Raw genomic sequence first — 138,454 nt, 5'->3', positions numbered from 1 at the left:
AACATTTTTAGGGACCGTGGGAGCAAGGCACGCCCTTCAATTGTGTGTAACCTTTTATAGTTAGCAGGCACTGTGTGCATAAATACTGCCCTCCCGCTCTGCAGCCGAAGAACACTGGTGATAAACAGTTCTGCTTCCGCCACCCACCTTATCCCTCCTTAGCCAGTATCCTCGGTCCTCTCACGACAAGCCCCTAATCACGCCACAGCCTGCTCCAATTTCCTCAAAGTGTCAGCCAGCCAGCTACTGTTTGTTGGATGGGAGGGGAAATTCTTCAAGGGTCAGACGTGAGTTTGATCCTGGCACAGTGGTATACATCTGTGATCCCAATACTCCCGAGGCTGAGGCAGGGAATGGAGAATTCAAGTCCAGCCCTGGGAAACTTGCTTCTGCTTCTGAGGTTTTGCCAGTGGTGGCTCTCACACCCACTCCATTCCACCTTCTTCTGGGTTGCGTCCTTAAAGATGGCAGCTTCAGGAAGACCCCAAATGTGTGGCTTCAATCAAGCCTTGTGCCTGCTGCCCTGGGATGGGATATCCTCTAGGCAAATAGTAACACAAACACAGTGGTAATTTCCCTCTGCGTAGTGGGAGGTGCTGCCTCTCCTGGGAGGTCGGAAGGGTAGACTTTCCTGTGCAACAAAGAAACCGTGGCTCAGATGAGCTGCAAGCTGCACAGGCCCAGAGAGCCACTAGAACTCAGGATTTCTGATTCCAAGCTCAGTGTGTGTGTGTGTGTGTGTGTGTGTGTGTGTGTATCATATGTATTTTGTTGCAGTGACTTCTTAGGTATTTAATGTTAAATTATTTTATGATACTTAAATATAATTTGTTATTCAGCATTATTAGGCTTCATGTTTTCTTCATCTTACTGAATTTGTTAATAATGAAGAGTGTGCTGAAAATAAAGGACTCTTCATCCAGAAAACAATACATCTACAGGAAGTTTAGATAGGATTTAGGAGACCCATATATATTTTAAACCCAGCAACGAGGAGGAGGATGCTTGGGGTCTATACTGATAACTTAGCTATAAAGTCTGTGGCCTTAAGGTCTCTATTTGTAAGAACTACTTTACAAGATCATGGCTTAGAAGCCAAGCGCCGGACTTTTTTTTTTTTTTCCCAATTTGAGGTGATTGCACAATAGACTCATGGACCAACAACAAAGGCAGTCAGTTGGAGCAACGTACCTCTGATAGCCATGGAGTCACAGAAAGCCAGTCTCTTGAAATAGGACAACATAGAAAACCAGGAGATTTGACAGGGACAAACTAAAAATTTCGCAGAAACTATTTTTAGACAATAGTAAAAGAAATTTTGCTTATGAACCCGGAAAGGATGATATCTGATGGTCAGAGCCTGGGAGTGGTTGCCAAGCAACCCTGTAGCTCCCCAGTGGACTCAGTCCTGAAGACTGATTGGAACCAGTAGTCCAGCCTTATCACGAGGGGAGGTGCTTAGACTTATTGCAACTTGATATGCTATGTCTAGTAGATATCCGTGGGAGACCTGTCCTTTTCTGAAGGGAAACTGAGGAGTGGACAGGGGTGGGGGTGAGGGTGGAAGAGGGGAGATGTGGAGGAGGGACTGGGAGGAGAGAAGAAGGGAGCACTGTGGTTGGGATATAATATATGAAAGAATAAATAAATTTTAAAAAGAAAAAGAGATTTAGTTTTTCCGTAAGCTTAAATTTTTCTCTGAAAATAATCTAATTTTTTGAGTGTAGGCTATAAATGTTCTTCTCAAGAAACATGTAGAATCAAACACTTTATCTCAGTTCATAGGAGCAAACTTAGCGAGATGCATCTTTAAAAGAGATGATAAAGAAGGGCTCATTCCAGGATGGAGATGAGCCACTGTTCCTGATTGGACAAGCCAAGAGGCACCCAGACAAAGCCCACAGGGGTCCTCTGAGGGGCAGACTGACCTTTCTTGTTTTGTTTACTAATTCCTTGGCTTTTGACACAGAATCTCACCGAGTGGCTCAGGCTGGACCTGAATGAATGATTCTGCCTTGGTGCTAGGGTTACAGCTGTATGTTACAGCTGTACTCTTTTTTTTTTTTAACTCAGCTGAACATAGCTAAGATATACAACAAAGAGAAATCTATGATTGTTCACAGAATAGTAATTCTAAATAATTAAAAGTAGGTTGGGTTTACAAGATGACTTAAATGCCCTGAACAGAAGAGTAGTTATATCAGGGTATTGGCTATGTATTGATGTGTTGACAATGTATGTGGTTGCTCTCAAGCAAGTAAAGGCATAAATAGACATTGCACATTCTTGTTTCTGTTTTGTTTTGTTTTGTTTTGTTTTGTTTGAGACAGGCTTTCTCAGTGTGGCCCTGGCTGTCCTGAACCTAGGTCTGTAGACCAGGCTGGCCTTGAACTCAGAGATCTCCCTACCTCTGCCTCCAAAGTGTTGGGATTAAAGGTGTGTGCCACCTCAGACTGGCCAGCTATTGGTTTTTTTTTTTAAAGGATTTGTTTATTTTTATTTTATGTGTATGGGTGTTTTCATCTACTTGTATTCATGCAGTATACTGTATATTCATGAATATACTGTATATTCATGCAGTGTCCGTGGAGGCCAGGAGAGTCGCTGGATCTTCTGGAATGAGAGTTACAGAGAGCTATGCGCCACCATGTGGGTGCTGGGAACCAAGCCCTGCTCCTTTGCAAGAGCAATATGTGCTTCTAACCAACGAGCTCTCTCTCCAGGCCCAACTACTGAATTTTTTTTATACAACCAGATATCAGTAATTTCTAAAGAAACACAGCTGTCTGCCAGTCTGTTTAAACATGTTTTTGTTTTCTATGCAGATTCCTGTTTGATACCTCAAACCCTTAGATACTCTCAGAAATGATAGATGTCTCGGATTTATTTTTCAAGAATATCAGTTACCCTGCTCAGAATCTTGTAATCATGCCTCTATTTATTGCCCATACATATAAATATAATGAAGGCTTCTTAAAAAGTGCCTCTGAAGACGTAGAAGGCAATCATGACCTAGAATTTTTGCAAAGAGGGGGAAATTTTAAAAGAAAAAAAAATCTGGAACTAGCAAAAAAGTTCAGCAGGTAAGGTGCTTTCTATGCAAACATGACAACTTGTGTTTGATCCCCAGAGCCCAACTAGAGGTAGCGAGGAAAGAATCAACTCCATGGGGTTGTTCTGTGATCACACATGCACATGTATCCACCCCTCACAATAAAAATGGTAATGATGGTGATGGTGGTGATGGTAATTGTCCCGGCCCACGGGACAGTCAAACAGGGTCTGGGGAACCACAAGTGGAGAGAATGAGAGGCAAGAAACACAAGGATGGACAGCAAGTCTGATTGATCAAGCTGTCATACTTTTATTGTTCCCAGGCAGGTTTTATGCCCACAGAAGCAGAGTATGGGGAGGGGGATGACGCAGAATCGCTTTGTTTCTGGGAGATCGCACCTGTTCCCAAAAGCAGGATATTGGCTAGGCGAAAAGTTCAGCAGGAGGAACAGAACAGAATGGGTTGCTAGGTACATGTCCACAAGATCTATAGCCATTTGTTCTTAACTGGGGGTAGTGCTTTCCCATAGAGGCCTCAACTTTTTCCCACAGAAATCTCAACTAAGCTAGTTCTTTTCCACTAAGGCCAAAGCTTTGTAAGTAAGCACTTATGGCTGACAAGGCAGTTAACATTCAAACAGGGTCGATCCCAACAGTGATGATGATGGTGATGATGATAAATAACAGTAAAAAAAAACCTTTTGAAAAGAATCAGAGTGACATGTAATCTATATTTGAATGTTTTCAAACATTTGAATGACATGAAACCACTGAGAACCAGCTGGAATTTTATTTCTCCCAGACATGTTTTCTCAAAAAATTCTGTTATTTAAAAAAAATATGTCATTATAGCTCTAAGAATTTGTAGGTATTGCCCTAATGAGACATTTACTCAGGATGGAAGTTGGAAAAAATAAAGATAATAGAGAAATTAACAAGGAGATTTCTGCCAAGATATGCAACATTTGACTAGTAGGTAGCTCCGTGGTGAAGCAAGACTTCTCAGCTTGTGTGAGGCTCCAGACGCAGCCCCCAGCACAGCGTGGAAATCTGTGCATGTCATCTGTCGGTACCATCTGGACTAGTTCTCCCTCTCTGCCACTGCAAGATATGGGCATGGTGTCATATGTCTTCATCCCAGCACTCAAGAGACAAAAACTAGCAGATTCCTATGAATTCCAAGCTAGCCAGAGCTACATCATGAGGCCCTGTCTTGGGGGAAGGTAGGCAGGACCATACGTGCCCGTAGTCCCCCAATTTGTAGCCTGTATCAGCAAGAGAACAAATCACAAGTACTCAAGTGAACACAGGGCAAAGGAGCCCTATGCAGAGCTGGGAGCAACATTAACAAGTATGGTCACGATGACACCAGTGCGGAGTTCCCCAAAAACCAAAGGTGGGGCTACTGTAGGATGTGCCGAGAGCCTGGGAATCTACCTATTCATGAAGGCTAATCTTGACTGTCAACTTGATTGGATCTGGAATCAACCAGGTGATGTGGCTCTGGGCAGGAGCAGGAAGGTATTTCAGGAAGGATTAGCAGAGGGGGAAGACCTCCAGACCTTCCGCTTCAGTCTGGGACTGCTGACATGCTTGTTTAAGCCCATGGAGTGAGATGCTATCTGCTCTTAGACTCCCCAGTATGCAGACAGCCATTGTTTGACTGCCTGGCCTGTAGAGTACAAGCTAATCTAATAAGTCCTCTTTTGTAATACTTAGTCACTCTATGGTCCTGTCCCTCCTGAAAACCCTGACTAATGCATACTTAAAAGGATCAAGTCAACATACCACAGAGAGTCTTGCACGTCCATGTTTATGGTGTTCACAATAGCCAAGATGGAGAAACAGCTCAGATGTCTATCAACAGATGAATGGTATAGATACACAATCAAGTTTTATTCAGCCCCAAATAATCATGAAATTAGGTCACCTCAGGAAAATGGATGGAACTGGAGATCCTCATGGTGAAATGAGACAGCTTGGCAAAGACAAGCAACACATATTTCCTCTCATATGCAGAATCCAGATTTTACACATGTGCACACACACACATTCACATGATATGATGTGAGAATGGAAGCAAGGGGTGTGTGGGGGGGAATGAAGAGAGGAAATGATCAAGAAAGTATACTGGGGAGAGGAATACCATAATTTTCTTCATATACAGAATCTAGACATATATGAGTATATGTACACACACGTATATTACAGAATCTAGACATATATGAGTATATGTACACACACATATATTACAGAATGAAAGTAGGGGGTTCTTTGGTTGATAGAAAAAAAACAAGGAGATGAAGATTAGAGGTGAGTGGGAGGGCAAATATAAGCCAAATATAATGATACACATATATATGTATAAATGTACATGCATATTTTCCATATATATAGGAAATAGCACAATGGAACCCATTATTAATAAAAGTTACTATTTTGACCTCACAACCTATATAGATACATGCATTTCATGGTCCGGATCATCGTCTTCAATCTGCTGATGCAAGGCAGACAAGAGGACGCTTCTCTGAGTTGGGCTGCTTCCCTGGTGGGGCCTAAACGGTTTTCTTTCTCTGCTCTGGGGTGTTTTCTGTTTTTGAAGAATGACATCGAATACCCAATTCTAGATCAATATGGCCATAATCTCTACAATAAAAACTATGCCTTATTATTAGCATGCCTCATTTCAGACTGAGCTATGAGTTTATTGTCACAGGCAGCAGACAGGCCATGCACCTAGTAGGCAGACTGTTTAGTCATTTCAGGCATAGCCGGTTGAAACCAGACGATGGAGGCTATGACTTCCTCATGGCCATGGAAAGAAGAAGGTAGGAAGCAGTCTCCCTTTGGTCCGGAAGGCTTTGTACCTGGTTGTGATGGAGTGCACAGGCTTTTGGATGCTCTCACTGGCTGTGTGTATCTCCACTGTTAGAACTGATTGCTAATTCGTCAAGCCCATTGACCACTGGTGGACTCCAAAGGTTTTCTTTCTGCTCTTAAGTTCCTAACAGTTCGCTTTATCTCCAGCAGAGTTTCCTTCCCTGGGCTTTGACTTTAGGCACACATTCGGCTTGATCTTTCTCAGGGCTCTTAGCTCATTTCTTCTCATTCCTACCCCCTGCTTCAACGGCCTTAATGCACCTCTAAATTCTTTACAGTAATTTACCAAAAATCCTGAAAATACCTGAATCTATATGATATTTGTTTATAGCTGATACCGAGGTTCCCATAAGAACCCAAACTGACAGCCCTCCCTTCAGAAGCCCATGCCCACACAGAGGCATACAACCCTCTATCTTATGTCTCTTCAACGACATGCTTAAATCTATATTAAAACAGTCTTGCTAATCTATTTGGAAAAGTGTGTGTATTTGCGTGGCTAGAGGGTGCGCACATAAGCACAGGTTTCTTTGGAAGCCAGACAGACCCCCAGAGCTGGAGTTAGAGGCTTTGTTCCCCTTTGATGACTCCGTGGTTTATGTGGCTGCATTTGGTGGCCTGTGACCCTATTCCATAAGCCACGTGGATTAGGACAACGATGAATGCCTACCTGTATTAGTCAGGGTTTAGTCAGGAAAACAGACACCACCCTAGAGGTTCTTCAAGCCAAATAAAGAAGAACTTTAATAAGGAAAGTGGTTACACAGGAAGTAGAAACACTGAGACGAGTGAGGCAATGAAGAGGCACCCAGAGGCGGCGCTCAGAGAGGCAAGCGCTACCCTAGAGCTGAAGGGGCAAGAAGAAAGCAGTTGTATAAAAGCCCAGTTGTGGCCAATCAAAAGGAAGAGAACTGAGAAGGGGGAGTTTCCTAACTGAAACTGGAACCCCACAGGAAGGGTCTGTTTAGGGGGCTTCTGGAGGCATAGAAGGGAAATGGCCACAGCTGAAGACTTCAGAGGAAGAAAGAATAACGCAGCCCTTCCTCCCCTTCTCACTCCATTACCACCATTGTCTCCTTATCCAAACTTACCCATAAGCCACTGGCCAGAGGAGCTTGGATAATTAAAGGGAATCAGATGGGAGTTAGCCAAAAGAAGCAGTTGGCCAGCAACTGTCAAAGGTGTCGAGGTCACGACCTGGGCCCTGTGCATATAGGTTACAGCTGTGCAACTCTTTCTTCTTGTGGGATTCCTAACAGTGGGAGCAGGGGTTGTGTCTGACTCCGTTGCCTGCCTTTGGGACCCTTTCCTCATGCTGGGCTGCCTTGCCTAGCCACAATAGGAGAAGATGTGCCTAGTCTTACTGCAACTTGATATGCCAAGGCTGGCTGCTATCCAAGGAAGACCTCCCCTTTTCTGAAATTGGAGGAGGAGAGGAAGTGAGGGAGGGGAGGACACAAAGGACTGGGAGGAAGGGGGAGGGGAACTGCCATCGGCTATAAAGTAAATAAATTAATTAATCTTTAAAGAAGGTGGTCAGTCACTACTATTGCCATGCACACATAAGCAGGGTCAGGAGGGTCCTGGATGTGGCTTAGTCTATAGAGGGTTTACCCAGCACCCTGAAGACCCACGGTTCCATCTCCAGCGCTGTGTAACGTCTGACTAGTGTGCATCCCTAGAATCCCAGAACTTGGGAAGCAGAGGCTGGAGGATCAGAAGTTCAAGGTCATTGTCAGCTGCAGAGTAGGTTCGAAACCAGGGTGGGCTGCATGGGATGACAAGAAATCTCAGTGCCAGAGCAGAGACTGAACACTGGGTCAAAAAGGAATCCAGAGGACTGGCGTTACAGGCAATGGTAAACATACAAAGGTAAGCTCAGCGTCAGATGCTGTTACACATAGACGCTAAGCTTGTTGTGTGTAATGGTTTGGTTGTGGTTACCTTAGACAATGCCCTTGATCCCAGGAGGAAGATCTGAAGACTTGGGGCTGGAGAGATGGCTCAGCGGTTAAGAGCATTGACTGCTCTTCCAGAGGTCTTGAGTTCTATTCCCAGCAACCACATGATGGCTCACAACCATCTGTAATGGGATCTGATGCCTTCTTCTGGTATCTCTGAAGACAGCTACAGTGTACTTGTCATATGAATAAATAAATAAATAAATAAATAAATAAATAAAATCTTTAAAAAAAAAAAAAAGATCTGAAGAATTGAAGGGACAAGCAAGCTTCTAACCAGCTCCTTACAAATAAGAGGAGACAGGGACCATGAGGCCAAGCAAATGGTGGATACTAAGACTGGCAAAGCTCAGTGCTTGGCTCAGGTACTCAGGGCACTATGTCCACACCCAGCCCAGGGGCTTAATGTTTTCAGCCTAGAAAGAAGGAGAAAGGGGCTGCTATCAGGTCTTCAACTCCTCGCACGAAGGGGAAACAAGACTGAACTAAAGCACTCTTGGGAATTTGAGACTGAAAATTCATAAAGGATTTGCTAGTTAGCAGCGAAGTCTGGAGATAACCGGAAAAGGAAATGAGCAGAACCAGGCACTTATAAGTGAAAAACTCATCAAAGCAATGAAAGGAAAAACAAACACAACAGCCAGCATTGTTTGAAAAGCAAATTCAGGCCTGCAACTTCTCCCACCAAGAGTGAAGTCTGATTTGAACTAGCTGGTGGCCTGCTGTGACTAGCAGGACACAGCAGAATCAGCCACTTGCTAGTCCCTGGCCACTGGCCAGCTTCATGTCTTCCTCTTTCCCTCTGTTGGCGGCTAAGCCACCCTCTGAGGAAGGCTGTCTCACTGGAAAGTTTGAGGCCAGTGTCCTCGGCTGTTCTCACCCTTCAGCCAAAGCTAGATCCCCGCCACACCCCAGTGAAGCCGACCCCGCCATCACCTCATAGAGCAAAGACAAGGTGTTCCTGCTAATCCCTCCTCAAACTACAGCCAAGAAAGAAAGGCTGCTTTGCTATTTAAACCAGTGAACGGTGGGGGGATTTCTGACAGGGCCAAAAGCCAAACCAAGCAGACAGACAGACAGAGATGCCTGTGAGGAAAGTGGAAATCTCTGGCCTTGAGTATTCTCATTAACCCTGTTTTGGCTCAAAATAGCTTCTACTCATTCCTTGGTTAACACTGACTAGGCTTGTATTCATTGCAACCAAAATAAAATAAAATAACTAACTAAATAAATAAACAAATAAAAAGAACCAGCAACAAGTGACCTTTCGTGTCCTCTCCTCTTGCAAATATTATTTTCTACAGATTCTGAACAAACATTTTTTTTAATTGGTTTTAAGTGGTTTTGCATACATGTTTGTGTGCACCACATGCAGTGTCTGTGGGGGACAGAGAAGGTCATCAGATGCCTGGAACTGGAGTTAGAGGTGGCTGAGTCATGATGTGGGTGCTGGGAATCGAACTAGGCTTCCCCTGGAAGAGCAGCCAGTGCTTTAACCACTGAACCATCCCTCCTGCCCCTGAATGAACACTTCGTATTTCTTCTTGTCTTCTGCCCATTCACCCTGTCCTTGGTAATAGCATCAGATAAACCATGTGTCCAGATAGAAGGGGGAATGAAATCAGTCATTATTTAAACATAAGAGGGTGTTATGTCGGATTTCTTCCCGCTTTGTTCAGAAAACATGACAGCTCTTTAGAAGGGTTCAGTCCTCCTTGGTTACCGTCTCTTTACCCTCAGTGATAACCCATCATGACCTCTGTGAAGTTACTGCCATTTTTCCTTTATAGGCAGCATAGCACTTAATTTTATAAAACAGCGGTAGGCACTAACGTAGAAGAGAAAGGAGAGATGCTTCCGCTGGCAGAAGGTGGCTCGGAATGGGGCAAATAAACTGAGCAGTCAGTCTCTGGGTGGTTGTCTGGCTTGGGCTTCTCAGCATTTATTAGAGCCTTTTATGGGAAAGGCGTTGAGCAAGGCAGTGAGTAAGCTCAGAGACAGGGCTGGGCACCGTTGAGACACGTAGTGACTGGGGAGCACGGGCCAGGCTTCAGATGTTTGGCCAGGTTGCAGTTCAGAGAGAAAAGGCTGTTCGCTGTGACGTCCCCTTTCCCTACAAGGAGAGGTCAAAGCTGAATATTTCTAGACAATATGGACAACACAGCCAGCCTAGAAGAGAGACAGGGGCCTTGTCAAACGGTGAAAGTGGTTGTAGGGCAGAGAACACCCTGGGCCACACTCTAGGTATAAAGTTTAAAAGTTAGCACGATGAACTCAGAATGGTGGTGCATGACTGCAGGCTAGCTCTCAAGAAGCAGAGGCTGGACCATGATTTCAGGGGCAGCCTGGGCTACATAGTAAGGACTTGTCTGGAAGGAAGGAAGGAAGGAAGAAAGGGAGGAACGAAGGAAGAGAGGAAGGAAGGTAACAGTGAGGGGATTCTGATGGGAAGGCCCCTCCATCTCTCTCTATACCTTCATACCTCTGTATACCTGGAATCCTGGGAGCCTGAACCCAGCATCTAGCGTCATCGCGGATGCTCTTTTCTTCACTCCGAGGATTCGCTTTACTACTATCTGCGTCTGACATCTTGTTTCCAGGCTCTCTTCTGATTTGTTCTTCATCCAAAAGGCTCAGCCTTCAGGAAATGTTGCATGAGGAGCAATGCTCACATATGGATGGATGGATTTATTCTGTTATATATGATTGATAATTTAGCTAGAAAAAAAAAACTCTAGGGGATTACTGTCCTTCAGAATTTTGAAAGTGTTGCCCTTGTCTTCTTGTTTAAGAACACAAAGCCAAACCTGAGTCCAAGTCCTTTGTATATGATCTCTGTTCTCTGTCCTCCACCTCTGCCCCACCTCCCTCCATCCCTCTGGCCTTTTAAGATCTTCTACCAGCTATGTTCTGAAATTTCAGACAGCATGTCTAGGTGAACATTTTCATTTTTTTTTCTAGGCACTTCAAGGACCTTTCCCAGAAAAGTCTTGTCTTTCAGTCCCCCCCACCCCAACAGAGCCTCTCTATATAGCCATGGCTGGCCTCAAACTCACTATGTAGACAGGCCAGGCTGACTTACAGAGACCCCCCCCCATCCACCCCACCCCCCCGGAATTATATGATGGCCACCAATGCTGCTGTTTTCTTCAGCAACTGCTCCTATGAATCCTCTGCCATCATCCACCCCAGCTTCTGGGCTATGTTGTGTGACTCCCTCCCAATCTCTTTTCTTGAACACCTGTCATTCAGACACTGAGCCTCCCAGGGTTACTGTCTGGTTTTAGCTTTTCTCTCCATTGTCTCTTCTGTCTTCTTGGCTGTCCTCCAGCTCATCTTCTTACTACTACTACTGTATATGTGTGTGAGAAACAGAGGGACAGACAGAAAAAAAAGGGACAGAGATACAGAGACACAGAAAGAGACAGAGAGACACACACAGAGAGACAGGAAGACACACAGAGAAAGAGACAGAGAGAGACAGAGATAAACAGAGAAAAGGGGAGAGAGAGGGAGAGAAAAGACACACACACACACACACACACACACACACACACGCAGGTGCAGTCATGCTATAGAACACACTCGGGGGTCAGAAGTCACGTCTGTCCTTCCGTCATAGGTCCCTGGGACCAGCTTCCTCCAGCTCTTCTATCTGCAGTGCTGTTATCCTTCTTTAATATTAAGGGATGATTTTTTTTTACCATCTTTATCACAATCATGTCCTGTTCTTATGGATATAACTTACTCTTGCCTTTCTGAGCATTTTAACAACATCTTTTGCGAGTGGGGGTTTTGCTTTTATTGGGGGCTCTATCTTCACTGTGTGAAGCAACATCACCAGGTCTCTTTGAAGACCTGTTACACCCCACATTCTCAGTTCCCAGGGGTGAACTCACCATGTGCTGATTCTTTTATCTTTATAACATACTTGACCTGCATGGGCTTCAGTTTCTCCACTAATAAAACAAGAACGATGGAAGTTGTCTCACGAGGGTTGCCCCAGCTACACCCTGCATCGTGGAACTCAGACTCATAATTGGACACAACTGGCTCAATAAATTTCAGCTGTAATCATTATCACACAGCTCAGGTGGGATTCATAGCATTTCTCATAGCTGAAGAGGCGATTATGCGATTCGGCACCGGGCTCTTGCTGGAATGAGCTTGGAAGTCTTTTTTGTTTTTTCATCAGATGAAAAGACAATCGAAGGGCTGGGCTGTGGTGGCACACACCTTTAAGCCCAGCACTCCAGGGGCAGAGGCAGGCAGATCTCTGTGAGTTCAAGGCCAGCCTGGTTCTACATAGTGAGTTCCAGGACAGTGAGAAGACCCTGTCTCAAAACCACAAACAAAATCCACAAGCCCAGTGGCGCTGACAGTCGTCTTTAACACCCCTGTAGAAACACATACTTTACAGCTGTGTAGCTTGGCCTTCAGTGGGACGTCTAACGGTGGAAGCAGGTGCTGCTTCTGACTGTTGCCTGCCTTTGGGACTCTTTCCTCCTCCTGGGCTGCCTTGTCTAGGCTTAAAAGAAAAGGAGGTGCCTAGTCATATTGCGGCTTGGTATGCCATGGCTGGCTGATATCCATCAAGGCTTGCCCTGTTCTGAAGAGATGGTGAGGGAAGAAAGGGGGAAGAAGGGGATCGGGGAGAGGCTTGGAGGCGAGGAGGGAGGGCAAACTGTGGCTGAGATGCAAAATAAATCAAATAAAGTCTATCAAGGGTAAATATAAATATCAAGGGTAAATATAAAATAAGACTGAGCCAAGGGCTGGGGATCTAGCCTACTAGAGGGATACTGCTCAACTTGGGGGGGTGGGCGGCAAGGGGTAGGGAGGGGCTGTCGAATGGTGATCCACCTTGCCTGAAGGCATGATGACCCCTGGGCTTTCCAATAGTAGAGAGCAATACATTCCTTTTCTTTCTCTCTCTTAACCATTTTTTGTTGAATTTCCATTGCTTGCTACAAGAAGAATCTTTTGTAATACTACAAAACATACATTTTAAAGCCTAGGTATTAAACTTGATATGCTATTATCATACTCTTGTCTTATTAAAACTAATCCACAACACTATTTTATGTCTGGAATTTGCTTTATGATGCCCATATTAATGGACAGATAATGTATTAAAATTTCAATGCTATAAATAACATCAAAGTGAGGATGTCACTAAATTTGTGTGCATAGCCTCACTGTTTCCTGAAAATAAACTCTCAAAGGTCAAAAGTTGTGCAAGATGTTAAGAATTCTGCTACACAGAGAAAAATTGGCACCACTCCCCTGGAAAGGTAAAATCAATTTGCCCTCAGGCTGTGAGCATAAGAGAACACCTGTTTCCTCTGTCATCGCCCGAAGTGACTAATAGCTTTCTTACAAACTGCCAGATAATCATAGACTCTGTGAAACAGTATCTCATTCTACTTTGTATTTCTTATGTGAGTCACCAGCCATGCACAGATTTGCACATACTGTACCGTGCATTTACCTACAGGTCCTGGTAATGGGCTCTTCCTTTGTTCTGTTGCTGAGGTTTCTTGGGCTTTATTCTAGTTCTACAAAAATAGAAACACAGATATTTGGGCTGGAGAGGTGGCTCAGCAGTTCAGAGCCCCGGCTGCTCTTCCAGAGGTCCTGAGTTCAATTCCCAGCACTCAAATGGTGGCTCATGGGATCTGATGCCCTCTTTGACATGCAGATAGAGCACTCATATACATAAGATATATAAATAAGTAAGTCTTAAAAATAAAAAGGGAATGCGGAGATTTAAAGGTGAATAGATGTGGATTGATTCTGACCAACTTAATCCTCATCCTGAGGCGGGTGGGGCAGAGGAAGTGAGACTCCGAAGAACCTGGAAGAGCCCAGCCGGTAAGCCAGGCTCAAGGTGCTGCCAAAGGTGATGCGTGAAGCCAAAACCACCTTTCTCATACCTTCCTGGACCACCTGCCCAGGGGTAGAATTATCCACAGTGGGGCGGGCCCTCTGTGAGTCCTCCCACATCCATCAACAATCAAGAAAATGTCACATAAGGGTACCTACAGGCCAATGTGATGCAGGCATTTCCTCTGTAGGGATAATTTCTTGTGCACTGTGTAAAAGCATCACCTGTCAATCAAAAGCTGAGGGCCTGTTAGAAAAAAAGGGCAGGAAGTGGAAGGCGGGAGTTCTGGTAAAGAGATTGGAATTCTGGGAAGAGTAGGGGACAGGAGATTTGTCTCACAGGCTCGGAGGAACTTAGATGTGTGAACTGAACCATCTGGCAAACATAGAATAGTATAAAGGGTTAACTGAATTGCAGTTAGCCAGGGAACAAGTCTAGCTTAAGGACTAGGCATTTGTTAATAAATAATAAGTTGATATTCAGGGACCAGGGAGCCAGCAGAACAGCCCGTGGTCACATTCCTCAGTTGAAGTCTCTCCCTTCCAAGAGTTTGTGTTTGTGCCAACGCTAACCAGCAAAGCAGGTCAGCTTGACCTGGGAGAGTGTGATTGCTGTTGCTGCATACACAGCACATTCACTCACTGCTGGGCATGGTGACACACATCCTTAATCCCCGAACTCTGGAGGCAGAGGCAGGAGGATTTCTGAGTTACACAAAGAAACCCTCCCTGTCTTGAAAACAAGAACAACAAAAAAGGCTTTAAAAATGGTTTGCTTTAACCAAGGACTCTGAGCATGAGGACTGCAGCATGGACACAGTAGAAAATCTCCTCTCTCCATGAAATCTGGGGCCTCATCTGGGAAGAACAGGACTGGACTGCCAGAGGAGGCTGGATTTGCGGTGGTGGTATCACATGCTAACTGGGAGAACGTTGGGTTACCTTAAATTACCATCCATGCATGCCTCTTCTCTGTGTCCTGGGCCTTATAGTTCAGAGTGCCCCAAACAAGTGTTCAGCAAACTCAGCAGCCTCAGAATTCACTCATGGTTTCTGCCACAGTCCGTAAATGCCTACAGTGGACATTTTGAAGACACTCAGGTCTGGGATAAAGGGAAGACATAAGCCATATCTTTCAGTGTATGGGGTGTTCACTGTGGGAAAAAGACCCCCACTCTGCAGTCAATTAAGGAGACTAGTGAAAGTGAACTAGTTCTTAATATACTGTTCGGCAGACAGATAGATACGTGCATGCATGGGTGTATGAGTGTGTGCACGCGCGCGTGTGCGCGCACACACACACACACACACACACACACACACACGGGGAGAGGGAGAGAGAGAGAGAGAGAAGACGGAAATGGCTGGCTGTGGTGGTCTGACAAAGGACAGTGCATTGGAACCAAACTGAAGCCATTTTGAGTAAAGCTTCCATTTTGAATAGGGGTCAAGGTTTAAGTTCCTAAGACCTCCCCGGTAACTGATGTCCTTGGCAGAGAGAAAGAGATGTACATGGGTAACTGACACCCAGATTGACAAGGTGAGACACGAATGCCATGCAAGTCACCCCAAGATAGTTGAATAAACCAACCAATGAGAATAGGATACGTATACCACAAAGACATGTTCCAAAAGAAGTCCCCTGTCCCTAAATCCTGACTGATGGACAAATGTAACTGTAACTTGGCCCAGATGTTTGTGATTTTCAAGCTTAAATCTGTGTAATATTCTGGCTCAGGGTAGAAATTCAGTTCTGCAGCCCTGATCAATGGCAGCTTGATTACAATAAATTTTGTCGTCTGCTTTGACCTGGTGTTTGGGTTGTGTTAGATCTAAGTGGACCCCATAACCGTTTTTGGTTATGGGTTTGTTTTTTTGTTTGTTTGTTTGTTTGTTTGTTTTTGTTTTTTGTTTTGGCGTTTCCAGGATAGCTTTCTCTGTGTAGCCCTGATTGTCCTGGAACTTGTTCTGTAGACCGGGCTGACCCAAACTCACAGAGATCGCAACTGATCTTCAACTCACAGTCCTGCTGGGATTAAAGGAGAATGCCACTAGGCCAGACAGTGGCTTTTAAAGCCCTAGATCAGGAAAAACTCTGCCCACTCTCTTTTCCCATAAGCTGGAACTTGGAGAGGTACAGATTTATGCTCTTACAGAACGGCCCCTTCTCATCCTGTTGGTTCAGGACACAAATATTCCCAGGATTCAGACTGCCCCCTGTTCTGAACCTGAGCTCAGTCAACTTTGTAACTCAGAGCTTTGAGACAGCAGGGGCCAGGCACCGGCAGGGGAGAGAGGGACCCAGTGCCTCCTGTTTACCTGAGGTTTTTCTGTGTTGTTAAGTGCACTTCGTACTGAAGATGGAGAGTAACAATTTATCTCTTACAATATCTGTGGGCACCTGTGTACGTACATGTATGTTTGTGTGGCACATGTGTGTGTGTATGCATGTGCATATGTGCATACGTGTGTGTGTCTCACACCCTTAAATGTGGGCACAATTCTGTGACTACCACTGGGTGTCTTCCTCCATCATTCTCCTGTGGGCATGTTTTAGATTCTAATATTTAAAGCCAGGAACAGTTACATTAGAAATAAATAAAAAATAAACTGTTGAGTTAGCAAGTTTTCCTCACCATACTTAAGTGATAGTGGCCATCAAATAATGAACTCAACTTGTGTTTTATAAAACGGTGGTATAATGTGCAGAACAACTTGGCAGCCTGGTCAAGATGTTTCCCTAAACAATCAAGTCATGCATCAGACTTAATATAAAAAAGATTTATTGGCAAGAGAGGCAGAGTGTGGGGGGGGCAGAGAAGGAGAGAAAGAGAGGGAGAGAGAGGGAGGGAGGGAGAGAGAAGAGAGAGAGAAGAAAGGAAGAGACCAGCAGAGAACATGTGGGAACAGAGAGAGAGAATGAAGATGAGGAAGGGGGTGGGGAGGGGGTACCTAGCAGCCTTCTAGCAAGCTGTTGCTAGGTAGCTGTTGGGTGGAGCCTAATGAAATTCTCTGTAAGCCATTACAACTCCCAGAACAAAAAGATGAAGGAGGGAAAAAGGAAAGGAGGGAAGGAGGGAGGGAGGGAAAGAGGGAGAGAAGGAGAGAGGGAGGGAGGGACAGAAGAAGGGAAGGCGTGTGTAGAAAGGCAGCATACCTCCTCCTGTCCTAACATTGTCTGCTTCAGCCCCAAGCAAGCCAACCATCAATTCCAGCCTTGGTTTGATTTCTTCCCTTCCTCTAATCTGTACTTAATATTTCAAGATTTAAAAAGGGACATATTAGCCGGGTGTGGTGGCGCAGGCCTTTAAGCCCAGCACTCTGGAGGCAGAGGCAGGTGGATTTCTGAGTTCAAAGCCAGCCTGGTCTACAAAGTGAGTTCCAGGACAGCCAAGGCTATACAGAGAAACCCTGTCTCGAAAACAAACAAACAAACAAACAAACAACAAAAAAAAAACCAAGTCACAAGCCTTTCTCCCTAATATTCTCTCATTTATGATATGCTAAATCAGAACAGGTATTCAAAAAAAGCACCCTCACAAGTTTGAACCCTCTGTGGCTTTCCCCTCTGACCTTCCGTGTTTTATTGCTGATTCGTGAAGACTGTCCATGAGCTCCTAAGGATTAGGCTTGTCAATCAATCCTTCAGTGGCAAGGAGTGGTAGCAGGGTAGCCCTTGGGACACCACATCTGAACACCCATTCACAGTTACTCCTTCCTTTGAGACACTGAGGGCCATGCTCTAAGCAAGCAGAGTGCAATGTGGCTCGATGCCAAAGCTTCTATAAGAGCTCTTCAGACAAGGGACTTCCTCCTGTCTACCACTGGGCTTTTGTAAGAACAGGAAACCTTACATAATTTGCTAACTATTTAGTCTGTGACCTCCATAATTTTTTTCAACAAAGCAAAGGACCCCCACAATTTTATGACTAAAACTAAGTAATTTTTGGCTCTGAAAAGGAATGTAAATGTTTTCAGACAGCCATTAATGGGAGTATCTTAAGTCCTGATAATAGAGAAAAACCTAAAGTAGTTTAAATTTACCAGAGACGGTGTACCGTAGAGATCCCGGGGTTTCTCAGGGAGCCCAAGGGCAAAGACGAAGCCATGTGCCAGATACAGGCTCTGATTAGAGACTGGAGCCACGCAGGCTTGTGGGAACTTGCCTTTATCTCACTGTGCATCTACGCTTCTTTGTATTCGCTGTGTTTGTTTTTCTGTTGCGACATAAATTACAATTGTTTTTCAATCCATTGTGGGAGTTTACTTTCTGATACTGTGATAAAGGTACCATGATCAAGAGGAAATTGGGGAGCAAAGGGTTCATTTGGCTTACAGGTGACAGTCCATCACCAGGGGAAGCCGAGGCAGGAACTGAAGCAGAGGCTGTGGAGGAGGGTTCCCTCTGCTCACTCAGCTTATATTTTTATTCAACAGAAGACCACAGCCTAGGGGATGGAGCCCCACACAGTGGGCTGGGCTCGCTCACATCAGCCATCGTCTTAGTCAGGGCTTCTACTCCTGCACAAAACATCATGACCAAGAAGCAGTTGGGGAGGAAAGGGTTTATTCAGCTTACACTTCCACATTGCTGTTTATCACCAAGGGAAGTCAGGACTGGAACTCAAGCAGATCAGGAAGCAGGAGCTGATGCAGAGGCCATGGAGGGATGTTCCTTACTGGATTGCTACCCATGGCTTGCTCAGTCTGCTCTCTTATAGAACCCAAGACTACCAGCCCAGGGATGGTCCCACCCACAACCCCCCCCCCTTGATCACTAGTTGAAAAAATGCCCCACAGCTGGATCTCATGGAGGCATTTCCCCAACTGAAGCTCCTTTCTCTGTGATAACTCCAGCTTGTGTCAAGTTGACACACAAAACCAGCCAGTAGAGCTATCAATCAAGAAAGTACCTCCACAGACTTGGCTACCGGCCAATCTAATGGAGATGTTTCTCATCTGAGGTTCCCTCTTCCCAGGTGACTCTAGCTTGTGTCAAGTTAATAAAAAACAAACAAACAAAATCCGAGCAACACAAAGCTTAGTTTAAAAAAAAAAATCAGTGCCAACAGTGGTCCCATTTATAACTCCCCAATTCTAGGGACCATTTCTCTGAACTGCAATCTGTCTTACTTAGTTCTGAATGACTGCTTTGGCGCTCATCTCTACAGCTGTAGCTCCATCAGCTACAGAAAGGCAGGAGCCTGGCTCCTGCACCTGTCAGCTTGCCAGCAGGGGTTGGGAAGATTCCTAAAAACCTGGGGGAGGTGAAGAGGAGTGGAGGATGGCTCCTTTGGATGAGTGGGAGCTCTGAAGACTCAAATATAAAACTTAGGAAAGGAACAAAAATAGGGGAGGGCCTGACTTCTTGATCTGGCCAAATGGTCTGGACACTCCGTTTTGGGTGAACGAAGCTAGAATTTGCTCCTAGAACTAAGAAGCATCCTGACTGTCTCCATACCTGCCAGCCGGGAGTCTATTGCCAGCAGTCCATCTCTTCATCTCAGTATCTCTTCTCTTTCCTACTGTGGCTCAGATGCTGACGGTGGTATATTAGGAGCCACTGCACAGCACGAACACCCTGGGCCAGATCCAGACATAAGAATCCCAAGCCCTTCGTATAAGGCTAGCCTGAATATGATGGGCTAGATACACCAGGCAAAAGTGGATCTCGTCAGAATTTCTAGACAGCTTTGGCATGAGAAAAGAGATATAAAAAGTAGAGAAATTAAAAGATTCAAGAACCATGTAAGAACTAAGACCAGCTCCGGAGAGACCAGAGCTCAGTGGTAAGAGCTCTGGCCGCAGCACCCACTCAGTAGTTCACAGCCACCTGCAACTCAAGTTTTGGGGAATCTGATGCTGTCTTCTGACCTCAGCCACACAGGTGGCTTGTGTATATACATGCAGGCAAAACACTCATACCCATAAAATAAATACAAAACAAAACAAAACAAAAAACCAAAATAATCCGTGAAGCTTGGAAAACGGACAGAGGAGGGATGGATGACTTCCGTGTAACTAGATATATGGTGGAAGGGACCCAGGGTGACAGAGGCTGCTGGAATGAGATTAGGTTTGAGGAGGGGAAATCTTGACTGTGGTTTGAACAGGCTAAGTCTGAGGTGGCATTTCCTGTCTGCAAATTGTGTGACGTGGTGGCACACACCGGTAATCCCAGGATTTGGGAGGCTGAGACAGGAGGATTGTGAGGAATATATGACGACAGGATGCCTTGAAAACCAGAATAAATAACTAAGACATTAACATACACGAGAGGGTTCGATCTTTGAAGCAGAGGTCTGGGCTGGAGGGGAGTGAGGGTCTCTTAATTCCTGTCCCCCAGTCATGCTGTGGTCCCACTGGTCTCCTCTGCAGTCACAGCAATAGCAGTGAATTTCTTTAAATGTTCCAACATGGTTTAAACTCGCACTATCAACTTTAAAATAAAAGATACAGAGCTATGCTGTCTTAGGATTTTACTACTGTGAACAGACACCATGACCAAGACAACTCTTGTAAGGACAACATTTAATTGGGGCTGGCTTACAGGTTCAGAGGTTCAGTCCATTATCATCAAGGTGGGAGCATGGCAGCATCCAAGCAGGCATGGAGCAGGAGGAGCTAAGAGTTTTACATCTTCATCTGAAGGCTGCTAGCAGAAAGCTGACTTCCAGGTAGCTAGGATGAGGGTCTTAAAGCCCACACCCATAGTGATATACCTACTTCAACAGGGCCACACCTTCTAATAGTGCAACTCCCTGGGCCAAGCATATACACACCATCATGTGCATGCTTTCTCAGCAATGACAGGCCAGACCACGGTTAGCTTGTCGCTGCCACAAACAGGCAGCACTTAGCAAAAGACACTCATCAAAACACTTGATTGTGATTCTCCACTATCTTCAAACCTGTACACCTGGATTCCATCACAATCTCTGTCTCTCTTTTAAAGTTTTATTAAGATATAATGTACACACAGAAAACTGTCCATATCTTTTGTATACAGTTCAGTAAATGTTCACAAGCTTTATATAATTGTATAATTAACATCAAAGACCCTAAAGCTTTTCATGTCGTTTTGGCTATTAGAACAATGAACATTTCAGGTGTAAAAGTTCTCATGAAGCCAGGCATGATGGCGCACGCCTGTAATCCTGGTCATAGGCAAAGGAAACCGGGGACTCAGTAGGTCAGGACTGGAGAGATGAGCCGGCTCGTCGGCTAAGGGCATTGGATGCTCTTGCAGAGGACCCGGGGTTTAAGTCCCAGCAGCCACACGGTGGCTCACATCCATCTGTAACTCCAGTTTCAGGGAGTCTGATGTCTCGTCTGATCTGTGTGGGCAGCAAGCTCACACCTGATGCACGCACACACACACACACACACACACACACACACATGCAGGCCAAACACTCAGACATAAAAATTTAAAATCTCAAAAAAAAGTAGCCGGGCGTGGTGACACATGCCTTTAATCCCAGCAAACAGGAGGCAGAGGCAGGCAGATTTCTGAGTTCGAGGCCAGTCTGGTTTACAAAGTGAGTTCCAGGACAGCCAGGGCTATACAGAGAAACCCTGTCTCGAAAAACCAAAAACCAAAAAAAAAAAAAAAAAAAAAGCAGACCTTCAAGGCCATTCTTGGTTACATGAGACCCTGTTTTAAGACAAACAAATTCTCATTCCGTTGCTCAATGCATTATCAGATTTTCAGTTTTCATTCACTTCAAAACTTACTCCTCTATCCCCAGCACAGACCTGGCTGACAGAACCCAGTAAAAGGGAAGTGACCTTAGACTCTAATGTTTTCCTTCACCTCCTCCCTTCCTCTCTCAGTTATCCATTTTCTGTCTCCTCTAGAGTCAGCATGGAAGGATGGCCAGGGAAGAGACAAAGATCAGCCTGAATACCTCCCAGTTCCTACAGGATGTAGCTCAAGTGTCACGAACCTTCCATCAGACTTCTGTGCTGGCTTGTGTCAGCGGCTCCACCAGCATCCGGCATCCCAAGAGCGTTAGTGTCTCTTTCTCAAAGGCACCACCAACGTTTCCAGCCTGTTTTACTTGACCATGCTGAGCTACTGACTCCCCAAAAGAACACTCAACACTCTCTAACTAATCCCTTTCTTCTGTTAAATACGCCATTAAATGGGTCCAACCATGCTTGTTAAGGTAGAGTAAGGAAGAGTTTCTTTAAGACCACTGTGTGAGTAAGCATAGGGGTCACTGCAGTTCCGTCTTAAAGTGACAGAGAGACTGGGCTCAAGTCAAATACAGGACAGGAAATGGGACTCTGTAGCCAAGGAAGACCATGACTCAAAAGTTACTAAGAGGAAACATTAATGCTATGGGAGGTTCTGGCTATATTGTCCTAACAGGCTTTTTGCTGGAGACATACCAGGGTGAGCAGATGTCACCTGAGTGATGGTGGGGGCTGCTGGGTGAGTTTTCTGGCAGAGTTTGTGGGTGGGCCTATGGCTGTGGGAGGCTCCACAAGTCTATGATGGGCTTCTAAGAACCATGAGCTGGTCGCTGTAGACTCCTCCCCTTCTCCCTGTTCTTGACGTAAGTCATGTTCAACCATGCCCCAAGCAGCTTATGTGCGCCTCCACAAGCACGTGTCTGGCCCCTATGGAGAGGCTCCAGTGACCCACAGCTGCTCCCACAGATGTCATATCAACTTCCATAGCAGTAGCAGACCTCTTTCTCTTCATTCTTCCCCATTTTTTATTGATTGACTGATTGTTGATTGATTTTGAGATGGAGCCTTACTCTGTAACCCAGGCTGGCTCATGATCATTCTGTTTCACACAGCCTACCATGCCTAGCTTACAAGTATATCTTTTTTTTTTTGTACTTTAAGTCTGTGATTTTATTAGAAAAAATTTCACTATGAATGACATGATGTGGAATACGCTAGCCTTAAGGGTTTGGGTGAAGCTAGGCTTTCTTCCCACCTCAATTATTTCACTATTGTTTATATTTATTATGCATTTAGTTACCACACCATTCTTTGCATTGACGTTTCTGTGGATTTTCTTGGAAGGAACAGTTGTTTCAAAGCAACCTGTAAGATGCACTGTAACTCTGCCTTGGCTGGGGATTGTTCTCTGGTTTTCCTTCTCTTGGCTTCTTTTTTACACTATCATGGTTAGCCCTGAGTTCCCCTCTCCTAACTGAGGATGGAGATGGCTGAGCAGGGACCTGCCTAGACCCAAGCAAAGACCAAAGTATGAGATGGTTCCAACCAGCACAAGAGAGAGGCAGAAACATCACTAGGCATTCAGTTAGGAAGTTCAGTGCAGAGTGGTGGGTGAGCATTGGTCTCTGCTATCTTCTTGTTTCTGTTTGTTAGTATACAGTTAGTTGGTTAGTATAGAGTTTATTCAGGGCATGGGGAGGGGAGTCAAGAGGGTAGCAGAGGCAGAAAAAGGCAGAGAGAGAGAGAGAGAGAGAGAGAGAGAGAGAGAGAGAGAGAGAGAGAGAGAAGGAGAGAGAGAGAGTAGAGAAGTAGAGGAGTAGAGGCTGGCCATGAGCATGTGGAGAGAAAGGGGGAAGGGAATGGAGAGAGAGGGGGAAAAGGAAAGCAGGAGGGCAAGAGGAGGTCTCTGCTTTCTTGAAGGATGGCTGTTACAAGTATATCTTAACAATTACCTCAACCTTGCAGAGTTAAAAGAAAATGAAAACATTTAAACTTCAGAGGGCCGTCCTGAACTGGAGGCTCTGCACACCAGCCATCCTTGACTTTGTGAGATCAAGAAAAGGCACAGGATTCTAGGAGCTCCTTCCTAAGGGGGGGATAGAGTGGAGAGGCAGACAGAGTAGAAGCAACGTGGTACAGAGACATCCCACCCAGAGGCTCACTGTGGCCAGTCAGTGAAGCCTGGAGGAGATAATGGGTTCTTAACATATGAGGAGACCCTTTGCTGCCTCCCTTGACCTGGGAACGTAGCTAAGGCATCTGGGAACCTAGGAGCAGGGGGCGTGGACAGAGTACAGGATGCAGGCTTGCAGGACCATGGAGAATCAAGGCAGTCCGACGCCACAAAAGGGAGAAAAATCAAAGCTGGTGGTGGACCTTTATGAATTTCCTGAAAAGAGACTCCAAAATAATTGTCATTTAAAAAGCCCAGTGAGCTACAACGTTGAAAAACAACTGTGTGAAACCACAAAAACAGTAAGTGAGCAACAGGAGACACTCAACAGAGACAGCCAGAAGCCAGGCGTGGCTGAAATATCTCTAAGCCAGCCACTGAGAAACTGGGACAGACGAATGGGAAGTTCAAGGCCAGACTGGTCTGGGTAACATGGAAGTGTTAAGGGGTGGGAGGAGTGGACAGACAGACAGACAGAAGCAGAGACACACGGAGGGAGACATGGAAAGTCAGCTCCCCATTGAAACTTTCATGACCTTTCTACTCTGAGTCCCTAGGCCTCAATTATAATTCCTTTTTATACTTGTGTGTGTGTGTGCGCGCGCGCATGTGTGCGCGCGCGCATGCATGAGACATACCTTTAGACAAAGGACAACTTGCAGGATCCAGTCCTCTGTTTCCATCATGTGGGTTATGAAGATTTGAACTCAGATCATCAGACTTGGCAGCAAGCGCTTTTACTCAGTGAGCCCTCTCTCTGGCCTTAGGATTCTTGTGTATTTCATTTTTCTTGTTACCACAGAACTGCTTCTTCAAGCAGGCACTAGGGTCATTACACACTAACATAGGACTCCCTATGTGTTATTTTAATCTCCTCAAAGGTAATGACCTATAATCCTCCCCCAAACCATAAGATAGGGGTACTATTATTGTTAATTTACAAGTGAAGAAACTGAGGCCTAAGGTGACCCATCTAGTGAAAGTGTAGAAAGTCTTAGTTCTCAGTTCATCTGTACCGCCCCCACGTCTGTACCGCCCCCACGTCTGTACCGCCCCCACGTCTGTACCGCCCCCACGTCTGTACCAATGCTGGGTATTGGCTGTACTCTCTGACTAACTCTATTTTAAGATTACCCAACTATGTATGTGTATATAACATATTTTAAGATGTATTAAATTGAGGACATGCCAGCAGAGATCAAGATGTGTAAAATATAGTTGAATTTAAGCGTGGGGGGGGGGAGGGGGACTAAAAGGAGAGAAAAGTTTTTTTTAAACAGAGGGAGAGAAATAGAAAAAAGGAGGAGAAACTGGTCTTAAAAATCTCTCTCTCTCTCTCTCTCTCTCTCTCTCTCTCTCTCTCTCTCTCTCTCTCACACACACACACACACACACACACACACACACAGAAGCACACATCCAAATTGAAACCAATCTACAAAACAGCAGATACTTAAAAAACTTAAGTAAGTGACGGGCTCAAGGGCTCAATGCATTCCTGCCTTCCCGCAGTAGACTAATACAGCGGACAAGATCCCAGGCAGCTATTTTGTAAGGATGAATAAGAGAATTTCAAGTTTTAAAGATGAAGGCAAAGGATCCAAAGACCCTAAACAGTTATACTGCCCGACCTCTAGACCTGTGGAAAGCTGGCAAGTTAGCGTTTGACCATACAGCAGCACAGCATCTTAACTACGTAAGTAGTAAGGCTTGTTATCGCCAATGGAATTTTGACATACTAGACACTTAGATTAATGGAACAGAGTCCAAAACTAGGCCACACATATACAGCCATTGAGTTTCAAAAAAGTACTGGAATGATCAGGCCAGGACTGTGCAAAGGACACCTTTAACCCTTACATCACCACACAAAGTCAGTCAGAGCAGCTTACAAACCTCAATACCTGGGCAGAGTCTATAAAACTTCCAGACAAAAATGTAAGGAAAAAATGTTTGTGACTTCAGCTATAGCCACGTTTTCTTGGAACACAAAAATATGAACGTCAAAAGAAAAAAATAAGTAAAACACTTAATAAAAATTATAAATTGTACTCTACACAAGCCACTGTCAAGACAATGAAGACACAAGTCATAGACTGGGGTAAAGTATTTGTACAACTTACATCCAACTTAAAAAATTGTACTCCAAATTTATAAAGAACTTGCAGGGCTGGAGAGATGGTTCAGTGGTTAAGAGCACTGACTGCTCTTCCAGAGGTCCTGAGTTCAATTCCAGCAACCACATGGTGGCTCACAACCATCTGTAATGGGATCTGATGCCCTCTTCTGGTGTGTCTGAAGACAGCGACAGTATACTCACACACACACACACACACACACACACACACACACACACACATATATATGTGTACTAGAGAGAGAGAGAACTTACAACTCTAAAGCAAAAAGACCAATAACCCAATAAAAAAAAAAACTAAGGCAAACATTTTAGTAATAGACCCTTGAGCAACAAAGGTAAGTCAGCCTATGGAGGGATGTTAACCATTATCAGCTATCAGGGAAATGCAAACAAAACGTAGAATGACTAAAATACAGAAGACTGTTGAGCACCAAACCAAACCAAACGTTGCTGAGGCTGTGGTGCATCTGGAAGCCAGCCGGTGGGAAAGTGAAATGAACATCTATTGAAAACAACTTGACAGTTTCTCATAAAGTTCAACAGGATTGCCACATGACTCAGTGATTCCGATCGTAGGTGTTTACCCAACAGAAATGAAAACATATGCCCACACGGAGATCTGACGGCATGCATTCATAACAGCATTAAACTGTGTTCAAAGCATAGCATTTCATAAAGCCAAAATGTGGCAATGATCCAAATGCTCCTAACAGGTAAGTGGGTAGGCAAGCTGCAGTACTTCTATATGGTGCAAGTGTGCCCATCTATATAAGGAATGCAGGTAAGGAAGCTGAGGCAGGAGGATCATGATCATGTTCAAGGTCTGTCTGAGATACACAGCAAGTTCAAGGTTATCTTGGGCATGTGAGTGAAGATCCGACATCCTTTTCTGACCTCTAAGGGCAGAAGGCACACAGAACACATACATATATGCAGGTAAAACACTCACACATAAAATAAACAAAATCTAAAACATTTTAAGAGTCAGTCATGGGCTGGAGAGATGGCTCAGCGCTTAAGAGCATTGAGTACTTTTCCAGAGGTCCTGAGTTCAAATTTCACAACCGCATGGTGGCTTACAACCATCTGTAATGGGATATGATGCCCTCTTCTGGTGTGTCTGAAGACACAGTGTACTTATATATAATAAATAAATAAATAAATCTTAAAGAAAAATGTCAGTCATGGTGGGACACACTTTTAATCACAGTACTTAGGAGGCAGAGACAAGCAGATCTGTGTGAGTTCAAGGCCAGCCTGGTCTACATAGCAAATTCAGGTCAAGTCAGGGCTACATAGTGTGAATTGTTCAATAGATAGATAGATAGATTATATAAATAGATAAAGTAATTAGAGATGAACATGAATGAGCAATAAGTGAAATCAAAGCAATCTAATCTAATCTAAGTCTGCCACTAAGTATAAATTAAAAGTAGAGACATTATATATAGTAGAGAGGAAAATGGGCACGGTGGAACACACCATAACTTTAGAACCTAGGAGGTGGTAGCAGGGAGATCAGGAGTTAAAGTCACCCTTGCTACATAGTGAGTTCTAGGCCACCCTTGTTATATAAACTGTCATAAAAAAGAACAGGTTTTTTCCTTTAAAATTTTAAGTGGAGATACTGTGATGGTTTGCATATGCCTGGCCTGGAGAGTGGCAGTATTAGGAGGTGTGGCCTTGTTGGAGTGGGTGTGGCCTTGTTGGAGTGGGTGTGTCACTGTGGGTGTGGGCTTTAAGACCCTACTCCTAGCTGCCTGGAAGTCAATTTTCTATCAGCCTTCAGATGAAGATGTAGAACTCTTAGCTCCTCCTACACCACGCCTACCTGGATGCTGCCATGTTCCTGCCTTGATGATAATGGACTGAACCTCAGAACCTGTAAGCCAGCCCCAATTAAATGTTATCCTTATAAGAGTTGCCTTGGTCATGGTGTCTGTTCATAGCAGTAAAACCTAAACTAAGACAAATGGAGACCTGAAAATCTCAGGAATGGCATGGCTTGAGTTCCCTGGGTTGTCATATCTGGGATTGGACGCTATCGATGTTTCTGTCCAGTGACCAGTAGGCACAGCAGAACTTCTAAGAAACTCTCTTAGATCAACAGACCAGGAAAGGGATGGTCTAATGGGCATGTCTAAAAGCGTTTGTCTTGTTAGACTCTTCCTTTCCTGGTCTGTTGGTCTGAGAAGGTGACATGAATGTTATGGAAGCAAACAATTACTTTTCATTTAGATTTAAGACCCACTCCACAAAACAGAACCATGCTTGTAGCTATAAAGCTGGCACAGAAACCATGGCTGGAGAGAGAATCTGCGACTGTTACTTTTGCCAAATGGGCATAGTGCTAAATAGCTTCTCAGCAGTTATTTCTCCATCTATAGATTGATGCAGCTCTCAACCCTCATCAGGCATGTTTCATTTTTCATCAAATACCAATTAAGGACAGAGGCCCTCGTGTGATTAGAGGGCAGAAGTTCAATTACTATAGAGTCCTCAGCCCAAAACGTTACATCTATTTCATGGCCCTCCCCTACATTTGTCAGGGAACATTGCAGAAGGAGGGCAGGGGAGACTACAAAAGGCAGAGGTTACAGAGACTGCTGAGAAAGTGTCTTCTGGATATGTCAGAGCCATTCCACTCATGAACTTAGAGTGGCTGTGTTTGCCTTCTCAGGACCTACTCAAGATCAGTCTGGTCAACATTTCATCAGAGAATGGTAAAGCTGAGAAGCCGTTAATCCCACCGAGTGAAAGTAAAGACCATTACCTAAATTCTTTGCTCAAATAATACAAGCTTTATTTTCTGTCAGACGGGGCTATGTTCTTTTTTTTTTTAATTTTTTTAAAGATTATTTATTTTTATTATATGTAAGTACACTGTAGCTGTCTTCAGACACTCCAGAAGGGGGAGTAAGATCTCATTACGGATGGTTGTGAGCCACCATGTGGTTGCTGGGATTTGAACTTCGGACCTTTGGAAGAGCAGTCAGGTGTTCTTACCCACTGAGCCATCTCACCAGCCCCAGGGCTATGTCCTTAACGCAGGGTTTGATAAAATAGTACTGAACATGGGAGAAGGTGGGGGTTTATATTAGCCCCAAAGATATGAGACTGGGGCAGGGGGTTCAGGGTGTTTGGTTACATAAAGAACTTGGCACCACAACTTAACTTCTCAGGGTGGGGGGTAGGGTAGAGGAGGTGGAGCATGGCAAACACCAGAAAATGAGTCAGGACAAGGTCAATCCCAAGTTCTACAGAAACCAGGAATGAACTTATTGTGACCTTGTACCAAGATGGCTTTTAATGTTAAGGTGGAGTCAGGCCAGTCCGTGAAAGCTTTGGCAATTGAAGTCTTCTGGGGAAGGGAGAGTCAGCTTTTGATGAGAGAAGTGGCCGGTAAGGACACTGATGCTTCCATAGATGGTCTTACACCTATGCACATAAAGACAACATAAGAGAAGGTGAAGTCGAGAGGAGGAGTTGGCGAATGTTGGGGAGATGTTCGGGGAAGAAGGGGGTGGTATGGTCAAAATACATTGCCCTCATTGTGAAATTCTCAAAGAGTAAAGATTTTAAAAACAAAACAAAACAAACAAACAAAAACCCTTTTAGATAATACTCACCCTTTACCAGCAAATACCAGAAAGTGACCACAGCCCTGTCACCCATCAGCCAGTGCTTAGTGAGGAGTCAGACTCCTATCACCTACAACAAATCGTATGTAACATTTTCCTTGCCAGGGTGATATCAGGTAAGACTGAGTGGAAAGCCATCACTTTCTCCCCCACTTGGTAGTAACGAAGATCATCCTGCAAAACGTCCAGGCAAACCACTTGGAACTGAGCAGAAGGAGACACTGCTCTCCCTCCTCACAGGGGTTGGAGGAGGTTCAGGGGGAATCTGAGCTTTCATGTGTCCAAGGCCTCTTCCAACCCATTGCAGCACCAGTGGAGATCACGTAAGGAGCAGTGACCCAGGTGCTTTGCCATCTCCAGTTTGGTGTCAGAGAGCTTTATTGTGGCGTTGAGGGTATACATATTTGCCTAACATACATAAGCCATGAGATGGAGAGGGGGGAAGGGAGAGGGGGAGAGACAAGAGAGACAGAGATAGAGAAAGAGAGACAGACAGAGACAGAGAATAAATACAGGGCATGCCAGCAAAAAATAAAGATTTAAAATGTAAATTTCAGAATAAAACACATGATAAAAAGATCTAACATACAAAAAAGTATATAAAAACCTCACACAGAATAAACTCAAAGAAATCTAAACAAAAACATATAATGATCTAATCCTAAAAACTAAACTAAACATTTAAAACAAAGAGGGAGTGTGTGTATGAAGAAAATTACACATACAAAGAAAATACTTTGACATGTATGTAAAATAAGTCTTTAAAACAGTGGTACTGTAGATGGCCTAGTCGGCCATCACTGGAAAGAGAGGCCCATTGGTAGTGCAAACTTTATATGCCTCAGTACAGGGGAACGCCAGGACCAAGAAGTGGGAGTGGGTGGGTAGGGGAGTGCGGGGGTGGGAGGTGGTATGGGGGACTTTTGGGATAGCATTGGAAATGTAAATGAAGAAAATACCTAAAAAAAAAAATGACTTTTAGAGTTAAAAAAAAAAACAGTGGTATTGTACATAAGGAGAGATAATGGAAGTTTTCTACATTTCCATCAAATGGTCTGACGTCAACTCCAGTAAAGTATAAAAACTTACATGTATGATATGCAATGGAACCATAAAAAGACAACTCCCTCAGAGCTCCACAAATAACCAAAACTGAATTCTAGAGTTATTAAAGAAGCTCACAGGAAACTAAGAAAAAAGAAACAAAAAATAAATACAAAATAGAATGACAAATTAAACTTAAGTAGTCAGACATATCCCTTACATCACAAGTCACTTCACAGCCAAACTCACTTGCCCAGATCTCAGACCACCTGAGAAGAATGCCACACATGGGCAGCTCAGTTGTCACATCTGTGAGGAAGCAGGGAAGCTCACAGAATCTATCAGGTTATAAACTGCTGTGCCTTTTTGTGGATGACAGTCAAGCAATCTCAATATTTTAAATGCCTATATCTCACCATTTTATTTTATTTTATTTTATTTTATTTAAAGTTTCACTATGTAGCCCTGACTGGTCAGGAACCAGGCTGGCCTCAAACTCAAAGGTCTGCCTGCCTCTTCCTCCTGAGTGCACACACTCTCAGGTGCTCTGGCCTGGAGACTGTCCCCAGCCTCACCACTCTAATTATCCACAGCTTGTATACATGTGCAGCAGAGAGTGGATTTGAAGTGGCTTTATTTCTTTAAGGCATGCACTGGTTTCTGTAACTTAAAAGGCTAGGGCAGGCCTAACTGCAGGTACAACAGGATCAAGGGGTTCAAATGAAGTCATCTCCTCCTCCCTCTTCCCTTCCTTCCCTCCATGATTTCTTTTCCTTCCTTCCCACCCCACTTGCCTCTAAAATGTCAGGGGAAACCACATGGGGTTTCCATTTCCACTAAAGCAGGGACAAGGTGCCAGTCTTGCTTTTATAGGAGTCAGGGGAAGAAGGTAGAATTTTCCTCCTCCTCTTCTTCCTCCTCCTCCTCCTCCTCCTCTTCCTCTTCCTCCTCTTCCTCCTCCTCTTCCTCCTCCTCCTCTTCCTCTTCTTCTTCCTCCTCCTCCCCCTCTTCCTCCTCCAGTCCTTGCTGGCAGGCTCTGAGCAGGGAGAGAGCCAACTGGACTCAGCAGGTCTATAGTCTACAAGCTTGGCAGCCACAGCGGAAACTAACACTTCATTCTATTTCCACCAAAGCTCCAGAAAAGGCCTCTTGGGCTATAATTAGCCCATGCTGACCACTTGTCCACTTTATATCCAAGAGGGTGTGGCACTTTCATTACTTGTTTCCATGGATTGATGAGCAGTAGGTGGGCAAGCCCACCAAGCAGCCCTGAGAGCCAACATCAGTGCTAAAGAGAGCAGAGGCAACACAAAGAAAGGCTGGCTGGCTGAGCAGGTCGTCAAACTTCATTCTCCCCAAGATAATAGTAAGTACCTGCCCATTAAATCTCATAAGCAGGCCTGAGGACCCTGTCGTGGGTTAATTTTTTTTTTAAAAAAAAAAGCACTTAAAAGATTGACTTGGCCACAGATGGTGACATTTGCCCTTGACCACCAATGGATCTCTGCTACTTTGAGGCCAATCTGGTGCACGTGTGAGTTCCAGGACAGCCAGGGCTACGTAGTAGTGAGATCCTGTCTCAAATAACCAACCAAAGTGAGAGTCATAGTGCTGGAGAACTGGAGCTGGCAGCATGAGTAGAGGCCCCTGGAGAAAGAAAGGGGCCTCTGCCAGGAGAGAGCGCAGAGGACAGAAGAGTTTAGATATTGGAAGGAGTGTGACCTGCTTTGTAACAAACTGGAAAAACAAGATACACTGGATGAACTCCTTTTTGCTGTTTGGATTCATAGTTTAACAACCACAAGACTGTTTTTGAAGAGTCTTCTTAATCAGGAATACAGATTAGTATAGAATAAATCTTTAATACTGACACATCCGACACCAAATTCTAACCACAGAAACAACAACACAGGGCTGGAGAAGAGAGAGCATGTGCTGCCCTTGCAAAGGACCTGTGTTAGGGCCCAGCATCCAGGTCAGGTAGCCCACAAGTGCCTGTAACCCCAGCTTCAGGGGACCCTCTGGGCCCCAGCAGCACCTGCACACATGGTACGTACTCACACAGACGCAGACATGATCTTTTAAAAAACGTTTAGGACATTTTAACAACAAAAAGAATATTATGAACAAGTTGATAGTATGTTGCCAAACTTAGAGATGCTTCTCAGAATACATCTAGATAAGGCTGGCACGGGGAACTGTAGCATGCAGCACATCAAAGGGAAGATAGAGACTTCCTGCTCAGCTACAGACAGGACTATGCTGCCACAGAGGCCCTGCCCATGGGGAAGTAGGAACAGTTGCACCCTGCACACAAATTCCTCCAAGTGTCTCACAGCACAACCCACCCAGACCCAGCTCTCAGTGGGAGCAAAGATGGCTCCAAAACCTGACAGCAGCATCACCCCTGCACCCTTCTGGGCTCTGGAAAACAAGACACTGTATTCAGAATTGCATCAGCCATGAGAAGGAGCACACACGGAGTCTCCAGTGCTCTGTAGGCACACACACACACACACACACACACACACACACACACACACACACACACACACAAAATCTTCAGAAACCCAGAAGAAGAACTAAAACAGGAATCAGAATAGGACTTTAGAATAAATATAACTCAGATAATAAAAAATAAGAGTATCTCATGTCCCCTTCCTCTCACCCCTAGACAAAGAATTATTGGCAACTAATGACTGCTGGGAGAGGAGAATCAGCCTCTGCCAGGGATGAGCCCCCTCATTGGTTATCCAGTACGAGGTGGTCAGCCTTGAAATCATGTACACAAAAACAGCAGAAACAGACTCTGCAGGTTGTAGTTATATAGTTCTGAAACATTTACACACAAATATGCATGTATATAACAATAATAATGAAAGAAGCTCTCAATTTGAGAGCGGGGGACATGAGAGGGGCTGGAGGGAGGGGACATAGGAGAAGCAAGTGATGCAATTCTATTTTATTTTAAATTATTAAAATAATAATAAATACAAATCATGGTGGAGAGTATAATTAGGACCCGGAACTGGAAGTTACTAAATGAAATGGTCAGATGCCTTGGAAGTAAAAGATGACAGCTGTGGAATGGGAAGTGGGTGAAGCTGAACATCCAACTTCTGCACTGGAAAACCGAGAGTCCACAGAACTCTTGGAAAACACAACACCGAGAAATTAAGGGTTTATAAATGGAGGAAGAAAACTCTGAAGAAATTCAGAAAGTTCATTCAAGAGTTCTAACATTAATCTCAAAGTTCAAAAGGACGAAATGCAAATATTGGGAGGTAAGACAGTATTTTAAAAAATAATGTCCTTGCTGGACATAGTGGTTCATGCCTATAATTCCAGCCCTTGGGAAGTAGAGGCAGGTATGAGGCAAACCTGAGGCTACACTAGACCAAAGAGAGAGACAGAGATGGACAGAGATGCAGAGACAGACACACAGAGAGACAGAGAGAAAGGAAGGAAAGAAGGAAGAGAGAGTTTCCTGTGGTTCAGTCTAGGAACAGAGTTTCCTTCCTTTTTTGCTTTTCCCTTTCCCAATTACACTATGGACTAACTGATTTAAAAGGCAGGCCATAGACCACAATATGCAGAGAACCACAGGAGATAAGAGATGAGGTCTGCTTTGGAAGCTGAAAGCAAATGAGCCAGCAGTGGTTGATTCAGCACATCAGAGAACATCCAAAGTCAGATGCTCAAAGAGAGATGGCTCACAGGTTAAAAGCACTGGCTGCTCTTCCAGAAGACCCAAGTTTGATTCCCAGCACCTACATGATGACTAACAACTACCTGTAACTCTATTTCCAGGGGATCTTAAGCCCTCTTTGGCCTGTATAGGAACTGCACACATATGTTACACAGACATACGTGCAGGTGAGACACCATACTCATAATATAAAGTATTTAAGCATCAAATGCTTGCAGAATGTGGAGGTTCAGTAAGCATTTGTACTTGGAGCCAGGAATGGACATTCCATTAACCCTTGAAGGTGGGACTATGGCTGTGCATAGTGGGACTCACTGAAAATGTGCCAGAAAAGCAAATGTCCGTCAAATGCCCACATCATCCTACTCAGTCAGCCAATTCCTCCTCCTCCTCCACTGCCACCGCTACCTAAACAGGCACCTAGAAAGAAGATCTCTGGAGAAATCAAGTGAAAAGAAGACCACAAGTGATCTCATGCCAAATGACGGGATCCCTGCACGGAAGCCCCACCTAACGCAGTTAGCTTGCATAGTGGCTCATTCCTAAATGTGAAGAGAAAGCTAAGGCCACCAGACAGTAAAGAGAGCCGGAAAGGGACTCGGAAGGAGCAGGAGTCAACTTTAACCATAGCTACTTACTAAGAACTACCAGCGACGACTTAGCATATTCCTGACAGGATAGTGGGGCTCAAAACATAAAACAGAGGGGGTTCCATAATAGAATTAATAAAATCCAACAGATAGATGAGCACAGGCAAGTGACCATTAGAAGAAACAAAGACAGTACAGGAACCGTGCCACGTGTCTAAGTTGCCATATTTGAAGGTTCCCTTGTCAAAAGCCTTACTACACTTCCACCCACAAAACTACCTCCCAAATTTTGAGGGAATTTTACTTTTCACCACAGTTCCTTTCTTATACAAAATTGCCAATAAAACAAAAGTTGAGTAAAGGCATTTTCAAATAGATTTCCTATTTGGTCTCAAAATGTCTTCCTTAAGTGTTCCTCTCAAAGACATTACTGGATTAAGTGTGAATGCCAAGCACCAGGTGCAACGGGCACCTGAAGATTGCAGATGTCAATAGTCCTTTACCTCTCAATATATATTGCTCTACATATTCATTAATAAGTCATCATACTTTGTATAGGCCAATAAATTTTGCCATAAAAATTTAAGCATGTCATTTATACATAGGCTGGGAAGATGGTTCAGAAGTTAAGAACATTTGCTGCTCTTGCAGAGCACCCAGGTTTAATACCCAGTACCTATATGGTGGCTCACAAACATACTACAGTTACCCTCTGTAACTGAAGTTCCAGGGGATCTGATGTCTTCTTCTGGTCTCAGAGGACACCAGGTACACATAGCACACACACACACACACACACACACACACACACACACACACACACACACTCTCAAAACACAGATAAAATAAAATAAAGTTTTAAATAAATCATTTATATAGATAACTATAAAAATATAGTTGTTTGAGAACCCACATACCCTAAGGATAGTCTTAGACAAAGTGACTTTTAACAAGATCACCTAAAAAAATTAATAATTAGTAAGGTTCCTATTACTTTGTATGCTGACCTAAATTTTTTTTTTTAATTTAAAGATGAGTAACTTAGAGGTAAGCTTGGGAGTAGGTTTATTATGGTGACAAGACAAAGAGCAAGACTGAAGAATCACAGACAGAACGAATGGTGAGAACCAAGCTCATGACACTGTCTAAGCTGTTCAACCTTTGTGTTCTAAGATAGTGACAGTATCCATTCTGTCAAGGACCAGCCTCAGCTTAGGAAGGGGTTCTGAGAGAAGGGATGTCTGGGATCAGAGAAACAAACAACTCAAAGTCAAATTGTGGGTTCAAGGTGATGGCCTATGTTCTGCTCGAGCCAGCTTTCCAGACTGCTCTCTGTCTCTGTCTGTCTGTCTCTCTGTGTCTGTGTCTCTCTGTGTGTGTTCTGCTTGAGAGGTTTTTTTTTTTATTCTCAAACCTCTCTAGATAGCTCATCTCTTGCAGATCAAAAGTCCAGTCTTTTATTTATATATCAATTCAGTTATTACCCCAGGTTCCCATTTGATTATACCGAGAATCATCATCCCGTGTCCGCCTCTTGATTCTTAGAGAGAAAGGGAGCAGGCACAAACACAAACAATAACATAGCTGGGTTACCATTCCTACCACACCTAGGCCTGGACATAAACTCCCTCTGTCCCAGGCTACGCTTGAACTCAGAAATCTGCCTTCCTTTATAAGCATTTACATAAAAACTTAGCTGGGTTGGATCTTTCCTGTGATCGGCACTCCTGGAATCTCGTTATCTCCTTCCTTAGTGTCTTTCTGACAAGCTAGCTCATAGTGCAGCTGCCTCTGTTCCTTTAGATCTGTGAAGCTCCTTATACAATTCATTTGCACCCTTATATTTTGCATAGCTGAGAAATTATATATATATATACACACATATATATATATACATATATATATATACATATATATATATATATATATACATATTTTTTAAACTCATGTTTTCAGCATTCTTTCCCACAGCCTTAAGGGCTGTCCTGAAGGTCACAGTATTCTACCATTTTGCTGAGATACATCCTCACTTCCCAAATTCATGCTGTCTCTGATTATCATGGGTCCATTAACCTTGGCAGAAAGGACATTATTCCAAAGCAGGAACACAAATTTGTATGGATGTATGTATGTAAGTATGTACGTATGTATATGTATGTATCTCTCTCTCTCTCTCTCTCTCTCTCTCTCTCTCTCTCTCTCCTGATTACAGGAATAGTTCAGACCATTTTAAGTATTGAGAGGGGTAGCTGGGCATGGTGTCACTACCTTCCTGTCAATCTCACACAAAGAAAGAAAAAAAACCACAAGCCACCAGATAGATTACACGTGCCCATAACTTCCTACCTATCACAGCTCTTGGGTATCCTCTTTTATCCCAGTCACAAGGGAGGAGGTGTCCCCTGCTACTTAGGGCCACAGTTTTCTACCTTTCCTTTATTACTGTCCTGCTCTGGGAGTCTGTGAGACATTGTTTTCTAATTGCTATGTGTGCTGCCTCATAAAAGTCTAATTCCTTCATACACTTTTACATACTGTGCTCCTTGGGGGGCCATGGCCTTTGGGTTAGGTCTGATGTTTGTGTCCTGTCCCCTTTGATGAGATTGCAGCACTGAGAACCCGTTCTTCCACACATTCTCAGAATTTTCTTTTCTTCTACTCCAGGGGTTCTCAGCCTGTGGGTCGAGACCTCTTTGTGGGTCAAATGAGCCACTCACAGGGGTCACCTAAGACCATCAGGAAACACAGGTATTTACATTATGATTCATAACAATAGCAAAACTACAGTTATGACGTAGCAACAAAAATAATGCTTTGGTTCGGGGTCACCACAACACGAGGAACTGTATTAAAAGGTTGCAGCATTAGGAAGGCTGAGAAGTGCTGGTCTACAGGGTCTTCACTTCCCCAGCAACTCAGGCTCTCCCACTCGCTTCCAAAGGTACTGAGTTCAATTCCCAGTAACCACATGGTGGCTCACAACCATCTGTAATGGGCATCTGATGCCCTCTTCTGGTGTGTCTGAAGACAGTGGCAGTGTGTTCATATACATGATATAAATACATCTTTAAAAAAATTAACATGACTGCATCTCATCTAGTTACCATATACCTATTATTTATATTTATTATGATTGTTTTATAATGGAAACTTCTGGGGGAGGGGGGTTATGTTCAAAACAGAGTTTTTTTGTGTAGCCCTGCTGGAATTTACTCTGCTGACCAGGCTGGCCTCGAACTCACAGAGATCCACCTGCCTCTGCCTCCCAAGTACTGGAATTAAAGGCATGAGCCACCATCACCTGGAGTTATAAAGAATACTTATTCAATATGAGGATACTTGAATTCTCTTAGTAAATTTAGTATATACATTATTATGAACTGTGCTATGTCCTTGATTCTCATAAGTGAGGTCTTGTATACTGTGACCAATATTGCCTCTTTTCTTCCAACCCCTCTAAGTGATGGTTAGTTTTTGTCAACAGGATACAAAGTAGAGTCATCTGGGAAGGAGAACTTCAGCTGAATAATGACTTCCATGCGATTTCTCTGAGGGCATTTCTCTGAGGCTCTTTTCTTTACTCTTCTCTTCTCTTCTCTTCTCTTCTCTTCTCTTCTCTTCTCTTCTTTCCTTTCCTTTTCTTTTCTTCCGAGAGAGGTTTTCTCTGAGGTTTTCCTGACTGTCCTGGAATTCACGCTATAGACCAGGCTGGCCTCAAACTCATAGAGCTTTGCCTGCCTCTGGAGCATTTTCTTCATTGATGATTTGATGTGGGAAGAAGGCTCAGTTTCCTGCCTCTTCTCCTGTGTGAGTTCCTGCCCTGACTCCCCTCAATGGTGGATATGAGCCAAAAACAAAAACAAAAACGCCTTTCTTCCCCAAGCTGCTTTGGGTCAGAGTTCCATTCCAGCAACATCAAGTCAAACTGGGGCATGCCAGCTCCCAGGGGCCACCGTTTCACTGTTAGACATTCAACATCTCTTCAGGTCCCATATAAGGTGGAAAACAATTAAGGAGATTACCTGGTGTCAATCTCTGGCCTACACACACACACACACACCAACCAATTAAAAAAGAAAAAAAAGGATGAATCAGATGTCTAGCTACAGAGCTGCAGAGATTTCTCTGAGATGAGTCAGGCCACACACACCCTTTCTCTTTGAGATAAGGTTCTATTCAGCCTAGGCTGGCACTGAACTCAGAGACATGCCTGTCTCTGTCTCTTAACTACTGGAATTAAAGGTGTGAGCCAATCTTGCTCTCTAGGAAAGCTCCAGGAAGCACGCACGCGCGCACACACACACACACACACACACACACACCAGTATAGAACAGGTTTGTTTCTTTAAAATAATCAAAACCAACCATCCTGAACAAACCTTCCTGGTTTCTTCTCTGAGACTTGGTTGCCCCCACTTCGCACATCCTTCAAAGGCACACAGTGGCCTCCTTCCTGGTCCCCCCTTTCCATGTGCCTTCTCCACTCTGACACTCCTGTCATACAGAGTTGGTGGTAGAGGAAAAGGAAAGAAGGGAGCCAATGGTGTTCTTTTACATGTTCAGTGTTAAGTTCTCTCTCAAAGTCTGAGAAGGTCTCAGGAGAGGTCTGCATTAGGAAAAGAGTACCCATGATCTCAAAGGAGAACCAACCCTCCCTGACCAGAACTCAACTCCAAGCCTAAGGGTACAGGAGACTAAGGATGGACAGAGCCTTGGCACAGCCTGGAGCATGCAGTCCTGCTTGGAGACCTTGTCCAAAATTGTGTGAACCCGGAGTTTGGAAGCTCGAGTTTGTGTCGCTGTGGCCCACGCAAGGCATCTCGGAAGCATTGGGAAATGACTTATTAGATTTCACAGGACAAAGTTCCTCCTGTCACATCAGAAAACACCAGATAGCAAGGACCACACTCCGAGAGGAAAGTCCTGGCCTTCCTGCAAGTGGAAACAGGTGTTGTATCCAACTTACTAATTAAAAAAGTGAATGTTACATTATCTGCCTTGAAATCATGTCCTATCATCACACACTTAAAATTACATGGCTAATAATGTAATGGTAATTTCTTATGAGTAAATGCCTCAAGAAACTTATATTATAGCCCTGTGTCATACACAAGCTCTAAGCAGCGCAGCAAAGACAGTAGAAACATCATCCAAAAAGAAAAGAAAAAAAGACAAAGAAAGTGACTGCAAGGCAAGGCGTTTGGCACGGGAGAAGGAAAAGGGATGGAATTGTTACGTTTAGAAAACGTCTTAAGAAACATCTTGGCTATGGAGTAGTGCAAGGGTCGCCGTGCTCGCCCACATCCCCGGGGTATAACCCAGCGGGAAAAGCTTTGATCCAGAAGTTAAAAGTTGCAGAGACAGGTCACGAGAGAGTGGGAGTTGGCTTCTGGCACAGACAGCAGGCACTGGAGTCTGGACCAAGAGAGGTTAGCTTTGAAGGTTCTAGACAAAGGGAAGGCACTGTTCCTTCTTGTGCCGTAGAGGAGAGCAGTCAGAGGACAGATTTAAAATGTGATGTTGAATTCTCGGTATTAAAGAGTAAGGAAAGGAGCTGAGCATGGTGGTGCATGCCTTTAGTCTCAGCACTGGGCAGAGGAGGCAGAGGCAGAGGCAGAGGCAGAGGCAGAGGCAGAGGCAGAGGCAGAGGCAGAGGCAGAGGCAGAGGCAGAGGCAGAGGCAGAGGCAGAGGAGGCAGAGGCATCTCTGTGAGTTCTAAGCCAGCCTGGCCTACATAGTAAAAATTCTTTCATTCAGATAGATGGATGGATAGACAGATATGAGAGAGAGAGAGAGAGAGAGAGAGAGAGAGAGAGAGAGAGAGAGAGAGAGAGAGAGAGATCTGAGAGCATGTGTCAGAAAACAAGTAAATTCATATCTGTTTCCAAGTAATGAAGCTGGCCCAAGGCTTGTATAGGTTTGCAGATTGATACAAGTTCCTCAGAGACAGAAATATGTTAGGCCTGAGTTCAATACTCAACACTACAGAAAACAATTAGGAATTAAATGTATCTTCTCAATATACTACATGGGCTTAAAAACTGAAAAGTGCAAAAAACCAAAAAAACAAAAAGCTGGGCGGTGGTGGCGCACGCCTTTAATCCCAGCACTTGGGAGGCAGAGGCAGGTGGATTTCTGAGTTTGAGGCCAGCCTGGTCTATAAAGTGAGTTTCAGGACAGCCAGGGCTACACAGAGAAACCCTGTCTCGAAAAACAAAAACAAAAAACAAAAACAAAAGCAAGAGGGAAGCAGGTCTTGGAAGTGAACATCCTGGTAGAAACTGAAGAAGTAGTAGGTGGTAAGAAATGGGAAAGGGACTCATGATATTTCATCATGAATAATAATAAGTTAATACACAGAGGGCTCTGTGTCAAACATTGTGCTAAGCGTCTAAGTGTCTGAACACATCATGTCATTAAGCTCGTGTAGAAGTTCAGTTCTTTTTCTTAGTGTTCTCATTCTCTCTCTCTCTCTCTCTCTCTCTCTCTCTCTGTCACACACACACACACACACACACACACACACACGTAACCTTAAGGAATCATCTAGTTGATACAAACCAAACTCTTGAGAAGGCAAAACACGGCCCACGAAAATGCACGAGGAGAGGGCCACGGCCTGCTGTGGAGAACCAAGGGGATGTAGAGAAAAGAGTGACGCCGGAACATTGAAAGGAGGGGGAGCTGTCACTTGACAGACACCCAATCCAGAGCACAGAACTTCTAGGCAGGAATGGGCCTGGAGAGTGTGCAATAGTAACCCACGAAGGACCTGACATGCCCAGGGTTTGGAGGCCTGAAGGTGTGACCTGGAAAGTCTCAGACTTTTCCTTCCTGCAAGCAGCAGCATCCTAGGTCCAGAAAACAGATCCTCCTGGCCCTGGCCTAGCCACCAAACTAGAACATCTTAGTTTACAGGAACCTAGTTAGGGACATGTACATGTGACAAAATCTGAGTCCTGAACAAGTTTCCCACTATTCACAAGGTCCCTAACCAAGTGTCATTCTCACCGCTGCTCATGACTTTACTTTTCTGAGACCCAAGGCCAGGAGATAACTTGGGAAGAAAATCCAACCTGGGCTCCACTAAAGAAAGGCTCACTCTCCTTACCTGGAAGAAATAAACTCGTGAAACCCACCCACTGGACTGTAACTGATTCTATACTGCACCCTCCTACCCAGACTGGTACTCTGCATCCGAGATCTGGAGGAGGTTGGACAAAATCATTCACTGTCCTTGGCCTCCCTCAAGATGCGTGGCCCATGACACTTTTGTGTATTTGAAATCTTAAAGTCGGAGCTGGAGAGATGGCTCAGCGGTTAAAAGGGCTTACTGTTCTTCCAGAGGTCCTGAGTTCAGTTCCCAGCAACCACATGGTGGCTCACAACCATCTGTAATGGGATCTGATGCCCTCTACTGGTGTGTCTAAGACAGTGACAGTGTATTTACATACATAAAATAAGTAAATCTTTTTTTTTTAAAGAGAGAAAGAGAGAAAAGAAGGAAGGAAGGAAGGAAGGAAGGAAGGAAGGAAGGAAGGAAGGAAAAGAAATCGTAAAGTCTTATGTTCAGGTGAGTGGGAGACCATGAGGGTGGGGGAGAAGGCAGGGGTGGGGTTCTAAGTCTGGAAACGCTGTCTTTTCAGGCTCAAGGCAGCCTGGGAATCCCTGGGGGTTTACTGAAGGGGTGACTTCAAAAGCAGTACAGAGCAGGGACTGGGGGTGTTTGGGGACCACAGATGGTTTTAGCAGCTGGGCATCCCCCAGGCCCTCCCAGGCTCACCTGCTATAGGCATTCCTCTCAGCCCAGAAAAGACACTTCTTTTCCCTCCGTTTGAAAAATGGTTTCAACCCCTTTGCAAGTTCTCCTAAAAGCCCAGAGACCTTGGGAAGGGCCTCCTTAGCTCCCACTGTAGCTGATCCAAACGCACACCCCTTTCCCAAAGCCTGTTCTTGGGCTGGGCTAGCAGGTTCAGACTAGTCTGGGGCGGGGACTTGGGAGTGCCTAGGAGTTGTGAGGGCGGGGACACAGATCCATCTTTTTAAAGTTTTGGACCTGGCCCCGAGGCGACGGTGGCCCTGGGCGGTCTTCGAATTGAACTTAACTTGGATCGCCTCCTGAGAGGCCAGAGGGAGCCATGGGCCGCTACCGCGTCCGTGTGGTCACTGGGGCCTGGCTCTTCTCCGGATCCCTCAACCTAGTGCGTTTGTGGCTGGTTGGGGAGCACCGGGAGGCGAAACTGGAGCTGCAACTGCGGCCAGCGCGGGGCAAGGTCAGTGAGCAAGAACTGGGGCCCTCTACTGTCCAAGCAGAGAGTAGGAGGATGGCAAGGGACAGGAGACTAGGGTCTGTGACAGTAAGACCGCGATGGAGATTTGTAGAGGTGGGACACCGGGAGTGATGTCAACTACGGGCCCCGGGTGGTCTCCTTTCCCACACCCCAGCCCAGGCAGCCCTCTGAGTCCTGCATTCTTAGCCCCAGAGCCGATTTAAATACAGGACTTGAGGTCAGTCGAAGCTCCTCCAAGTTCCGGTGTGGTGGGAGCTCAGTGAACGGGATGAGACAGGCGATGATCGTCATCATCTGCTCAAATCTCTGGTCAGCGCGCTGTAGACGCTGGTCTTCCCTCAGAAATGGGACATCTTAGACCCGCCAGACAGGTTAGGGGTGGAAGAGGGAAGGAGAGCAGGGGCGAGGTGTGTTCTTTGACGGCTGCGGTAAGCTGAGGCTCCACAAAGGGGAGGCTCGGCCACCGAAAGGCTTCTCCCAATCCCTTCTATTAAGTGTGGTCCCCGCAGGAGGAGGAGTTTGACTTCGACGTTCCCGAGGACTTGGGGCCACTGCAGTTTGTGAAACTGCACAAACAGCACACAGTTGTGGATGACGCCTGGTTCTGCAACCTCATCACAGTTCAGGGGCCGGGGACAAGTGCAGAGGCCGTGTTTCCCTGCTACCGCTGGGTGCAGGGAGAGGGAATCCTGAGCCTCCCGGAGGGGACAGGTGAGCGGGGCAGCATCCTACCCTGGGGGAGTGGACGAAGAGGGAAAGGGCAGTGCTGGCGGCGAGGGTGTGGAGGAATAGGGCTAAAGAGGAGGAGAGGGAAAGAACTTGGAGAAAGGGTGGGCAGAAACGGAACAGTGAGTTTCTAGGGCGCAAGTGAGGAAATGAGAAGTTATGAATTCCCCAAGTGTTTCCCAGGATAAGTGATGTTGCAAATGAATTAAAGAGGGAAGTAAGAGATCTGGAGACTCTGTTTTCCTAGATAGAAAGAAGGTCATGGAGCCGGGGACACAAATGGAGAAGTAAAGAAAACAGTAGTACTGTGATTCGGAACCCGTGGGGAGAGGGACAGGTGAGGGGCTCAGAGAACAAGAGCTGGTGGCCAATGAGCAACGGGGCCGCGAGGAAGGGCCGCTGGTCGGCTGATTTGATTGGATGGTGGGGACCACCTGGCAGGAGGAGGCATGCGAAAGAGCCCGTAAAACTTCACATTTTTACCATGGGAAACCAGAGAAAGAGAAGTGCAGAGGCAAGTGAAAGCCAGGGTGGTAAGGGCGGGAACACTTGGAGACAGGTGGATTTCACTGAGGCGGCACCCAGGACAAGTCAGTAGCTGTAGAGTGATCAGCTCCAGAGGCGAAGCCAGGAAATGAAAGTACCGCTGAACGTGAACAGATGAAATTTAAGGTGTGAGATTAGCCAAAGCAACAAGTAGCTATAGGTGTGGTGTTGGTGACACCACATTTCATCACCTTAATTAGCGTGATTCTCCCCTCACCCCACCCCCACTTTAGATATTGATGAAATAGATTAGGAGATTGTGAGCTTAAGAAACAGGAAAGCATGGAGGATATGGGATTCTGGTCTGGAAGAGAAAATTGTGGGCTGAAGGAAGTGAAATGTGAGCTCAAACCAGCAAGAACCCGATGAATGTGTTCAGGGATCAGTCAAGGCAACTCCGGAGATAAAGACAAAGGAGCCCAGCAGAAAACATAGACTCTGGCTACAAAGAGAGAGTAGGTGACAAGCAGAAGAGTGCTCAGAACCAGACAACATGTAGCTAATTGTAACTTTCCCCAGCCCGCCTGGCAGGAGACAATGCCTTAGATGTCTTCCAGAAGTATCGAGAAAAGGAACTGAAGGAAAGACAACAGACCTACTGGTAACCATTTTCCCTAGAGGCCTCCCAACTGCCCCCCCCACCCCTCCCTCTCCCTGCCCTGCACCCATCACTGATCTCAACACTCTCTCTGAAGTGTTGTCCCCAACTTGTAGCTGGGCCACCTGGAAAGAAGGCTTACCTCAGACAATAGCAGCGGACTGTAAGGATGACCTTCCTCCAAATATGAGATTCCATGAGGAGAAGAGACTGGACTTTGAATGGACGTTGAAGGCGGGGTAAGGAGAGGGTGGACGCTCATGGGATGGGGTCTGGGAGATCCACGAATGGAGGTGGACAGTGAGGAGCTGAGGGTCAGGTGATGGGCTCATGTCTTAACACCTATCCTAGGGTTCTGGAAATGGGCCTCAAACGTGTTTATACCCTCCTGAGAAGCTGGAACCATCTGGAAGACTTTGATCAGATCTTCTGGGGCCAGAAGAGTGCCTTGGCCGGTCAGTGGTTTCCCCATAACCCCCTAGTGGCCCCTTTTCATTACAATCCATGGTCCCCATGGGTCCTTGCCAAATTAAGATGTAATGTGCCTGATATTCTCACAGAGGCCTCAAAAATGACAAAAATAAACCTGGGCTGAGCGTAGGATAGTCTAAGTTCCTTAGGTTCAATGTGAAGAACAGAAACATCTAACCTGTGTCCCTTGTCCTTTCTGTGCTCCCCCACCCCACCCCAGAGAAGGTTCACCAGTGTTGGCAGGAAGATGAACTCTTTGGCTACCAGTTCCTCAATGGCGCCAACCCCATGCTTTTGAGACGCTCCACCTCTCTGCCCTCCAGACTGGTACTGCCCTCTGGGATGGAGGAGCTTCAAGCTCAGTTGGAGAAAGAACTCAAGGTACCTTCCTCCTGCTCTGTCCGGCATTGCTCTCTTGTTACTAGTGTGTAAGACCTCGTGAGGCTGAGACAGCGACCTCAAGTGATGAGGGAAAAGGAGGCATCCCTGGGTGCATGCTCTAGTAAGAAAAAGCCCTGAAAAACGGCACCACCATCATGTAAAAGCTTACAAGGAATTCCTGTATGAATGGGGGAAAGAGGATGGATTTCCAGGGCACAGGCTGGCTCCAGAGACGTTAGCTGGAACAATGACATTCTTGCTGAGGTTTTCTTGTGGACTTCAGTGACCTTGGCAGATGAAAAGGGAAGCCTGTGTCATGGTGCAGGGAGATAGAGGAGCTTTTCTGGGAAATAGCTACCGGAAGGGTAACCCTGTGCACACTGTACCAGTGGCCGTGGCGGCTCCGGGAGCTCGATGGAATATCCCTCAGGGTAGGTGAGATTCTCATAGAGCTGATGAGGGACTGCTGAGGTGGTGGAAGCCGAGAGCAGAGAGACCACTTAGGGAGGATAAGACGAGGGACTGATCATCTGGACACTGAGTCCCGTTGATAGTGCTGTGATGCAAACTGGATTGAGCAGGCCTATTCTGTACCCAGATCTACATGTATCCCCACACAAGATATCTCATCAGGCTGGGTTTGGTTTTGTTTTGATTTAAGATTAGAAGAACTGGACCAACCAGGTACAATAGCTCTGCCAAAAGGAAGGACGGTGAAAGAAATCAATGTCCGTAAACACCTTACCTCTTGGCCCTTCTGTGCGTGAACTTTGAACCCTGAGATGGATGCATTCCTTTCTCCAGAATGGATCCCTGTTTGAAGCTGACTTTATCCTGCTGGATGGAATTCCAGCTAATGTGATCCGAGGAGAACCACAGTACCTGGCTGCCCCTCTTGTCATGCTGAGGATGGACCCCGGTGGGAAGCTGCTACCCATGGCTATCCAGGTAAGGCTCCCTAGGTATCTCAGTCCTGTTGCTGTTCTCTGTTACTTAAACCTCTACAAGAAACCCAATTTCTGGGTGCTTGGCTTGCAGGCCCTATCTCTCCTGAGACCTAGCCCTCATTTCACAGTCCGGTCCCCACTCATTCACCCAAATCAAAGTGCTTATTCGTGAGTTGCAGAAGCAGCAGGGTGTAGTGGTGCATACCTGTAATCCCAACACTCTGGAGACAGGAGGATCTTGAGTTCAAGGCTGCCATTACCCAAGGATACATGAGAAGTTTCAGGCCAGCCCGAGTGACATAGTAAGATCCTAAAACAAACAAAACCCAAACAGCCTCTTGAGTCCACATCCCAGCAGCAGCAGCTCTCAGATGTTAGTGCGCTTCTGAGTCACCTCGAGTGCTTGTCACAAACACAGGTTCCTGCACTGAGGGTATAGCTCGGTGCACAGCACTTACCTAGCGCGCACAAGGCCCTGGGTGGGGCAGAACGGGGAAGGGAGTTTGTTAAGTCCTACCCCAAGACTTTCTTGTTCAGTGTATCTGAAGTGGGATCTATGACAGTGCTTTCTTTACAAGTTCCAAATTAATTCAGAGACTAAGTAGCCGAGGGCCACACCAGGAACCACGTTTAATCCCTCGGTGTCCTCTGTTTCTAAACATCCACTGTCACCTGACTGTCTCTTCACCCATTACTTCCATCAACCACTGGTGAGTACCTCAAAGGTCTCACACATCCATCTCTGTTCTCTTTCTGTTGTCCTCTGAGGCAGGGTCTCACTGTGTGGCCTTGGCTGGCCTGGAATTCACCATGTAAACCAGGCTGGCCTTGAACCCACAGAGATGCACCTGCCTTTGCTTCCTGAGTGTTAGAGGTAAAGCGTTGCACACCACAGTGGCTCACAGCAGCCAGCCTTTGCTCTCCTTCATCGCTTGAGCTCAAAGCCCTACTACGTTTTCCCCCACACCACTCCTAGGAGCTCCTTTCTGTACTCCCTGCTTTCCATCTCCAGACCCCAGCCTGCCCACCGTGGTGCTATAGCGAGGGTAGCAGAGTGACAGGTTTCTTATCCCGTCTACTTGAGTGTAAGCTGGAAGGAAACGGTTTTGCTTAGTCATCCATTTCCCCAGGAACTGTGACTGCGCCGCACACGGAGTGGGAGTTCAGTAACTACTCAGTTTCTCTCTCTCCCAGATTCAGCCCCCTAACCCCAGCTCCCCAGCTCCAACACTGTTCCTGCCCTCGGATCCTCCACTTGCCTGGCTCTTGGCTAAGATCTGGGTCCGAAATTCAGATTTCCAACTGCAGGAGCTCCAATTCCATTTGCTGAACACCCATCTGGTGGCTGAGGTCATCGCTGTTGCCACCATGAGATGCCTCCCAGGACTGCACCCTATCTTCAAGGTACATACTTGACCCTCTTGTCCTGTCTCCCTTCGTCACAAATGAGCTATTTGAAGATAAGAATATCTAATTGGACCTGGAGTTCACCATTTTGTCTAGACTGGCTGGCCAGCAAGTCCCTGGAATCCACCTGTCTCTACCACTCCCCCAACTCAAAGGAGGTAGATACAACATCAAAAATCCTCCTAGCAATCTGTGAGTGAGAAGCTGGAACAGAAAGCTGTATCAACACCTTGGAATTTATTTTAATCGAGCTGAGTCCTTTAACGTCTTTTGGGGAAAATTATAAGTGGGATCTCTGAAGTTCTCAAATATCTGGCAGTCTCACAATGGGCTTACAACATTGCCGAAATATTGTCAGATGGGAGTGGAGGGGATTTTATTCCTACCTTAGAAGATTTAGTATTTAGCCATGAAGACAAGTGGCTATGAACCAACTGTGGATAGAGGAGGTGGCTAGTGGATAAAATGCTTACTGCTCAAGCGTGGGGAACCTGAGTTTGGATCCCCAGCACCTGTGCAAAATCCAAATGTAGTGGCACATCAGTGTGATGGGTGGGAGAGAGAGAGAGAGAGAGAGAGAGAGAGAGAGAGGGGAGGGAATCAACTTCCTCTGGCTTCCACATGGGCACCTTGACACCCATGTCCACACACACACACTCGCAAGCAAATAAAACAATAATAAAAATGAAAAGATCTGAAAAACCCTGATGACATGTCACACGTAGAGAATATGCCAGAGATCACACAATTGGTGAAAGCTTCTTAAAGAATGTGAATGTCAGACCTAGTTCAAGGGACAAAGGAGGTGTCTGGTTTTTAGCCGCATGGTGTGTAAAGCGTTGGTGGGGTATCCAAGTGAGGCTCGTGCAAGAGCAATTAAATCGCTCCAGCTGGGTGCTGCCATCTGACTGCCCAGGCCTGGCCAATATAGTTGTGACTCCTCTGAAATTATCCCCTTGGGTAATACAGTCTGATTAATAGTATCTTGGATTTTATTTACTGCATGAGGCCACCTGCATCTGTGTCTCTAGTCGATGTGTATAGTTAAAGCCTCTATTCACACATGACATTTTCCTTTCTGGCTCAGCCTCCTCTTGTTTCCACCCATCCTAACAACTACATCCCATGGCAAAGGGCTTCACGTCACAGGACACAGAGGAGGGCTAGATGTGCAAATGTCCCAAGGGCTTCCTTACTGTTCACTTTACGGATTTTGTGACTGTCAGAGTCTACATTTCAAACCTTACCTGGGTATATTCCAAATGTCCACTTTTATTGTTTTGTTTCGCTTTTGGAACAGCGGGCTCAGATAGCCCAGGCTGGCCTCAAACTCTCTATAATCAAAAATTTCCTTAAACTTCTCTGGTCCTCCTGTGTCGTTTCCCACATGCTTGGATTAGAGGTGTGCATCACCACACCCAGCTTATGGGGTGCTGGGAATTGAACCTATCCAAGCATTTTGCCAACTGAGCTACATCTCCAGCCTAGATGTGCCCATTTTTAAATGATGTCAGGTCTCTGGTAGTTGTGTTAAAGGATAAATGACATAAATTATAATGTGACACATACTAAATGCTATCCAAAGAGTTCTAGTAATTGTTGTTAGGGGTTGTTTCCAGGCGTCTTTTCTCCTCATGTGGACTTGGGTTGATCTATGTCATTCCGACTCTCATGTGAATTTTCCAAATAATCTCAGACCAATGGGAACTGCTCTGATATCTCAAAGTCAAGAGAGAGCAAGGAGTCACTCCTATGTTTGGCATAAGCAATTCAAATAAGCACCAAGATTAGATGAAGCATGATATTATCTGTGATAATTAGAAGGAGGAGGAGGAGGAAGAGGAGCAGGAGGAGGAGGGGGAAGAGGAGCAGGAGGAGGAGGGGGAGGAGGAGGAGGAGGAGGAGAAGGAGAAGAAGGAGAAGAAGGAGAAGAAGAAGAAGAAGAAGAAGAAGAAGAAGAAGAAGAAGAAGAAGAAGAAGAAGAAGAAGACGACGACGACAGAAGGAAGCATATGAGAATGAGGTGGAGTTTTGTAAGCCATGGAGAAGAGAGGGCCAGGGACAGGATGGGTGGCCACACCTCTGCTGTGTAAGCAGGCAGCTTCATACACACTCCCCCTCAGGCACTCATGAAGAAACCCAAGAGTCATATAACCAAAGACTGGCGGTACAGTTTTGGTAAGGAATATACAGGCTAATTTAAGCTATGCGATATAAATGATAGAATATAAGACAATCAAAAGTGGCTGAGGGCCCCTAAGAAACACGCTCACTCAAGGTGGAAGGGAATGAATAACAGCTACTAATGGGGGATCCTTTATGTGGACAAACACTTCACAGATCACCTACATAGTCACACACATTGCTACAGCTCCCCTAGATAAGAGCCCATTGCTGCCCCCTGTTGGTAGATGAGGATATTGCAGATGAGACAGAATTCTCTTGGCCAAGTGCGTGAGTTACTATAAGGTGTGGGTTGAAATCCTGGTCACTACTGGCTCCAGAGGACAACTCCTGTGGAGTTTAGTGAGTATGAATGAATGATCAGAGAAGCAAGAGACAAGCCTGTCAAAGTGTTCAGCCTGAATGAAAGCACCCAGAGGACAGACAGGAGGACATTATGCTTGGTGTCGGGGGTCACCTTGGTGTCAGGTCCAACAAAGGTCTCAAGTACAGCCCCCTTTAATCTCCACCCAGCTCCTCGTTCCACACATCCGTTACACTATGGAAATTAACACGCGAAGCCGGACCCAGCTCATCTCAGATGGAGGAATATTTGATCAGGTAAGGGAGGTACCTGTTGATTGTCTGAACACTTGGGGATGCCAGACTAATGTCCATGAAATCTCAAGCCCTGGCCTATGAGTCCTGTCCCTCCATATACATGACTGTAAATCTGGACACCCCACCTCGGAGCCCCCACAGCCCTGGTTCTCTACCCCGGCTTCCACCCATTGAGACTTAACTCTCTCACCCCAGGTAGTGAGCACAGGTGGAGGCGGCCATGTTCAGTTGCTTACTCGGGCAGTGGCTCAGCTGACTTACCACTCCCTCTGTCCTCCTGATGATCTGGCTAACCGAGGCCTGCTGAGAATCCCAAGTGCTCTCTATGCTCGGGATGCTTTACAGCTCTGGGAAGTCACTGCCAGGTGAGTGAGAGGGAAATGGATGGAATCTGCGTGGGGGCAAAAAGCATCTCCCCAGAGAGAGAAATTTAAGGACCAGGTGGAGTCAGTTGTAAGGTTTAAAAACAAAGAGACTAGGGGCTGGAGAGATGGCTCAGCGGGTAAGAGCACTAACTGCTCTTCCAGAGCTCCTGAGTTCAATTCCCAGCAACCACATGTTGGCTCACAACCATCCGTAATGAGATCCAATGGTGTGTCTGAAGACAGCTACAGTGTACTCATAAATAAATAAATCTTTAAAAAAGAAAACAACAAAGACCCTAGAAGTAGGGGCGGAACCCAGATGAGGGCGGGGCTGTCAGAGGGGAGGCTTGGGGATCTGCAGGAGTCAGGGTTTTGTTAGGAGTGACTAGCAGCCAGGCACACACGCCTTTAATCCCAGCACTTGGGAGGCAGAATCAGGTGAATTTCTGAGTTTGAGGCCAGCCTGGTCTACAAAGTGAGTTCCAGGACAGCCAGGGCTATACAGAGAAACCCTGTCTCTAAAAAAAAACAAAAAACAAAAAAAAAACAACAAAAAACAAAAAACAACAAATAAAAAATAAAATAAGAGTGACTAGCAGTCAGGTGAAGATTTGTAGAACTACTTTTATCTCATCCTTCCATCAATGTATACAAGCCCTGGGAGCCCTGGGAGCCCTGGGCTGTAACTCCATCACAGGATACTTCTTCAGTATGAGTAAGGCCTTCATTTTGACCCCAATACTGTAATAAACTAATTGAATATTTAAATGAGAATTAAAACCTCAAAACACAAATCTGGTAGGATTTGGCCCAGGCACAGTGAGAGCCAGATGAGAGGTGGCTATAAACACGGGGTGCAGAGGTGAGAGGCAGGAGCCTTCTGCTCTCAGCTCTGCTTCCTTCTCTGGGCAGGTATGTGAAGGGGATGGTCCATCTCTTCTACCAGAGTGATGATATTGTGAGGGGAGACCCAGAGCTGCAGGCCTGGTGTCGGGAGATCACTGAAGTGGGGCTGTGCCATGCCCAGGACAGAGGTAAGATCTGTCCCAGAGACAGTGCCCAGACAGAGAGCCTTCCCCGGACCTCAGGGGAGGAACTCCCCAATCACACCTTCCCTTCTATTCATGAAAGCATCTGCCATGCCTCCAAACACCCAGGAGCAACCTCTATACCCAGGTTATCCTCATAAAGAGACCCGCCCATCACTCATGCCTGTCTGTCATGTCCCTAACATGCCATAGCACGCGGCTCAACCAGTACAGAGCCACAGCCAGTGAGATCTGCCTGGTCCCTACTGAGGTTTATGTCCTGCAGTCATGGTTCCCTGCCTGAAGACATAAATGGGAAACATCACCCTGCCCCAAAGCCCTCGGGTCTGACCATGGCTGTCCGTTTTCCTCCTGCCTGCTGCTGTCCACACACAGAGGCTTCTGGCATGCTGCACATCTGCCAGACTGCAAGGTCATTTCTGGGTGCCATCTCAACGATCTCTGCATGCTCAACTCTGAGTTCAGTGCCCTAATCCTTGGAGTTCAGGTTTCTCTGGTTAATCTGGCCCTCAATCTCTACCAGCAGTGAGGGTGCAACCTCTACTTCTAGTCAGCTTCTATCTGTTTCTGCCTTTACCTACTGAAAGAACTAGCCCTTCATGGGTTATCTAAACATAGGGTCTCCCCGACTCTGGCTTTGAGGTCCCTTTCATACTCAAGACTACTGTCTTAGATAGGGTTTTACGGCTGTGAACAGATACCATGGCCAAGGCAACTCAGGAGGACAACATTTAATTGGGGCTGGCTTACACTTTCCAAGGTTCTGTCCATTATCATGGAGGAAAAACACGGCAGCATCCAGGCAGGCATGGTGCAGAAGCTGAGAGTTTTACATTTTCATCTGGAGGCTGCTAGCAGAATATACACTTCCAGGCAGCTAGGAGTAGGGTAGTAAAGTGCACACCCACAGTGACATACCTACTCTAACAAGGATACACGTCCTAATAGTGCCACTTCCTGGGTCAAGCATATACTAACCATCACAACTACCAGCTTGCATCCCATCCTCTGCTTCTTTATGGCATGGAGGGGGACCATCATGGCCAAACCCTGCGATGCAGGAACACCTGTAGCCTGGAGAGATCATCTCCTTGAGCAAGCAAAGGGTTCACCACTCTGACCCTACTGGGACCAAGCTTTCTCTAGTGTTTCTTGGTCCTGACCCTTTATGTGTCCAAACAGACTTCTTCTCCCTGGCTGTCTCCTCAAGCAGTATCTATATCCTGAAATTTACCATAAATATTCAGTGTCTTAGTCTGTTTGTATTGAAATAATGAAGTGAGACAGGCCTTAAGCATCAGAGGTGTATTTCTCACCGTTCTGGGGACTGAAAGTCTGAGGTTGGGTGCCAGCATATTTGGCTCTGGGGGGACACTCTTCCAGGTTGCACTTTTATGGCACCACATTCTCTCCCAAAAGGACACTGCCATCGCTCATGAGAGCTCCACCCTCATGACCTTATAATGTTCCAAAGACTCATCATGTCCACAGTAGTGGATGATTTCAAAATACTAACTTGGGGGTGGGGAACACAAGCAAGCATTCATTCCACACCCTATGTGTTGGCTTTAACCCCCCACAAATAGCTTCTTGGCCCCTCCTCACTCTGTTCTCTCTCAACTCTCAGAGGTCATTTTTTGCCTGATTTTCCTGATGGACTTAGAGGAAGTATGCTGAAATTAAAATGGGTAATGGAATAGCAGCCAGGTACCCAAGTTCAAGGCCAGCCTCGGCTTTCCCTGCACAGGGTAATCTTGACTGGCGCTTAATCTCCCCGGTCTTTGATTTTCTTACCTAGAAAACAGGTGTAATTATATATGTATGAGCTCAACTCAAAGCCCCCACATGCACTGTAAAATAAAGTTAGCTCCATGCTCTTCCTGCCTCAACCTCCCAAGTGCTGGGATTATAGGCATGTCTCTTATTCTTCATTTTATAACAGAGAGACTGTCTAGAAATAGAAAGAATCAAAGAATCATGAAATTCTTCATCAACTAGGGAAAACTGATCACCCAAACCCTTATCCTTCCACAATAACAATATTTATATTTGTTGAGCACTATTTAATTTTTTTAAAGATTTTATTTATATGAGTACACTGTAAGCTGTCTTCAGACACTCCAGAAGAGGGCATCGGATCCCTTTAGAGACGGTTGTGAGCCACCATGTAGTTACTGGGAATTGAACTCAGGACCTTTGGAAGAGCAGTCTGTGCTCTTAACCACTGAGCCATCTCTCAGCCCCCTATTTAAACTTTTTGATGTCTTTTTTTTTTTAAAGACAAGACCTCACTATGTGGCCCCAGACAATGGTGCAGGCTTGGCTGGCCAGGAACTCACAATCCTCCTGCCTGAGCTGTGGCTACATGTATGCACCACTACATCAACTGTGCAGATGGAAAAACTGGAATGTGGAGAGGTTAGGTAATTGGTCTAAAGAAACCACAATGAAAGCAATGAGGCCGGTATTGAAACCCTTGCCTGATATAATACATCTACATAAACAAATACACAACTGTTCTAAAATACAGACCCACCAAATTGTCTTTCTTTCCTCCTTAAATCTTGTTCAAAAAAAAAAAAAAAAAAGCTGGGCGTGGTGGCACTCGCCTTTAATCCCAGCACTCGGGAGGCAGAGGCAGACAGATTTCTGAGTTCAAGGCCAGCCTGGTCTACAGAGTGAGTTCCAGGACAGCCAGGGCTATACAGAAAAACCCTGTCTCAAACCAAAAAAAAAAAAAAAAAAAATCTTGTTCTTTTCCTGTCCAGGATTCCCTGTCTCCTTCCAGTCCCGGGCTCAGCTCTGCCATTTCCTCACCATGTGTGTTTTCACATGCACTGCCCAGCATGCTGCCATCAACCAGGGCCAGGTATGGAAAGCTGAAGGCCCAGGCTCCGGAGAGCAAGCGTCTGGGCCTTGGGAGATCCAAGGGAGAGGTGGAGATTCAAATCCTAACACTTGGGTTCTAAAGCCTCCATTTCCTCCTGCAGCTGGACTGGTATGGTTGGGTACCTAATGCTCCATGCACAATGAGGATGCCTCCGCCCACCAGCAAGGACGACGTGACGATGGAGACCGTGATGGGGTCGCTACCTGATGTGCAGAAGGCCTGTCTTCAGATGACTATCACATGGCACCTGGGTCGCCTGCAGCCAGACATGGTGAGTAATGACCACGGAGTAGGAAGTAATGGCTGGGGGAGATGTGTCAGTGTGAAGGGCTGGGCGTCAGGAGTTCTGTCTTCCTACTGGAGCCTGAATGGTCCTTTCTTTCTGTCTCAGGTACCTCTAGGACACCACACAGAAAAATATTTCTCAGACCCAAGGACCAAAGCTGTGCTCAGCCAATTTCAAGCAGATTTGGACAATTTGGAGAAAGAGATTACAGCCCGGAATGAGCAACTTGACCTGCCTTATGAATACCTCAAGCCCAGCCGCATAGAGAACAGTATCACCATCTGAGGCAGAGCTGCTGGGACCCAGAAGGCTTCGTCAGCCCTAGGACTGCCACTACCCACTTGATTCTGTGCCTTCTTATGTCTGCTGCTGAGACTCTAATTCCTCTCCTGACTAAACACTCCACATTAGTATTCTAACTACAGGGCACTAAATGTCTTGCTGTTATGAGGAACAATTTAGTCTTTGGAGGGCCACCCACTTTCTACCACAATTACTTAGCTTTCTCACTATACCACTAGTGTGTGACTATGTTCCAATAAAACTTTAGGTATGGACACTGAGATATGAACTTCACATGTCACAGGGTCTTTTTTTGGCTTGTTTAGGCATTTAAAAATAAAAACAAAGCCAGGTGTGGTGGTGCACTCCTTTAATCTCAGCACCTTTAATCTCTGGAGGCAGATGCAGCAGATCTCTGAGTTCAAGGCCAGCCTGGCCTACAGAGTGAGCTCCACGACAGTCAGGGATGAAGCCCTGTCTCAACAAAACAAAAGTGCAAAACCAGGCGTGGGGACACACGCCTTTAGTTCCAGCACTCTGGAGGCAGAGACAGGCAGATTTCTCAGTTCAAGGCCAGCCTGGTCTACAAAATGAGTTCCAGGACAGCCAGGGCTACACAGAGAAACCCTGACTCGAAAAACAAAACAAAAACAAACAAAAAGTGCTTTGCATGATTTCAGGTTAGATTTGGTCTAACCTCATACAGACCTCAGGCTCCAAACCTCATTTTCAAAATATCCAAGAGCCATGGTGGAGGAGAGGAAAATTGTATTTCTGGATAAAATCAACTACTTCAGCTAGTTCTCCTTTGCCAGGAACCAGACTTCATGCTTGACGGCCAACGTGTAAATTTCAGACTCTCTTCCCCTCCACGTTTCCATTTTGAACACATACCCTGAATAGTTCTAAATAAAGGTGTTACTGGCCCCAAATAAAGACCAGTTCACCAAGTTGTTTCCTTCCATAACAGTCACCAACAAGAGAGGCAGGAAGCCCTTGTTCCCAGCCCGTGTTTCCAGCTCACGTACACCCAGTGACAACCATGTGCCTCACAAGTTCTCTTCCCCAACCATGTTAAGAACAATATCTACAAAATACACAGAAAAAAAAATGGCACAAGATTCAAGTCCATGAGCGTGTTCCTGTTTGGTGCTGGGGGCTTGAGATTAAAATGCATTCTCTCAATTGTTCTGTGGCTGCCGTCATTAGGATGGGCACACCAATCTCAGTGCAAAATTCTTTTTCATCACTGGCCCTAAGCTGGAACCCCAGCCCTGGAGGGGAGGGAGAGCTCTCTAAACATCTCCAATTACCGCCAATACTTACTACAAATGTTTCTTACTAGTGGAGTTACCAAATTTCTCCGGTGGAGAGGAAGGCCTAGTCTTATTTTTACATTTATGGGGCTTTGAATGAGAATGGTCCCATAGGATCATGTAGGTGAATGCTTGCTCAACAGCAGTGGAACCCTTTGAAAGGATTGCAAGGGCTAGGAAGTGTGGCCTTGTTGGAGGAAGTGTGTCACTTTTTTGAGGTTTCAAACACCTATGACAGTCAGTCCTGCTCCCACCCCCCACCCCCAAATCAGGATCTAGTTCTCAGCTACTGCCCCAGACCATACTGTGTATGCTGCCACGCTCCCCCCACCATGAATAATGGAGTAAATTTCTGAAACTTTAAGCACGCCCCCAGCTAAATCCTTTGTTTTGTTAAGAGTTGCCGTGATCATGGCGTTTCCTGACAACACTGGAACAGTGGCCAAGTCACAGCTTGTGTCTTGTCTTACTCAAAGAAGCAGCAGGAATATTTCTGTTTATTTTCTCCTTTCTCCAGTACACTTAGCAAGGCCGCTTTCCTTCGTGCGTCCAATGAGTCTGCCTTTCCTAGTCCCTTATTTTTCCTGAATGTAGCATTTACAACGATACTGCATTTCAAGTGAAGCATTTGCAGGATCAAGAAGTCAACTATTTAAAAGCGTCCCTCAAAGCAGGATGCTTAGCCTCAGGAGGGGACTCTTCTATTTTCTTTTCAAAGTGTCAAAGCATCTTTCAAAAGGGAGACCTGGATAGAAGCGATAGGCCGGCACATCGAATCTCCAGGACTCGCTTACCGGTTTTCCCATCACAGAAGACCACCCAAGACTAAGAAGGTATGTAAGGATCCAGACGGCCCCAAGCTTCTTGTCCTGACATAACAATCCTAACACAATTCAACTCAATTGTGGACTCCTTCCTGACACCAGGTTACAGCTGGTTCCTGGTCATGTGATCCAACAAAGTAGGTCACGTGAGAAGCCTGCTCCTTCCATTCCAAGCCGGGGTAGGCGACAAGTGATAACACTCAGGCCCTAGCGTCTGCACCACTCAACACTTCTGCCACTCGGTTCAAGCAAGACTTGTAGAGTTTCTGCTTCTGTTTCCGACACCGTGTCTCCTCTCCCCAAGCTTGGCCCACCACGCGTCACAGCGTTATCTTCTGAAAGTCACCCCTCAGAGTGGTCGGCGCCCGAGGCCACGCCCCCCCCCCCCCCCCCCCGTCGCTCTGCGCCGCGCAAGTCCCCAAATCCAGCTCCTGTCCTAGCATTTCCAGGGTTCCCTCTCCCGGCTTCTGTGCTCCGCTCAGTCTCCAGCGATCCCTCCCTACCTCCGCCCTCCATGGCGTCGCTCCTGTGCTGTGGGCCTAAGCTGGCCGCCTGTGGCATCGTCCTCAGCGCCTGGGGAGTGATCATGTTGGTGAGGGGACTAACCCGCGAACGGGTCTGAGGGGTTCTGGGGTTGAAGGGCTGGGACACGAGGAACCGCAAGCCTTAGGAAGCAGCAGACTGATTAAGGGGCTGACTAAATAGCCGCTGGAAAACGAGACGGAACTCAGATCCAGACAACTGGGGAACTGGAGCGAAAGGGTGCTGGGGCAGGACCCTGGGAATGGGAGCCAGCTCGGGCAAATTTGCGGACTCCCCAAGGTAAACAAGAGCGAGGTCCCTGAGACTTGCGTGAGTTGAATGGAGGCGAGGGTGAAGTGTGCTTGCCCCCGAAAACGGTAGCTGAGGCCTTGCTTCCCCAGGGCCCTCAAGGCCGCCACTTCCAGAAATATGAAGTGTTTCATCTCCATCTGCTCCCATGATAATGACGCGCCTCGGAGAGCTGTTTGCCATATACCTCCCTATACCCAGTCACTCTTCCCAAGGTCCTACCTCACGCCCTGTTCCACATGGCTGAGTCCGAATCCAGATACAACCACCAGATACAACTAGCCCTTTCTAGTTCATCTCTGGCGCAAGTGTTGGGCCAACATTAGACAGGGGAGGAGCCTAGGGAGCGACCAAAGAAGTAAGGTAAGAATTTGACAACCTATCTATTCCTTACTCTTCCAGATAATGCTCGGGATATTTTTCAATGTCCATTCTGCTGTGTTAATTGAGGACGTTCCCTTCACAGAGAAAGATTTTGAGTAAGTGGTCGGGTACTTGGGCGAGTTGGGCGTGGATGAGGAGTAGCATGGTTTGGGTTTATGGGGAGGACACTTCTGAAGACTGGACATTTGTGGCCCTAGGTTGGGGACTTCAAGAAGAGGGCTGCTCTCTACAAAGTAGTTGGGTGGCAGCACGCAGGGTCCTAGTTTCAATCCCCAGCGCGAGAGACAGAGACACAGAAAGGCATGTACTTAGGAGCAGTCTTGCAAGCCACGTTTCCATGGCTACCCAAGCCCACCAGCTTAGATGTGGCCTCTTCCAATATTTTGCCTTCCTGCTCCTTGGTCTACCTCTGTAAAATGGTTACCATGATAGAATTCATTTGGTATGCTTCTTGGGAAGACTAATAGGAGTTAAAGTGCTTTAGCATGGTGTCTGATGCATAGAACTTGCATATTGGATGCTCTGAATGGCTGACATTTCCCTGCTCGCTCGCCACCTTCAGGAACGGTCCTCAGAACATATACAACCTGTACGAGCAAGTCAGCTACAACTGTTTCATCGCCGCGGGCCTCTACCTCCTCCTCGGAGGCTTCTCCTTCTGCCAAGTTCGTCTCAACAAGCGCAAGGAATACATGGTGCGCTAGAGCGCGGTCCGCCTCTCCCTCCCCAGCCCCCTTCTCTATTTAAAGACTCCGCAGACTCCGTCCCACTCATCTGGCGTCCTTTGGGACTTGTGACCCTAGCGAGACGTCATCCCTGGCCCTGCAAAACTGCGCCCAGCCTCTGGAGGAGACCGAGGGTGACCGCGCCCCGTTCTGAACTACAATAAAAAGAAGCGGTTCCCCCTAAGCTTGCTGTCTGTGCTTTCAGGGAGGGGCGGGCCCGGGCTGGAAGGGGCTGAGACCGGCCTCATCGAGGAGTCCGGACCCTCCGACGGAAGTGGAATGAAGCTAGCCGGAAGTGAAGCAACGTCTTCCACCTCGTCTTCCTCCGCGCGGCGAGGCCCCTTGAGTGACTGGGGAGAGGTCGGGTCTCGGCCAATCAGCTGCAGGGAGGGCGGGACTTCCTGCGCGGGAGCCCGAGCGGCCGGCTGCCGGGCTCTCCGTGGTTTCCAGCTCGCGTGGTGGTGGTGGCGGCGGAGCGTCTCCGTGAGGAGGTGCGCGGGGCCATGACGTCAGCGTCCACCAAGGTTCGACCTCCCTCGCGGACTGCGCTCCCTGGCGGCCACGGGAGGGTGGGCCCCCTGCCTGGCTCCCGGCTGGTGCGCGCTGGGCGGGGGGCGGGCGGATCCGAGGCTGGGGTGGGACGGCGCGCTGCCGGCCCCCCGTAATGCTGCTCCGCCCCCAGGTTGGAGAGATCTTCTCCGCGGCCGGCGCCGCCTTCACGAAGCTCGGGGAGTTGACGATGCAGCTGCATCCAGTCTCGGACTCTTCCCCTGCCGGGTACGTGAGACCAGCCTAGGACCTGGACTCCGAGATCAGACGCTTGGACTCAAGTCACAGACACGACCCTCTCTAGAGCAGGGAGATAGAGTAATTCCCCTGTGCCTGGCCCAGCTCAGTGTAGGTGGTAATTGTTGAATTAGTGGATGACAGGTAAAGAGACTACCGAGGCCACAGCCCTCCACTGCAAACCGACAGAATGTCTGCCACCTACCCCAAGCCCTGTGGACTCCCTCAAACTGCTGCCACACATCTTTCAAGGGTTGTGTTTGTAAGGCCCCTACTTGTTTCATTGGTTTCCGTTGGGTTGTTTATGGAAGCTGTTACATGATGAAGTGATGTTTTCAAGTGGCCCTGGATGTAATTTCATGTGGCCAGCGATTTGTCCCCAGGGCTTTTTTTTTTTTAAAAGGAGGTCCTTTTTATGAATCTTTGAAAGGTGCCCCTAGAGACTAGGGGGAAGAGGCTGCTGGCTGTGGACGGAATAGCCTGTGGGCTGGTTCCACACATCCCTCTTCCACTTTTGTTATCACCCTTCTCCCCTTCCGACAGTGCCAAGTGGACGGAGACGGAGATAGAGATGCTGAGGGCTGCTGTGAAGCGCTTTGGGGACGATCTTAATCACATCAGCTGTGTCATCAAGGAACGGACAGTGTGAGGGAGGGTGGCTGGCAGAGAAAGGGGAGGGTGGGCAACTTTCTTCCTCCTGACCCATTGTTCTCTCTCAGAACTCCCAGCTCAGCATCTTTCCTACTTTGTTCCTAGTTTTGTTAGCATTTCCTTGAAGACTGAGAGACTGTCACTGTGGCAGTTGGTCGGAAGATCAGGAAATGCAGTGGTCACTAGGGCCTGCAGAGAACTTTATTTTCATGGTGCCCAGATACTCAGTGGTTGTGTTTGATGATAAGAGTTCCCTAGCTATTTATGTAAATCCTTTGAAACTGGCATGTCCAGGGGATGCATTCTGAACTAATTAGTTGGTCAGGTTCTATGACAGTCTCAGTCTACCTTTATGTCACCACAACATACCTGGTGGTCCTACAAAACCATGCATCTCTCCCAGAGGATCATGAAAAGGGCCTTTCTGGCCACTCAGTTCAGGGACTCCATTCATCTTAATCTATTAGCCCTAAGTGGATGCAAAAGTTCTGAACGTGGGGGGGGGGGGGAGGACCCTTATTACACATGAACTGGGGCCTTGACCTGGATATCTACAAAGGAACTCCTAGAATTCCTTCAGAGTGGCCCATTATTCCCTCCCCTCCCCTCTTCCCTCGGCTTCTCTGATGACACCCTAATCTGCTCTCTCTCATCTTCAGGGCTCAGATAAAGACCACTGTGAAGCGAAAAGTGTATGAAGACTCCGGCATCCCCCTTCCAGCTGAGTCACCCAAGAAAGGACCCAAGAAGATGACGTCCGGTGTCCTCTCACCTCCAAACGCCCCTCCACCCAGCAGCTCCAGTGTCCCTGAAGCTGGGGTTCCTCCCATAAAGAAACAGAAGGCTGGTGAGGGCTGTGGAGTTGCTGCCTAGGGTAGGGGTTAAAGGTCCTATCTGAGATTCAATAAGAGAATTGGGCCTGGGTCAAAGAAGGAGAGACGCTTCTCTTCTGTACGCTGGTGATTCCAGAGTGGGTAGAGGGATGTGTAGAGCATGAAGCTTTGGCAGACTGGGAGGAGGGAAAGACAGCAGTCAGGGAAACCTAGAACTTAGCCTATGCCCCCTCCCAGATGTGACACTCAGTGCTCTGAACGACTCCGACGCCAACAGTGACCTGGTGGATGTCGAAGGGCTAGGAGAAACTCCTCCAGCCAAGAAACTCAACTTTGACCAGGGTAGGAGTCCTCCTCCTCCCACGCTGGCTGGGGGTGGGGAACATACTCACCTGGATGGTAGGGGAGGGTCCCCACAGAAAACCCCTTTCTGGTGCAGGGGCCTCAGAAGGAAGATTCAGTGCAGGGGAATGGGTCAGTTAGTAATACGGCGTTTGAGGAGGTGAGGGTTTTCTTGGAAAAATCCTCCACGCTTGCTCCATCTCTGTCCGTTTTCCTTCCTGTTCCAGACAGCCTGACCCTGGACTCTGGCCTCCTCACCACCTCCGCTGATGCTCCTCTCCTCTCCTGCTGAGCCTTCCACCTCTGACCCTCATTGTTCACCCTGGACCTGTGGATCACCTGGGACTCTAAGCAAGGACTGCCTGAGAGAGGGTCAGAGGGCTGCTGGAGCCATCCACCTCGTTCCTGATAACCATGTGCCCTCGCCCTTTGACTTCTGTGTGATGGACATTTTTATACAGAAAATTATAATTAAAAAAGATTCTCTCAACATGGTGCTGCCAGCTGCCGTTCCCTCTCCTCTGCTTCGCCCTCGGGGCTTGGCCCCTTCTCAGTAGCTCTCACCACCCTGCCTGGAGCAGCACAGCCAATATTGGCAGACTCACTTCCCCATGCCAATATTTCTGTGCTGCTAGAGCCAGGAGAGTTGGGTGTGGGCAACAAAGACTCTACTTTGCTCTGTGGGGCCAGAACTCATTACCAGGGTTCCTGATAACTGGTATCAGACAACCTGGGGGTTGCAGAGGGGCTCTTTCCAGTGTCTCCTGTCCCACCTTGCAAGAACTTCATCACAATACCCTAGACGGTGTGTGTGTGTGTGTGTGTGTGTGTGTGTGTGTGTGTGTGTTGCTTCTCCAGGGTGGCCTCCCAGGGCCAGGCTCATCGGTGCCTCCCATACCCTCGCTCTAACACCACAGTGTGGTTTGGACGTGGCCACAGTGCCGTACAAACCACAGTGTGCTGCTGGGGCGGGGGCAGGACTGGGGTGGGTCGAGAGGAAGACAGCACAGGCAGTGCCGTGAAGACCCCCACCTAGAGTGAGACAGAGGTGTGAATGGCAAACATGGCCCCCCAAAAAAGCTGGGGGGGGGGAACAATCAGGAACCAGCAAAAGTAGTTTAGCAGGCAAAGGATAGGGCCCTGGCAGATGAGTCCAATGTGATAAGCTTGGAGCATTCTTCACCTCTGTAGGAATTCAGCTCTGGGGATCCTTAGGAAACGGGATGACTGGGGAAGACCAACAAACTGCCTCCCACAAAGGCAGGGACCTAAGGTTTCCTGTGTCCATTCCTCCCTCCCTAGGTCAGAACCCAAGAGAAATGCTGGAAGACACAGGGCCAAGGACAGCAGGGTTGGGAGTTGGCAGTCCAGAGGTGGTGGGGCTGGAACACGGTTGAGAGAGGGGGGCCGGAAGTCGCCCTGGGCCCTGGGCCTGCCACAAGATGGAGGCCAAAGGCAGGAAATGGAGGCCAGGGAGAAAGGGATGCAGCAGAGCCCAGGAAGAGGCTCATCTGGACCAGAGGGCAAAGTATTCAACCCCAAGTGCTGCTTCCATTCCCCATGGTCCCCCAAGACCCACGCCCCACCCACACAGCAACACTCATTAGCCCATTCACCAGGCCCAGGCAAGCAGGCCCACCCCTGAGAGCCACGTTTAAGCAAAGACAAACATGCCTTTTCCCCACCCCCAACCCTAGGCCTTCCCATAGCCCTTTCCTCCTGTCCAAGACTTGATTTTAAAAAGAACCTCCCAGAAGGCAAAAGTTTCTTCTGGAAATTTCAAAACAAAACAAAACTCTGTAAACCCTAGATATTAACCTCCCATATCTCATCCCACCTTTTAGCACCACCAGGCTTCCGACACACCCCCCCAAAACTCTTAGCAATCAAAAGATTTAAGATGGTGTGTGAAGCAATCTTTTTAGGCCCCCCTAGTATGCCAGACCCTCTCCAAGACTACCAGATCACCTATATCAAGCCCTGCCAACGCCTCCTGCTCCTTGCACCCTCCTGGACCCCCAGAAACAACTGCTGTCCCCCAGCTCCCATCCCAGCAAAGCTTTTGTGGGGCTAAAAAAAAAAAAAAGCAAACACTGTCCTAATGTCTGTAGGAATATTGGGGGCTCTCAAGTCTCAAGCTTTGGTTTCAGTATGAGGTGCTACGTCTTAGGGGTACAAGAGAAAGCTTCTCTGGTCATCCCCCCAATTTCAAGAGTTACAAGGCGCAACCCCACCCCAGCACGCACCTCCAAACCTCCCCCCCAACCGCCACGTCTCTCCTGAAAACAGGGGACACTTTCCTCCCCACTTACCTCAGCTACTCTCCCCTGAGATCCTGGTCCCCTATTTTGAAAGGAGCAAATTTTGGGGTGCATCCCTCACATTTGGGGTGCAGGAGAAAAGAGACGCCCCAGTCGCATCGCTGGCCTCCTTCCTCTCAGCTGGCTCAAGGACTGGGGAGTGCCCTGGGGTGGGGGACCCCCACAAGAGAGCTCTGGAGGGGTTCCTCCACTCCCAGTCAGAACTGGGGACACCCCCCCAAAACCCGTCCCAGCCCATCCGTCTCCAACTCGGCGGGAGAGGCAGCTGCATTGCCCCAGTCAGATTCCCCCAACACTACATTCCTCACCCCATCTAGAGGGATCCCGGGGCCCCCAAAAAATCCCAAAAAAATCTAGGATGTTGGGAAGATGGTCCTGAACTAGCTACCCAAATTTGGGGTCCTTAGATACCCCCGTTTTTTCAGGAAAATTCTGTCTTTCTCCTGCCTCCCGCCAGCCCTGCTCTGTCCCGATGCCAATTTTGGAAGTCACTCCCTCCTTCCTCCTCCCCGTTTCTCCAGGCCCCCCCGCTTGGGGGCTAGGGTCCAGGACACCTGGTTTCCAGACCGGGGGACACTCTTTAGAAGGCTAGGGGCCAAGAGGTCAAGCTCATTGCCCCTGTCTCAAGGAAGCAGGAAAGCCCGATCCTCCCCTCCCCTCCCCTCCCCCCTGGCTGGTCTCGGTGGTGGTTTAGGAAAGCCTGGAGGACTGGAATCTGCCATTGCTATTGCACAGGCAGTTTTTTTTTCCTTGAGTTGGGGGGGTGGGCGGTGGGAGGGAGAGAGGGGAGGAGAGCCGAAGAGAGCAGGGACCTAGGCGGGAATATCTGGCCTGGCTTACCCTCTAGCCCCTGCTGCCGTTGGAAACCCCTCCCCCGCCTCTCAGTTCACCCTCATTCCCAATCCTCTGTCTGCTTTCTCTTTGGGGCTCTTATCTTAAAATATCAGGGTGCAAGATTCACCCCCCCCTTGTAGACCATCACAGCCTTTCCTTGCCAGTTTCAGCAGCACTGTTAGTCAGAAAGTACCCACTTTAACAAGAGACACCCCATCTCCTCCAAACGGATTTTTTCTTCCATAAGAAATCGGGGTTCAGAGTATGAAGCCACCTTTCCCCCCTTAGCACAACAGGTCATATTCCAGTGAGTCTATGATGGACCACACTGCTTTTTCCAGGCTTCACCCTTCAAATTCTGGCCTTATTTGGGGGTTCACTAATTTTTTTTACAATCTGGGGTGCCAGGGGACTATCAGCAAAAGATAACCTAAGTCAGAAGTGTGCTTTAGAATAGGTGAACCTCCAAATCAATTTCAATTTATGACCCACCTCTCAGCTTCACCAAATGTGGCCAGTGGCAAAACACCCAGAAACTGGATACCCCCCAAACTATCCTTCTACCCTGGGGGGGCTTCTCAATTCTCTCCTGTGGAGGAGTTTCACACATAAACATGTTCACAGGAATATCCAACCCTCAAAATGAGTTTCCACAAGATTCAAATACAAAACTTTGCCCCCCCATCAATCAAGCTCTCAGCTACAGAAAGCCTTCAGATCCTCTCCTAGCTTCTGGCTCTGCCACCAACTCAATGTAACTGGGCTCTCTAAAAAGCCCCAAGTTGACCTTTATGTCCCCAAACAATCTCATCCAAACCTTGAAACAGCACTTGGAAAGAGACTATGTCCCCCAAATTAGTTGCGTACTCATGCTCCCCCAGTAGACCAGAAATTAGAGATGGACAGTCTCACATGGGAGCATCAAATCCCTCCAAACCCCCGAACTAAGACATCTTTAAAACCAGCCCCGCACCTCCAATTTGCTATCAGCTGTCGAGACTAAAAACAGGCCTTATTGACTACAATAACTTCTATGGCAAGTGACACCCCAAAACTCAGAATAGCTAACTCTGTCCTGACATCAAAGCCCTTAATGTTTTCACCTCAAATTTGGAGATGAAAATTGGATAGAGACCAAATAATCTTCACAAAGTAAAGCCACATCGTCATCCAGGGTCCCTAGCTATCCCCAACCCCCAGTTGGTTTGCAGTTTTGTTTGCTACGTTTGCTTAAAAAAAAAAAAAATCAAAACCAATAAAACAAACAAAATGTACTCCACCCCCAAGAACAGAAGGGAGAGGCCTCAGGCCTAGATATGCTGGTCCATTCTTGCACAACTGCTATGCTCCAAACCCCAAACTCAAAGAGCTCCTGCTTTGTACCTGGGTTCAGCTCTGCCCCTCTTCTTCAAAGGAAACTTGTCCTTCTATCCCAAGGCTCCCCAAACAAAATCTAAGGGTGTGGTCCCTGCCTAGCTTCTGAATGAAGTACTTAGCTACCAGGTTCCTCCTGCCCTTTCTCCTCTGTCCTCTCTGTTTACTCCGACCAATGCTCATATTAATGTTCATTGAAAATTCCTGTCTACAAACATCTGGGTAGAAGGGTCTATCAAATTAGAAAACAAAACAACTGTGTTCCCAGGCTCAAGACCCCATCTCATCCTAACCACTATGTTCATTCCAAAGCCTTCCATAAGAGTTCTAGCCTGAATTTCCTGCGGAGACCCTAACTCTTCTGTCTTCGATCTACTGCCCCACAAAGAGACAGAGGTGCAGAGGAAACTATCAGAAAGAGAAGGCAGCTGAAAGTTTCCTGTAGCCTGGACCGAATGCATCCAGCTCACTGGTCTGAGCACATCACCAGCCAGGAGACCTAGGGGCGAAGCGAGGCTGGTGCTCGACCGCCCTCTCGTGGAAGGATGCAGACATTGCCGAGCTTTGCCTACTTGCCGCGCTGGACCCCGGCGTCCCGCCAGACTCTAAGCGCAGCCGACGGGCGGGTGCTCGAAGCCCTAGTAAGCTAGGACTGATGGAGAGCGTCAGGGCTTTAGGCGGGAGTCTGTATCTCTGGATCCCTATAAGGGTTGAGAAGAGAGTCGAGAGTAGGAGGCCGGACGCCTAGGTCTCCCGAGCGTCTCTCGGTCCCCACCCGGGGTTTTCCCCACCTCCTCGAGGGGAAGCAGCTGCAGGAGCCGTCCGGTCTCAGGACAATGGAAGGAAACGAACTAGAAATCATATCCGCCCTCTCCTTACCCCGCCTGGTCAGAGCTCCACCTCCCCCTTTTCTGGACCTTGCCTGTCAATCACTCCTCCTTCTCCCACTATCTGAGATCCACTGGAGTCCACTAATGCCTCCCCAAACCCGATACCACTTGGACTGTCTATTTTCTTCCTGAGTCCAATACATTAGAAAGAGGAGTTTTAGGATATTTCCTTTCTCCCTCAACTGGCTGTTGGCACACGCCTCCAAAACCCAACACTCCAATACTCGCTGTCCCAGCTCCTTCGACGACATAAGCCTCCCATATTACCACCCTCCGCACCACTAACCTCCCCAATTCTAATATCCTCATCCTCGGGTGCTTATTTAATGAACCAAAGCCATCCACGATACGACCACCCCGAGATTCTGAGATACAGTTTGAAACGGAGACCCCGCCCCGGGCTCACCATCTGGAGAGCCTCAGAGGAAGGAAGGATACAGACTCACGGGTTCACCCCACCTCCACCCCCGCCCCCGCCATCCCGGCTGAATAAAGGAGCAGAGACCGAAAGAGGAGAGAGACCCCGCCCCCCTCGAGAAGAGAAGCCGCAGCCCCTGCGGGACAGGGGTAAGAACCAAACCCTGAGGGTATCAGATTTCTGAGTCTCCAAAGAGGGCTTGGGGTTAGTTGATAGTAATAAGACCTGAACCCCAGGAACTGTGCTAAGAAGAGATGGAAAGTATTGGGTCTAGCGATAGGAGTCGCGTAGATGGGTGTGGGCTGCAGATCATATTTGGTCCCCCAGGTAAAGTCTGGTACCTGTGACCCAGGCGCCCGGGGAGCAGAGGAAAGGAAGGTAGTGGATGAGGTAACTAGAGTCGAACCAACGCACGGCGCGCGGGAGTGCGGGATTCCTCACGCTCGCCCTCCAAGCGGTGGAACGAGAGTTTCTAACTTGCTCCAAGATCTCCGCGATCCAGCAAAGGGAAGGAAGGAAGCAACCGTTTAGGGCAGAATGAACGAGAGGAATTAAGTGGTGATGCTGAGTCCGCTATCTGATGGCGTTGGTTGGCTCTAGGGGTATCCCAGGTAGAAAACATCAGAGAAGAAAGGAATCTGTTTTAGTAATGCCTAGATCCTCTAACTTTTTCGGTGGCTGTCGCAGGCTTAGGTCGCTATGGGTTCCACAGCGGCCCCAGAGGGAGCTCTGGGCTACGTCCGAGAGTTCACCCGCCACTCCTCCGACGTGCTTAGCAATCTGAATGAGCTGCGCCTGCGCGGGATCCTCACTGACGTCACGCTGCTGGTTGGCGGGCAACCCCTAAGAGCGCACAAGGCAGTTCTTATCGCTTGCAGGTTCGAGGGGGTAGGGCACCTGGGGACTAACTGGGGAAAAAACAGAGTAACATGGCTGTTGAGAGGTAATCCAAAGCATGAGGGAAGCTGGGAATAATGGTCCACACCGGCAATCCCAGAACTGGAGAGTAAGAAGGGGGGAGGAAGGAAGAAGGGAGGGGGAAGCTTGGGAGAGCATCCAAAAATTGAGGCAGCAGTGCTAGTGGGGAGGCAAGACTCTCCTTTGGTCTCCCGGCTCCTAACATGACCAACCCATCTGCCCTCTCTCCAGTGGCTTCTTCTATTCAATTTTCCGGGGCCGAGCGGGACTCGGGGTGGATGTACTCTCTCTGCCGGGGGGGCCAGAAGCCAGAGGCTTTGCTCCTCTTCTGGACTTCATGTATACTTCAAGGCTTCGCCTCTCTCCAGCCACTGCCCCAGCTGTCCTCGCAGCTGCCACCTATTTGCAGATGGAACACGTAGTCCAGGCGTGTCACCGTTTCATCCAAGCCAGGTAAAGGAACCATGGATTTGTATTCTCCCTAGCAGAACTAGTGCCGGGAATAAGGGCAAAGGCAACGACTAGGAGACGGTGTTAATGATCATCCTACTTTTTCTAGCTATGAACCTCTAGGCATCTCCTTGCGACCTGTGGAGGTAGAACCCCCAAGACCCCCAACAGTCGCTCCACCAGGCAGTCCCAGGCGCTCAGAAGGACACCCAGACCCACCTACTGAGTCTCGAAGCTGCAGTCAAGGTTCCCCAAGTCCAGCCAGCCCAGACCCCAAGGCCTGCAACTGGAAAAAATACAAATTTATTGTGCTAAATTCTCAGACCTCACAAGCAGGAAGCCTGGTTGGGGAGAGTTCAGGTCAACCTTGTCCCCAGGCCAGGCTCCCTAGTGGAGATGAAGCCTGTAGCAGCAGCAGCAGCAGTGAAGAAGGAACCACGCCTGGTCTCCAAAGCAGGTATAGAATCTATAACTCCCAAGAGTTTTAGAGTCTGGTCCACTCTAGGAGGCAGAGCCATTGAGTAGGCCATTGTGGCACCCTCTGAACCAGGTTTCAGGGATACTAACCCAGCTTAGGGAGTTGGCCAAAGGCCAAAGGTGGGACTTAATGATCAATATTGGCTCACTTCCAGAAGACAGGCCTTGAAGTCTGTATATTCCAGAAAAGGGGCAGGGCGGGGGGAGCCAGTGCCCCACCCCCAATCCCTAACCTTTTCTATGGCTCTTAACTTCTGCCTAGACTATCTCTAGCTACTACCACTGCACGATTCAAGTGTGGAGCTCTAGCAAATAACTCCTACCTCTTCACACCCCGGGCTCAAGAGACTTCTCTGCCAGCTTCTAAGCAGGCTAATCCACCGCCAGGTAAGAGGCTTTCTCTTCTGGCTTCTCTCCTGTAGCTGATCCAGGTCGATTTGGACCAAAAAGACCTCAGAATAGACCTATTGAATAGTCCCAAACTTGACTGCATTGGACCCCCTCTGGGTAACGTTCACCCCAGCAGTCAGAATGTCTGAGGGTGAGGACCAATCATAAATATTTTTAAGCTCTCTATGTACTTCCAAAAAGCAGCACAGTTTGGGAATTTCTGGCCCACCCAATCCAAGACTGAACGATCTGCCCAGAGTTTGGCAGGGCCTCTCTGGCAAGCCAGAAGGAGGCAAGAAAGGAAAGAAACAGAAAGCTCCACCCACTCCACACACTGTCAGCACCATTGAAATTAGCAGCATGCTACTAAATCAGTCGTATCTTACTGACTGACTGGCCACGAACAAGCCAAGTGACCGCCAGTAGCCTCCACAATAATTTAGGGGTTAAAAGGGCCAGCAGACCCTACTAGTGTACTGTTGTAGATTTATGGGTACCTGGGGGGAGTCCTCAGTAAATAACTAAGATTGTCATTGTTCCCTACCCTTAGGAAGTGAGTTTTTCAGCTGCCAGAACTGTGAGGCTGTGGCTGGGTGCTCATCGGGGCTGGAGCTCTTAGCTCCAGGGGACGAGGACAAGCCCTATAAATGCCAGCTGTGCCGATCTGCCTTCCGTTATAAGGGCAACTTGGCTAGTCACCGCACGGTGCACACAGGTAGGAGGGGGTCTTGGTCTTCCTGACCACCGCTCCCGTAGGGCGATCTGACTGTCTTCCAACTTGCAGGGGAAAAGCCCTACCGCTGCTCCATCTGCGGAGCACGTTTTAACCGACCTGCTAACCTAAAAACACACAGCCGCATCCATTCCGGAGAGAAACCGTACAAGTGTGAGACCTGCGGCTCGCGTTTTGTTCAGGTAAGGAGAAGGCTGGAAGGCAAATGGGAGGAGCGAAGAGGGTTCCGCCCCTCCCCAAGGTGATCTCAAGGCTCTGCCCTTTAGGTGGCACACCTACGCGCACACGTGCTCATCCACACCGGAGAGAAGCCCTATCCGTGTCCCACCTGCGGAACCCGCTTCCGCCATCTACAGACCCTCAAAAGCCACGTTCGCATCCACACCGGGGAGAAGCCATACCACGTGGGTACCCTATACAGCCTAATAATGGAATTATCCCTCGTATACGCAGGGACGAGTCTTGCCAGAAGTGCTAGGAATAAGCGACAGCCTAAAGAGCCCTAGTGAATCAGAGGCTTGCACCCGGGAGAAGGGGTGGAGGTAATTATGTGCCTGGACTAGGTGCTGTTGTCCCAAGGACCTAACAGTTGTTGATGCTTTTGTTAAGAAAGGCAAGGCCTATCTCCTGGGCGCCCCCAGAGGACATAGAAAGGCTGATTGTCAGCGGAGAGCTAGACAGTTCCCGAGTCCTAAATGAAAGGTGGTTATGGAAAGGTTGGGACCTGACAGACCTGTCCTCCCACAGTGTGACCCCTGCGGCCTGCATTTTCGGCACAAGAGTCAACTGCGGCTGCATCTGCGTCAGAAACACGGGGCAGCTACCAACACTAAAGTGCGCTACCACATCCTCGGGGGACCATAGCTGAGTTCCCCCCCACCCCCAGCCAAACTTCGCTCCCTAGGGGCAGTGAAAGCTGTAGGCTCAGGCTTGATTTCCCTGATGGTCCTGATATGGGGGTGTGCCGGGTTACCCTGGTATTAGAAACTGCTGACACCTTAATTTTGTACTGGGGAAGAGCGGGAGGTGGCAGATCCTGGCTAGATCTGCCTCTGTTTTGCTGGTCAAAACCTCTTCCTCATAATCCAGATTGGGTAGCTAGGGGCTTGGGGGGTTGGGGGGGACTTGCTCTCTTTAAGGGAACTTCCCCCTCCATTTCAAATGGTTTATCTGTAAATATAATTTATTGAGGCCTGTAGTTGGTACCAGGGCCTTTATTCTGTTTGCATTTCCGACTTTCTTCTTCCACAAGTGTGATCAAAAAAGACTGGAAACACAGAAGGGGAGGGCACCACTCTGCTGGCAGAGATACCTAGTGCTTGGCTCTCTCCTTTGGCTTGAGTGTCTTACATTGTTTTGTTTTGTTTTTTCCCCCCCCTTTTCCTTTCTAACTTTTCTTTCTGGAATTGTCCTGTCTTTCCCTCCCTTTGTTTGCTTGTTGGTTTCTCTCCAGTTCTAGAACTGGATCCTTTAGTTTTCCTGGGCTTAGCCCTGAGAATATCGAAGGTTGGGTAATTTTGGTATTTTGGATGATGAAAGCCCTGTAGCAGGCCAGACATGGAAAGAAACCTTTCAGCTTTTTGAGGGTGATGGGAACCTTTTGTAATGAACCCAAAATGTAGATAATAAACTCCCCCTGAAGGCTGGGAAGGTGGGAGCCAGAGCCCGCATCTTCCTAAATGGAGGTGAGTTGTCTCCACCAAGGAGGCCCAGCATCAACGGTTTGCCTGGGTTCGAATGCACTAAGTTCATCCATCAGACCAAGCTTGCCTAAGGGTTTGTATTAAACCCATAATCCTCTCACCGGGCCTGACTTAGTATCTCCTGAAGATCCTTACTAGAGACTACAGGACCGTTTCTTATCTGTCTGGGTTCTGAGAATGCTATGACCTAGAGAGAATTAATGGCATTCCTTGACTCGGAGTCTGAGTCCTTTACTGCATGAACAGCTGGGTTTGAATGTCCCTTGGCCCTCCTTCTTTGAATGTGTTTTTTGTTTGTTTGTTTGTTTTGTGTTTGGACAGCTTCTGGCAAGTGTCCAGATTCCAAAACGTTCATCTTTCATGGGTGCTTGGTAGCTTTCTTAACTTAGAAAATCTGGGTCTGAGACTCAGACTACCCAACATTCCATTCCTGTCTGGGACCAGTGAATGTACTAGGACTTTACACCGGAAGAAAAGAGGGCTGCCTTCAATGCTGCATTTGTTGTCATTGGGGATTGTTGCTGGGATTATATACTTAAAAGCCTTTGATGGATTGGCCAAAGGCCCCTTCCACTTGAACAAGTTACCAGAGAGTGTTACAAGGTTGGTGAGGGCTGCATTTTCTGGTGTGGAACATGGTAGATAAAGATGTTAGGGATGGAGTTTCATGGTTAGACGGAGTGTCTGGAATGTTAGTATTTGGGAGCCTCGATGTACAGTCCTGCTCCTGCTGCCCTGGGACCTATTTGATTATAGTACTTGGGTAAACGGTAAAACGACTTAAATTTATAGGACAGAGACTCCTGAATGAAGGTGGTCCCTGTGGCCAGCAGCTGGGGACAGGTGAGAAAGCCATTCATTCTTCCTGTTCCCATCTAACTGCCCTATCACCTGAATGCAGACTTGAACTGTGTGTGGGCTGGGGGCGCCGACAGAGGAGACATGAGAAGGTGGTTTGATTTCTGTTTAGCAGACTGGCTGGGCACGTGGGAAGCGCCAGGGTGAGATGTTAGATGCTGCAAGATCAGATTCTTGGAATAAAGAAGCCCTTCTTTGTGCCATCTGTTGTGTCCTAGGATTGTGTTTGCGTGTGTGTTGGGGGCAGGGAACCTGGGGACCTGGAAAGAGGTTCTGGAAACTAATAACTTGGATTCTGTGTTCATCACGTTGTTGTTCCATCCCACCGGTCTTCTATGGTCCTTGCTCTCCTTCCCTGCCCCAGCCTTCCGGTTCATTGTGTAGGAACCAGTGACTTCATGAAGTTTCTCCGGAACCACCTGCATCCTGCCGGTCTGAAGTCACTTCCTGACTGAGGTGGGGAGGCTTCGAGGAGAAAGTAGGGAAAAACCTGGAAAGTGCATCTATGCTAGCTCAGGTTCTAAATGCTGGTGAGCAACCCAACCCCACCTCCTCACACACAACCATCACCAAAGACGATGGCTAGGACTCGGGTCCCATCAAAACACCAGAGGCTGGCTAGAGCAGCCACAAGGGGAAGGCTGAGTCTTATTGCCTATGTGCCTGCTGCACCTCCCCTTGGTAGCATCTTGGTGTCTATCTAACGTCCAGTACGTGTGTCTTTTCCCATGACTTGTGTGGCCAGGGTGCACAGGTGTGTTCCAGCCCAAGGCCAAAAGTCACCAATGGACTTTCCTCAGATGTCATAAAGACAAAGTTGATCTCCGAAGTACTCTCACCAGCGATAGGACATGGTTGAGTTTTTTTCTTCAGTCTAATGCTCTTATTTTACATTTCTTCATTTTATACAAGTCCATAACCTAGGTTATTTAAAAAAAAAAAAAAGGAAAATACAGAAACTAAGCAGAAGTTTCTGTCACCTTCCAATACAGTCTAACCCCTATCAAAAATAATATCAGCTATAATTACTTATCCTATGTTAAATGCACAAACTTACTAATTTAATCCCTGGCAGCTCTAAAAAGTAGGGAGTGTTCTCTTCAGTTCACAGATGACACCAATTGAGAAGTTAAGGATCTTGACCATGTAAAAAGTAGTAAAATAAATATTGGGACTGTGATCTGATTTTAAAGATGTAAAGACTGGGCTCTGTTGAGATTCAACTATTTTCTATACCACTGCCATATCCCTATTATGAGTCTGCTTATAACAAAACTGTAGACCCAAAGAATTTCGGCATTTTATTTTCCATATATGCAACTGAGAAATGTACCATGGTTTGGTTTGGTTCTGCTTGTGCAAGGGATTGAACTCAGGGACTTCCAGGAGAGCCCAAGCCCCCTTGGGTTTAGGGAGGGGAGCTTACTTTTTTTTTTTTTCGAGACAGGGTTTCTCTGTGTAGCCCTGGCTGTCCTGGAACTCACTTTGTAGACCAGGCTGGTCTTGAACTCAGAAATCCACCTGCCTCTGCCTCCCGAGTGCTGGGATTAAAGGTGTGTGCCACCATGACCAGCGGGAGCTTTTCATTGTATATATCTAATTACCTAATTTATTGCTGTGCATGCATGTGTGGCGTGTGTACGTGTGGAGGTGAGAGGACAACTCTATGAAGTCACTCTCCACTCTCCAGGGAGTTTCAGGGATTGAACTCGAGGCATCAGCTCTGCTTCGCCTGCTCTGCCATCGCTCTAGCCCCTCTTTGGGCTTCTGAGGCAGTCTTGTATGTAGCTCAGGCTGGTTTCAAACTCGACTCTGCCTCCTAAGCACCAGAGTAACAGGAACATGCCAACACAGCCAAGTTCCTTAAGATCGGATCTCACTAAATTGCCCAGATTAGCCTTTACCTCAGTCTGAAGTCCCAGCATGCCTTAAGCTTGCTACCCTCTTAGCCCGGTCTCAATAGCTGGGGTTGCAGACAGGCCTTATGTGTAGTGTTTTGCCTACATGTATTTAAGTGACCCAGATGGGTACATGCCTGTGGAGGCCAGAAGAAGGTGTCAGATCCCCTGGAACAGTGCGGGAGCTGACAAGACCTGAACCTTGTTCCTCTGAAAGAACAACAGCAAGTGCTCTTAACTGCTGAGCCATCCCTCCAGCCCCTACAGTGTGATTTCTTAAAAGCATAACTTCTTATACCATCCCCCTCTCGTTTGCCTCTTTCCCCATTGTTCTGCATATGAATTCCCAGCCCAAGGTTTCAAAGGTCAGAGTCCTGGGGAGCCTGAGGTACCATAAAAGAAAAGCCCAAGTCTTTGCTCTCAGGAGGTGAGGGGGCAGTGCCTCTAGAGCTCTGGTTAGATAAGAGGCTGACTGCTCCAGAGACCAGGGTCATAGCTTGCCTCTCTCAAGGTGTTCAGCATAAGATAAAAAACAAAACAACTGGTTAGGAAGTGGCCAGTACTAGAAGGCTAAGAGAAAGCTTCCAGCACTGCTGAGGAAAAAGTAGGTGGTAATGGGGGACTCTGGTGGTGTGACAGCCGCCCTTCCTCTTCTCAGTTATTTTTGGTCTCAGTGACCTGCTAGTTTCCTGCTAGTGGGGTCGGAAACGGCAGGAAAATAATTCTCATTACAGAAACGAATGCCAGGACTCCGGGTCGTCACCGGTCCTCGTTCCCCGCCTCCCCGCTTTATAACAGCAATACTGGGAATTGAACCAGGACCAGTTCAATGGGTCCTGTAACCCCCCTTTTAATTATGTAAAAAACAAAAACACAAAGAAAAACAAAATTGAGACGGAGTCTAGCTAAATTGCCCACGTTGACCATGAGCTTGCCTCTGCCTCCCGAGCAGCTAGGATCACAGTCTGCGCGTTCCTGTCTTCCCTCTTCCTCCGCCGCCCTCGGCTCAGCCGTCTAGAATTTTCAGGGCTTTTCTAGTCGTCCCAGGTGCTCTGTCAGTTTGACTCTTACCTCATAACCTGTCCCTTCATACCCACGCTGCATGGCAATTTTTGGATCCCTCACTAAGCAAGTGAGTTTCTGCCTGGCCAGGACCAGTTTATCCACAACCAGCCCTTTGATGCAAGTCTGGAAATGTGATTGCAGAACCGCAGAACCCTCAGGGTTAGGTCCCTTGTCACGTGGGACCTATCTTCCTCATGCCCCTCCCTACGCATGCGCCCCTCTCTCACTGCAGGTCCTGAACAATGCTGTAAACCCCGCCCAGCCCCTCCAGATCCACCCCCTGCTCTGGAGACCTGCATCCTAATTGGCGAACCAAGTGTTGGATGTTGGCCCACTTAGGCAGGTGTTAAATCCTCAAAGATAACATAATCCACAACCAGACTACCTCTCGTTAGGGTTGTGGCCCGAACCTGGTTTTATTTTCTGACCACTAAAGAAATCATCTGGCTGGAGTCTGGATCTCAGCTGCGGTCTAACCCGGCCCTGTGTCGGTGGCAGGTCCCGGTTTATAGGGCCTCCTTCCTCTTGGGGAAAGGCGCAGGCGCCACATGCTTTATCAGTAACTTCCTAGCTACCAGCCCCAGCTTAGCGCTGAGCGTCCTGCAGGGTAGGTGGGAGGGCCAAAGTGAGCGATTTAAAGCCCAGATCAGGCAGGGGCTCTTAGGAGTTGCCCCTTTGTTCCTTTCGGAATGGTGCGCAGGGCTGAGCCCCCCGACGGGGGCTGGGGATGGATGGTGGTGCTCTCAGCGTTCTTCCAGTCGGCGCTCGTGTTTGGGGTACTCCGTTCCTTCGGTGTCTTCTTCGTGGAATTTGTGGCGGCGTTTGAGGAGCAGGCAGCCAGAGTCTCCTGGATCGCTTCCATAGGGATCGCGGTGCAGCAGTTTGGGAGTGAGTGCGGCGTCCGGGTGCGGTGGCCTGCCACCCTCGGAGAAAAGAGGGAATTTGGGGACCAGAAAGGGGAAAGGGTCGGGAGGATGCTGAGGGAGGGTGGCGGAGACCACCTCGCAGAACCCATTCCAATTCCCTAGGCCCAATAGGCAGTGCCCTGAGCACGAAGCTGGGGCCCAGGCCTGTGGTGATGACTGGGGGCATCTTGGCTGCGCTGGGGATGCTGCTTGCTTCATTTGCTACCTCCTTGACCCACCTATACCTGAGTATTGGGCTGCTGTCAGGTGAGACCCTGGGCAAGGGCAGAAGTCTAAGGCCTGTATCTCAAGCTTCTGGGTTTTTCACCTTCTTCCACCTCTTTCCAAAAAGGCTCAGGGAGAACCTATGCCCTGAAGGGAATTCTTAAACTGAATGACTAAGTCAGAGATAATCCAGAAAACACAAGCCCAAACCCATCGGACTGGAGGGTAGAAGGGAGGTTGTTATTAAGATTGCGCTAGGTAGAGACCGAAATAGATATCATTGCTTACTTAAAAAATTAATAGTGACGCTTTCGATGCTTACATACCCGGGCAATGGAAGATTAATGTAGCCAAAAACAGTAGAGATGGGGCTCTTATTCCAAAGTTCTGTGTTAGGTACTTTAGGAACACTATCTTTTGTCTTCCCAGATCCCATAGAGCAGCGGTTCTCAACACGTAGGTAGCGATCCCGTTGGGAGAGTTGCTCAATTCTTTCATGGGGGGGGGGGGTGGTCACATAGCAGATGCTCTGACTTCAGATATTTTCATTACGATTCGTAACAGTAGAAAAAATACAGTTAGGAAGTAGTAATGAAAATAATCTTCTGGTTTGGGGGAGGAGGGTCACCACAACATGTATTGAAGAGTCAAAACATTAGGAAGGTCAGGACCCACTGTTATAAGGTGTGTTAACCCCATTTTGCAGATGAGGTGGTTGAGCCTGGGAGAGTAAGCAGAACACACAAAGTCACACAGCTAGAAAGTGTTAAAACCCAGCACTGTGAACACCCAGGTCTGTGGGCGTGCAAAGCAGGGGCTAGTCTGCTCCAAGGTTGTGCTGGGATTACTGGGTGTTCTGAGCACCTCCAAAGCCCACAGCCTCCCGCCTTGTTCTCCTTTTGACAGGCTCTGGCTGGGCCCTGACCTTCACTCCGACCATGGCCTGCCTTTCCCGTTACTTCTCTCAGCGTCGATCTCTGGCCATGGGGCTGGCCCTGACTGGAGTGGGCATCTCCTCTTTTGCATTTGCCCCCCTCTTCCAGTGGCTGATCAACAACTATGCCTGGAGAGGGGCCCTCTTGCTAGTGTCTGCCCTCTCACTACACCTGATGGCCTGTGGTGCTCTCCTCCGCCCACTCTCCCTGACTGAAGACGCTGCTGTGGGTGGCCCTGGGGCCCAGATCACCTCTCTCCTCCGCCATGGTCCCTTCCTCCGATACACTGCTGCCCTCACCCTGATCAACACTGGCTTCTTCATTCCATACGTCCACCTGGTGGCCCATCTGCAGGACCTGGGCTGGGACCCACTGCCTGCGGCCTTCCTACTTTCAGTGGCTGCTGTTTCTGACCTCGTGGGGCGCGTGGCATCTGGTTGGCTGGGAGATGCAGTCCCAGGGCCTGTGGCCAGGCTTCTGATGCTCTGGACCACCCTGACTGGGGTGTCACTAGCCCTGTTTCCTGTTGCTCAGGCTTCCTCAACCCTGGTAGTCCTGGCTGTGGCCTATGGTTTCACATCAGGAGCCCTGACCCCAGTGGCCTTCTCCGTGCTTCCTGAACTGGTGGGGACTGGAAGGATTTACTGTGGTATGGGACTGGTGCAGATGATCGAGAGTATCGGCGGGCTGCTGGGGGCTCCTCTATCAGGTAAGAGAAGTGGGGTTGCCAGCTGGGCCGGGGATGTCATGTTGTCTAGTTGGGGGAAGGAACTAGTTCCACAATGGTATGTGTTAATGGTGCCCTCTAGTATGTAAACAGTGTACCGCCTGCATAGCCAATCATAACAGTCCTAAAGTGAGTTCACAGGAGGACAGAACTTGGGTCTAAGAAGGTCTGAGTGGGAAGACAACAGTGAAACTTCAGGCTTGGTTTTCAGAAGACCTGGCTTGGCCTAACTTGTCAGTGTCTTATCTTTTCCTTTGGCCCAGTGGGCCCCTACCCAAATGTCTGAAACGTCTGGTTAAAGTTCGCTGTGCTCAAGATGCCAGAACCTTCTGATCTTTAACATCTTCCCCTTAACTATTAACTGAAGGCTTAAAAGGTCCACTGTTGCCAGAACAAACACACAGATATGCTTGACTTCCTATGGCTCACCAACACCTACAGACTGCTTTGGGAGTCCTTTCTTCAGGAAGGGCGGCAGCTGAAATGACCTTTGGAGGCTGTTTAAGAAACCCTAGTCTCGTATTCATCCAGTCTCACCTTGGGAGTTCCATCTCTTGCAGGACAGTGGGTTTTCCTTTGCCCACAGATGGGTCTAGGCCATCAGCCCCAGTGTGCAGATCACCCATGTATGTTTCTCTTTCTCTTGGACCCAGGCTACCTCCGGGATGTGACAGGCAACTACACGGCTTCTTTTGTGGTGGCCGGGGCCTTCCTACTCGCAGGAAGTGGAGTTCTTCTCACCCTGCCCCATTTCTTCTCCTGCATCTCAGTTTCTACCTCCAGACCCCAGGACCTTGTGATAGAGGCATCAGATACCAAAATTCCCCTGCCCAAAGAGGAGGGGCTGGGAGAGAACTAAACTCCACCGAGAGCAGTGTCATGGAAACAGCTTGGTGGTGCCAGGTCTTTGGCCTCACCACGGCATCTACAGAAGTACAGTGCCTTAGGATTCTTGCTAGGATTCTCCTCCAGAGCAGGCCCAGGGTTCCTGCAGTTTATGTGCCAACTGTTCATGTTCTGTTGAGGACTCACCTATCGCCTTTGCTCTCCCGAGCTTCTCTGAAGGCTCCAGGAGATCCCACTCCACTGAGTTCTGAATCAAATCTGAAAGTCAAAGGGCAAGAATCTCCTCATGTTTTTATATGTGCTAGCTGGTGTCCCTTGTATATCAAACAAGTAAGAGAACTGGACAATAATTGTAACCTCAAAAAAGAGCTGGGAACCAGGTGCTTGGGGCAGCTAATAGGGCCATGGCTGAGCCAAGGAGTGGAGATGTCCATGAACTCTGGTGACCCAGAGTTCCTCCCTCCTGTCCACTCATCCCCCTCTTCTCCACTATTCCTGTGACACAGGGAAATTTTTCAGAGACAGGCCTATGTATGGAAGAAGGTGGCTTGAGAGCAGAGACTGGAACTGATAAAGCTAATGTGTGACCTAAGAGACTGAGCCTCACCATGTAGCCCAAGCTACTCTTGAACTTGAGAACTGGCCTCCTCCCAAGTACTAGGATCACAGGTGCACACAGCCTTACCCAGATGGATCTTTGTTCCTCCTAGGCTAACAAGGGCAGATCAAAACGCAAGGAAAAAAAGTAAGGGTTGGGAGCTAGAAAGAAGAGCTCAGCTGTTAAGAGCACTTCCTGCTCTTCCAGTATGCCAGAGCGTCAGACTAAGTGGTTCACAACCACCTAGAATCCAGAGGATCCGATATCCTCTTCTGGTATCCGTGGGCACCCCCCCAACCTCCCCCACCTCCCACGTAACAAATAAAAATCGGTTTAAAGGTAGGTCTGATGGTCAAGCTCAGCATCTTGCTCCTCTCCCAGCTGACCTGCTTACTCCTGGTGCCTACACCTGGTTCACAGCTGCTTGTAAGTCCAGCTCCGAGAGGGTTGTCCTCCACAAACACACATGAGTTAAAGTAATTTTTAGAGGTTAAGAAAGTATGAGGTTTAGTTATGCCCCTAACAAACTGGAACTGACTAGCTGACAATTTCTCCAAGATCCTCTTAAAAGGCAAGGATTTGGACAAATAAAAACTGGGCAGACATCATCCCTCACCGCCCCGGGGCTGCTGGGACCCTGTTGCTTTCAACTAGTTTTATTGAAATAAGTAGAGATGCTTTGAGGTCCTGGTTTGGCTAATGGAACTCTCAAGAGGGTAAGATAAAAATTCTTTATTAGGGAAGGAGGTCAACCAAGAAAATGATCAACAAGTGGTATCCCGGATGGAGCCAGTACCCCCTGCGGAAAGCAGGGAGACTTGTGGAACTGGGAGCAGCTCCCCTCTCTCTGGTGGAGGGGTTGCTGGAGGTGAGGCTGGACGGCAGGAGGGGAGGGCTCTGGGCAGCCCCATGTAGATGAAACTGCCAGAGAGGATGAAAGAGCTGCACACCAGGAAAGAGGCACTGAAGTCTCCTGTCTTATCCCTTAGGAAGCCTGAGAAGAGGGGAAAGGAATTTAGAAGCTTGGCATCTCAGGGGCAGAAGAGAGTCGTGAGCGAATCCGCGAGCTCAGCCCTTACCTGACAGAGGAGGGCCCAGGAGTCCCCCGAGGCTCATCAGCATCATCACCAGCCCTGTGGCCTGCACCACACCTCCAATGCCCACCAGCCCCGGGAGCACACCGAAAACCAGTGGGGCATAACTCCCAGCGCTCAGCCCATAGGCCCCAGCAGCGGCCAGCAGAGGAGCCCCCCAACCCTCCTCTGTCCCCACAGTGGGCACTAGTCCCATTGCTAGTACCCCTAACCCAGTCAGAGACCCAAACACCACCAGAAGCCTCGGAAGGGGCACCCAGCCCTGGTCTGCCAGCCATCCGCTGGCCAATCGGGCACAGGCATCTCCCACTGCAGCGACAGCCACCACTAACGCTGCCCCATAACCACCCATGCCTTGATCTAAAGCATGCGGACCCAAATGAACGTAGGGGACGAAGTATCCGCCCCCGATCAAGGCGGTGCCCAAAGCAAAGACTGAAAAGGCCCGGCGCTTGAACAGACCTAGGCCAAGGGCAGCTAGGGGGGTGCGAGGTGGGGCCAGCGGGTCACCAGAGAGAGCTAAAGGTCTTAGCAAGGCGCCACAGGGTGTGAGGTGAAGGGTGACAGCGCCAAGGAGGAGCAAGGCACCCCGCCAGCCGAAAGTATCAAGGAGGAACTGCAAGGCAGGTGCCAGGAGCAGCGAGGATGCCCCATTACCGGTGAGCGCCAACCCTACCGCCAAGACCCGACGGCGGGAGAAGTACCGAGAGAGGGTACCCAGGGCTGGGGCAAACACCAGGGCCCAGCCAGAGCCTGCAAATGGATAGGACAGGATGAGGGTACAGGCATGGCTTTGCAAACATTCTTTAGCCCCTCTTCTCCTCTGCACGCTCACGCGGACACACACACACACACCGCCTTGTACAGTCCCCTATCCTATAAGAAGTTCCTGTCCCCATTATCACCCCTTAAACATACAGCCACCCCACTCTTCTTACCAGCGAGGAGGCCCAGGCCGAGGTAGAGGTGCAGGAGGCTTCGGGCGAAAGCCGAGAAGACCAAGCCAAGCGAGGTTAGGACTCCCCCAACCATCACCACGGGGCGTGCCCCCCAGCGAGTGCTCAGGGCGCTGCCCACTGGGCCTAGAAGGGGGCGGAGTCAACGAAGACATGCCCCGGGACCCCCAAACTATCCGAAACATTTCTCATTGGCTGTTTTGCCTGGCCTGGTAACTCCTCCCATTGACCTCAAGACCCACTCTTCTAGAATTTGGTTCCACCAGTAACTCTCAGGTTGTCTGGTAATCAAGTCTGCTGTCTCCCATCACTACATCCACGGCCTCTCCACCCGGTGCCCGCCTCCCACCTCGGGGGGCCCCCCTCACTGGCTGCCTGCTGCACGGCCAAGGCCAGGGCGCTGACCCACGCAGTGTCCTGGGCGCTTCGTTCAAAGTGCTCCGCGAGGTCGGGGAGGGCAAGGCCCAGGGAGCGTAAGAGCCCGTAGGAGAGCCCGTTCACGGCGAATGCTGCGGCCGCCACCACCCAGCCCCAGCCCCCGTCCGGGGGTCCGGCCGGCTTGGGGGTCATCGCCGTCTGCTGGGGTGGGGAAACACCTGTGAATGAAGTCTCCACGCCTGGGCCTCCGCTAGGGAGCTGACGTCCCTGAGATCCAGCCTCGGGCTGCTCGCCCAGGGAGGGCACGTCGCCCGGAGCATGGGCGCGGGAACCAGGCCTAGGGATAGAAGTCCTAGGTGCGCGTGAGGTCCTGGGATGGAGGGGCAGCAGGATCCCCCAGGCCAGGGGCTCATCCTTCCCAAACCCTCTTTCTCTTACCCGACCTCTCCCGGCGTTGGGGGTAGGGAAAGGGCGAAGGTGGGTTCGGCCGGATTTTCTCCGCGCTTTCCGCAGAAAGGGTTCTGCGGAGCAGCTAGCCAGCACAGAGATGGAGCCCAACTTGGACCGCTCTCTCCAGTAAACAGAGATCACCACAGGGGCCCAAGCCACCTGGGACACGGGGTGGGGGTGGGGGTGAATACCGAGGGCGGGGGAAAGAGAGACAGCCAATCCACCCAGGCCTGGCTAAGGCCTGACGCCGAGTCCCACGAGGATTGAATTATCCACACACGAGCCCCAGCCCTGGTTGGGGAACCGCGAGGAGTGAGCGTACCTGGTGGCCGCGCCCCGCCTCTCCCCGCGCCTCTCACGCCGCGGGGCTCACACCCACGCACCTGCTGCGCACGCAAGAAGAGCCCGGTTGCACTCTTCGCCCGGCCAACTGCCCACGCATGAAAATAGCAGTGGTCTCCAAAACCTAAATGAGTTCTTGGATTCTCGGATTTGTTGTTGAGGATCCTGTAAAGCTCCAACATCAAATCACTCAAATCACTGGCCTCCAATGGACAACACCAGCATGCCCTCACTAGAAAGGAAGGCGAGTTCTCGGTACCAAGACCTGTGATGTTCCAGGCAGTCTTTACATACTTGGCCATTTCATCCTTACAATATCCCTATGAAGATGGCACTATCCCCATTTTACAAATGTAATAGCTGACCCCTAACCCACCCCAAAGCGTTCAGCTAAAAAAAAAAAAAAAATTGAACTTAGGTTTATACTATCGTGGGAGGATACAGGGAGAACAGACCTAGGAGTGACACAGAGATTGGGGACAGTTGAGGGAAAGAGCTTGGAGAGACAGATTGATGTGAACTGTAGTGGAAAGGACAGAATTCATGCAGAGCCACAGTGTGAGGGTGGCTGGGAATAGCTGAAAGGCTTGGGCAAGATTTTTTTTTTTTTAAGGAAGAATTCAGAGAAATAAACCCAGGTGTTTTTCTTGAAGATTTTAACGAGCAACCTTCTTTAGCAGTCACTATTGCTTTACTTCCGCCATTTGATTCATTTGGTTTAATCATTAAACAATGCCATTGAAATTTCAGCGATTTGCAGGTTGGAGCTTATATCAACCCGTAGCCACGGGATGGCGGTGTTTCCTAATTGATGAGAAAGTATCAGCCTAGAAAGGGAAGAAACGTAGCTGAGAAGTCGTGAAACTGGAAGACTAAAGAGAGTAGACAGACTTTCAGAAGCACATCACTGTGTTTGGGGAAGGCCTCACAACCATTAAAGGAGAGCCAGGCTACCTTCCCATCCCACACTCCCACCCCAGGGAATCAGCGTCCTCCCTCCTCAGTAAGTCTACCCTTTTCTCAGTTCTGGGTTTTCACATAAATGGTTTTTCTGCTGAAATGTCCTAGAACAGAAGACCATGAAGGTGTGAGGCCCTGCCACAGACACCTTAGGAAAGTGGCCTCACTGCATTCACCAGCCAGGAGCTGTCTGTGAAAGCCACCGGAGTGGTGGCGCCTGCAGGTACTCAGCCACCAAGGAGGCAGGGAACAGCTGGCTGGTTTCTTGAGAAGGCCAGTAAGAAGTCTGCTCTCTGTAAGTGGAACCCGGCCAGCCCAAAGGAATGGCTCTCTCCGTGATGAAATAGAAATACAGCCAGAGAGGAGACTATTTCTGGGTTGTACCAAATAATGCTGTGTACTTTGGCAGAATGCAAAATCCGGAGCCTAGGGTGATTGGTTGTGAAAGGGCATGTTCCTCGTCTTCCTCATGCTCATAGCCAGAGCCAATGTGTGTTGTCCATGGAGTTAATGAACATTGGAAAAGTGGACCCCCTACCTAGAACCCCAAGAAGACTTACTAAGCTTGACTCTCGCTTCGCTATCTGAGTGCAAACGAGGATCTGCTTCCTTGTTTTTCAAATGGTTATAATAACAGTTACCTGATAGGGTTGTTGTAAGGATTAAATTCGTCATGGCGTATGCATGTGAAAGTAAGAGACTTAGAGCAGTGTCTGAATAGGATCCGTAACAGCCCTCACGGGCACCACCGTAGCCCAGGGCAACTGGACAAGGCTCTATCTACAGCACTGCCTCCCTTTGCCAAGTGGCCACTTCAGACTCAAAACCAAGTTAGTAAACTCAAGGTCAAGGAACCACACCAATCCTGTGAGTTTTTTTTTAGAATCACATGGGTTATAAAGTATGAATGCTTTTTGAAACATTAAATGGAGTTTTCTTTTTTGGGGGGTGGGGGTGGGAAGGATGAGGCTCCTGAAGCCCAGGCTGACCCAAGTTCACTGTGTAGCTCCTGAAGCCCAGGCTGACCCAAGTTCACTGTGTAGCTCCTGAAGCCCAGGCTGACCCAAGTTCACTGTGTAGCTAAGGATGACTTTGAACTTATGCTGCCTCCCAGGTGCTGGGGTTAAAGGTAATCAATCGCCTTGCATCAGCATGTAATCCCACCTCTGGCCTTTTCTCCTTCCAAGCTAAATGTACAACCATGTGAGCTGTCAGAAGTTCTTTCTGTCTTCTTTTTTTTTTTTTTTTTTTTTTTGTTTTGTTTTGTTTTGTTTTTCCGAGACAGGGTTTTTCTGTAGCCCTGGCTGTCCTGGAACTCACTCTGTAGACCAGGCTGGCCTCGAACTCAGAAATCCGCCTGCCTCTGCCTCCCAAGTGCTGGGATTAAAGGCGTGCGCCACCACGCCCGGCTCTCTTTCTGTCTTCTAAGAAGGTGTCCCTTTACCTATGCCCTTTAAGGCTCCGAGTCCCAGACAGAGACTGGACTGCGGCCGCTGTCCACTTTCAGGTGGTGTTCAGCCTGCAGAGCATCTGTAAACAAGGGTCTAGTCTTGTCTTCCTCAGTCAGCAAACCGTAAGGCACACCCCATGAAGCTGTAGGTGTGTATGTGCTCGGGGACAGAAAGCATTGTGAAAGGAGTAGGATCGAGGGGCATTTGAGCAACTTCATGTCACTTGGTTGTGCCTCAGGACCTGCTCCAGCCCAAACACATCCATACCATTTCCATTCCATAATGGATTGCAGCTGCGCATGTCCAGCTTTATGGCTTGGTGGGTCAGACGACACCCAGCTCATGATGGACAGCTCACGTCGCATGGTAATCTGGTTAATCCGTCATCAAGTGCCAAATGTTTAGTTTCCACTAAGGCCCAGTAGCAGGCCAATGGCTGTCTGCAGATGATGGAGAGCCATGCCTTCACTGTGATTCACCCCCAGGAGTCTGACAGAGACTCCGAACAGCATCTCTATCTGCCACCAATACCTCAAGTACCATCAAGTCTACTGCATTTCATGGTTCAAGTGGTAGAGCAGCCTGGACCTGCTGAAGAGACTTCTCCTGTTCCAGATTCCACACAAAACTAGCAGCTTTCTGAGTCACTCAGTATGGGCTGGTGTAACACACCCAAGTGAGGAATGTGCTGTCTCCAGGAACCAAATAGATCCACTAAACATTATACTTCTTACTTGGTAGTAGGAGGGGCCAAATACAAAAATTTATCCTTCGCCTTAGAAGGAATATCTCTGCATGCCTCACACCACTGAACTACTGAAAATTTCACTAAGGTAGAAGACCCTTGAATTTTGGTTGGGTTTATTTCCTGTCCTCTGATTGGTGTATGTGTTGTTACCAATGAGCTCAAGTGATGCTACTTCCTGCTAACTTTGTTCAATCAGCATAATGTCGTTCATGGAGTAGACTGATGTGATATTTTATGGAAGGAAAAAAATGTGATCAAGCTCACTTCAAATTAAATTATGATACAAGGCTGGAGAATCAATTTGCCTTTGAGGTATAATGATAAAGGTGTATTACTGGGCTTGTTAGGTAAAAGCAGCAGTTTCTGGTGGTCCTTGTGTTCCTGTGCTAAGAAGAAAGCATCTCCTAGGCCAATGGCTGCATATCAGGTACCAGGAGATGTGTTAATGTGCTTAAATAAGGACAGCATACCTAACAGCTATTATAATTGAAATCACTGTTAGATTAGGTTTGTGACATTCAACTGCCATTCTCCTTGACCCATCTGTTTTCTGCACAAAATAGAAGGGTTGAATGGAGTCACCACCTCTGCATCTTTCAAGTCTTTGATGGTGGCACCAGTTTCTGCCATGCCCTCAGGGGTGTGCAACCAATTTTAGCTTGTTTTTGCCATGCTGGGGATGAGGCCTGTGACCCATGCATACAAAGCAAGCACTTTACCAACCGATCTTCGTCTCCAACCTACAGAATTTTTGTTACATGTACATGTGTATAAATACATACATTTATTCTGTTCCTCCAGAGCCCCACTATTTGATACAGAGACTTTTGTCTTTACCACTTTTCTGGTTTTGTTTTTCTTGTGTTTTCCAAGCTTGTGAGAATGCTGACTTCCTTATCCTGACCAAAACTAAAACCAAGAGAGGGCTCAGAATAAGTTTTATTCATTTTTATACAAGATGTTAATAGAGTGGTAATATACATCTATAATCCTAACACTCCGGTGGCGGGACAGAGGGATCACAGGTTCAAGGCCAGCCTGAGCTATATAATAAATAGCTCCAGGTCAGCTGTACTGTTGTGGAACTATGTCCTTCAGGGATGGCATGGCCATGGCCATCTTGACACCCGAGCAGCTGTGGCTACCTGGGTGAGATATACACTCTCATTTCCTATTGGAAAGGGGAGGGGCTCGTGAAGTTCCTGTGAAGTCATAGGGGGAAGTCACCTGGAGGCACACAGGTGATCTCTGTGGTGCTCAAATGTCACGTCCCACTTGGCCAGCAAGAAAGACGCAACCACCAGTTCTTCTTTAAGCAGTTTACTCAGGCAGCTACTTTCTTAAAATCCCCCAGCATCTCTAGTTACAAGTGTTTTTCTCCACTCCAGCCACAACCACACCCCCACCAATCACCACAGGTCACATCACCTCAATCACCACAGGTCACATCACCTCACCAGGCAGGTTTGCTCAGCCAATCAGGGATTAAGGGCGGGCCATCCACCAAACATGGGCTTGTTTACTACCTGGAGCAGACTTCTGTCCGGCTGGCCAGGAAGTCTGGAATGGCTCTCTACACTCAAAGGCTTCATCACTTCCTGAGAATATGTGAGCACTGAGTAATTGCTGTAGAGAGAATTCTTTACTGGGCTAGATGTCAGTATGTCACCCTGTCACCCCTTCAGGATTTAGTTTCGTTTCACAGGGCTGAGGACAGAGCCCAAGCTTTCTTGAATTCTTCCTCAGCCACACTTCTGTAGGTAATCACAATTAAACTCACCAAGCTAGACTTCAGTGGCACTTTTTTTTTTTTTTTTTTTTTTTGGAGGAGGGAAGTTGACAACAGGGTCTTACCATGTAACTCTGGCTAGCCTGAAACTTGCTACATGGTAGACCAAGCTGGCCCTAAACTCTCAGAGCTCTACCTGAGGACGATACTGTGGATGGGGTCTGAGCTAGAGGTGTCCACCGCCATGTCTGGTTGAAGGCATTTCTTTCCACTGTCTTCAGCACTGTAGCCGGAGTGAACCGACTCTCCTTTTTAAAACATCTGTCCTGGAAAATTGTGCACCAGTTGGAACCCAAACAACTGCACGGTGGAACCCAGCTGCTTTGGGAGAAGCAGTGGCCTTGTCTCCTACTCTGGGTGGGTGATAAGATATGCAACAGAAGACAAACTGGAGGTGGGAGACTTTCAGAGGCAATGCAGATACAATAATCCCTCCCCTGCACAGTTTACCCTGGTATCTTTCTTGCTTGCTGTAGTAGCAGCTGGATTGTTGCTGTTATGCAATCGAGGCCATGTCACCCTGAGGTGGAATGTCTGTGGAAGGGACCCCAGTCTGGCCACCCCCCCCCCTCTGTGTGGTACAGAGTAACACACCTCCTTGGTGAAAGGCGTCTGCCCCAGAAGTATGGGGATCATTTCCCAACCCAACCAAGTGGCTAACAAAGTAGAGCATACATGGCAATCCCCTGAAGCCACCGATCTGGGAAAAGGTCATAAGAAAACTTTGGTCTGCGTTGTGTGACCTTTGCTATGATAATAAGGCATGAGGGTTCCAAAAGATGGCTCAGTGGGTAAAGACCCATGACGACTTGAGATTGATTTTCTACACCCACATGGTAGAAGGAGAGAACCGACCCCCACAGCTCTTCTCTGACTACACACATACACACGTTTGCACACACAAACGTGTATGGTAGAGGGACGACATAGAACTGTGGCTCAACTGTCTCCTTAGGGGGGAAAAAGCTTGCTTATATAAGGGAGGAATTGGAACATGAAAAAGACATTTGGTTTCTATCTTTATTGATAGCCTCTTAATTGATAGGAAATGTTGGGGAAAGAAGGTATTGACTTTCTGTTTCTTAGGGTGGGGCATATAAGGCATATAAGGTATATAAGAGAAGAATCCAAATTAAATCTGTATTAAATAGCTGCTCCTGAAATCAAAAAACTTGGAACCCATAGGACAGTGAATCTGGGGAGAGAGAGGGGGCTGGGGGGAGGGAATTAAAAAAACTTTAATAATGGTCCAGTGCAGAAAACCATGATAATCAGAGACCCATGTTATAGGAAGAGACTTAATATGGGACATGGAGGTGGGTGGCGTCAGTCTGAGTGCCGTGGAATGGAAGAAACTGAGAGATCCATCGACTCCTTCACCCTTGACTCAAAGCTTGTATATCTGAGACAATAAGAGAGAAATCAGCCCTGTTGGGGACATTTGGTTATTACTGGCCGAGGTCCCTGTGATTATCCGGAACTGGAAGATAACCAAGGAAGGAAGCATTACTGAGGGAATTGGGCGTAGGAGAGGCAGTGTTGGTGGTGAAGTTCCCCTGACCTGATAGGGCTGTGTGCAGTTAGAAAAGAAATGAATGCAGCCGGAACCTCAGGCCCTTGGTGGCTTTTCTGCTGAGCTCTACAGTGGGCTATTTTCTTTACAAGATAGAAGTGCTGGTGGATCTGATTGTTGCCGGCATGTAAATCATATCCATAAACTGCTAAAGCAAGCAATACAGGATGCAGATTAAAAAAAAAAAAAAAAAAAAAAAAAAAAAGCAGACACCGGGGTTTTCCAGGTCACTTGGAAGGAAATGTGGCAAGAGTTTTGTCAAGTTGGAGTCCCTGGTGGGGAAACTGTCAGAAAGCCAAAGTCAGTGCTTGCGAGCCTCCTGAGGGATAAAGGAGTGAATGACAGAACTGTAAATGTGAGACAGAGGATGCTGTTCCCAGGAGTGGGCCATCATCCCACCAGAGGATGCTGCATGCAGTTCTTCTCCAAGGATGGAGGCTGCACACCAAGCCCTGGACCCTTTGGCAGGCAGATGGGACCAATAGAAAGGCAGCAGCCACTGTACAACCCATGAAGCCCAGGCAGCCAGGACCTGTGCAGCAAGCAGTAGTCCATTACAGCTCTGCTCCTGGTTGCCTCAGAGCAGATAGAACAGTGTGGGCCAGACTCAGTGAGCCCTTCTGGTGTGAGGAGATGCAGGGAGACACCGCACCAGCACCCAGGGTGAGGAAATGGAATGACTGTGGAGATTGAGCATGGGATATAGAAACCTAAACAGCTCGTGCCTCTTGTCCCCGATACCACAGCCAGAATCCATCTCTAGAGGAAACAGCGGATGCAAGGTGACAGAAGAGTTCCGTGCCATCTTGGACTTCACTAACATTACTTTCTAGCATCTCTTTAGCTGCCTAATCCCAAGATCAATTGGCATTTGCTTGAAATGGCTGGCGGTGGTACATCTTGCCCACCGTTGGCAGAAAGGTTTCATTATATGATGGCAGCCTCAGAATGTCTTACAGGTTTAGAGAGTGTATGTTTGAGACTGCCACGAGCACACCTAAAGAAGCAAGATGGGAAGCAGGCTGTGAGGGCCAGGAGAGCACTGGTACTTGGAAGGGTTTATGGTTGCCTAAGGTATAAGTGATGCCCAAGAAAATTGACAAGAATCTTACAATAGCCAGTGCCTGTAAGTTAAAACAATGGTTAAAGACTTTGAAGTAAGGCACTGCATGGGAAAAGGCCCACCTAGACCCTGTAAGGTTAGTGGATGATAACCTCAGGGCCTCCATCTGATGAAATGTTGGTCAGAGATGTCCTGGAGGTCCCTGACACAGGCTGTCAATTGCCACTGTCTTTGGGTGCATTCCAGCACTCAACTTTAAGATGCTGTCTGTGGCTGAAGACATCACACACTTTAGTTACAAGATACGGAGAAATCAGGTTGGAATTGAACTCAGAGCTCATTCCTTTCTCAGTGGCTTTTGCAGTGCCAGAGGTGCCATGCGGACTGCGGAAGGAGAGAGAGTTGTCATCCACAGTCTTGTTTGGCTACGGACCCTGCATTCTATACTGCGACAAGCTGAGGAAGATGTACCCAGTGGCACAATAATGACATAGCTGTTCTGAGTGCAACCAAGTGCTTCCTGGTTGGATTTAAGGCCCACTCTACAGGAAGGGACACGTATTTGGTATTATAAGACAAAAATCCCTAGCAGAGAAGTTACTGCATTTGTTCCCTGAAATGAACATGATGTGCCTGTCAAAGTTGCCTTCTAAGCATTTATGTTTACACTCCTAGGCTATTGCTCTTGTTGGTCTTGGCTAGGGAAGCTTTTTTGTAGAGTGGGTGGATGTTACATTTATACCGTGGAAAGTATAAATGCTTATTACTGCAGTATAGTGGACCAATGATCAGCCGTAAGTGGGAAAAATAATTATGCATCCGTATCATCTCCTCCAAGGCTCAGGCAACATGGCAGAAGAGAGAGTGGGAAGAATGAAGAGCTGGAGAAAAGGGTGTAGCGTTGTGGAGCTGTCTACTCTGGACGCCACCTGTCTACTCTGGCTGCTTCTGTCTTGGAATCATGTGGTCATCTGCATGAAGCGCTCATATGACTGGACCCACTAATGTCCCCATCAGGAGGTGGGAGAGCTCACAAGGCTCACCAGGTCACATGAGTGCAGTCTGGGGGACTCACGGGAAGTTTCGTGCACCCACCTTTCCTCGAGGATACTTAAGTGGATAATTGCTGGGAAGGGAGACTTTTCTCCCAAGCTGTCACTCATAGCTTGCCTGTGTTCCTGTTGGTAACCCCAGTTAAACTTGTCATTTAACCAAGCTAGATGATTTCTTTGCTCAGTCATCATTGCATTGTCTGCGGGTGAATAGGTTCACATTTCCCCAGGAAAAGTCATACAGACTATATATAGAAAGCCCTGCCTGAAACATCTCTCTCTCTCTCTCTCTCTCTCTGTATGTGTGTGTGTGTGTCTGTGTGTGTCTCTGTGTGTGTGTGTGTGTCTGTGTGTGTGTGTATGTAGATATCTATCATGTCCATCACTGGCCTTAGGAATAAGGACACATGCATGGATAATATATGTCTTTCCTCTCCTAGCCCCCACAATCACATCAGAGAAATAGTCACAGAAAAGAAGTCTCAGCACAAGGATGAGGAAAAACACTGCAGAGTGGCCCACGGGCAGATCAGGCTCACTTAGCTTGGACCTGCTTGGAGGTTCCACAGAAGAGGAGCCCTGAAGCCAGGCCTTGAAGGGTGAGTAGGAGTTTGCCAGATGAATGTGGCAGGTAGGGGACATTCCAGGGGAACAGCGCTTGCTGAAAACTTGGCACATTGTTTCTTGTTAGCAGAGTTGTAAAAAGTTACTGTGTAGGGCAAGATGTAAGACAGTCTTAAGACAGAGTCCTGCTTGAAAGGCCTTGAGGCCATGCAAGAGAATATAAATGTTTTCCAGGAGACTTTTCCCCTTAGTTTCCATGGAAGGAGGAGTTACTAAAATGAGCAACTGGGAACTGGAAAGAGGGGTTATGCCACAGTCAAAAAGGAAAGGAGAATATAGACAACCGGCTTTTACACCTGAGGAAGTTCTCGGCGTTATGTTTAACTTGAAAATTCTGAGGGAGTTTTTCATTTCACTTTGATGAACATTTATAGGAAGCTAATGCTTACAAGTTAGCATTCATGTCTCTTCATTTCAAAAAAAAAGAACACACTCCAGGAAGAGATACACAATTGTTCCAAGCTTTGGTTTGCCCCGGCATCCTGCCATTAAGGGCTACAAACCCATAGATTGAGCAGAAGGACTCTCCAGGAAGTCCCCCCCAGACTACACTATGCCAATCACCTGCTAACAGCAGTGGTTCTCAACCTTCCTGTTGCTGTGACCGTTAATACAGTTCCTCCGGTTGGGTGGACCACCCACCATAAAATTATTTTTGTTACTACTTCGTAACTGTAATTTTGTTACGGTTATGAATTGTAACAGAAATAGCCGTGTTTTCCGATGGTTTTATGTAATCCCCGTGAAAAGGTCATTTCTCCGTAAAGGGGTTGAGATCTGTAGGTTGAGAACCGCTGACCTAGCCGTTTGTTTGTTTGTTTACTTGTGCTTGGGTCTTGTTATATAACTGAGGCTGCTCTGAAACTCACTATGTAACCCAGGCTGGCCTCAAATTTGTGATTCTCCTGCCTCAGCCTCCCATGTGTTGGTATTGCTGGGATCATCGTCAGGACTGGCTTAGTCGGCCTGTGTTAGCCTCCTACAGAATGCTTGCCAGGAAATTGTCTGCTTTTGCCTTGGGCTCCCCATTCCCCTGTGTTATGTTGTTCTTACACCACGAGGCCTTGGAGATTGGACCCCCAAAATTTTAATCTCTGGGGCTTTCATATCCAAGGATGGTAAAGGTGAGTGGTGAGTTGCTGAAGGAGACACGTACCTGAGGAAGAATGTCTGAGTGAGCAGACGGAGAGTCTAAAGCATCAGGGCATGATGCTTGGCATGCCTGCCCGTGTGGAGAAGACACAGGTAGATGAGGAGATGGATAAGGGCTTTAGGGAAGCCATGGGGAAGACTGAGAACCACAGAGACAGTGTTTATTTCTGGGACACAGGATCTAGGAGCATGGCTACATTAGTGAAATCTCGTGGCTTTTATAGGAAGGAGCCCTGTGAATAAGGCCTTCTGTGGGCAACCTCTGTGAAGCCTTGTGCTCCCCCTTGCCCTGGGCACTTGTATCAGGGGAGCTATCTGCAGAGGTGGCTAGGATCGGAAGAGCAAAGGATGCATGTCATCCATAAGAAACATGGCTGTTTGAGGAACTCAAAAGCAAGAGTCTTTCCAGTATCGGCTTGGTTAATCTTGGGCTTCCAAAACTTAGCAGATGCGCCTCCAACCCCACCCTCCCCCACCTCCACAGCTCACCCAGTGACCAGGTCACAGGAGGTCAGAGTTCAGATGCACAGCCCACAAAAGAACAGGACCTGAGAAGGAGGTAAGGACATATTGGCCCAGGTTTGAGGCTCAGGGCCAGAGGAACGCTGCTGAGACAGGTAATGATGCTGGAAGGTTGTGAGGCCCACTGTGCACGGGAGCAAGTCTGCTTGATGACCTCATGAACTGGCTGGTCAGAAAGCCACATCGAGAGTGGTGCATAGTAGTACACGCCTTTAATCCCAGCACTTGGGAGGCAGAAACAAGTGGAACTCCGTGAGTCTGAGGACAGCCTGGACTACAGAGTGAGTTCCAAGACAGCCAGGGCTACACAGAGAAACCCTGTTTCAAAACAAACAACAAACAACAGAAGGAGGAAGAGGAGGAGGAGGAGGAGAACAGAGAGAAAGAAAGCCACACTGAACCCCCTCAAGAGACAGAGAGAGAATGTGTGTATGCATGCATGTGTATGTGTACGTGTGTGTACGTGTGTGTGTGGGGGTGTGAGTGTGTGTAGGTGTGTGTGGGTGTGAGTGTGAGTTGGGGGGTGTTGTTGATTGAATTGATCAAAGCCTATGTTGAGAGTCCTACCCCACATGAACACCCTTTCAGTTCCTCTTCCAAATCTGTCACCATGGCCTCTTCCAATCCAGTCGCCATCCGTTCCCTCTGTCACCTGCTCCGCCGACTCCCCATCCCTGTTACCATGCTGAGTTCTGTTTGCAGGAGCCGTGTGTGCCCTGAATTCCTCATGAGAGCAGTCTCTGCCCCAATTTTACTTATTTGAAATATTTTGGTTTCAGTTCTTCGGCCATGGTCAGTGTTAGAGTTTACATTCTGTGTCAGACTGTTAAAAATCCACGAGCAGAGATGGAGAGATGCTCAGGGTCCTTGCAGAGGGCTCAGGTTCCCAGAACCCACATCAGGCAGCTCACAACTGAAACTCTAATTCCAGGGGAACAGACGCCCTCTTCTGGCCTCCCCAGGCACCTGCATGTGTGCCGTGTCCATAAACTCACACAGGCACTCACTCGCACACACACATGTAAATAAGTCTTCTTAAACTCTAGCACAGTTAAGGGGGGAAATGGCTGGTTACATGACAGTGTGAAATTCACAAATTCACAAAGAAGGCTGCAGAAGTGAGTGTAACAGGACAGGATTGCCACAAGCCTAAGTGAGTTGCTCAAGCCACCACTAGGCCACTAGGTGTCGCTGCTGGCAGCCTTCTGCAAGCATCGGGTCTGGCAACCTTTGCCACTCTTCAGAAATGTTCTCTGCTTCTTGACACAGGAGCTCCCAAATTCAAATTCAAAGTCATGGTCGTGGCCTCTGCATCCTTGGTCCTGCATTCCTTCTTCTTCCTCGCTTGACCGAGCCCCAGAAAAGCAAACACCTAGTGTTTTCAGCGTCTGCAGATGGACGAGTTCAGCCTCCCAAGAAAAATAATACGGAAAACCCACACCCAGAAGTGCACACCTGTTACCTCGGCTATTCTGGCAGTTAAGGTGGGAGAACCGGTTAAGTCCAGAGTTTAGGGCCATGAGAAGCAACACAACAAGATATTTTATCTGAAAACACTAAGTGAATTAAAAACAAGCAAACAAGCCGAATGTGGTGGTGCATGCTTTTAATTCCAGCATTCCAGAGGTAAAGGCAGGCTGATCTCTGTGAGTTTGAGGCCAGCCTGGTCTTTAGAGCAAGTTCCAGGACAGCCAGGGCTACACAGAGAGACCTGGCCTTGAAAGACCAACCAACCAGCCAGCCAAACAAGCCAGTCAAAAAGACCTTGTGAGGAGGTGCATGCCTGTGAGCCCAGGACTCGGGAGAATGAGACAGAGAATTCCCAAGCCCATCCTGGGCTACATAGCAAGATCATATCTTAAAAATAATATACAAAGAAATGAATAATAAAGTGGGGGTTTTCTAAAAGGACGGGGTTCTGACTCCAGGCAGCTCATGACATTTAACTGTTTTAGTCCCGGTATACAAATTGTGTCAATCTAAATAGAATCTGAGCCATGACAATGGCGTATGTACATCATGTACTGGTAACTGGGGCCCAGCGACTTATAAAAAGTATTGTTCTGGACACTACTGTCCCTAAGCATCTGTAAAGAACGTTAATACCCTTAGGCCAGAATTATCAGTGGCCCTCCAGTGAGCAGAGACCTGCAAGGGACCCATCACAAGTCAGGGCACATTACAGATAGGTTCACTAATCAAGTCTGGGCGCCTTTGCTGCTTTTCAGTTCATTCTCATTTCCGCCCCACCCGTTCTCACCCCGTCTTCTCCACCCCAACCTTGCTCTGCCCCAGGCTTGGGTGATTCTCCTGTTTGATCCTGTTTGATCTGATCAGATAGAGCCAAGAGGTCAAGAGTGACTCTGTCCTTTTTCTCTCTACTCTGCCCATCTTTTATGCTACTGCTGAGTATTCTGTGTCTATCTACCTTTCTAGTTCCAAACTGGTACCTCAGTGTGTAACTTACATGGTCTCTTAGAAGATATATCTAGATAAACTCTAGATAACCCCACTGGGCTGCAATGGCTTGGCCTGGCCAGGATCTCTATTTAACTGAGTCATGTGAGCCTAAAAGCCAGAAGTGGGGGGTGGGAGGGAGAAGGAGTTGGATTACAGGTTTCCCTGAGGCTGTGGGAATGTACACTAGACACCCTGTGGGAGCTACCAAACCTGAGTGTCCAGGAGGTCAGCAATGAGTGAAATAAGGACACTCCAGGCAAAAGCATACCTTGTGCAACACTCCTACCAAGGTGTTCTTCTGGACCAAGGCATCTGAGGGCCTGCTTTCAAGATCAAGGCAGATGCCTGGGTGAAGTCCGGTGAGGACTGGTGAAGTCTGGACAAGTTGCCGGTCTGAAGGTTTCATGACCTGGCGGCCGGCTGGCCGGCATATACCCTCTTCTTTTAGATCTTTTCCCTTTCAGTGCATTTGCTCTGAGCTGAGTTCCTCTTATCTGCCACAAATCTCCTTTACAAACCTTGTCCAACCCAAAATTATTTCCTCTGAAAGCTTTCTCCTGCCCCTGTTTTGCAAAAACAAACAAACAACAAACAAACAAAAACCCTGGCAGCCTCCCTCGCTGAGGATTGCTGTTCTCTAGTGCATTCAAATAGGTTTCCCGAGTTTTCTGTAACCGAATTTCAAACTCTCAAAGGAGTTCCCCTTTCCTTGATCCGTGACGGGGAGCCATTTGCGAGGAGACTGCCCTTCATTCACCACACGTTTGGGAGGCAGTGTTATGCCCTCAGCTGCGGCCCCTGGAGACCCTGATTTCTAGGGAATGAGTTTCCACCTCACTGCATCCGGGATTTGGGAGATAAAAAGCTGGTGCCTGAGGCTTTAGAGCAGAAGTTTTAGGACTGGGGCCAGTGGGTGCTCGAAGCACTGAGCTAAGGCTCCACACTGAACTCCACAATATATAAGGCCTGCCTGGCTCTCTCCTCTCCTCTTCTCTCTCTCTTTCTCCTCCCTTCCTCCTTCCTTTTCTTCCTCTCGTCTTCTATCCCTTCTTCTTATTGAAAGGAAGCTTCCCTGTGTTGCCCAAGCTGACCTTGACTTCTGGGCTGAAAAGATCCTCTCACCTCAATGTCCTGGGAAGCTGGAACCTACACATATGTACTACCTATCCTGGCTTCTTGGTGGCTCTTAAGAGGCTCGTGGTCTTTGAGTTTATTTCCTTGTTGTCCTTGGGTAAACAAGCTTAACCTAACCCTTCCCGAGTGTTTATGCAAATGCTTGAGAGGTGAGCACCTTTACGGACTCGAAAATACGGGAAGCAAGATTCTAAAATAACGAATGCTTAGATAGGCGTCTACAAAACATGACATTAGCCAGTCAACCCCTTTGTTAGAGTCTGTATTCCTGAAACAACTCAAAGGTTGATTTTCTTTTCTCACAGCCAAAGACTCCATCCCATGTCCATTTCATTATGATCCATAATAATTGATAAGAAGTCAATCAACAGTGAACTCGTTGAGGTTCAGGAGTTGCAGTCAAACCATACAAACACCGATCTCAGCTAATTGAGAATAGTTTAGCGAATGCATACCTTAATTCCGAATGTTCAGGGCCTTGAAAAGGACTCAGAGGCCTAATTGCGGTACTAGTCTGCTCTCAGGGTAGGCATTTTATAGGAAAAACCAGGTACTAGGTTCCAAAATTTAAAGGGCAATGAGTGGGAGCAGTTGGCTTCCTAGGCAAAGTATCATCAGCTAACCTTTAAGCGGATGGGGTGGTGGATGGGTGGTGGACAGGGGAGTTTCAGAACATTGAGATAACAGAGCATGAGCATTATAGTCATAACGTTTTGGTTTATTAGTCGCATTCTTCAGTGTCAGCCACAAAAACCACACTGAGCTCAAACACAGGAAGGGCTGCCCAGTGGTCAGCTCTGACTCAGGCTATTTTAGACCTAACAACTCATCGTGACCTTTGACTTAATGGGTCCCATGTAAAACTCTGTGGTATTTCTTAAGATTAGCAACCCTCATTCAGAACATACAGAACAAAACAGGGTGTGTGGTCAGGGTGTCTGAGCCAAGCCACTGCTCTGTGTCAATGACTGGCAGGCATGTTACAGCAACAATATGAAATAGCTGGCAGGCACAGAACAAAATGGCTACAGCTATGTTGGGTGGGTGTCAGAGCATAATAGACTCAGTGAGTTTTTTGTAGATGAATACATTTTTAAAATACATGTCCTTTAAAAAAAAATAACAGTCACTGAGCCTGGAAGTTTAGGCCAATTAGCCTAATTCCTTTAGAGCCCAAGGCATGGAAATTGAATATTTAAGACTTGCCTGTTCTATAGAGATAAAGGCTAGCCTGGGCAAGTTAGTAAGACTTTGTCCGGAAGTAAAAGGTAAAAAGAGCCAGGCGTGATGGTGCAAGCCTTTAATCTCAGCACGCTGGAGATTGTAATTGAATAACAGTCTGGTCTGCATACAGAACTCCAGGCCAGCCAGGGCTAGAGAGAGAGAGAGAGAGAGAGAGAGAGAGAGCGCAAACACACAAAACCCCAAAACAAACAGAAGTAAAAAGTCCAGAGAGAAGGGCTGGAGATATAGCTCAGCGGTTAAGAGCATTGATGTACTTCCAGAGGTCCTGAGTTCCCATCCCAGCAACCACATGGTGGCTCACAACCATCTGTAATGGGATCTGATGCCCTCTTCTGGTGTGCCTGAAGACTGTGACAGTGTACTCATGTAAATAAATAAATATTAAGAAAAAAAAAGTCCAGAGAATAGCTTGGCAGCAGAATATATGTTTAATATGTGTGAGGCTCTGGGTACCATAGAAAACTCATTAACAGTAAACATGTTATATTCAGCATGGAACATGAGTGCTCTAATGCACACAGATTCAAGAGGTTCTGTTGGATGGTAGCTAGAATATGAATCCAGAAAGGAGGCCAGCTGCCTTCTAGTTCTGCCTTAGCCAATTAGGGACCATAGTATTTGATACTATGTAACAGTTCCCTAATTCATGGGAAAGATGATGATAAGTCCTACGATCTGAATGTTTATATCCCTCCAGAGTCCATGCGTGAGATCTAATCCCCATCACAATCGTATCAGGAGGTGGGGATCTCCTGAGGCTACTAAGTGAATGAAGTTAAGGTCTTTGTAAAAGGTCTGAGAGCTTGTGACCCCCTTCTGCTAGACAGAACCATCTGTGAAGCAGAGAGTTGGGTCTTAGGAGACACTGACGCACGCTGTGGGCTTTCCAGCCTCCAGATCGATGACCAATACATTTCTATCATTTATAAATTATTTGGTCTACAGCATTTTGTCAGGGCATCTCAAGTGGACTGGGGATTGAATGATTTAGCATTTATAGAGTGGTAGGAGAAATGCCTACAAAGAAGTAACACTGTTTAAGGATGTATTTAAATAGAGTAGGTAGATGGGTGGGCGGAGGAGAGCTCTGTGATCCGTGAGTCTTCAGTAAGCTTCTGCCCATTTAACCTGTGAACCTAGGAGGAAAGGGTGTGACCCCTTAGCCATAGCTATGGGAGGAATCAGGGCACTTGTCTCTCAGGCCCCAAGCAGAAGAAACTGCAGGCCCCAGAGGGAACAGTGCAGTCTGAGCATACCTCCTTCTTGGGCTACTCTATCTTCTGTTTCGTTTGGAGGTCTGGTTTTCTCTGGAAACAAGATCTCACATATCCCAGGTTGGCCTCTGAAAGGATCAAAATTGGCCCAGGACACATCAAAACCAAGTTCTCAGTACAAAGGAAATTTATTTGCCCCAGAGGGACAAAGAGCCGGGAATAAGAGACAGAGACGGAAGATAGATGAGAGAGAAAAGGGGCAAAGGAGAGGAGGACGGGATATTTGCCACCGAGGGACAAAGGATAGAGGGACTTCTGGATAGAGAGAAGACAGATGTTGCCCAGAAGCAAATAGTTTATAAAGGAAGATGAGGAACACCCCCCCACACACACACACCCACACAACTGCTGCCCTCACCCTCTCTACCCTCACTCTCCACCCCCTGTTAGGATGAGTTGGTTTGTTTTGATTAGGCATGTTAATTAGGTGAGCCAAAGTGGGGATTTTGACTACTTCAATACTTGGATAGCTGGACTTTTGTAGTCAGCCTCAGGAGGAGGAAGTGGCCAAAATAAGAGACTAGACCTTGGTGGCTAGCTGTAGGAATGTAATCTAACAGTTTATCAAGGCTTGCCAGAACCAGGCTTGGACCTACTAAGACCCTTCCTTCTCCAATTCACTATGTAGCTAAGCATGGCTTTGAACTTTGATCCCCCTGCTTCTGCCTCTGAATGCTGGAATTACAGTCATGAACCACCACACCCAGCTGTATGTAGTTTGGGATCTTCATAAGTGCGAGGCAACCGGTCTACAGGCTCAGTGCAGGGAGATACATTTCTAACTCTTCCCAGCTCTCAATACTCATTTGTATGTCGCCTATTGAGCTCCTCAGTGGTCTATGGTCCTAATTTATTGCTGCTCCACTCTGAACATATACCTCGTTATTAGCCAGCTTCCAATCTGTCCTAATTATTGCACGTCTATCTTCATCTCCGCTAAGATCAATCCATATCAAGAGGGGCTCTAGGCCCACACTATTAAGAAGGATGGTTTAGAAACCATGGCCTCCAAGGGCTGATTTGTTGGAGAACTGATCCTAGGTGAGAGGACCTAGTGGGCAGTCATTAGGTCAATTGTTGGCTAGCTCTCAAGGTGTCCTGTGGGACCCTCAACTCTTTGATTGCCTGTCTGACAATATAATCTCTCCCTGTTGTTCATGTCCTCGGTTCCATCACCATAACCATGCATTGGATCCCTAGGACCATGAGCTAAATAAACTTCTCTATTTCACAAAGTTAGTTTGGCTTAAATGATACTTACAGAAATAAAGAAGACTGGACTAATACAAAGGCATTGGCATCAAAGCACACACTTTCAAGAAAGTGCAGTCAAGGGCTGGAAAGATGGCTCAAGTCATTATGCTCTTCAGCGGACCTGGGGTTGGTTCTCAGCACCTCTATCAGACAGCTCAGAGCTGCCTGTAACTCCGACTTCAGGAGGTCTGGCGCTCTCTACTGGTGTCTACAGGAAACTGCATTTGAGTGCACACACACACACACACACACACAATTAAGAATAAAAATGAAGCTGGCCTTAGTGAAACACACGTTTGATCTCAGTACTTGGGAGGCAGAAGCAGGCAGATCTCTGTGAGTTTGAGGCCAGCCTGGGACAGAGTGAGCTCTGGAACAGTCAGGACTACACAGAAAGAAAGATCCAGTCAAAAACAAACCAAAAACTCCACTAAACCCAATAACAACAACAATAACAATAACAAATAATGTAAGAAAAAAGTCATTATCTTGTTCTAATTTAGCATTAAAACAAAAAACCTCAGGTTGAGTGGTTTACAGAAAATTATTTATCAAGCTCTGGAAGCTGAGACCTATAGAATCAAGTCACTAATAGGTCAGATATATGATGGGGGTTCACATTCCAGTCCATGATGTCTTCTTATGTATTCTAATATACAGAAGGAAGCCGGGGAGCGCTGTAAGGTTTCCTTCAGACCAGCACCAACCTCATTCCCGGAACCATGCCTATGACCTCGTCACTTCCAAACACAGTCGCACTGTGTCTTAGGGTGTTAGATGTGAAACATTAGGGGTTGGAAGGAACATAAACAAATATTCAATCTATAGCACTGTAGACATCAATAAAGCCAAGCGGGGCTGGGGAAATGACCCAGTGTGCAAAGTGCCCGCTGTGCAAAGGTGAGGCTGGAGTCTGGATGCTCATTTACCTATATCTGAACCCCAGAACTTTCAAGGGAAGGAGACGGGCAGATTCCTGCAGCTCACTGGCCAACCAGTTTAGCTTACCAGTGAGTTCTCCCACATATCAGTGGGAGACTCCATCTCAAAGAAGGAGGAGAAGAGGGAGGAGGAGGAGAGTGATAAAGACATCCAGTGTCAATCTCTGACCTCCACATATGCATGCATGAAAACTGAAATGCACAAACACACACACATACACACACCACACACATATCACACACATACACCACACCATACATACAACATACACATTCACAGTATACACACACAGCACACATGCACACAACACACACACACACACACACACACACACACACAAACAGTCAAGCCAAGTTCAGAAATACAGCCGTTTGCTTGTCAGTGGCTCAATGTCATAACTAAGGAACTAGGAGCTTTCCCAAATGTTTAGTCTTCACCCTGACTGTTTCTACTTTCCCCCTCTTAGTCACTACATTGCTTGCTGCTGTCTCAGACATAGCATTCGGAACCAATGATGCGCTAAGGAACATGAAAGCATTTCTTCTAGTGTGTCCTCCTCAGAGGTAAAGATACCTTCCTTCCCAGCCGGTATCCCTTGGCTCAGGGCCAGGAATTTACCACATCTCTATGCTTAAACCCGCCAGGGACTGGGTTGATGAGAACAGCTGGGGTTCCTGTCAGGCCCTAGCTCTGGGACTGAAACAGAGACAGCCTCATCTGAAGTTCATAACTGTACGGAGTTATGGAGTAGGGTGGATCCCTAAATACTTAAGGGACTGATGGTAAGAATGAAAACATTGTGGATCATGTTGCATAAAAGAGAGACAGACAGACAGACAGACAGACTTTGGCTGAGTCACGTATGAACTGCCCACTGGGACCTGAAAGGACACACAGAGAAGCTGAAAAGAAAGACGGCCTGAGAAGAGCACATTCCTGGCCGTCTGTTTCCTTGCCTGACTGGTCTGGAACTCAGATCCATCTGCCTCTGGCTTTTCAGTGATAGATCAAAAGCAGGTGGCACCATGCCTGGACTTTTGTTATTATTAACGTGATTTGTTTTCTCTGATAATAAATGACCAACTCTGCCCTCTCCCGACACACACACATCCAGAGTCTTAAGTAACTGTTGTATTAGGAAGAACCTGACCTCAGAGGCAGGAAATGGGCAACAATGTAGCAACCATAATGTGTCTCTTCCTGGCCTAGACAACAACAGCCACATTCCCAATGGTCTCTTGGCCTCCAGCCGGACTCTACAGTCCAAACTCTTTACTGCCACAAAGTGAGTTTTTCAGTAGTCAGTTCTGCCCTTAGTACAGAGTCCTAATTCCTTAACCAGCAACTCAGAATCCTTCATCATATTAACACTGGTCATCCTTGGGGTTCCCCCTCCAGTACCCTCAGCTTCAGCCTTGATAGTTAGGACCGGAGTTGAAGGATAAACAGCAAGACTTGTTTTAAAATTAGATGTAGCGCCAAACCAATAAATTCTGAGGTGCTGAATGGGTTTCAGCAGCCATGGTCTGATTAAAAGAACAAGGGGCTGGAGAGAGAATGCAGTGGCTAAGACTGCTGGTTGCTCTTGGGAAGGACACAAGTTCAGTCCCAGCACCCACCTCACAGCTCATAATCATCTGTAACTCCAGCTCAGTGCCAGGGGATCTGCGGCCTCGTCTGCCTCCATGGGCACTACACATGTGTGATCCATAGATATACATGCAGGCAAGACACACGCATAAAATAAAATAATGAATTTTTAAGGAAATTTTTTAGTAAGAAAGAATAGAACTAACTAAACTAGGTCTATTAGGAAATTTGTTAAATCAATAGAGGTAATTTCCTTAAAAAGAAGAAATTACCAAATCTACTGAACTTAAATAAAAAATAAGCACGATGCTCCACATACCTTCTATTCATCAACAATTTCTAGAAATTCTAGTAAGTATAAAAATACATAATTATAGACTACACACCTAGGAAATATAAAAATATAAGGTACATAAACTAATCTATATATATATATATATATATATAGTATAAAATAGCAGAATTAATAAAATTTTACAAGATGGCTGAATACAAGCCCTGTACGCGTAAAACAGTACCTTTAATTCCCTATGCTAACAACAGGACAACTAACTTTCTTGGAACCCTCCTACTGCAGAACTACCTAAGGTAGGTTAAAAAGAAAGAAAAGTGCCGTTTAAGTTAGCAACTCAGCTATAAAGAAAGCAGTGGGATTTTTTTTTTTTTTTTTTTTTTTTTTTTTGTCTAAAGCATGAATCACAAGCCACAGAGGCTGGGGCATAAGAGCCCACGAACACAGTGGAGCCAAGGGCATTCCCATGTGGCTTATGAAAGACAAGATGGAGGCTGGCTGATGATAGAAAGTTCAGAAATGACTACAGAGTGGGCAAAAGAAACCTGTTTGCCTTATCCCCACCACTGGGCAGAGAAAGACAAGCCATATCATAAAAATTCAGAACTAGTGCCGGGTGTGGAGACACGTGCTTTAACCCCAGCGCTTGGGAGACGGAGTGGTAGGTGGATCTCAGTGAATTTGAGGCCACCTGGGTCCACATAAGTTCCAGGCCAGCCAGGGTAACATAGAGAAACTATCTCAAAAAACAGCAACAGCAGCAGCAGCAGCAACAGCAGTGACTACATAACTGGAAATGCCCACTCCAAATCAGATCAGGGCCCACCCATCTGACACATCTGAGATCCCAGATACCCATGGCAGAGCATCTATAGTAAGGTCCTGCCAGATTGGACAGGTCCCAGGCACCGGCTGAAGCAAGCATGAGCCCTCTCTGGAGGAAGATTCCATCAAAGCTTTCTTGACAACTTTTAAAGAGACAGATTTCTAGAACCAAGCGTTTACAGCTCAGAAACGCACAATGCTCTCTCTGTGTCTCTGTCTCTGTGTCTCTGTCTCTGACTCTCTCTCTCTGTCTCTCCATACACACACACACACAACACACACAAGACTAGGCAAGACAAATCAGCAATAAGAAGTGGCAGAATGAGGCCCACGTGGAATTTAGTGACTTGAATTTTAGAGAGAATAAAAATAAACACATTATATAAGTAAATAGAATAAAACTTGAAAATGTGAGCTAGAGGTCATTGTCAAAAAGGTGAGCAGGCTCGCTCTGGTGGACTAGTGGGGCCACATGCCCATGGTAGCCAAGGAGAGGGCTGTGAGCATGCGTGCAGTGGATCACTTCTGCTTAGAGGAGTGGGGCCTCCTCTGGTTCTAAATGGAAGATCCAGAGTGTGACTCATTGCTTCCTATGCTGACATTCATAAAAGGCATGGTCTGGCTGTTACAAAGTCGGGAGAACCGGCTTCCAACTCCAGGCACGGAAGCTAGTGTGAGCATCAAATAGGAAAACTCAGACTGTATGAAACGTAATTTTTCTTTGCCACCCCCCCCCTTTTTTTTTTCCTGAGATGGGGTCTCTTTATGTAGTCCTGGCTGTCCTGGAGCTCATAATATAGACCAAGCTGGCCTCTAATTCAGAGATCCTCTTGCCTCTGCCTCCTGAGAGCTGGGATTAAAGAAGTGCACCACCACCATGCCTGGCTTTCCCTCTGACTTTGGTAAGAGTGATGGACATGACATGACCTTTAAAGAAGAGAGATGGCTCCGTGGTTTAGAGCCCTTGCTGCTCTTGCAGAAGACCCAGATCTAATTCCCAGAATCTACATGAAGGCTCATTGCAACCTCAGTTCCAGGGATTTCTGATCTCCGCAGTCACCGGCATGCACACAGTACACACACCTACAGGCAAAATGTTCAGGTGCACAAAATTAAATAATTAAGAAAAGGAAAATCCTGCTGTGTGTGTGGTGGCAGAGGACAGCGAAAACAAAAGGGAAGGATTCCAACCTATACTGAGAATTGGATTAAGACCTCAGTGTGGACTCCATAGCAGTGAGGCGGAACAGGAAATGTTTTTGAGATGAACAGAGGTAGCCAAAGGGCAAAGAGATCACTTCTGTTCTTGTGGTCTCATTGCAGTCAGCAGAGCCTCAAGAGGAGGAGAGCTCGGGGCATGGTGGCGCACGCCTTTAATCCCAGCACTTGGTAGGCAGAGGCAGGCAGATTTCTGAGTTCAAGGACAGCCTGGTCTACAGAGTGAGTTCCAGGATAGCCAGGGCTGCACAAAGAAACCCTGTCTTGAAAAGAAAAAGGAAGGAAGGAAGGAAGGAAGGAAGGAAGGAAGGAAGGAAGGAAGGAAGGAAGGAAAGAAGGAAGGAAGAAAAAGAGGAGGAGAGCTCAGCCTCTTTGCTGAGCTTTGCTGATACAAAGAAACAATGGGTTTTAGGGGGTTTTGATTTTTTGCAACAGATATGATTACAATTTTTTTTTAACCAAGGTTAAAAGCTACTTAGTTTATATGTGTCCTATGTGACTTTCTGAAACATTCTCTCTCCATTCTTAGTTTCAGTTCTCCATGCTTAGGTATGTTTAGGGTATGTGTGTACTCTTTAGACTCGGCTGATGTTAATGGTTGTAGCTATCCCTTAGTGTTCTAAAGAGAGAGTGAATCCATCCATTTTCTTTTGCTTTAAAAGGTATATGAGCCAGGGAATTTTATAAATTCAAGAGTCCTACTTAGCTCATGGCTTTAGAGGCTGAAGGGCAAAGGGCTGCTACTGGCTGCGTTTTCCAGAAGGATCCGTGACAGATGAGCGCAGGGTGGTGTGATCGCGTGCGAGAGCAATCACGTGGTGACGATACAGGAAACCAGAGAGATGCAAAGGTCAGGCTTGCTCTTTTCTAACGCCCACTCCCGTAGGAACCAACTCACTGTCTCATAACAGCATTAGTTCTTTGTGAATCCAGAGCTTTCAATGGCCTACCTACCGCCTGCTTGACATTGCCCCTTAAATGTCATCCCACCTCAGGGCCCAAGCCCCCAACGCCTGAGCCCTGAGGGACCACATTTGAGCAGTATCCAAAGCATAACGAATGGCTAGCTTGCCACGGTCAGTGCAAATCACCCTGTAGAAAACTGATCTTGCGCGCATGCGCGCGGGGCGGGGCGTTGCTCACCACTTGCTGTGTTTTGTTTAATGGCCTTCCTCTCTTATTCAGCAACCGGTCTGTCAAATGGCGATAAATTGTTTCTGTCCACCCCCGTGAAGTAATCATGCACCCTGTGAATAATACACAATTGAAGTGCTTTTTAACTTATAAAACATGACCAGTTATGACTCATTCCGACATTTCAAAGCCTAAGAATTCCGGTGGCACCAGAGCGAGTGACTTGTCTTCCTTTCTACTGAAATGATTCATACATTTCCTTCAGATTCTGTTAACCCGTGTCATTCCTTTCCTCAGAACCTATGTGAGCCCTGACTATAAGATGTGAATGGATTCTCATCATTGGGGAGAAGCAGGAGGCACAAGGCCCAATGCCCAGTGCCTGCCATGAAACTGGTTGTAATGGTTTGAATATTCTCGGCCCAGGGAGTGGTGCTTTTAGAAGGTGTGACCCTGTTGGAGTAGGTATATCACTGTGGGTGCTTTAAGACCCTCATCCTAGCTGCCTGGAAGCCAGTCTTCTCCTAGGAGCCTTCAGATGAAGATGTAGAACTCTCAGCTCTGCCTGCACCATACCTGCGTGGGCACTGCCATGCTCCCGCCTTGATGATAATGAACTGAACCTCTGAACCTGTGAGGCAGCCCCAATTAAATGTTGTCCTTTATAAGATTTTCATTGGTCACAGTTATCTGTTTATAGCAGCAAAACCCTAACTAAGACAGAAGTTGGTACCAGGGACCAACAGGGTATTGCTGTGATAGGCCTGACCATTGCCTTTGTTTGGAGGAATGTGGATTTTGGGACTTTGGATTTGGAAAGCAGTGGATTACTTTAAATGGGACTTAATGGGTTATCCTAGTAGGCATAAGGAAGACTTTGTCACTGAGAGTGATTTAAATTCTAAGAACCTGGCCCAAGAGGTTTCAGTGGAGAATTTCAATGCATGACCTAAAGGCTGTTTTGTGGTATTTTGGTGAAGAATGTGATTACTTTTTTTTTTTTTATTGCCCTTGTCTTAAGAGTGTGCCTGAGAGCTGGGCGTGGTGGCTCACACCTTTAATCCCAGCACTCAGGAGGCAGAGGCAGGCAGATTTCTGAGTTCAAGGCCAGCCTGGTCTACAAAGTGAGTTAAAAACCAAAAAAAAAAAAAAAAGAAAGAAAAAAAAAAAAAAGAGTCTGCCTGAGGCTAAGCTGAAGAGACTCGGGTTAATTGTATTGACAACGTCTCAGAAACAACCTTCATAGATTTTGTTTTCTGGTTGAGTCTCATGAAGAGCATTTTAAGCTAGCATAGCAAGCCGAGGAAGGGAAAATATAAATTATATGGTTCAAGTATTAAAGGGGCACCAGGAAGTGAGATGGAGCTGAATCCTGTGTTCTCAGATATTAAATTGAATTAAGGGAGTGGTGACCTTGGGGCAAGATCCCACCAACTACGTTTAGATACTAGCCTTTAATCCCAGAAGGCAAAGATAAGCAGATCTCTGAGTTCAAGGCCAGTCTAGCACAGAGCAAGTTCCAGGTGAAGAAAAACTGAAATCCAGGCTTAGTGGACCACTTTTAATCCCAGTGTTTAGGAGATAGACATGCAGATCTCTGTTGCTTTTTGTCAGGAGATTTTTAAGAATAGATTTGTTCTAAATTGTGCATGTGTGTGTTGCGTACGTGCAGAGGCTGGATGTACACACAGTTGTTACAATGGTGGCTTAGCCACCGTTTAGTGCTTGCAAACAAACCCATGCCCTCTGCAGGAGCAGCTAAAAATGATTAATGCTGCTTGTTTGTTTGTTTGTTTCCTGGTTTCTTGAGACAGGGTTTCTCTGTGTTGCCCTGGCTGTCCTGGAACTCACTCTGTAGATCAGGTTGGCCTCGAACTCACAGAGATCTACCTGCCTCTGCTTCCTGAGTGCTGGGATTAAAGATGTGTGCAGCAACAGGTAGGAAACTGGGACTTCTAGCTAGCCAGCTCGCCCATCACTGGTTTCTTAGTGCAGGCCTCTGTGCTCTCCCAGCTTTGACATAGGTTCTAGAGATCTGAACTCTGGCCAGAATGTGTATGCAACAAATGTTTTATCCCCTGAGCCATGCCCCCAATCGTGTGTGTGTGTGTGTGTGTGTGTGTGTGTGTGTGTGTGTTCGCCTGGATGCCAGAGGAGGTACCAGATCCCCTAAAACTGTAATTACATGGTTGTGAGCTGCCTGATATGGGAGCTAAGAGCTAAATCCAGGGCCTCTGTAAGAGAGCAGGAAGCACTCTTAATCAGTGAGCCATGTCTTCAGTCTTCAGTCCTTTGTTTTTTAACATATATAATAAATATATAGATATAATATATTAAATATAATATAATCTCCCTATGTGTGTGTATGTGTGTGTGTGTGTGTGTATATATATATATATATATATATATATATATATATATGGATAGCCTGGTCTACAGTCTACATAGTAAATTCTTGGACAACTAGAGCTACATAGTGAAACCTTTTCTCAATACAAAATTAATTTATTTAGAGAGAAAGTCTGAGCATTTCAGGAGTCACTACACGAAAAGCTTGTAATAGATTATATTTGGAACAGTAAATGAGGCCTCTGTGTCCTCAGCATCGAAGCACTATGTCACAAAGTCCCTGTCCCACCATCAGTAAAGGCTGTCCATAGCCATAACCCTAAATTGGGCATAAATACGAGCATAAACCAAGACAACTAGGGTAAGAGGGTTTCGGAATAGATTGTCAGAGCTCCTAAGAGAAGCAATATCCTGCAAGCCACAGGCTCTAGAAGGCTGCCCTCGGGCTGTGGGGAAAAGAAGACAGAAAATGTTGCTCAGGTATCAAAAGTTTGGCTTTTTGTAACAGCCAAAGCTTCAGAGAGGCAGCTCATTAAGTGAACTGAATAAATACAAGTCCCAAGTCTGGAGATGAGGTAACTTTCTCCAGAGCAGAACCATCCTTAGTTCCCAGCAGCCGACGTTTTTAATAAGGGCTTACTGGCCCCACCTCTGACTCCATCCTTCTGGTGGAGCCGTGAAGAGCCTGCAGGCCACGGGGCATGCTCACTGCAAGCCTCTCCTGTTCTAAGCAACCCGTGGGTCCCTGGAAGCCCAGATCATCTACTCTACACAATCTGAAACCTGTTTCAGAGCCTATGTTCTTCCCATCTGTGGGTCTGAACTCTGCACAGTAGACAGGCTTCAGGGAGGAATTACATTACATATCATAGAGAATAGTATGACCTGATCCTGGCAACACGTACAAGCGTTCTCTTAGAGAACAAGCGTGCCTTTCCGTTGAGCTCTTTGTGCTTTCTGCTGAGTGTGCCAGGCTTTCGAAGTCCTTAGAAAACTGAGAGTTAACGATGTCAGGATTTATTTGAAAATCTGTTTTTGTCTAAATGTTACATAAACAGTTAAGAGGTCTTCTTCATGGCCAATAAAACTTCTTTAAAGTGTTTAACAATCAGACTCCTAAACCCACAAGGAAAGAAAAGAAAAAGTCAAAAAGAAGAGTCAATATGTTGGCCCTTGCTCTCCAAAGCCAGCCAAGGCCCAGGGGATGACAGGACCCCTCTATAAAGTCCCTTTGTCTTTACTAAGCCATACCTGCCCTTCGTCAGAGAGGCCATAGGGACCCTAGATGTTAAACTGCAGCCAGTATGTGTCCTGTAGAGAAAGTCACTAGAAGTAGGTGACCATGTGTTGTCAGGTGGAGACAGAGTTGTGCCTAAGCAGGAACAGCCAAAGGTACAGGCAGGCCACATAGTAAGCAAATGTTCTGCACTTCCACACCACCCTCCCCAGCTAATCCAGTTCTCTCTCCCTGGGTCCCAAATGAAGGGGTCAGATCAGCATGGTATTTGGATGCAATTGGATAGAACTATATACAGCCACACCGAGGGATGGCTCTCTAAGAGAGGATACATGTTCCTAATGGGTTCAGTACAGTAAGTCGCTCACTTTTGTGGTGTGTGTAAGAACCAGGGGTCTGAGGTAAGACTATACACACACACACACACACACACACACACACACATATATATATATATATATATATATATATATATATATCAGCCTTTGGGTACAATGATCAAGACACCCATAATTCTGGGAAGTTCAAGGGCAGGAAGTAAAGAAACGGAGAAGAAACAACAGACGGTGCTTCTAGGCCTTTCTTGTCCCCCTCCCCTTCCCAGATGTTTAAAATAAGGAAGTTCGTGTTGGCAAGAGTGCAGAGAAAAGGCAGCAGCACTCTAGCTGTATTAGAGTACAAGGGATGTACAATTAGTACAGAGTTTACAGAAAACTGAAACTTAAAAATAGAACCGCATGTGACCTTGCAATCTCATACCGCGTTTATGTGCAAAGGGTCAGTAGTTAAGGGCACTTGCCACTGATCTAGAGAACATGAGCTCAGTTTCCAGCATTCATGGTAAGGGCCTGACAATGCCTATAACTCCAGTTCCAGGGCATCCAACGTTCTGTTCTGGACCCACAAGAACCAACACACATTTAACAACCCCCACACACAGAGTCTACACACAGAGTCTACACACATATACATAAACAGACACACACACACACACACACACACACACAAACACATACACACAAATACACATTTAAAAATGAAGTACCAGCTGGGCAGTGGTGGTGCACGCCTTTAATCCCAGCACTTGGGAGGCAGAGGCAGGCAGATTTCTGAGTTCGAGGCCAGCCTGGTCTACAGAGTGAGTTCCAGGACAGCCAGGGCTACACAGAGAAACCCTATCTTGAAAAAAAAAAAAACAAAAAAAAGGAAGAAAGAGAACCATTATTTTGAGAACTTGAATGAAACTGTTATATTAAGAGAAATAAGCCAGTATCATATGATCTCGCTCATACCTGCTACCTGGGATTTGCAAATATTAATCTCATAGAAGCTGAGCTAATTTTTCTTTGTTTAAAAAAAAAAGGTGCTTTAGAAAGCAACTCAAAAGGCGTTAAAAATTATTTTAACCTTAGTCTGTTAGAGCCTTATCATGTAAAGTTTGGATGATCTGAACAGAATATACTCCACACCATGTACTCCACCAGGAAAGGCAAAGCCTTACCAGTCTGGGTTAAATGCATGTCTGGCCACTAAATCAAGATCCTTTGTTAAAATATCTTCCATGGCATTTTCCCTGGAAGTCTCTCTCATCCATTTTAGGCGTCTCACTTGGCTCCATCTATTTTGTCCCTCATCCCAGGCCATTCAGGACTTGTGTCTCCTGTGGTAGCCTGTGTATAGCAACTGTAGATGGATGGCTTCTCATTACAAGCCGGTAGTACCGTCATCAGTACCCCTCGGGGCCATTGAGTGATGGATAAGGACAGTGGTGGTGACAATAAAGGACTCATATAGGAAATGGCTGTTGGCTGTGTCACTTACCTGGGTTATGTAGTGACATTACATCGCCTCCTAAGCCGCAGAGCAGAGCCTTTATGTGCAATACTGGATGCTAGCAGTGCCTGCCTGGACTGCGTTGCTCTATCTCCTAAGACCCGGCAGAGAGATGCTCTGATCAGTTCCAGGCGTCTCATCGGATTCCAAGTAGCTTAAGGGAACTGTTTACCCAGAGAACCACTTTCCACAAGGACACCTCAAACACAGGGGCTGACATCCAGGCCTTCACTTCCAACAGCGAGGAGACCTTGGATGGGTCCCTGAGCTGAGTGGTTTCAGGTATGTGGGATGAATCATAAATTCGAGCCCTTTGACTTCTGGGCCATACCTTGCAAGAAACATCATCATTTGTGAAAGTTGAGGTAGGGAGTCATAGGCAGGAGTTGGACGCAGGTAAGAGACCCTGGTCTCCAAGAGTGTGTGAACAGAAACAACTTTCTGTGCTGCGCTGCCCACACCTCTAACTTACAGTTTGAACCCAAAAGTAGTTTCCACTGAGAGTTGACGGGAGGAAGAGGCAGGAGCCCAAAGTAGGTCAGGTGCCGGTGCTCCTATCTATACCTGGGCATGTCTCATGTAGGAGTGCAGGGAGGTTTCTTGGCTGGGTTCCGCAGGGCATCTGTGCTCCAGTAACTCACCGAGAGTACATCCAGTCCCCTGTCCTTACTCTTATCCGGGTCTCAGATCACTCTTTGTGGTATATCAAATCCAGCAGCGGGTAACCTGGAATCTCTAACTCGGTGCATGGCTAATCTTGAGAGCAATGCTTTAAGGAGGATTATGGGTATAGTGAGCCCCACTTCCTGTCCATGGCCTTCTAGGAAGAGCCTCCACTTTTTCATCCTCCCCTCCCCCATCAGATTTTTGAAAGAATCTGCTGTTCCATTAACTGGATGGACTATAAAGGAAGCTGCTATTTATGCTACTGGTTTGCTCAAAGAAGTGCTGGTCCAAAGCCAGCAAGAACTGACAACTGAAGAATGCTTACGCAGTAGTTATCACTCCAAGGAGGAGCGGGTAGGGGCTCCTACTTTTTGGTCCTCGACCTTGTCTTCTCATTAGCATGACCCCAGAGCTTTAGAAACTATGCCCATCTAAGCTGCCCTCAAACATTGTAATGGGATGTAATGGGCACTGGGATGAGCACAAGACAATGTTCAGAATGGCTTATCTATGCAGTTGGTAGACTGCAAGAAGTCATCATCGTCCTTCTGTCATTCCAGGATTTTATTCAAAGACCTCGTATACCTGTATACCTCTATGGCCTTAAAAGAGTCTGGAAGTGACAGATAGGACAAACTATGGGCACACACTGGTTTCTGCTCATCCAATGGCCTTCGTCAGGTCTGTTTCTCAGAGATCTGACCCAGATTCCTCTCACTTGAGACTTGGATTCTATCTACCCCTCCCAGCTTGCTGGCTGTTCTTTCTGAGCAGGAACTAGATGACAGAAAACCCAGACAGCAGGCATGGGTATGAGCTGGCTGTCAAGAAATTCTGTTGCTGAAGTCCAAGTCTGACATTCATGCAAAGTCCTGAGCTCCATGCAAAATGGTGGACTCCCTTTGTCAGCAAGGCTTCTCCTTCTCTGACCTTGTCTGGGGAATCCGAAACCCATATACCCACTACCTTTGGAATGTCATGTAGCCTTGGATAGATTACAGGTTCAATTCCCCTCCCCACTAAGAAAGCCATCCAGCAAGCACCTGAGATTCCTGGGATGCCTCCCTATGGTAATGAGGCATCGCAGGACCTTAGCCTTCAGCCAATGACCTTTGCTCATCCTGGATATTCCTACCCCGGCCCCCAAAACTATATAACCTTTGCTTCATCCTGAATAAAGCTGATGTTTCCCCAAAGCTGACCACGAAGATAAGTCTGTTCTTTCCCTCATACTCCCAGGCAGTCCGAAACCCTCTCTGTCGACTCTGTTCCCTTCATCCTGGAGGGCTGAGGGCCAACGAGCCTGGGGAGAAGGGAGGACCACACTAGTGTCAATGGAGACCATTTCCAGTCCTACCCTCATAGCAAGTAGACCCACAATGGCTACCAGATGCCCTGCTGTTGGATCGGTGAGCCCAGTCTGAGCAAGACAAGCCAGGACGCCATTGAGATCATTGATCAAAATGACAGGGACAGCTGTTCCTTCCTTAGAGAACCCCTAAGAAGTCTTGCGAGGGAGAAAAATCCCTGAGAGGATAGGGACACTTTCCTAAGATGCTCCCCCACCCAACTTTACTGGAGAGTCATAGCACCACAATAAACTGTTGGCCGTTAGATCCCCTGGGTTGTTTTGCTGTTTACTGACTCTGATTCTGCTCATTTTTTGCTTAGTGACTTTCCTTCACTCATTACAAAGACATCTGCATTTGTTGTTACATGTGGCCACTGACGACTCTGTATCAGTGCTGTGATAAAACATCATGGTCAAGGTAACTAATGGAAGGGTTTATTTGGGCTCATGGTTCCACAGGGGTGAGGGTGTGTGTGTGGGGGGGGGGAGGATGGGGGAGGGGAGGAGGGACGGGGATGGCAAGCAGGTGTGTGATCCACCAGCTGTGGGCTTGGAGCTCCGTCTCTGCAGTAATCCTCAGGTGGTAGTGCTGGCTCCTTGTCTCAGAACTCAGAGCCACTGAGGACTGCAGCCCAAACTTCCACAAGCTCCTCCTGACCCCTTCTGCCTCAACACCACCTAGCGTATCCCAAGGAGTGACAACTCTTCCTCGTGCTCAGGGCTAAGGTGTAGCAGGAGAGGTGGCTCCGCAGTTAAGAGCAACTGCTGCTCTTGCAGAGGACCAGAGTTCAGTTCCCAGCAAGCACACGGGGTGGCTCACAACCATGTGTAGCCCCACCCAGCATTAGGGGTGCTGACGTCCTCTGCCAGACTCCGTGGGAGGAGTTAACGCACCTGGACACACGCGTAAGAACTTAACTTGAAAAAGAGAAAATTTCATTTTTTAAGCAGCTCAGTCTAAAACAATAGGCCTTTCTCTTCAGGTGATGTCAGGTCATGGAGGACACACACACACACACACACACACACACATCACTTGGTTTAAAGTGTACAACTGCAGGCTTCTTCACCATGGGCTGCCAGTCTGTTGCCCCCACCAGGACGGGCCCACCCTCTGACCGTGGCCTTGGCTTTTTCCTTCTGGGGTTGGAACTCTGGGGCTGGGTCCTACTTTTCTGTTCCTTGGTGACTGTCAGCTCCCCTGTCACCTCTTTCTTCTCTTGTCCTCCCTTTGGAGTATAATCTGTCTCTGTTGCCCTCACTGTCCACCTTCACAGAGGCACACAGGGCCAAGTCTAACTGTCCATGGTACCCTTCAGGAGCTGCGGGAGCCGACCCACACTCCCGACCCACCCTCATACCCTATCCTTCGCCCAGAGGTTACCTTTTTCTAGATGCCTGATAGACTTAACAAGGAAAAAAAAAAAAAAAAAAAAAAAAACCTTTGCAAACTGGACCTTTTCCTTGTTAGAAAAAATTTAAATTACAAACTCCATTCTGAATTTATATAATCCTGTCCAGATTTCCTATTTCTTTTAGAGTTAGTTTTGGTAATGTGTGCTTTTAAAGAAATACATCCATTTTGCCTGGTTGATTAATAAATTTTTGGCAAAAGACTGTTCATATTTTTTCTTTTCCTGAGGTGAGAATCTATTAACAATATCTACTTTTAATACTAAGGAAGTTTGATTTTTCATTTTATTTATTTATTTATTTATTTATTTATTTATTGAGACAGAATCCTTCCACTAACCCTGGTGTCCTGAAACTCACTCTGTAGATCAGGCTGGCCTTGAACTCACGGAGACCCACCTGCCTCTGCCTCCCGAGTGCTGGGATTAAATGTGTGCACCACTGTGCTAGATCTTTCATATTATTTTAATTGATCTAAATGCGATCATTTTATTGCACCTCTCACAAATAGCCTTTGCTATTTGTTTCTTTCCTTCCCTTTTCCATTATCTATCTATCTATCTATCTATCTATCTATCTATTTAATATTTATGGGTGTTTTGCTTGCATGCATGCCTGTGTGCCATGCTCTTGCCTGGAATTCATGGAGGCAGAAGAAGGCACCAGATCCCCTGGAACAGGAGTTACAGACAGTTGAGAGCCTCCATGCGGGTGCTGGAAATCAAACCCTGGTCCTCTGAAGAGAGCAACCACTGAGTCATCTCTCCAGCCCGTCTTTCTTTTGATTTCATGGCTTTCTGCCTCTCCGTGTGTTCTTTATTTTCCTATGTTACACATAAATTGCTTTTCCCCCTCTGGTTTGTTATGGTAGGATCCTAGATATTTTTTAAATTTGGATCTTTCTTCTCACCTAGGAAGACTGGTCTTCCGAAGTCCCAATAGAACAGGGAAAGCGGTGATCGTTCTCCTGTGCCCTCGGTCTCCGTAGGCTCAGGTTTCTCAATAGAAGCCACGGGGGATCCTGAGAACACGCTCTGTGGAATGCTGAGCTATAATCTTGTTTTTAGAGTTCCGGACCAGCATCTGAGTGCAGTCCGGAATGACTTAATCCCCTGCAGACTGAGCACTGAACTAACCGAAAACTGCTGCTATCTCAGACCTACCACCGGGTGGCATGCGACTGAAGGAAGGAAGAAAGAAAGAGCCCGAGACAAGGATTTATTAAAATATGCCTAAGTGACAAATATTCTGTCTGCTGTTCTGGTGCGTCACTCCTTCATGCAACATACAGATTCAACTCTCTGTTATTGCAGGAAAAATACCTTGAACTGTGTCTCGAAACGTTTGGATTTTGTTTCAGTGTTTATTGTTTTGACTGATTTTCCTGCACAGGTTACATCCATGCACTGCGTATACTGAAGCAAGTCTCATGTATACTGAGTTCACTTTCTTACTTCTAGCCCTTGGGTTTTCTGTTTTGCTTTGCTTTTGCTTTTGAGTGTGTATTATACATGCTTGATTACAAGCGTGTTCATATGTCTGTGGGAGTGTGTGTGTGTGTGTGTGTGTGTGTGCATGCATGTGGAGGTCAGAACAGCATTAGATATGTTCTTGGGTCACTGTCCATTTTATTTACTGACTGGCTGGTTTTGTTTATCTATTTGCCAATTGGCTCACAGCTTCAGCTAATACAGCTAGCCAGCTTGCCTTGGGGGAATCCCACCTCTGCCTCCCGAGTGTCAGGATTATAGGTGGGCCACTGTGCCCAACAGCTTGTATGTGAATACTGGAGATCCGAACGCCAGTCCTGACCCTCGAATAGCAAGTCCTTACCCACCGTGGCTTCCCTCACCGCTCATCCTTTCACAGCATCTTCCACGACGAGTACCCTTCACACCTCTTCCTATTTCATTCCCATCTTTTCCAACGTCTGTGACTTTCCCCCATTCCTTTCTGAAATCTCGTTCACATCTTATCTGCTCATGTCCCACAATCTCCTCCACGACCTTGTAGCTTGGGGTTCCATCATTTATCCTTCATCTGACAATTCCCTAATTAATGTAAAGAATTCGCACTAGGCGTTCAATCACAACTCTAACTGCTCCACGACAAGGGAGTGTCAGGGAGAAGATGCTGTTCACCACAGTTGATTTTCCTTTGGCACGTCTTGTCAGGCTGTCAGTTGCTAACTCGGGCTGGTCACCAAATGGGGAGATATTCCTGGGCCAGCTCTTGGCACACTTCACACCCTGGCATCACCAAACCTAAGCTTCCCCGGTGCTGTGGAAAGAGCAGGCCTTCGGTCTCACTGAGATTCTCCATCTCCGCAGACAGAAAGCGAGCAGCAGTTCCCCCAGCTTGGCTCGCAGCAGTTCCTGCCACCATTACTCCCCGAGTGTCAGGCAGAACTTCTCAACTTCAGGAAACAGTTTGGTGTATTCTGAAGAGTAATTTGGGTTTACACAGAACTATAATTACAACTGATTTAATAACACAACACTCTTAGTCTTTGCATCTAAATGCTGATTTGGTTGGCCCGTTGCGTGTGTGTGGTGTGTATATGGTATGTGTGTGTTGTGTGTGCTGTGTTGTGTGTATGTGTTGTGTGTTGCTTCTGTGTATAAAATATAAAACTAAAGATTGAATTTGTCATGTGAGTACTCTTGAAAGTTTCAACACTCTCAAGTGTAAACTGAAAGAAATTCCTATGGAAAAACCTCATCATAATTAGTACCAGTTGCCAGCCCCCAGTGTTTTCTAAAGAAGTCGTGTTCAGAGCTGTGACTATCTTTTTAAAAACGTTTATGTGTATGGGTGTTTTGCCGGTATTATATGTCTATGCACAATGTGCATGCAGTGCCCAAGAAGGCCAGAAGAGGGCGCTGAATCCCCTGGGATGGGAGTTACAGACAGTTGTGAGCCAGCATGGGGAAGCTGGAAATCAAACCTGTGTCCCCCGGAAGAGCAGCCAGTGCTGTGAGCTGCTGAGCATCTCACCAGATCATCTGAATCCACGCCATCTCCGATGCAGTGACATCTGAGCCACATTTTTTGTACGATTGATTCTCATTCTGTATCAGAAATGGCAGTTCCTCAAATCCCAAGATTTAAATGTGGCCTTTCATCTTCCCACAAGGCAGGTATTATTAACACATTGTTACTAACATAAAGGGTATGTTGGAACAGAACATTTTTTTCTCCATGAAAAACTCAATGTATTGGTCAGTTGGAAATAACTTTAATTAAAAGTATTAAATTTTCTTCCCACACATCCCATTCTTAGAAAACGCCACTGATCCATTTCACTGCAAGTCAATATTATGAAATAGTTATAGGGAAAATATCAAAAATAACCCAAACACAAAGGCCAGGCTTATATTAACCAGGGTGGGGTGGAACACTTTTGGTTTTCGGAAATCTCTCCTTGGGAGAAGCTGCCACAGCAGCCCTTCCACAGCTCTCACAAGCACCATTCTTAGCTTGCACTAGATAGGGACAGGAGGGCTGGGCCTTGGTGAGAGGCACAGTGGAATTGTCCCTCAACTTTCTATGGTGAGCATTAGTAACCCATTTAGCCTCTTGACATACCCTCCACACAGTGGGCACAGATGGAGCCATCTCTGTCCCAGAATTGGTGATCTGTCTGTCTGTCTGTTGGTCCTGTTGGTTGGTCCACCTTTCTTTCCAGTGGTGGCTGTATTCATATCATCTGTCTTGGCAACTGAGTTAAGTCGGCTAGGGTCACTGAATACCCCTGGTTCCACAAGGGAGCTGGAGAGAAAAGTCCAAGAAGGGCAGATGTGAGTGGAGACACCAAGGCTGGGTACATCACTCCAGGACCAGACCCTTGGAGGTGCAAGGAGCATACAGCCTTGGTGAGGATCTTTGAGAAAGGAGAGCTAAGAAGTAGTTGTGGGAATGAAGGGGGCCAGGAGGTCAGCGTGGTCATGGTAAAAGTCACCACAAGAGCCCTCCATTTCCCAGATCCCAGGTAGTCTCAGGAATGGAGAGGTCCCAGGAGAGATCCAGATGCCACCAAGGTGGGAAGGGTGGCAGTCCAAGAGGAGCCTTGGGAGGCTGGCATGGGAGGTGTTTCTGAAGAGGTTGTGGGGTGCCTGCTGCTGTGAATACACAGGTGTGTTGTCAGAACCAGATCCTCTTTATGCCTTAAGTGACCATGTCTCTGCTTGGAACCACCGAGTTCATCAGGAGACTCTGAAAAGCCCCCTTCCACTTCCTGTCCTTCCTCAGGAGTTTCTGGCCTGATGTTCAAAGCATCGAGGCTCAGCATCATCTTGGCGTTCTCTCTCTTCCTTGACTTTCCAGGTGCATCTGGAAATTTTGTGCTCAGACAGAACCTTTGCTCTTCAGGGCTACCTCAGACATCATTGTCGCAATGCACAAATTCATCTCTTTGCTTGCTCTAACTGATCTGGTACTGTGATAACATCACTACTTACTTTCTTTTTAATGTGTGTGTGTGTGTGTGTGTGTGTGTGTGTGTGTGTTAGTTACTGTTTTATTGGTATGAAGAGACACCATGACCAAGGCAATTATAGAAAGAAGCATTTAATTGGGGCCTTGCTTACAGTTTCAGAGTGTTAGTCTTTGATCACTATGGCAGGAAGCATGGCAGCAGGCAGCCAGGCAGAGAGAGAGAGAGAGAGAGAGAGAGAGAGAGAGAGAGAGAGACTGGGAATGGGTGGGCTGGCTTTTATACTTCAGAACCTGTCCACAGTGACACACCTGCTCCAACAAGGCCACACCTCCAAATCCTTCCCAAACAGTTCCACCAACTGTGGACCAAGCATTTAAACATATTAGCCTATGGAAGCCATTCTCATTCAAACCATCACAGAAACCCAGAACCAAAATAAATCTTTTCCCCTTTAAGCTGTTCCTGCAGACATTTTGTTACTGACCAAAGAGGGAGGGTGTTCCTACTCTCTTTCAGACTCCTGTGAAACATTTATTTCGATTCATTTTATGACTCCATGTAGTCCCTCCTGAGAGCTGCTTTTTGCCAGTCTACAGTTTCAGTCTTCAGGGCTTGCATCGTTTATATCTAGACTACGGAGATTTTCTCTTTTATCTTCTCTTAAGCTCAGAAGGGCCTAGAGAGATGGCAAGACAATGTATATTAATTCAGGCTTTTAAAAGCTGCACTTTCTTGTTCATTTCTGTTGTACCACAGTAGAGCATCGTCTTTTTTTTTTTGTTGTTATTAGCTGAAGTCTTACTTATGGGCTCCATTAATAATCCTATAAGATCTGCAGGACCTGGTTGGTTTGCTTTCAAGCCTATCCTTGGGTGTTGATTTTATTAATATTGGTGTTTCTCATCCATAACAGAAAGAACACAGCGGGAGGTGTCACTATACCTGATCTCAAATTATACTAAGAGCTACTGTGATAAAGACAGCACTGTGTCGACTTGAAAACAGACATACAGACCAGTGAAGCAGATTCGAGGGCTCAGAAATAAACCCACACAACTATGATCCCCTAGTTTTTGACAAAAATTATACGCTAGAAAAAGAACAGCCTATTCAATAAATGGTGCTGGCAACATTGGATCTCCACCTTTAGTGAGATTCTGTTTCAAAAACAGAGGGAAAGAGAGAGAGAGACAGAGACAGAGACAGAGAGAGACAGAGAGAGAAAGACAGAGAGAGACAGAGAGAGAGAGAGACCAAGAAAGACAGAAAAAGACAGAGAAAGACAGGGGGGAGGGAGAGGAAAGAAAAGAGACAATAGCAAAAGGAAACAAAAAATAAAAAAAGACAAATAACAAAAAAAAAAAAAAGAAAAGAGACAATAGCAAATGCTGGTGAAGACTTATGGGAGGAAATAGAAACTTTTAAGTCCTAGTTGGACTGTTTTGGGTTTTGTTTTGTTTTTTTCAACTTGACACAAGCTAGTTACTTGGGAAGAGGAACCTAAATTTAAAAAAAAAGTCTCTGTAATTTTCCTATGGACTAGTCTACCAAGCATTTTCTTGATTAATGATTGATGTGGGAGGGCCCAGCTCACTGTGGACAATGCCAACCCAGGGCGGGCCATCCTAGGTTATACAAGAAATCAGGCTGAACAAGCCACGAGCAGCAAGCCAGTAAACAGCACTCCTCCATGGCTTCCTGCCTCCAGGTTCCTGCCTTGAGTTCCTGCCCTGACCTCCTCAGGTGATGGAGTGCGACCGGAGTTGTCAGATCAAATCAACCCTCCTCTCCCCATATTGGTTTTGGGCATGGTATTTTATCACAGCAATAGAAATCCTAATTAAGACACCTTAACCAAGGTGTCAACTCATGGAAATGCCTAAAAAAAAATTAGAACTTCCATGTTGGGGTTCAGGAGTCACCTCACAAGTTACATGAACACCCATCTTAGTCAGACAGAGATCATTTGTTGAGTGTGTCCCAGGGCCATGGTCCAGATTTGGGAGATAAAATCCTTCATCGTTTTAAAATCTACAGACATCTGTGCCAAATTATTTCACCAATCAGGATTTAGAGATAGGGGATTTCCTTAGGGGCGTGTCTTTGGTGTACACTTATCCTGCTCCCATTGGTTGGAATATTCAGCTGTGGCAGAGGACTTGCCTTGTCTAATATTCATGTCCTGACTTGTCTACCAGGATAGGACTTGTCTAACATTCATGTCAACTTCCAACCAGGATGTCAGTTACCACACACTTGCCTCTTTCTCTGCCAAGTAGGATGTCAGTTCTGAGGGAGGTCTTGGGAACTTAAACCTTATCCGACCACTACTCAAAATGGAAGTCTTATTCCCAATAGTTTCCTATATTGAGGCAGGTGTCCCTCTATTGTTTGGGTCCATCCCAGGGGAGTTTATAAAGGCAAGAACCATAAAAGCTTATACACAGGAGCAGGAAGTGCTGTTGGGTGGTTGACTCAGGTCCAAGCTTATTGTGAGTAACTATACAGAGCAGTTCTACTGACTTCTAACACGATTGGTTTCCAAGGGCACAGAACATAACAGACTATGTAATCAATCTTGGCCTTAGAAAGTTTCCTAGTAACAACAGAAACATTTGAGAAAGTTTCCTTGATGGCCGGCTAGCCAGGTAACATTACCTGGGCCTTAACGTTTTACCTAGGCCTTAACCACATAGGCCTTAATAGTTTACCGAGGTCCTAACATTCCATGGGTCCAGCTCTCTCACTCATGGATGTATAACTCAGAGGACTCTGTCTCCTTATTGGACCAGAGAGTTACCTCTTCATCCACATTCATGGCTGCCTTATTCTCAACAGCAAGAAAATGGAACCAGCCCAGCTGCACACCAACTGATGCCAGGATAATGAAAACCTGTGTGTGCACAGTGGGACTGTACTCATTTATAAAGAAAAAAATCATGAAATTTGCAGAAAAATGGATGGGTTTGGAAAATATTGTGTTAAATGAGGTGACCTAGACTCAGAAAAGCCAAAATTACGTGTTGTCTTTCCCATGAGGATTCTCACTCATAAAGTCTATACATAGGTATATAATAAATAGTCTATACATATGTATATAATAAATAGGTACGAATATAGATCCTGAAGTAGGAAGGAGACCAGAAGAAGGGAGAAAGAGGGTAAGAGGTGGGTGGGCCACAGAACACGAGTAGAAAGACTGCTCTGGACAGATTAGAAGAGCACAGAAGGGTGGGCCTGGGAGAGAAGAGAGGGATGGGAGAGTGCAAACAAAAACACATCTCATTTGAAGATTCCATAATGAGGTCGAACACTATGTATGCTAATTAAAAAGAACTTTAATTCCAAACAATTAAAGCGGGACTTTCTCTCCTGTAGTTTCAGCATCTCTGGGCTATTGGCTCATGGAATTTGCTACCTGTCTTTGAACACAATGTCTGCTGGGTATGAGGAGTGACACACAGCAGTAAGTTTGGTTCAAGGATTTCTGAAGCATAGATGCCAATCGGCTCATTGCGTAGGGTTATAGCCCTCTTTGAGCACTGAGACTCCAGAACCGAATAACGAAGCTCCCACACCTGCACAGGACAAAGCCAGGTTCCTAACCAGGCCTCCCGATTCTCTTCTCATAATGCTCTGGACACCGAAAGCTTTTGGATGCAACCAGCACTCCTAACTCACAGTAACCAAACAACTCAGAATCTTCAAGTGTTTTTTTTTTTTTAATTTAAAATTTTAAATTTTTAGTCTTTATTTTACATGAGTGTATGTCTTGCCTGTTATGTCTATGTACCATGTGCATGCAGTGCCTGCAGCGGCCAGAAGAGGGCGTTGGATCTCTTGGAAAGGGAGTTCCAGACGGCTGTGAGCTGCCCTGTGTGTGGATGCTGGGAATTGAAACTGGATTCTCTGGAAGAACAGCGAATGTTCTTAAATTCTGGGTCATCTCTGCAGCCCCAATATTTTTTCTTAATTATTACATCAGATTAAATTTTAGCAAAGTAGTAGAATGTTAAATCAACACACAAAACCAAGTAGTCTTTCTATGTGCCAATGGCAGACATGCAGAGAAAGAAATCAAGGGGAAATCCATTGATCCCTTCAAACGGAAAAACAAAAACAAAACAAAACAAACAAACAAACAAACAAAACAGGGACTCAAGAGATGCCTGTTTAGAGCACCGGCTAATCTTGTGGGAGACCAGTTTTCCATGCCCAGCACCCACATGGCTGTTACCTACTACCTATAGTTCCAGTCCCAGGGGATCTGGCACCCTCTTCTGGCCTCTATGTGAACTACATATACAGGATGCAAAGACATAAGCAGGCACTTGCCTACCCCACAGTAACACAACAGCCTATTAGATAACCCCAGGAACAGACATGGGACCTCATGATATTAAAAAGCATCTCTAGGAGCTGAAGAGGTAACAGCATTTAAGGGTGTGAATTCGTCTGCAGAAGATCTGAGTTCAGTTCCCACCACCCACATAAGGCAGCTCTGTCTCCTAGTGATCCACGCTCCCCTGGGCTCCACAGGCACCGGCGCTCAGATTCACATACATGATTTAGGAACAACAACAACAACAATGCATGAAATTAGCCAGGCATGGGGGTACACACTTTTAAGGCAGAGGCAGGTAGATACCTATGAACTCAAGGCCAGCTTGGTCTACACAGTGAGTTCTAGGTCATCCAGGGTTATGTAGAGAGAGCCTGTAGCAAAACAAAATACCATGAAAATAAAATAAGTCTGAAAAATGGGTTTCCAGCAATGTATTCTTAACTGTGCCTATAAACCCTTTAGAGGCATGGAGAAATACCAACACTCAGAACAGTGTGAGTGTGTGTGTGTGTGTGTGTGAGTGTGTGTGTGTGTGTGTAGATCGGAGGACAGCATGCATGACTTGGCTCTCTCCTTTCACCACGTGGGTGCTAAGGTTCACATTCAGGTCTTCAGGCTTGGCAGCAGGCCCCTTTGCCGACTGAGCACTCACACCAACCCAGAACACAGTTCTTACAAGTGACGTCTCCACCACCTTCTTCCAGTGATTTGAACATGGAACGGACAACTCTCGGCTTTTCCTTTTCCCATGACGATTTACAAAGGTTCCTCTTGTTTTTAGTTTTGAGATGATGTCTCACTGTGTAGCCCTAGCTGACCTGGAACTTACTGTGTAGCCCAGACTGGTGATGGTCCCCCTGCCTCTGCCTTCAGGGGGTGAAATTACAAGCATGAGGATCCTTATCCTAGCTCCACACTGTCTTCACAAGGTGATAAGAGACCCCACACCGTTCCTGAACTTGAAGCTCTCAGGAACTCAAGCCGAGCTTTGGTAAACTTGTCTTCTATAATCTTTTGGGGATGCCTGGCTACCCTCTCATGTTTTGAATTTGCTTTTACTCAAAGAGGATAAATGTTAGATTGTGGTCTATATAGTTTTTCATCTTATTACCCAGTTTTGATAAGAATAAAACAAGGCAAAATCAACAAAAAGTATTTAATTTTTGTTACATTCAAAAGTTGCCTACAATAAGCTGCACACTGTACAAAATATCACAGATTTCAGCAACCTTATTCTTGCAAACACCACACTACCCAGCTCAAACACAATCCTTTCTCCTTGCCTTAAAATTCTTGGGGCGGGGGGGGGTCCCCAGTAATGTTGAGACCGGGTAGGAGGATTCCAAACTCCAGACTTGAGCAGCTGAAACCACTGAAGAAATAAATTACTTGGCGAGAGCTCCTAGCTCTCCTTGGCCAGCTTCATCTCACAGATCCAGCGGAAGGTTCTCTGGCAGACATCATCATTCCAGGGACCACCTGTAGTGATGTGGGCACAGTCCTCACCTCCTCCCAGTCCGTGTCCGAACCAGTTATCTGGCTGCAGTGGGGCCCAGTTCCTATGAACAAACACACATGTCAGCCTCCAGAAACCAGGCTCTAAGCCATATCCCCAGATTCTACCATCTACCCCAGGGCCAGAGCCTTGAAGGAAGAGGTAGTCCCAAGCAAAGGCCACGAGAGCAGGGCAAATGTACAGCACACACTCACTTAAAGCCTTTCTCAAAGTCGGTCCCATCCACCCATCGCCAGGGCCCGTTTTGGTCCGTTAGGCCGATCCAACTAACCACATTGGCTAAGCGATTCTGTAGAAAATTCTAAAGAAAGAAAAGGGCATGGTTACCTCTCCCTCAGACCAGAGCCTGAGAGCCTCCCAAAAAGAGCCCATCCAAGCATCACCTGCTCCTCCAGGGAGTTGACCACCACCAGGTGAGAATTCTCCAGCCGGCAGTACTTGTCAGCTTCAGGCCACGACTTCTCAGACTCAGAGAACCAATAGCAGCTGCCTTCATGCTCCGTCCAGTGAAGCGGGCAGCAGGCCACTTCCGAGCCTACGAAAAGCAAAGCAAGGATGGAGAGCAGAGGCAATGCCTATCGAGTCCTCGCCTCCCAGGAACTAGAGCAAACCACCTCCATCAAACTTCTCATTCTCACCGTTGTTCTTGAGGTTGGCCAGCTGGCACGTCAGGGCCTTCAAGTCCTTCCTCAGCTGTTGCACATGGTCGGTTAAATCAGACAGATCTGGGACACACAGACAGAAGTGAGAATAGCGCTCTGGCTGTGGCATCTGCTTGGGAACTCCTGGTGCTCAGATGGTCTGCACAAGGCCCAGGCTCCACACACTGCGCATGCTCACACCTCCTGCCAGTGCCCAGTCTGGGACCGTCTCCACACACTGCGCATGCTCACACCTCCTGCCAGGGCACAGAAGGAACCTCAGCCTCACCTGTTTTGAGAGCCTGCTCCCTCTTCTCCACTGTGCTCTCCAGAGAAGTCACCTTCTGGCTCAAGTCTCGGCCTGGAAGAGAGTAACTCAGCACCAGGAACTCGCTTTCGCCCACACCCTTCTGCACACTCTCCAGACCAGGACCTCTCACCTGCCTGCAGTTCCTGCCTGTGATCCTCCACATCCACTTTCAGAGAACTGATCCCTTTTTCGAAGCTGTCAGCTGCAGAACAAGGAACCGGAGCTCAGGACTGTCCTTGCTACCCTGCCCACTCCAGCCCAGAACCCCATGAGAGCCCAGCTCACCCCTGGAGTCCAGGGACTGGAATTCAGCCTTTATCTTGGAGGTGGTGTTGTCTAAAGTGGCTCTCAGGGTGCCTAGGTCCCTCCTTAACTGGGAATCTGATAAGGACAACAGGATGATCAGAACCAAGGTTCTGATCTGTTTCTCAGGTTCCCTCTGTGCCAGCACTAGGCAGGGCTCTTGCACACACAGTGACACTCTGCCTCACAGAGACCCAGAGGGTAGGTAGGCACTGTTGTTACCCAACATTGCACACGCATAAACCGAGGCTGAGTGGGTGAGGTGATAAGACCATAGAACCCAAGCACAGTAACAGGTGACATGGCCAGCAGCTGCCTGACCATGGGGCCTCCGTGTCTTCACCAGTATCCCCACCACTGCTCTCATCTCACTCAAGTCACTGTCCCTTGTGCTCCTTAAGCTTGTCCTTGCTGTGGCCCTAACTGCTGTCCCTCTGCACCAGTCACTGCCTTGGTTCTCTCCTCTACCCTGCCCACACACCCTGTGGTTCCTCCCTCCCTGCAACCCACTTTGGGATCCAATCACGGAGACGACCACCAACAGCAGGAGGCTGAGGCCCAGGGAGAACAGGAGGAGGTGGGTCCAAGAGAGGATGCGCCACAGGAAGGACTGGGAAGGAGCTGCTGAAAGAGAAGGGGATGTCATGACTCAGGATCCAGACTGTAAGAGGCAGAAGGGAGAAGAACGGGGTTACAGGAGGGGGGCAGTGAAGGCTATTCACTGCAAGGGTACGGGCATAGCTAGAAAGTTATGGAGCGCCAGGTTGCCCGGGCATTTGACACCTCTAAAGCATTGGAAGTCTGTAGTCTGTTGGGCCTCTCACAGATCAGAGGATGTGTTTAACACCCAATCAGAAACAAGTGCATGGTAAGGTCTTGTAATCCGAGCCTGTGGGGGAGAAACTGGGAGCACCCAGATAGGGGCCGGCAGGGTTCACACATGCCTGCAGGACTAATTAAATGAGCTCCCCTCCAACCCCAGGTCCCTGCATTGTACACCCCTATAGAGCACAGGAAGATGAGTCCCTGAGGTCTTCGTTGACCCTGTCTTCCTAAGGACCTTGTATCCTCTTCACAATGGGTCCTGGGTCCTGAGTCCAGCATCCACCAGACTCAAGCACACAGCTCTGCCCAGGGTGGACACACACACAGATTGGGGACAAGTGAAGATGCTGGGCCAGGAGTATGGGCTCTGCTCTCACCTTTACCAGGCTCTTGGGTTTTCTCCTCGATCCTTGAGTTCTGGAGGTTTTCGTATATCATTGTTACACTTGAACAAACACGAGGCCTCTGGGGCTGTCTGGACGGAAACCAAGACACCAGGATCCAGACAGATACGGATCTGGGACCAAGGAGAGTGCTAGAAGCTTTAATGAGGTAAAGCCTGGAACTGAAGTCGGATATGCCATGTTAGAGCAAGAATGAGGCAGCCTGGAGAGGGCTGGGCAGACGGCTCAGTGGTGAAGAGCATTTGTTGTTCTTTCAGAGAACCTGGGTTCAGTTTCCAGGATCGACCTGGCAGCTCATAACCATTCATTATAGCTCACTCTATTTCCAGGAGATCCAATAACCGCTTCTTACCTCTGTGGACAACAGGCACACAGGAGCACACATGTACACACAGGCAAAACTCTCACACACATTAAATAAATAAATGATTAAAATTGAAAAATGAAAGAGGTATATATTTAGCTTGGTGGTAGAGCACTGCCTACAAGGACAAGGACCTGGGTTCAGTCCTCAGCTTTTTTTTGGGGGGGGGGTGGGGGGGAGAGAAAGGAAGGAAGGAGGAAAGGGAAAAAGAAGGAAGGAAGACAGAGGAAATGAAAAAAGCAAATTAAAAACTTTTTTTGAAGGGAGCTAGCTTACAATTGAATTAGAAATGGGGCCAGGATTGGACGTAGTACAGTTCAGTTGAGTTTATAATTTGGAGGTAATATCAAAAGCTGAACTTATTGCTATTGTTAGGTCTGCTATGGGTCAGGTCTTGAGGCTGCGCCCTTCCTGGGATTTACACCTACACTCAGGAGCCAGGGGAGGACCTGGACCCGAGCTTGCAGTGAATCTGGAAGCAGAATAGGGTTCAATTTGATTTTCAATCAGGGCTGATTCAAACGCCCAAACTGGATTTGGGGCTAACACTGAGATTAGAGTAGGGCTAGACTGAGAGGAAGGTTGGCTGCAGTGGATCCCCAACTGGGGCTGCATCTGGGTCTTTGTCTCCCTTGGAATCGAGGCACCCATAATCCAATCAAGGGAAATTAAATCCCACACTCTCCTCTTGTATCTCTTTCCACTTAGGTCATCCAAGCCCAACGTCCTCCCTCTCTGTGAAGCGTCTTGCACGTTCCCTGCCCCACTGGTCTCCCTGGCAACCCTGGCCCAGTTACCAGTGTGAAGTCTTGGCTTCCCTGTGCAGCAGTGACCAGAGGCAGGAACTCAGTCAGAGTTGAGAACTATATCCCGGAGGGTTGGTGTGGGAGGGACAAGCAGAAGCCACAAGCACACAAGACAGAGTCTTGCTGGGTTTTGTGCCCAGTGGTCTGTATTTTGGGACATCCGATTTCAAGTCTTAACCATAAATAATACTGAGCAGATGGTGATTGGTGCACGTGACAAGGCTATGGGGTGGAGTTGGGTTTGGGACTAACTCTGCACTTGTCCTCAAGGGTGTGCCTTCTTCCATTCCTCTTTCTGGGAGCTCTTGTGACTTCCTCATTTTAAGAGTGTTGGGGTGAGGGATTGACCAAAAAGAACAGCTTGCAGTTTTATCTTATGCCCCGCATCTTCATTTACTTCCTGCCTATATATTTCCAAGAATCATCCATATCTCATCATTAACTCTCAAGCACATTCCTAGCACGAGTCCTCATCATCTGACTACGACCAACCAATTAGCTATCGAGGCCTCCTTCACTCTGTTTCAGATGGGCATCATGAGTTGGCAAGTCAAGAGCCTGGGCCCCAGCTCAAGTCCTGAACTGCAGGTTGTTGTTTCTGAGTTCTAGGGGGCTGACTTAGGCCTTGGGGTGCTCAGATTGGAGGGGATTGTTGCTCTGGGATTTGATTGCTAATGCCTGGCACCCACCTGCTTCTGTAATCCTGAGCTCCTAGAAGCACCTGCAGGGGTGAGTGCCGGCTACTGTCACCGATCTCAAGGCTCAGGTGTGGAGACCCTTGGCCCGTGGGGCTTAGCAGCTCCGTGTAACTCTTGCCACGACCATGGCTTGCACGCAGGCCCCTACCTTGGTATTTCGCAGCCTTTCCTGCAATGAGGTTTCCTTTTGTGACCTACACCATCTCTGCCTCCTGCCTCCCTTACCTGGCCACTCTTTGGAATCTCTTAGCTGTCCTCTCTTGCCCCTGCTGTGGCACTGTCTACCCCTCACATCACCAGTGCAGCCTGCCTGACTGTCAGTGAATATCAAGAGCAATCAAGGAGAAGGGCATTGGGTGAAAACTTTAACTGGGCCTACGTTTGCAACATCAGGGGATTCCCACTAGGGTTTCTTCTCGATAACCAGAAGAATGAACCAGAAAGCAGGCATAGCAAAGGTAGTTTTGCCAATCACATGTTCCTTATTGCCAACAGCAGGCTGGATTTGCACCAATCACATGCTGTCTTCTGAGCCACCTGTGGACATGTTCTCCCGCTGATAGGGTGAAATGGCTACAAGGGTTCACTAGGGCTTAAGATGACAAGAAATGTGGCACAAGCTCTTTGAGTCTTGCTTGCCTCCGTTAACTGGAGTTAATAAACAGCTCTGGTCACTATGTGGCTTCTGCTCGTCCTCCCCTCAAGGTAGCCTGAGTACCAGAGAGGTTCATACCTGTCACTATCACTTCAGTAGTTAAGTTGCCATAGCCCTCAACACCTCAGCTCTCTGAAAGATAATCATTCCAAAAGATTGCTACAATGAAAGCCAGTCGCTAACATGAAGCCCTTCCCTAAGTTAACAATTCAGTTCCTACAAGTAACGTAGGTGAGTGGTGTTTGGGTAATGCATCAGGGATTAGAGCATTTTGTGATGTATCCTAAGCCAAGAGGCTCATGAGGAAGACAGACAGAAGCCAACTCCAATGCTGCCAGCCATCCCGGCCTGGCTCTCTGAGCATGTTCCGTCTTCAGAACATGTTTCTAATCCATGCTTCCAGCCCTGCCACTTCCCTGAAGAGGCTGTCCTGAATCTGTGCACACATCCCTTTTAAATGAAGGGCTAGTAGGGCTGTGTTATGGATCTTGCTTGTTAAATTAAAGGCAGAGCAGAGAGTTCCCTCTATATCAAGTATGCTTTAGTTGCCCCTTGTCTTATTTCATCTCGTGGGCAGCCATTTATCTGTTGAACATTTTCTTGATGTTCAACATGTAGGTTGTTTCCAGTTTGGATTTGCTCCTGCTTTTGTTACTGTTCTGATTAGCATGTTGTCAATCAAAGATCAATACTACACCTGGAATTTGCAATGTCCTCCCTGGGCCCTGTGTTAGAGCCTTAGTCCCCAACTTGTTGATACAGGGAAACAGAGAGTGGGATATCCAAAAAGGTGAAGCCCAGCAAGATAGCTTCTGGACATGGAAGATGGGAGGATGGGGTGGAGTAGGGAACAGGGTCATACCCTCTAAGAGGAATTATGGGAACTCGACCTCTTTCCCTTCCTGGTCCTTAGATGAGGGTTTTGGTTTTTGGTTTGGTTTGGTTTTTCAAGACAGAAGTTTCTTTGTGTAGCCTTAACTGTCCCAGAATTTGCTCTGTAGACAAGTCTGACCTCAAACTCCAAGATCCACCTGCCTCTGCTTCCCCAGTGCTGGGATAACAGGTGAGCAACGCCAGCACCAGACTGTAGGGGAGGGATTTTGTCTGCCATACCACCCTGCCATGATGATGTGTCTCGCCACAGACCTGAAGCAATGAGGCCTGTCAATCAGGGACAGAATCATCTAGAAGTGTGAGTTAAAAACACAGGAACACACGAGCAAAACCAAAGCCTTCTGTCCTCGTGAGCTCTTCTTGCCCAGGCATTTGCTTTAGTGAAAGAAAACTGACCAGCCCAGCTAGGAAGACAACACTGACACTGAGTCTAGGCTGTAAGCTGTTTATTATCAAGTATACCCAGAATGGTGTGGAGGAGAGAGCAAGGCTGAGGGAGACCAGATACAGTTTTAGCTGTCCATTTGGAGAGCTTGGAGGATTTCCATGCAAACTGTCCAGCATTGGGGGTTTGGGGACAGGGGAGGCAGCAGGCTTATAGAAATAGGATTTAAAAACCCCCAGGGACAGACTAAATAATGCTTTGTTAACTCTAAAGTTTCTTAAGGTTGGTGAAAAATGAACAACAGCAGCTGAGAGATGCTGGGTTATTGAAAAAAAAACCGAGGGACTTGGCCAACCAATAGACTACAAGGATGCAATGACATCAGAGTGGAAACCTGCAATAGTGCTAAGATGGGGATGTGGTTATGCTTATGTATTTACAGGGAATGAAAAAACTTAGTTACAGTGTGGCTTAGGCCTAATGGCTAATCCTGCTTCTAATGTAGAGGAATCGGCAGATTGTGTAGGGGAAACAGGGTTAACAATGTTGCTTAAGGAGACTGGCAAAATGGCAGCTACTGCAGCTGGGAGGTATCCTGCCTTGCTCCCAGACAGGGTTTTTTGGTTTTGCTTTAAATAATTTTCATGTATACTATTTTGAAAAAGTTTAATGGGGAACCCGACAATTCCCTTCTGTTAGAGAAGACTGTAGAGTTGGCTTTGCATTTAGAGAGTCTGCGGATAGAGGCAGAAGTGCTTGGAGAACAAGGGCCACTGGGAGGAGAAGAAAGTTCCGGCTTGGAGAGTGAGACTGGGCAGGTACCACACGATGAAAGCAAGCTAGGCTGGAAGGTAAACTGCCACCCAGCCCTGCTTCTAGGGACCGGAAAGAGCAAGCAATAGCACAGTCACATCAGGTAAGGTGCAGCCAAGTGCACCACCAGAGAATTTGCTTGGGCCTACACAGGCACCGTCAGCCTTCCCAGTCTTGTGCAGCTAACAATGGTGGACAGGCTTATAATGAATTGACCTGGAGATCGATACAAATGTCAAATTTAAACCATTTTAAAGAAGCTATAGTATCTTATGGTCTACATTCTTCCTTTGTCAAAGAGATGCTAAATAACTGGGCTACACAGCATAGGGTGATCCCTCAAGATTGGAAGGGATTGGTGTCAGCTGTATTAGAAGCTGGACAACAATTACAGTGCTTGTTGTGGTGGAGGCACAAGAGAGAGAAAGAGAAAAAGAAAAAGAAAGCAAACCCAGGGTATAAGAGAGCAATCAGACCATTGAAAGCATGGGGAGCCCTGATAGATGAATGAATATGGGAGACCATTGCTATTGGTTCTCAGGAGTATAATGCCAGTATCATAGGTCAAATCAAAGCTAGAAACATCAGGAATCAAAAATGCTTGATGTTTTAATTGTGGTGAATTTCCAAAGAAATTGTAAGGCTAAAAGATCCAGAGCTCACAATAACAGGTGTGATGACTCTAGAGAATATGGTAATCATAGGAGAGAGCAAGCAGGTTCTGGTGGCTGTGAGCCACAAAGGCTTCCAGGGTACTCTATAGCCATGGTGGAAAGAGCAAACATTGGTCAATGGACTGCTGGTGTAAGAGAGACATAAGAGCTAATCTCTTGCCATCAGGAAACAAACCGAGGGGCGGGTCAGCTCGAGGCTCCATAGCAAACAATAGGAGCCAGTTTCCTTTGGTCAGTCAGGAGGTACCAAGCAGGCAAGATAATCAGAATTAGATATTTCTGATCTTATGCATACTACAGAAGGAAGTGCAGCTTTGGATCTGGCCACAGATATCCCTCTTACATTATCCCCAAAAGTTGAATGTTACAAGTTAACCACTGGTGTGTAGGGTCCCTGTATTAGTCAGGGTTCTCTAGAGTCACAGAACGTATGGATAGTCTCTAGATAATAAAGGAATTTATTGATGACTTACAGTCGGCAGCTCAATTCCCAACAATTGTTCAGTCGCAGCTGTGAATGGAAGTCCAAGGATCTAGCAGTTACTCAGTCTCACGTAGCAAGCAGGCGAAGGAGCAGGAGCAAGAGCTAGAGCAAGAGCTAGACTCCCTTCTTCCAATGTCCTTATATTGTCTCCAGCAAAAGGTGTAGCCCAGATTAAAGGTGTGTTCCACCACACCTTTAAATCCCAGATGAAAGGCATAGCCCAGATTAAAGGTATGTTCCTTAACTCGGAGATTCAATCTTCTGGAATCCATAGCCACTATGGCTCAAGATCTTCAAACCAAGATCCAGATAAGGATCTCCAAGCCTCCAGATAAGGGTCACTGGTGAGCCTTCCAATTCCGGATTGTAGTTCATTCCAAATATTGTCAAGTTGACAACCAGGAATAGCCACTACAATCCACCCCTTGTCAACTTGACACAAATAATATCTCATGTTCACATGAAACAATAACAAGGTTGTAAATACGCCTAACATGATATAACTATCCCTCGTACAATCGCAAACGCATTAGTAAATTTACAATGGGCATTCATATTACTTTATAATCCTCGTTTCTGCAACTGGTTACGTGGCCTTAATTGGTATTTATAACTACCTTCCTCTACTACCCATTCTGTATTTCCTTCTCCTTCAGCCAGCACCTCAGCAGGTCTTGGCTCTTTTCCTGGAGGATTGACCCATACCTTCATTCCTGATGGGTCTGTGTCCTTTGTCATCCTGCTTGGATTAGGCTGTTGTAGTTTCCCATTGACTTTAATCACAGGACATGGTAGTACTAAGAGACGCCCTAAGGGATCTCCTACACTCCAGACATAATCTTGCTTACCACCATTGTGAAGAGGTAATCCAATTTCTCCATGGTAATCTGGATCTATCACCCCTCCTAACACTGTTATTCCTTTCTTAGCCTGTTGGTTTAAGGGCATTAGAAGCCCAAAATGACCAGGGGGAAGTCTGAGCTTCCAGTTCAATGAAATGTTTGTTGTAGCTCCTGGTAGGAGCACTCCCCTCTCTGGAGCCAAAACTTCTAAGCCAGCAGAACCTAGAGTTATGGGGACAGGAAGCAAAAATTTTCCTAGAGGGTCACTAGGAGTGATAGTAAGTGGAACTATTCCGTTTTCCACCCCTTGATTCCTGGACCCATGAATCCTGGCTATGGGTGAAACTGTACCATATATCGAGCGCTGATTCAAAGCATATACTGCCTTCTGAAGAACTCTGCCCCAGCCTTCCAAGCTGTTACCACCTAATTGGCGCTGTAACTGCGTCTTCAAAAGGCCATTCCATCTTTCTATCAGCCCAGCTGCTTCAGGATGATGGGGAATGTGGTAAGACCAGTGAATTCCATGATCGTGAGCCCACTGTCGTACTTCTCTGGCTGTGAAATGAGTTCCTTGGTCAGAAGCAATACTGTGTGGAATACCATGACGATAGATGAGGCATTCTGTCAGTCCGTGAATGGTGGTTTTAGCAGAGGCATTACGTGCAGGAAAGGCAAATCCATAACCAGAATAAGTATCTACTCCAGTAAGAACAAAACGCTGTCCTTTCCACGAAGGAAGTGGTCCAATGTAGTCAACCTGCCACCAGGTTGCTGGCTGGTCACCTCGAGGAATGGTGCCATATCTGGGGCTCAGTGTTGGTTTCTGCTGTTGGCAGATCTGGCAATCAGCAGCAGCCGTAGCCAGGTCAGCTTTGGTGAGTGGAAGCCCGTGTTGCTGAGCCCAAGCATAACCTCCATCTCGACCACCATGGCCACTTTGTTCATGTGCCCATTGAGCAATGACAGGGATGGCTGGGGAGAGAGGCTGACTGTCCACAGAACGGGTCATCTTATCCACTTGATTATTGAACTCCTCCTCGGCTGAAGTCACCTTTTGGTGAGCATTTACATGGGACACAAATATCTTCACATCCTTTGCCCATTTGGAGAGATCTATCCACATACTTCTTCCCCAGATGTCTTTCTCACCAATTTTCCAATTGTGATCTTTCCAAGTGCCTGACCATCCAGCCAATCCATTGGCTACAGCCCATGAGTCAGTGAATAATCGTACATCTGGCCATTTCTTCTTGCAAACAAACTGTAATACCATGTGTACTGCCCGAAGTTCTGCCCACTGTGAAGATTTCCCTTCACCTGTGTCTTGCAGGGTTGTCCCAGAAAGGGGTTGTAATGCTGCAGCTGTCCACTTCTGGGTGGTGCCTGCATAACGTGCAGAGCCATCAGTAAACCAGGCTCTAGTCTTCTCCTCTTCGGTCAGTTGATCATAGGGAACACCCCATGAGGCTATAGGCACATGTTTGGGAGCAGATGGCATTGTAACAGGAGTAGAAACCATAGGCATTTGAGCAACTTCTTCATGTAACTTGCTTGTGCCTTCAGGACCTGCTTTGGCCCGATCACGTATATACCACTTCCATTTGATAATAGACTGCTGCTG

The 138,454-nt window shown here is 47.2% G+C and overlaps 7 protein-coding genes, 4 long non-coding RNA genes and 3 other non-coding genes across 33 annotated transcripts; 6 read left to right on the top strand and 8 right to left on the bottom strand.

The window, feature by feature from the left end:
- Positions 1-3,953: 3,953 nt before the first annotated feature.
- On the bottom strand, positions 3,954-7,112 carry Gm40192. The gene is made up of 3 exons (XR_879981.2): positions 7,029-7,112; positions 4,843-4,911; positions 3,954-4,155 (listed from the first exon to the last, which is right to left on the bottom strand). It is a non-coding gene; the product is annotated as a predicted gene, 40192 (long non-coding RNA).
- Positions 7,113-9,808: 2,696 nt separating this feature from the next.
- Positions 9,809-10,816, bottom strand: Gm33048. Its single transcript, XR_388793.2, has 2 exons — positions 10,381-10,816; positions 9,809-10,011 (listed from the first exon to the last, which is right to left on the bottom strand). It is a non-coding gene; the product is annotated as a predicted gene, 33048 (long non-coding RNA).
- A 1,422-nt stretch (positions 10,817-12,238) lies between these two features.
- On the bottom strand, positions 12,239-17,949 carry Gm32992. Its single transcript, XR_388792.2, has 3 exons — positions 17,829-17,949; positions 14,727-14,857; positions 12,239-13,456 (listed from the first exon to the last, which is right to left on the bottom strand). It is a non-coding gene; the product is annotated as a predicted gene, 32992 (long non-coding RNA).
- A 10,813-nt stretch (positions 17,950-28,762) lies between these two features.
- Positions 28,763-59,182, bottom strand: Gm40191. 4 transcript variants are annotated; one of them, XR_003949571.1, is made up of 3 exons: positions 58,999-59,182; positions 46,541-47,052; positions 28,763-29,236 (listed from the first exon to the last, which is right to left on the bottom strand). It is a non-coding gene; the product is annotated as a predicted gene, 40191 (long non-coding RNA). The 4 variants fall into 4 exon arrangements; XR_879979.3 differs by having other exon boundaries at positions 46,948-47,052; XR_003949572.1 differs by lacking the exon at positions 58,999-59,182 and adding an exon at positions 57,916-58,124 and having other exon boundaries at positions 46,948-47,052.
- Alox12 (arachidonate 12-lipoxygenase) lies at positions 42,813-56,736 on the top strand. 3 transcript variants are annotated; one of them, NM_007440.5, is made up of 14 exons: positions 42,823-43,055; positions 43,583-43,784; positions 44,865-44,946; positions 45,060-45,182; positions 45,295-45,398; positions 45,635-45,795; positions 46,600-46,743; positions 47,937-48,146; positions 50,847-50,933; positions 51,129-51,298; positions 52,211-52,332; positions 55,116-55,216; positions 55,338-55,508; positions 55,629-56,736. In NM_007440.5, exons 1-14 carry the CDS (start codon positions 42,921-42,923, stop codon positions 55,806-55,808), a joined length of 1,992 nt encoding a protein of 663 aa, NP_031466.2. In that variant the 5' UTR covers positions 42,823-42,920; the 3' UTR covers positions 55,809-56,736. The 3 variants fall into 3 exon arrangements, 2 of the variants coding, with proteins under 2 accessions (NP_031466.2, NP_001318047.1); NM_001331118.1 differs by having other exon boundaries at positions 43,569-43,784; XR_001779865.2 differs by lacking the exons at positions 55,338-55,508; positions 55,629-56,736 and having other exon boundaries at positions 42,813-43,055; positions 52,245-52,332; positions 55,116-55,206.
- Rnasek (ribonuclease, RNase K) lies at positions 58,341-60,070 on the top strand. Its single transcript, NM_173742.3, has 3 exons — positions 58,341-58,537; positions 59,179-59,255; positions 59,723-60,070. The coding sequence occupies exons 1-3, from the start codon at positions 58,460-58,462 to the stop codon at positions 59,862-59,864; spliced, it is 297 nt and encodes a 98-aa protein (NP_776103.1). The 5' UTR covers positions 58,341-58,459; the 3' UTR covers positions 59,865-60,070.
- Positions 60,071-60,269: 199 nt separating this feature from the next.
- Positions 60,270-62,989, top strand: 0610010K14Rik (RIKEN cDNA 0610010K14 gene). Of its 10 annotated transcripts, none has more exons than NM_145758.1 (6): positions 60,279-60,409; positions 60,568-60,662; positions 61,215-61,316; positions 61,982-62,169; positions 62,393-62,497; positions 62,729-62,989. In NM_145758.1, the coding sequence occupies exons 1-6, from the start codon at positions 60,389-60,391 to the stop codon at positions 62,731-62,733; spliced, it is 516 nt and encodes a 171-aa protein (NP_665701.1). In that variant the 5' UTR covers positions 60,279-60,388; the 3' UTR covers positions 62,734-62,989. The 10 variants fall into 10 exon arrangements, 8 of the variants coding, with proteins under 8 accessions (XP_017169702.1, NP_665701.1, NP_001171072.1 ...); NM_001177601.1 differs by having other exon boundaries at positions 62,725-62,989; XM_017314213.2 differs by lacking the exon at positions 61,215-61,316 and having other exon boundaries at positions 60,270-60,409; positions 62,725-62,987.
- Positions 62,990-63,057: 68 nt separating this feature from the next.
- Mir195a (microRNA 195a) lies at positions 63,058-63,151 on the bottom strand. The gene has a single exon (NR_029581.1). It is a non-coding gene; the product is annotated as a microRNA 195a (primary transcript).
- A 225-nt stretch (positions 63,152-63,376) lies between these two features.
- Mir497b (microRNA 497b) lies at positions 63,377-63,501 on the top strand. The gene has a single exon (NR_106178.1). It is a non-coding gene; the product is annotated as a microRNA 497b (primary transcript).
- Positions 63,393-63,476, bottom strand: Mir497 (microRNA 497). The gene has a single exon (NR_030444.1). It is a non-coding gene; the product is annotated as a microRNA 497 (primary transcript).
- Positions 63,502-68,394: 4,893 nt separating the features above from the next.
- Bcl6b (B cell CLL/lymphoma 6, member B) lies at positions 68,395-74,066 on the top strand. 2 transcript variants are annotated; one of them, NM_007528.3, is made up of 9 exons: positions 68,395-68,483; positions 69,022-69,212; positions 69,484-69,705; positions 69,812-70,159; positions 70,442-70,566; positions 71,120-71,284; positions 71,354-71,484; positions 71,569-71,706; positions 72,050-74,066. In NM_007528.3, the coding sequence occupies exons 2-9, from the start codon at positions 69,034-69,036 to the stop codon at positions 72,164-72,166; spliced, it is 1,425 nt and encodes a 474-aa protein (NP_031554.1). In that variant the 5' UTR covers positions 68,395-68,483; positions 69,022-69,033; the 3' UTR covers positions 72,167-74,066. The 2 variants fall into 2 exon arrangements, with proteins under 2 accessions (NP_031554.1, XP_030101354.1); XM_030245494.1 differs by lacking the exon at positions 68,395-68,483 and having other exon boundaries at positions 69,123-69,212; positions 69,621-69,705.
- A 1,386-nt stretch (positions 74,067-75,452) lies between these two features.
- Slc16a13 (solute carrier family 16 (monocarboxylic acid transporters), member 13) lies at positions 75,453-81,404 on the top strand. Of its 2 annotated transcripts, NM_172371.3 has the most exons (4): positions 77,199-77,714; positions 77,855-77,998; positions 78,863-79,600; positions 80,272-81,401. In NM_172371.3, the coding sequence occupies exons 1-4, from the start codon at positions 77,516-77,518 to the stop codon at positions 80,475-80,477; spliced, it is 1,287 nt and encodes a 428-aa protein (NP_758959.1). In that variant the 5' UTR covers positions 77,199-77,515; the 3' UTR covers positions 80,478-81,401. The 2 variants fall into 2 exon arrangements, with proteins under 2 accessions (XP_006534176.1, NP_758959.1); XM_006534113.4 differs by lacking the exon at positions 77,855-77,998 and having other exon boundaries at positions 75,453-77,714; positions 80,272-81,404.
- Positions 81,405-81,778: 374 nt separating this feature from the next.
- On the bottom strand, positions 81,779-84,498 carry Slc16a11 (solute carrier family 16 (monocarboxylic acid transporters), member 11). 3 transcript variants are annotated; one of them, NM_153081.3, is made up of 5 exons: positions 83,929-84,283; positions 83,481-83,691; positions 83,095-83,238; positions 82,142-82,909; positions 81,779-82,056 (listed from the first exon to the last, which is right to left on the bottom strand). In NM_153081.3, exons 2-5 carry the CDS (start codon positions 83,680-83,682, stop codon positions 81,827-81,829), a joined length of 1,344 nt encoding a protein of 447 aa, NP_694721.2. In that variant the 5' UTR covers positions 83,683-83,691; positions 83,929-84,283; the 3' UTR covers positions 81,779-81,826. The 3 variants fall into 3 exon arrangements, with proteins under 3 accessions (NP_694721.2, XP_030101688.1, XP_006532979.1); XM_030245828.1 differs by having other exon boundaries at positions 81,780-82,056; positions 84,263-84,498; XM_006532916.3 differs by having other exon boundaries at positions 81,780-82,056; positions 83,481-83,827; positions 83,929-84,256.
- A 42,858-nt stretch (positions 84,499-127,356) lies between these two features.
- On the bottom strand, positions 127,357-131,570 carry Clec10a (C-type lectin domain family 10, member A). Of its 2 annotated transcripts, none has more exons than NM_001204252.1 (10): positions 131,377-131,570; positions 130,189-130,376; positions 129,497-129,610; positions 128,969-129,064; positions 128,814-128,885; positions 128,663-128,734; positions 128,371-128,457; positions 128,116-128,267; positions 127,927-128,033; positions 127,357-127,775 (listed from the first exon to the last, which is right to left on the bottom strand). In NM_001204252.1, exons 2-10 carry the CDS (start codon positions 130,247-130,249, stop codon positions 127,619-127,621), a joined length of 918 nt encoding a protein of 305 aa, NP_001191181.1. In that variant the 5' UTR covers positions 130,250-130,376; positions 131,377-131,570; the 3' UTR covers positions 127,357-127,618. The 2 variants fall into 2 exon arrangements, with proteins under 2 accessions (NP_001191181.1, NP_034926.1); NM_010796.3 differs by having other exon boundaries at positions 129,497-129,607.
- Between the last annotated feature and the right edge of the window lie 6,884 nt (positions 131,571-138,454).

This window comes from Mus musculus, chromosome 11 (genome assembly GCF_000001635.26).
Source record: "Mus musculus strain C57BL/6J chromosome 11, GRCm38.p6 C57BL/6J".
NCBI classification, from domain to species: Eukaryota; Metazoa; Chordata; class Mammalia; order Rodentia; family Muridae; genus Mus; species Mus musculus.
The sequence above is the reverse complement of the archived record's forward strand: the minus strand, read 5'-3'. Positions and strand labels throughout refer to the sequence as shown.

Coding starts and splice junctions, on each gene's coding strand:
- Bcl6b (NM_007528.3), top strand. CDS start 69,034: ATGGGTTCCACAGCGGCCCCAGAGGGAGCTCTGGGCTACGTCCGAGAG. Junction 70,567..71,119: donor GCAGGCTAATCCACCGCCAG/GTAAGAGGCTTT, acceptor CCCTACCCTTAG/GAAGTGAGTTTTTCAGCTGC. Junction 71,485..71,568: donor GCGGCTCGCGTTTTGTTCAG/GTAAGGAGAAGG, acceptor TCTGCCCTTTAG/GTGGCACACCTACGCGCACA.
- Alox12 (NM_007440.5), top strand. CDS start 42,921: ATGGGCCGCTACCGCGTCCGTGTGGTCACTGGGGCCTGGCTCTTCTCC. Junction 50,934..51,128: donor ATGGAGGAATATTTGATCAG/GTAAGGGAGGTA, acceptor CTCTCACCCCAG/GTAGTGAGCACAGGTGGAGG. Junction 51,299..52,210: donor CTCTGGGAAGTCACTGCCAG/GTGAGTGAGAGG, acceptor TTCTCTGGGCAG/GTATGTGAAGGGGATGGTCC.
- Rnasek (NM_173742.3), top strand. CDS start 58,460: ATGGCGTCGCTCCTGTGCTGTGGGCCTAAGCTGGCCGCCTGTGGCATC. Junction 58,538..59,178: donor CCTGGGGAGTGATCATGTTG/GTGAGGGGACTA, acceptor TTACTCTTCCAG/ATAATGCTCGGGATATTTTT. Junction 59,256..59,722: donor TTCACAGAGAAAGATTTTGA/GTAAGTGGTCGG, acceptor CGCCACCTTCAG/GAACGGTCCTCAGAACATAT.
- Slc16a13 (NM_172371.3), top strand. CDS start 77,516: ATGGTGCGCAGGGCTGAGCCCCCCGACGGGGGCTGGGGATGGATGGTG. Junction 77,715..77,854: donor CGCGGTGCAGCAGTTTGGGA/GTGAGTGCGGCG, acceptor CCAATTCCCTAG/GCCCAATAGGCAGTGCCCTG. Junction 79,601..80,271: donor GCTGGGGGCTCCTCTATCAG/GTAAGAGAAGTG, acceptor TCTTGGACCCAG/GCTACCTCCGGGATGTGACA.
- Slc16a11 (XM_030245828.1), bottom strand. CDS start 83,682: ATGACCCCCAAGCCGGCCGGACCCCCGGACGGGGGCTGGGGCTGGGTG. Junction 83,239..83,480: donor GGCCGTGCAGCAGGCAGCCA/GTGAGGGGGGCC, acceptor GCCCCCTTCTAG/GCCCAGTGGGCAGCGCCCTG. Junction 82,910..83,094: donor CGGCCTGGGCCTCCTCGCTG/GTAAGAAGAGTG, acceptor ATCCATTTGCAG/GCTCTGGCTGGGCCCTGGTG.
- 0610010K14Rik (NM_001177601.1), top strand. CDS start 60,389: ATGACGTCAGCGTCCACCAAG. Junction 62,170..62,392: donor CATAAAGAAACAGAAGGCTG/GTGAGGGCTGTG, acceptor GCCCCCTCCCAG/ATGTGACACTCAGTGCTCTG. Junction 62,498..62,724: donor GAAACTCAACTTTGACCAGG/GTAGGAGTCCTC, acceptor TTCCTGTTCCAG/ACAGCCTGACCCTGGACTCT.
- Clec10a (NM_001204252.1), bottom strand. CDS start 130,249: ATGATATACGAAAACCTCCAGAACTCAAGGATCGAGGAGAAAACCCAA. Junction 128,735..128,813: donor CAGGCAGGAACTGCAGGCAG/GTGAGAGGTCCT, acceptor ACTCTCTTCCAG/GCCGAGACTTGAGCCAGAAG. Junction 128,268..128,370: donor GGCCAACCTCAAGAACAACG/GTGAGAATGAGA, acceptor TGCTTTTCGTAG/GCTCGGAAGTGGCCTGCTGC.